Source organism: Carassius auratus, unplaced genomic scaffold (genome assembly GCF_003368295.1).
Source record: "Carassius auratus strain Wakin unplaced genomic scaffold, ASM336829v1 scaf_tig00037076, whole genome shotgun sequence".
NCBI classification, from domain to species: domain Eukaryota; kingdom Metazoa; phylum Chordata; class Actinopteri; order Cypriniformes; family Cyprinidae; genus Carassius; species Carassius auratus.
This window is the reverse complement of record NW_020526355.1, coordinates 11,314-155,492: the sequence shown is the minus strand read 5'-3', so window position 1 is coordinate 155,492 and position 144,179 is coordinate 11,314. Positions and strand designations below refer to the sequence as shown.

Genomic DNA, 144,179 nt, shown 5'->3' with positions numbered 1-144,179 from the left:
TTTTTTGGTCTATAACTTAAAATACTGGCATTAACTGTCAATTAATAAAATGACAAAAACGTTTAGTTTATGTCTCACTTGTCAGAGAATACAAGTCATAATTGTTGCATTTTAATAATATATATAAATATATATATATACTGTATATTGATGAAAAAAGCTGTTATTTTGAAATGTATTTTAGTAAAAAAAAAAAAAAAATTTAATTGTATGTGTATTTTGAAAAATACATATTGAAGTATATTTTAAAATGCATTTGAGAATTCTATATATTCATCATTCAGAAATGGACCATTCAAACTCGAGATGATTTTTTCCTCTTTATTCTTTAGTAACATGTTGCACGCATAACAAAAAATAAACGCTCTCAAAGGAAACCGAAGAGTTAATTTTTTTAACCGGTTGTGTTGTTTTCTGTACCGTGATGCAGTAAAAGAGTCGGGCAGCGTTTCATTGGTCAGTAGATCTTTACAGGCACGAGGAGAGAAAACCCTTCAGTGTAAACGTCAAGAGAACAACATCACTGCTCATAAAGCCATTCCTGAAACCACACGAGGTACTAAACCAGTAAAACAGCAAAGCTCAGTCAAGCCAAGCAGGAGTTCAGTAGAAACACGATGCAGCGCTCCAGAGATCTTCATGATCAGACATCACCATGCTCCATGATGTGATTATGGCACACGATGAGTTAAAGTTTGGCACCAGAAGATAGAAATCAAATCAAACTAGCACAGAATTAACCATCTCAATCCCAGTACAATCATAACCAAACCAGCTCATATTTCACCCCAAACTCACAAGACAAATATAAGACTTGATATGCACTAAGAATATTAAACTTATTTTAAGTTACATTTTTTTGGATTGTAATTTCACAAATGTGATGAACATTTTTGAAAAAACATAAATTGTGATTTATACATCCATAGTATTTATGCAGCCTTTTTTGCAGATTTAAACATTATCGTGTTTATGATATTTTGTGAGAATGAAAAATAAATTGACTTTTTTTTTATTTTTTGAAATTTGGAATAGAGATAATGTGAATGTATTTTTTTTTTATCTATGGTGAAATATGAGATATCCATGACATTCACAAAAAAGGTGATTTGTACAAGAACACGTCCAGGTCATATTTCACCCCAAAAAGACCAAAAATAATCATATATTGTTCATTAATAAATGTTTGCAATGCAACAATTTCAATATTTAATAAAAAAAAAAAAAAACTTTTTAATTGATTTTTTTTTCATAAAATTGTAATTACTACAACTAAAACACACACACAGAAATGAGAAAAAAATATTTAAAAACTATTCCAGAAAAACTAAAAAAAAAAAAAAATCATGAATATGATGTCACAATGTGAAACATCCTACCGATTTTGAATTTAGGGTGAAATATGATGTTGACGTAATCTGCATTACTTAGCCTGTTTATGAGATGTTTCCCAGATGTTCAGAATCCACTCACAAACACAGAAACACACCGCACATCTCCAGCTAATCATTTGCACTTGTTTGCATGAATCTGAACACAAGCTAAGAGGACTGAGACGTGAATATGCAACATCCATGCTTCCAGTTTCTCCAGAGCTCTGTATGGAGCGTTTGATTTGGGGATCGATCGTGTTTGGACATCAGTCGCGTGTGACCGCATGCAGCGACACGCATGAACACGCAAGAACACGCAAACATTCACAAGCTCACGTCAGTCATGCACAGGCTTCGGTTCAAGCCAACACTCTGACAGCAGTCTTTCCTGTTTATTTGATCAAAAATACTGCAAAAATTCTGAAATATTATAAGAATATAACACCGCTGTTTTCTATTTGAATTTAGCGTAAAGTGTAATTTATTTCTGTGATGCACACCTGTTTTTTCAGCAGTGTCACATGATCTTCAGAAATCAGAATAATATGCTGATTTACTGCTCAAGAAACATTTCTGATTATTATCAATGTTGAAAACACTTATCAGAAATAGTTTTGTGGAAACTGTGATAAATTTTATTTTTCGAAAGAAAAGCATTTATTTGTAGAAAGTAGAAATATTTTGTAACACTATAAATGTCTTTACTATCACTTTTAAGCAACTTAATGCATCCATTTTTTTACTGTGTGTGTGTGTGTGTATATACATATATATATATATATATATATATATATATATATATATATATATATATATATATATATTCATATTATATATATATATAAAATTACACCTAATGCATTTGCAACATTTAAATGACTAATATATGTATACAATAAATAAGTAAATAAGATATACACATATTCTTGAAATAAGCTCAAATTTGACATAATAATTACTACTAATATTACTCTGCACTTCAAAATAAAGGTGAAAAAAATCATATCAAAGTTTCCACAGAAATTTTGGGCGCCTTAACTGTGTTCAACATTGCTAATAATCAGAAATGTTTCTTGAGTAAATCATCATATTTTCATGATTTCTGAAGATCATGTGACACTGAAGACTGGAGGAATGATGCTGGAAATACAGCTGTGCATCACAGAAATATATTACACTTAAACAGAGATTCACATAGAAAACAATAATAATTTTTCAAATTTGTACTGTTTTGACTATATTTTTAACCAAATAAAAGCTGCTGTGGAGAGCAGAAGATACTTTTTTTTTCAGAAACACTAAAAACTCTTAATTATTCTAAATTCTGTCTGGTAGTGTATGAACGTCGTTCAGCTCTCTCTGAGTTTTTATGTACATTCATTTAGATAATGAGTGTCCAACTCCAGATTATGGCCACATCAGGTTTTTATCTCTATATGAATATTTCAGATGCATTTCCTGACAGTAATAATCTGGGCTAAATGTGGACGGGTTATTGAAGATGACGAGGCAGTCCCACAGCTCTCACAGACTCAGTCCACACACATCTGTAATACAGTAGGCCAGGAGGATCCGGATGGGTGCCGTCGCTGCTTTAACACGCACACTTCTTCCCGTCGGCCGCTGCGGTGTCCAGTTTGCTGCTGCCGTCGGTGTTTTGTGCGTCCGCCGAAGGTTTGTCCACACACTGCTCCATCCTCTTCATCACCAGATCCAGCAGCGTCAGGACGGCCTTGTCCACCTCCGCTCCGGTCGCCGCACTCGTCTCGAAGTAGGGGATTCTGGGAAAGAGGAGACAAAGACAAACATCAGAAGAAGAACCTGGATTTTCTCACACACATACAAACAATACATGTTCTGTTATATAATGACAGACATCCACATACATAGATATGTGAAATTGAAAATAAAGGCAACGCTTAACAATAAAATGTAACAAACAAGTATTTTTTGAGCAGTTTATATATACATGTATACTGTTATGTGTGTGTGTGTATATAAAGTTTTTTTTTTTTTTTTTGTGAATACATTTTTGCCACCTTTTATGTCTTCAAATTAATCCAGGCATAAAATTTTTATCACGTTCCGAAATGTAACTAAGTACCACCAAGAAAGTAAATAAGATGCAGACAAAATTACAATTTTAGGCAATCATTACTATATTTAATAATTACAAATATTTTTATTTATTTTACTACTAATATTTGTTTCTCTTTAAAAAATGGCAGATGACCAGGAAACTTTGCATTCAAGTTATTAATTTCACCAGTTGATGCATTGCTTGGGAATCGAACCCATAGCCTCGGTGGCATGATTTACTGCTTAAACCAGAAGAATGGTATGATAGCTAATAAACAATTATGATGTGTTTGTATCCGGCCAAGCAGAAGAACGGACGTTTTTATGACAGAGCAGCATCAGCAGATGAAGCTCAGACTGATTCAATAACACCACAGAGACAGTCATTAGTTTTCACATTAGTCTTTACACACAACAGGAAGTGCATGACTGTGTTTTCATCACCTCGCACACACAAACACAAACACACACTCACCCGTATTTGTCTGCTAGTTCCTTCGCTTGTTTCTCCTGGACTTCTCTCTGGTCATTCAGATCAGCTTTATTACCCACAAGAACAATATCTGGGTTCTCACAATACGCGTTTGCCTGGAGCTGACCTACACACACACACACACGTGCGCGTACGCGTGCGCGCGCACACAAAAACAAGAAGTAGAGGATAAAGATTAGGAAGATGAAGAAGGAAGAGGAAAATTGAATTTGGAAAAGAAGAGGATGAAGTAGATGAAGAAGAGGAAAAGTTAAAGGTAAAGAAGAAGAAAAAAACAAGCACTGTAAGTGAGAATCCCGTCTACAGTGAGTCTGTTAATCTGGTTAGTGCTATTTAGTGCTGGTGAGTGGTGGTGAGTGCTGGTGAGTGCTTGTGAGTGCTGGTGAGTGGTGGTGAGTGCTTGTGAGTGCTGGTGAGTGGTGGTGAGTGGTGGTGAGTGCTGGTGAGTGCTTGTGAGTGCTGGTGAGTGGTGGTGAGTGCTTGTGAGTGCTGGTGAGTGGTGGTGAGTGCTGGTGAGTGGTGGTGAGTGCTTGTGAGTGCTGGTGAGTGGTGGTGAGTGCTTGTGAGTGCTGGTGAGTGGTGGTGAGTGCTTGTGAGTTCTTTTGAGGGCTGGTGAGTGGTGGTGAGTGCTGGTGAGTGGTGGTGAGTGCTTGTGAGTGCTGGTGAGTGGTGGTGAGTGCTTGTGAGTTCTTTTGAGGGCTGGTGAGTGGTGGTGAGTGCTGGTGAGTGGTGGTGAGTGCTGGTGAGTGGTGGTGAGTGCCGGTGAGTTATGGTGATTGGTGGTGAGTGCTGGTGAGTTATGGTGAGTGGTTGTGAGTGGTGGTGAGTGGTGTGAGTGCTGGTGAGTGCTTGTGAGTTATGGTGAGTGGTGTGAATGCTTGTGAGTGCTGGTGAGTGGTGGTGAGTGCTTGTGAGTTATGGTGAGTGGTGTGAGTGCTTGTGAGTTATGGTGATTGGTGGTGAGTGCTGGTGAGTGCTGGTGAGTTATGGTGAGTGCTTGTGAGTTATGGTGAGTGGTGTGAGTGCTTGTGAGTGCTGGTGAGTGGTGGTGAGTGCTTGTGAGTTATGGTGAGTGGTGTGAGTGCTTGTGAGTGCTGGTGAGTGGTGGTGAGTGCTTGTGAGTTATGGTGAGTGGTGTGAGTGCTTGTGAGTTATGGTGATTGGTGGTGAGTGCTGGTGAGTGCTGGTGAGTTATGGTGAGTGCTTGTGAGTTATGGTGAGTGCTTGTGAGTTATGGTGAGTGGTGTGAGTGCTTGTGAGTGCTTGTGAGTGCTGGTGAGTGCTGGTGAGTTATGGTGAGTGGTTGTGAGTGGTGGTGAGTGCTTGTGAGTTATGGTAAGTGGTGGTGAGTGCTTGTAAGTGTTGATGAGTGCTGGTGAGTGGTGTGAGTGCTTGTGAGTGCTGGTGAGTTATGGTGAGTGGTGGTGAGTGGTGGTGAGTGCTTGTGAATTATGGTGAGTGGTGGTGAGTGCTTGTAAGTGTTGATGAGTGGTGGTGAGTGCTTGTGAATTATGGTGAGTGGTGGTGAGTGCTTGTAAGTGTTGATGAGTGCTGGTGAGTGCTTGTGAGTGCTGGTGAGTGGTGTGAGTGCTGGTGAGTGGTGTGATTGGTGGTGAGTGCTGGTGAGTGCTGGTGAGTGGTGGTGTGTGCTGGAGAGTGGTGTGAGTGCTGGTGAGTGGTGTGATTGGTGGTGAGTGCTGGTGAGTGCTGGTGAGTGGTGGTGTGTGCTGGAGAGTGGTGGTGAGTGCTTGTGGGTGGTGGTGAGTGGTGTTGAGTGGTGGTGAGTAGTGTGAGTGGTGTGAGTGCTGGTGAGTGGTGTGAGTGCTGGTGAGTGGTGGTGAGTGGTGTGAGTGCTGGTGAGTGGTGGTTAGTGCTGGTGAGTGGTGTGAGTGGTGGTGAGTGGTGGTGAGTGCTGGTGAGTGGTGTGTGTGGTGGTGAGTGCTGGTGAGTGGTGTGTGTGGTGGTGAGTGCTGGTGAGTGGTGTGTGTGATGGTGAGTGCTGGTGAGTGGTGGTGAGTGGTGTGTGTGGTGGTGAGTGCTGGTGAGTGGTGTGTGTGGGTGGTGAGTGGTGGTGAGTGGTGTGTGTGGTGGTGAGTGCTGGTGAGTGGTGTGTGTGGTGGTGAGTGCTGGTGAGTGCTGGTGATGGTGGTGAGTGCTGGTGAGTGCTGGTGAGTGGTGTGTGTGGTGGTGAGTGCTGGTGAGTGGTGGTGAGTGGTGTGAGTGCTGGTGAGTGGTGTGATTGGTGGTGAGTGCTGGTGAGTGCTGGTGAGTGGTGTGTGTGGTGGTGAGTGCTGGTGAGTGGTGGTGAGTGGTGTGTGTGGTGGTGAGTGCTGGTGAGTGCTGGTGAGTGGTGGTGAGTGGTGTGTGTGGTGTGAGTGCTGGTGAGTGCTGGTGAGTGGTGTGTGTGGTGGTGAGTGCTGGTGAGTGGTGGTGAGTGGTGTGTGTGGTGGTGAGTGCTGGTGAGTGGTGTGAGTGCTGGTGAGTGCTGGTGAGTGGTGTGAGTGGTGGTGAGTGCTGGTGAGTGCTGGTGAGTGGTGTGTGTGGTGGTGAGTGCTGGTGAGTGGTGGTGAGTGGTGTGAGTGCTGGTGAGTGGTGGTGAGTGCTGGTGAGTGTTGTGAGTGCTGGTGAGTGCTGGTGAGTGGTGTGAGTGGTGGTGAGTGCTGGTGAGTGGTGTGTGTGGTGGTGAGTGCTGGTGAGTGGTGTGTGTGGTGGTGAGTGCTGGTGAGTGGTGTGTGTGGTGGTGAGTGCTGGTGAGTGGTGGTGAGTGGTGGTGAGTGCTGGTGAGTGGTGGTGAGTGCTGGTGAGTGGTGATGAGTGCTGGTGAGTGGTGGTGAGTGCTGGTGAGTGGTGGTGAGTGCTTGTGAGCACTGGTGAGTGGTGGTGAGTGCTGGTGAGTGCTTGTGAGTGCTGGTGAGTGGTGGTGAGTGCTTGTGAGTGCTGGTGAGTGGTGGTGAGTGCTGGTGAGTGGTGGTGAGTGCTTGTGAGTGCTGGTGAGTGGTGGTGAGTGCTTGTGAGTGCTGGTGAGTGGTGGTGAGTGCTTGTGAGTTCTTTTGAGGGCTGGTGAGTGGTGGTGAGTGCTGGTGAGTGGTGGTGAGTGCTTGTGAGTGCTGGTGAGTGGTGGTGAGTGCTTGTGAGTTCTTTTGAGGGCTGGTGAGTGGTGGTGAGTGCTGGTGAGTGGTGGTGAGTGCTGGTGAGTGGTGGTGAGTGCCGGTGAGTTATGGTGATTGGTGGTGAGTGCTGGTGAGTTATGGTGAGTGGTTGTGAGTGGTGGTGAGTGGTGTGAGTGCTGGTGAGTGCTTGTGAGTTATGGTGAGTGGTGTGAATGCTTGTGAGTGCTGGTGAGTGGTGGTGAGTGCTTGTGAGTTATGGTGAGTGGTGTGAGTGCTTGTGAGTTATGGTGATTGGTGGTGAGTGCTGGTGAGTGCTGGTGAGTTATGGTGAGTGCTTGTGAGTTATGGTGAGTGGTGTGAGTGCTTGTGAGTGCTGGTGAGTGGTGGTGAGTGCTTGTGAGTTATGGTGAGTGGTGTGAGTGCTTGTGAGTGCTGGTGAGTGGTGGTGAGTGCTTGTGAGTTATGGTGAGTGGTGTGAGTGCTTGTGAGTTATGGTGATTGGTGGTGAGTGCTGGTGAGTGCTGGTGAGTTATGGTGAGTGCTTGTGAGTTATGGTGAGTGCTTGTGAGTTATGGTGAGTGGTGTGAGTGCTTGTGAGTGCTGGTGAGTGCTTGTGAGTGCTGGTGAGTGCTGGTGAGTTATGGTGAGTGGTTGTGAGTGGTGGTGAGTGCTTGTGAGTTATGGTAAGTGGTGGTGAGTGCTTGTAAGTGTTGATGAGTGCTGGTGAGTGGTGTGAGTGCTTGTGAGTGCTGGTGAGTTATGGTGAGTGGTGGTGAGTGGTGGTGAGTGCTTGTGAGTGGTGGTGAGTGCTTGTGAATTATGGTGAGTGGTGGTGAGTGCTTGTAAGTGTTGATGAGTGGTGGTGAGTGCTTGTGAATTATGGTGAGTGGTGGTGAGTGCTTGTAAGTGTTGATGAGTGCTGGTGAGTGCTTGTGAGTGCTGGTGAGTGGTGTGAGTGCTGGTGAGTGGTGTGATTGGTGGTGAGTGCTGGTGAGTGCTGGTGAGTGGTGGTGTGTGCTGGAGAGTGGTGTGAGTGCTGGTGAGTGGTGTGATTGGTGGTGAGTGCTGGTGAGTGCTGGTGAGTGGTGGTGTGTGCTGGAGAGTGGTGGTGAGTGCTGGTGAGTGGTGGTTAGTGCTGGTGAGTGGTGTGAGTGGTGGTGAGTGGTGGTGAGTGGTGGTGAGTGCTGGTGAGTGGTGTGTGTGGTGGTGAGTGCTGGTGAGTGGTGTGTGTGATGGTGAGTGCTGGTGAGTGGTGGTGAGTGGTGTGTGTGGTGGTGAGTGCTGGTGAGTGGTGTGTGTGGTGGTGAGTGGTGTGTGTGGTGGTGAGTGCTGGTGAGTGGTGTGTGTGGTGGTGAGTGCTGGTGAGTGCTGGTGAGTGGTGGTGAGTGCTGGTGTGTGCTGGAGAGTGGTGTTGAGTGGTGGTGAGTAGTGTGAGTGGTGTGAGTGCTGGTGAGTGGTGTGAGTGCTGGTGAGTGCTGGTGAGTGGTGTGAGTGCTGGTGAGTGGTGGTTAGTGCTGGTGAGTGGTGTGGAGTGGTGGTGAGTGGTGGTGAGTGGTGGTGAGTGCTGGTGAGTGGTGTGTGTGGTGGTGAGTGCTGGTGAGTGGTGTGTGTGATGGTGAGTGCTGGTGAGTGGTGGTGAGTGGTGTGTGTGGTGGTGAGTGCTGGTGAGTGGTGTGTGTGGTGGTGAGTGGTGTGTGTGGTGGTGAGTGCTGGTGAGTGGTGTGTGTGGTGGTGAGTGCTGGTGAGTGCTGGTGAGTGGTGGTGAGTGCTGGTGAGTGCTGGTGAGTGGTGTGTGTGGTGGTGAGTGCTGGTGAGTGGTGGTGAGTGCTGGTGAGTGGTGGTGAGTGGTGTGAGTGCTGGTGAGTGGTGTGATTGGTGGTGAGTGCTGGTGAGTGCTGGTGAGTGGTGTGTGTGGTGGTGAGTGCTGGTGAGTGGTGGTGAGTGGTGTGTGTGGTGGTGAGTGCTGGTGAGTGCCTGGTGAGTGGTGGTGAGTGGTGTGTGTGGTGGTGAGTGCTGGTGAGTGGTGGTGAGTGGTGTGTGTGGTGGTGAGTGCTGGTGAGTGGTGGTGAGTGGTGTGTGTGGTGGTGAGTGCTGGTGAGTGGTGTGAGTGCTGGTGAGTGCTGGTGAGTGGTGTGAGTGGTGGTGAGTGCTGGTGAGTGCTGGTGAGTGGTGTGTGTGGTGGTGAGTGCTGGTGAGTGGTGGTGAGTGGTGTGAGTGCTGGTGAGTGGTGGTGAGTGCTGGTGAGTGTTGTGAGTGCTGGTGAGTGCTGGTGAGTGGTGTGAGTGGTGGTGAGTGCTGGTGAGTGGTGTGTGTGGTGGTGAGTGCTGGTGAGTGGTGTGTGTGGTGGTGAGTGCTGGTGAGTGGTGTGTGTGGTGGTGAGTGCTGGTGAGTGGTGGTGAGTGGTGGTGAGTGCTGGTGAGTGCTGGTGAGTGGTGGTGAGTGCTGGTGAGTGGTGATGAGTGCTGGTGAGTGGTGGTGAGTGGTGTGAGTGGTGGTGTGTGCTGGTGAGTGCTTGTGGGTGGTGTGTGTGGTGGTGAGTGCTGGTGAGTGGTGGTGAGTGGTGTGAGTGCTGGTGAGTGCTGGTGAGTGGTGGTGAGTGCTGGTGAGTGTTGTGAGTGCTGGTGAGTGCTGGTGAGTGGTGTGAGTGGTGGTGAGTGCTGGTGAGTGGTGTGTGTGGTGGTGAGTGCTGGTGAGTGGTGTGAGTGGTGGTGAGTGCTGGTGAGTGGTGTGTGTGGTGGTGAGTGCTGGTGAGTGGTGTGAGTGCTGGTGAGTGGTGATGAGTGCTGGTGAGTGGTGGTGAGTGCTGGTGAGTGCTGGTGAGTGGTGGTGAGTGCTGGTGAGTGGTGTGAGTGCTGGTGAGTGGTGATGAGTGCTGGTGAGTGCTGGTGAGTGCTGGTGAGTGGTGTGTGTGATGGTGAGTGCTGGTGAGTGGTGGTGAGTGGTGTGAGTGCTGGTGAGTGGTGGTGAGTGGTGTGTGTGGTGGTGAGTGCTGGTGAGTGGTGTGTGTGGTGGTGAGTGCTGGTGAGTGCTGGTGAGTGCTGGTGAGTGGTGGTGAGTGGTGGTGAGTGGTGTGTGTGGTGGTGAGTGCTGGTGAGTGCTGGTGAGTGGTGGTGAGTGGTGTGTGTGGTGGTGAGTGCTGGTGAGTGGTGGTGAGTGGTGTGTGTGGTGGTGAGTGCTGGTGAGTGGTGGTGAGTGGTGTGTGTGGTGGTGAGTGCTGGTGAGTGGTGTGAGTGCTGGTGAGTGGTGGTGAGTGCTGGTGAGTGGTGTGAGTGGTGGTGAGTGCTGGTGAGTGCTGGTGAGTGGTGTGTGTGGTGGTGAGTGCTGGTGAGTGGTGGTGAGTGGTGTGAGTGCTGGTGAGTGGTGTGATTGGTGGTGAGTGCTGGTGAGTGCTGGTGAGTGCTGGTGAGTGGTGGTGAGTGCTGGTGAGTGGTGATGAGTGCTGGTGAGTGGTGGTGAGTGGTGTGAGTGGTGGTGTGTGCTGGAGAGTGGTGGTTAGTGCTTGTGGGTGGTGGTGAGTGGTGTGAGTGGTGGTGAGTAGTGTGAGTGGTGTGAGTGCTGGTGAGTGGTGTGAGTGCTGGTGAGTGGTGGTGAGTGGTGATGAGTGCTGGTGAGTGGTGGTTAGTGCTGGTGAGTGGTGTGAGTGGTGGTGAGTGGTGGTGAGTGGTGGTGAGTGGTGGTGAGTGGTGTTGAGTGGTGATGAGTGGTGTGAGTGCTGGTGAGTAGTGTGAGTGGTGTGAGTGCTGGTGAGTGGTTGTGAGTGGTGGTGAGTGGTGGTGAGTGCTGGTGAGTGTTGTGAGTGCTGGTGAGTGCTGGTGAGTGCTGGTGATGCTTGTGAGTGCTGGTGAGTGGTGATGAGTGCTGGTGAGTGGTGTGAGTGGTGGTGTGTGCTGGTGAGTGGTGGTGAGTGGTGGTGAGTGGTGTGAGTGGTGGTGTGTGCTGGTGAGTGGTGGTGAGTGGTGGTGTGTGCTGGTGAGTGGTGATGAGTAGTGTGAGTGGTGGTGAGTGCTGGTGAGTGCTGGTGAGTGGTGGTGAGTGCTGGTGAGTGGTGTGAGTGGTGATGAGTGCTGGTGAGTGGTGATGAGTGCTGGTGAGTGGTGGTGAGTGGTGTGAGTGGTGGTGAGTGGTTATGAGTGCTGGTGAGTGGTGGTGAGTGGTGTGAGTGGTGGTGAGTGGTGTGAGTGGTGGTGAGTGGTGTGAGTGGTGGTGTGTGCTGGTGAGTGCTGGTGAGTAGTGTGAGTGGTGTGAGTGCTGGTGAGTGCTGGTGAGTGGTGGTGAGTGCTAGTGAGTGGTGGTGAGTGCTGGTGAGTGGTGTGAGTGCTGGTGAGTGCTGGTGAGTGGTGTGAGTGGTGGTGTGTGCTGGTGAGTGGTGGTGAGTGGTGGTGTGTGCTGGTGAGTGGTGATGAGTAGTGTGAGTGGTGGTGAGTGCTGGTGAGTGCTGGTGAGTGGTGTGAGTGCTGGTGAGTGCTGGTGAGTGGTGGTGAGTGGTGGTGAGTGGTGTGAGTGCTGGTGAGTGGTGATGAGTGCTGGTGAGTGGTGGTGAGTGGTGTGAGTGGTGGTGAGTGGTTATGAGTGCTGGTGAGTGGTGGTGAGTGGTGTGAGTGGTGGTGAGTGGTGTGAGTGGTGGTGAGTGGTGTGAGTGGTGGTGTGTGCTGGTGAGTGCTGGTGAGTAGTGTGAGTGGTGTGAGTGCTGGTGAGTGCTGGTGAGTGGTGGTGAGTGCTAGTGAGTGGTGGTGAGTGCTGGTGAGTGGTGTGAGTGCTGGTGAGTGCTGGTGAGTGCTGGTGAGTGGTGATGAGTGGTGGTGAGTGGTGGTGAGTGCTTGTGAGTGGTGTGAGTGCTGGTGAGTGGTGGTGAGTGCTGGTGAGTGCTGGTGAGTGGTGTGTGTGGTGGTGAGTGCTGGTGAGTGGTGGTGAGTGGTGTTGTGTGCTGGTGAGTGGTGGTGAGTGCTGGTGAGTGGTGGTGAGTGCTTGTGAGCACTGGTGAGTGGTGGTGAGTGCTTGTGAGTGGTGGTGAGTGCTGGTGAGTGGTGGTGAGTGCTGGTGAGTGGTGATGTGTCTGCGGTCACTCACTCATCCAGTTCCTGACATTGAGGAAGCTCTGCTGGCTGGTCAGATCGAACATGAGCAGGAAACCCATCGCATCCCTGAAGAACGCTGTGGTCAAACTCCTGAACCTGAGCCGGAGAACAGACCACAATCTGTGATCAGTGTCCAGTCTGTGTGAGCCTCTCAACGAAAACCAATGAGTAAATCAGGAGAATAAAGTGCAATGTAAAAATAAATAATACATATAAAAACAAAAAACAAAAGTTATTTTTTAAATAAATTAAAATTAAAATAAAAAAATAAATTAAACAAAGTAAATTAAACAAAAAGATAGTAAACAAATAGTTGTAATACATAATAAAAAATAAATATAAAAATAATATAATTATATAATTATATAAGTATATAAATAAAAAAGATAATAATAATTAGATTGCATTAATAAATAATAAAATAAATAATAATATATATAAATAATCTAAAAATTAATGTATAATATGAATATTTAAAACTATTATTTTAAAATACAAAAATACTTAGATTATATTTGAAGAGTTTATTTGCAAAAACCGATAACTTTTTTTATTATGTTATGTTTTTATTGTGTTAGTTAGCTGTATTTCCTTTTTTTACCTAATCAAAATAACCCAACTGCATCTGTTTTTGCAAACGAACTCTTCATGTTAAGATAAGGGGCCACTGCATGTGGTTGATCACATTCGGGGTCCAAGGCATCTATAAGATTGAAAAGCCCTGGTCCAGAGGACACAGATGGAGCTGATCCTGGGAAAGCAGGAGACTATGGGACTGTGATCATGACTATGAAGGGAAGAGCACACCTCTCCTGTCCCGCCGTGTCCCAGAGCTGCAAGTGAACCTTAAACGTCTTCCCTGTGGTTCCATTGGGGCTGTTTGTGGTATAAACCTGGAGAACAACACAGACCAGCAGAGATCAGCACCAAACCTTCACTTCATCAGATATTCAGAGTCTCTGAAGGTGTTCTGGCTCGAGGTCAGACTGAAAACATGAAACATTAACTCTAAACAACATGATTCAGACGCCGGGGAACTGCTATACTTATGCTCGCTTCAGCTCAGATTGATGATGTTATTGATCTGCCTGAGCCGCATTGCATGCTGGGATAGATGCTTTCATCTCGCTGTCTTCCTGCCCACTTCATCCGTGACATTAAAAGAGTCTCCGAAGGAAAAAGAGAATAACACAACACACCAAAAAAAGGACTTTCTCCATCGTACATGGAGAAACATATTATAATGAAAAAACAAGACACAAAAAGTAGATTAAGATAAATAGATAGATATATAAAAAAAGAACATTCCTAAATTAGAAAAAGATAAATTTAACAAATAATAGAAACAAAATATTTTTAATAAATAAACATCTGAAATAAATCAAAATTTTGTATTTGCCACTAAATAATCATATGCTTAAATGGGTTAACATAGTACAATAAAACAATAAAAAATAAATGTAAATAAATAAATAGAACAGTCCTAAAGTAAAAAAAAAAAAAGTTAATGTAACAATTACATAGAAACTAAATATTGTAAGTAAAAAAATATATATATATTTTTTTTTAACAAAAATAAATAAAGATCTGTAATATGTGTCCATCACTAAATAATTGTGTGCTTACAGAAGAAATAAAAATTACAAGAAAACTATTTAAAAAACAGTAGTGAGTAGAAAAAAAGAAATAAATCAGGATTTGGGTCCGGCACTAAATAATCATGTGGAAATGTGAAAACTACTGTCTGTAAGGAGCCCATGTTTATGGGTCATAAATGTATGAGATTGTGTTTCTAATGCTGGAGAATAATGGAGGATTGTTCCTGACGTGATGTGAACACGTGTCTCTGATTCTCGTGTGTGTTTCTGAGCTCAGATGATTCATACTGAGAGTGTGTTTGAGAAGTTCAGGCCTCGTTCTCATTATCGATCTTTTCCAGATCAGCGCAGGCTCATTCAGTGGGTGGAAACATGCTTTGCACATCCTCACACACACACACACACACACACACACACACACACACACACACACACACACACACACACACACACACACACACACACACCACACACACACACACACACACAATGAGGAGCCGGTGATCCGTGAGTCATAAACATTCATTTAATCCAAGGCACTGAAACTCTCCAAACTGTCAAAGTGAATTCACATGTGTTTTAAAATGTGAATTCAAACATGTTCTAAAAAAACATTTTTTGTTAATTAAAATGAAGTGGAAATAAAAAATAAATATTAGAAATAAAATAAGTTGAAGTATTAAATTACAAAAAAGTAAAACAAAATATATGATTTAAAAAATAATAATAATAATAAATTATTAAATATATACTTTTTATATATGATTAAAATAAATACCAAAAGAACATAAAATCACTAAAACTACTATAAAACTGCAATTCATAATGCAATGAAAAAAGAAAATCAGAAATGTTGCCTTGGAATATAACTGAAATGAAATAAGTCTAAATTAAAATACCAGAATTCCAAAAAACAACTAAAAAAATTAAAGCTAGAGAAAAAAATTAATTAAATGAATAAAAAATTAAATTACAAAATCACCTAACAAAATATTCCAAATTAAAATGATTTAAAATATGAATAAATACTACAATAGTATCTAAATAATTACAAATAATACATTAATATAAACCATCTTCTGGAGCAACAACTGAGGACTTGAGTAAGTTAGTTGATTAAATTAAAGTTTAAGTGTTAGAATGTAACATGCATTCAATTTCATATATTAAACTATTTATTGTTCTATTGATGCATATAGAAATTAAAATTAGAGACTGTATTTTATTATCATCATTTATTGCACTGAATTAAATAATTATACATATATGACACATTAAATTACATATAAATATAAATTAATTTGTCATATCCTCTGTAATGCCAGATTAACCATATTAAATGGTAAAGTTGGATTTTTTTTTATATATATATATTCTATTCTATTACTCTATATATAATGCATCTGTGATATGGTTTGTTATAAATAACAACATGTAAAACAGACAGTTTGGCTAATGTATGTTTCTGCTGATGGACTCTACATTGCAACAACAGCGATTAACAAAAAAACATGAACAAACCATTGACTCTTTGTTCAATGCTAATGTCATATATTTGATTGTGAGCAGTCATCGATGCGTCATCACCCGGGTGTTGATAGCACGAGACCTGAACAGCACACATTGCTATCTGTCTTTAAACTAAACTCATTTAAGCCTGCGACAAGAGACATTTAAGAGCCAGAAGATGCAAATGAGAACTCGGGTTCACTGTGAGAAGATATGTGCGTGCAAACACATGTCTAAGAACGCACGCAAATATTCTCTTTCAAGCATTGTGTCTGAATCAAATTCATACTAAAATTATGTCAAAATGTAAGGATTTTTTGTAAGGATCCTAGCAGACATAGCCGGCTGAACATACTGCATTAATGCGCTGGATCAGTGCAGTCTCTTAAAGTGACAGTACTTTTTTAAAGTTAATCAAACAGCAGAAACTAGGGATGCACTGAAATGAAAACTCTTGGCTGAAGTCGAACAAAATGAAACACTGAGTCGTTTTTTTCACATTTTCCTTCTATGTAGGCCTATTTTGCAAAAAAAAAAAAAAAAAAATTCACCATAGCATTTATTAAATTTTCACTTTTTGTCCTTCTTTTCAAAAAAAAAAAAAAAAAAAATCAATTACAAAACAACAATTGAAAATAAATTACATAACACCATTAAATAAATAAAAAAACATTCTAACATACATTATACCTACAAAGCACACTTAAAATAATAATTTTAATAAAATAATATTTTTTGGCTGTTTTTAAGACTTTGTATTTTTTACTGTAAAAAAAACAAAAAGGCAGCCTTGCTGAGCAGAAGAGACTTTTTTAAAAACATTAGTAAATTACAAATGAGATCCCAATTTGAACACTATGCGTGAATGTTATGATCAATGTATTAATAGAGCTGTTGTAGGGTAATTATTATTATCATCATTATTATTGCCTTTTTTATTTTATTTTACAAGTACAATTACAATACTATTATTTATGAATGTCGATGGAGTTTTTTAGGGGGTGTTACAGCCCTGCCTATTTTTCTCTTATTTTGGTTAAGGTTGCAGGTTCCTCCTGGATGGGCGGGATTCCAGTGTTAATTATTGGCACCTGTGGCACCCTATTTAAGAGGCTCATGGAGCTGTGATCACTCTCTCTCATTTTTGGTTTGTTTGTTTGAAGAGTGGGTTGATATTTTGTGTTCACATTTGTTTTCCACAACTCCACAAACCCAATTTCTAACAGCTATTTGATTTGATTCATTTGTTATTCTTTAATACTTTGACCCTAGACATTATTTGATTAATTTGAAATAAATTTATAATTGTATTGAAACCTATTTTTGTCTAAGTGCCCTCTTTATGTTGTGACTTTGAGCCGGGTCGTAACAGGGGGGCTTTTATTTTGGCAGAAACCCACAGGAAGATCTCAGTGCTACTTTTTGTTGACAACAGCATGCATTAATAAATGATTCTTATTACAAATTTTGGAAGATGTCTGTTGCACGTATCACATTGTCACATGCATTAAAAATAATTCTCAAAGACATTGCGGAGCAGCTGACGAGTATCAAGTTCAGTACAGTGTTTCCTCGCGCTTTGGTCTTTGAATCCTGGTGCTGCAACCTCATGCAGCGCGGTCAGAATACATGCAATTCCTGCATGCATTAGAAAATATAACATTCTGCAGTTTATTTACTAATCGTTTGAGTTGATTTCCTGATTTCAATCATCATATATACAGTAACCTCTAAAAAAAACACTACCGACATGTTTGCTGCATTAGTGCATGCCTCTATTTAATCGCGTTAGTCATTGTTCAATATATATTATTCTGCCTTTTTACATATTATTTTGCTAAATACTTTTTTTTTTTGCTATTTCCGGCCGAATATTTGGTGCATCCCTTGCAAAAACAAGGAAATCACTTACTGCTCTTAACTGAATAGCTTTCGTAAGTTTAATAAAGATTAATATTTATTTATAATACTGACTCTGGCACTCGTGAGCTCATCATCGTCTCAGAGATTTGCTCTTTTAACGCTGCTGGAGTGTGTGAAGTCCACTGTGTATGACTCTTCACACTTTATGATCCACATCAGTAAGCTTTATCACCCTCACACACACACACACACACACACACACACACACACACACACACACACACTGACTTATGAGCCAATTATGTGAGGATGGAGGGCCGAACTCACAGGAAACATCAGAGCTTATAACTCAAGACACAAACCGCAGAGCATGCACTAACCACTCTCTTTTCCCTGAAATCGATGCCCACGGTGGTGATGAATTTGGGGTTGAACTTGTTGTCGGTGTAGCGGTAGAGGAAGGTGGTCTTGCCCACTCCGGAGTCTCCGAGAGCCAGGAGTTTGATCAGATAGTCGTAATCTCCATCGGTCATAGTGCTGCTGGAGCTGAACCTGCACAACACACAGCATGAGGAGATTACAATCAATCAATACACACACAGCGAGCATATTAAATCCACCTTAATAAATCAATACAACACACTCCATAAATATGAAACCAAACTAAATCAATGATATCACAAGGGTATATATTTTCATTACATGAAAGACAATTATTTCACGTAGCTGCCAAGGCAAAATGTCTTATTTTAATTTATTTTAACAATGTACTAAAAAAGGAAATAAAAATGAACTATACAGACCTATAAAAAAACGAAAACTACTCAAAATTACAAAAACACTGAATAAATAAAAAAAAATGATAAAAATAAAGAACTGATTGAAAATGAGTAAAAACTATAATTGGATCTTAATGATATTAAAATAAAACTGGAAATCACACAATTAAATAAAAATAGAAGACAGAAAAACAGGTGCCGTAAATAAGAGACAATCACCGAAAATCGAATTAATTTAAAATTACATATTTAATTTTTGCGCAAAAAGTTGAGCACAAATTATGCACGTGAATATACACTGATATTATATACTATCAATAAAAATAAACAAATATTTCTTTTTCTAATATGTGTGTGTGTGTGTGTGTGTGTACTGTAAAATCTACTGGAAATGCAAAAGAAAGCATTTTTTGTGTATGCACGTGTGTATACATATGCACACACACACACACACACACATTCATATTTTGCAATTATACAACTCTGCTCGCTATTAAAAAGCCGTATTACTCAACCAATACCACACATCAAGGCCAGAGAAACCAGAAAGAGACGGACTGAACAATATCTGAGTGTGACAGAGCTGCGTCTCTCTCTCTCTCTCTGGATTTACATGCATCTCTAGCCTAACCACAATATACGGTAAGCTACAATAAAACAACTAAATTACACACTGCCCATCGTGCAACACAACCATAATCACCGTGCAATCGCTGTAATCATATGTACAGTAGTTACACACACCAGAAGGGAAAACAAATGAATTCTAATTGTTAAACTCTAGCTAACTTACCATTTAAAGCTTTATAATGGACAGAGGGACAAAAGTCTATAAAACGGGTGTGCATTTTGATGCATGCAACTAAGAATGTTGCTTGTAATTATTAAATGACTTATGATGCATTCCATTACAAATGCATTTTGTTGCACGCAATTCCGAAATCTGTTATGATGCATTTTATTGAGAAATGCATTTTGGTGTGTGCAAAAACAAAATGCATTTTTTTTTTTTTTCATGCAATTGCTAAATAAATGTTCTTGCACGCACTTGTGGAATGCAGCATGAATTTTGTTAGAACCTATACAGCATTAATGTGAAAATAAACAGAAGACCAGTGGTGTGTTCTCCTTCAATGCACATCTTCTTAGTTTACTTAATTTCACATCACTTTTCTGTTGTTATTACAGAAACACACAGTCATATAAACCACCCATCTGCGTGACATCTGTATCTGTGCTGGCAGTGAAGCTGTGGAAAGGTTATCTGTGCTGTGAAAGGCCCTCAGGGGTCGATGTTACACAGGAACCAAACCGGGCCAGAGACCCCTGGAACAACCTCCCATGAGCCCTGAAACCACACACTACATTTCTACATTCATCTATATAAGACGATGTGTTCACCTGAGCAAAAGACAAGATCATGAAGCTGGGCTGCAGTGGCTGGTTGCATGGTGTGCTAAGCGTGTTCTGAATGACTTAGCATGCTAATATCACTGCTATTTTAGGAGCAGAAATATACTAGCATTTATTAACCCTAGTATTTTCCATTTTCAAGAAGTTAAATCTAGTTATTACGGTTTCTGGTGAGGTGTGTTTGAATGAGAAATGCGCATCTTCACAGAGTCAGGTAAATAATAAGGATAATATTTTTTTTAGCGATTAAAAACTTAAATTCTGTTCTGCACCTTAACACAAAACTAATGTATTCATCATTGTATTACTTCAACCTAAAGTAAACAAAAATTAAAAAACTAACTTTGTTTTGTGCTCTGGCTGCATATACTATTATAGCATTTTTTTTGTAATTTTCCATTTTCATTCTATTTTTTGTTATAGTTTTAGTATAGTTTTGATTTGCATTTTTGTATATATATATATATATATATATATTTAAAATTTTTGTTTAGGTTGAAGTACTAAAACTACTTAAAGCTAAAAAATAATAAACACTTAATTGGCATAATTAAAAAAAATAATTAGAAATGTATATAATGTGGGAAAATGGTTAAAGCTTTAGTAATTTTGTTCTGGCTTTTGCTATTTTTTTAATCTTTTTTTTCTATTTAAATGACTGATAAGTGCGCCTTCACAGACTGGATCAGGACAATAATAAGGATAATATTAATTTTTTTGTGATGAAAAAATGTAATTCTGTTCTGCACCTCACACAAAACTACTGTATTCGTCATTGTATTACTTCAACTTTTACAATTTTTATTACTTCAAACTTTGTTTTGTGTTTTTAATTTAGAAATGTTGCAAGGTTGAAATACTATTATAGCATTTATTAGTATTTTCCATTTTAATTCTATTTTTTTTTTTTTAAGATTTATTATAGTTTTGCTTTGCATTTTTGTATCTTTTATTAGTTTCTGTTTTTAATTGTATTATTATTATTTTATTTTTTAAATATGTCAATTAAGTGTTTATTATTTTTTAGCTTTACTTTTACTAATTTTAGTACTCAAACCTAAAGAAAAATTAGAAATGTTGCTTTGGGAAAATAGTTAAAGCTTTAAGTAATTTTGTTCTGGCTTTTGTTATTTAAAAAAAAAAAAAATTAAATGTCTGTTTAGTTTTATATACGTTATATATGTTTTTAGTTTCTGTTTTAGTCATTTTAGGTCTTTAACTAACTATATTTAGATATGCTGCCTTGGCAACTAACTGAATATACTATTATAGTATTTATTAATATTAATTTTTGCAAAGTTTATCCAATACTCTTGAGCTGTTTCCAGAAGAATCTCTCTATGAAAGTGAAAGCTAGTGATTCATTTTTAATGTTTCTCAATGGCTCTGATCACAAAACAAAAATAAGAGAAAGTACGTTAGCATTCAAAGCAGATCAGTGGTTTTATGTCAGAGGAAAATAAGCTTCATCTGAATGAAGGGTCAAAGCAGATGACCTTAAAACAAACTCAATAACAGAGACCTCTGACATCTCGACAGATCCTAAACCGATGACCTTCGCACACATCAGCTCCAGTCAATCGTAATGTGACCAGATCGTTTCGGCCGTCTTTCATTAGTATTGTTCTGGATACAATGTCTCGCTCATTAACTAATTACATGAAGTTAATCAAGCCAATCTGCTGGTCAGACGGACGTGCAAGAACATTCAGAGTAAAGCAGGTCTAATGCATGACATTTGATCAGACAGACGCTCACATTTAGACAATTAGACCGAGCGATTCATTAACCTAGATCTCTAAATGTGCTCTTCATCCATGCAGAAGCCGCTTCCATCCTTCTAGCATGTTCTGAATGGAGTTATACAGATGCTGTGAGGTTGAAAAAGAGTATCAGTGTTAATGGACAGAGACGGACAGCACATACTGCGTCCTGATTGGTTCTCTGTGATGATGTCATAATCGAGGCCTTATCGTTTCCCATCCTACATGATTTCCTTCGGTTTCACGCTGAAATAAATCACATTACGCACATTAATAATGTCGAACGTTACGGTAAACGCTCTCGCCGAGCAGAGGAGAAGATCTTGTGTCATACAAACACTTTAAATCAAACTAACAGCCAGAGACTGAGTGAGAGCAAAGGCCTGTGGGAAAACACTACTAATAATTACAGCATTTACAAGGGAATGAGGTTCAGTTAGCTTTTATTCATATTCTAAATTATTTTTTTATTTGTATATTTTCTTTTTCATTCAGTTTAGAGTCTTTTTTGTCAGTTTTTATCGTCTATATACTAATTTTTTTCATCAATTCGTTTTTTAAATCAAATTAAAATGATCTAAATGAGAAATATTAGCTATTATAACCCTGATTTATGTATACTCTAAATGTAACAAATTTCAAATGATGAACAAATTATGAATATAACATACTATATATTATACATTTCCCAGGCTGCTCTTTTCATTCAATGGAAGGGAATGTGAGCTAATTTCTTTTATGTTTTTAATGTTTTGTGTGTGTGTGTGTGTGTGTGTGTGTGTGTGTGTGTGTGTGTGTGTGTGTATAGATATATATTATCATCAAATTATCATGACAGTACAAAACTAAATACATCAAAGATTATTGGAGTATGTTTTACAAAATATTCTCAAAGTAAATCCCACACCATTTTTTAGTGTAATATACATAACTTGTGCAAAATATTGCCTCAACTCTTCTGAAGTCAAACGGTCCACTTTCCATCATCTAAGTGTTTTTGGTTCCCCAAACACTCCAGTGATCAGTTATTTTAAAAAAAGAACATTTCAATAATCTCAAGAACATTTAAGTTCACAGAACATTCTTCATGGAACCACTGATGATTTAAGAGTGCACAGGTTTGAAACGACGGGGTTTGTAATTGAATGCATAATAATGACAATAAGTAAATGATGACAGGAAAAAAGAATTATATATATATGTTTTTTTGGTTTTTTTTGGTTGTACTGTTCCTTTAAATCACTGACACACACACAAACACTGAAACCCAGAAGGGATCTGGACGACAGTAGCCTGCGAGCATCAGCAGCGATCACATGCTCAGACGTTCAGAAGAGAAACACTCCTCTTAAAAACACACTATTGCAACATCCCAACACACAAAAATCTCATCTGTGATTCTGTACGCCTCAACATCTGCAACAAAATCTGATTTCCCCCCGTGCACTTCAACTCATTTAATCTGTGAGGCATTCAGACATTTGTGCCGCTGCTAAAATGAGCATCTAGAGGTTAAAACCTTACACTTTCTTACACTGAGAAACACAAAACAAGAAAGCAGAACATTCACACACACATATACACACACGCACACACAGTATACTACTTTATAAATATATATTTCAAGTCTCACAGAATCACTGAATATAAATCACATGAATATAAAGTTTCGCATGCACTTAAAAAACAACAATATTTAGCATCAACCATCTCCAACATCTTCATGCATCAAATTAAAACCCCAGGACTTCTGAGTTTAAGGTGCAATGGAGAAGATTATACGTTTAATAAGATTTAACATTAAACTTTGGGTCTATTAGTCACATGAAGCATCATGTGATGGTTATATATGTGCCATTCATCTGCACTTTCTGTTGTTGCATGAGGAAAAAGAGAAGAAAATGCTCTGACTTTTTTTTTAATATAAGGGTTAAAATGTTGTGCAAATAGTAAAGTAGCAGTTAAACCTGCCAAAACTACTGTGAAGTTTAACTGCACGAAGCAGATCCATTTTCTACACTTTTACTGTGAAATAATTTTAACTTAGAAATTGCTAGTTATAGCTATTTCACGAATTATTACAAACGTATGGCACTAGTGACTTTTTTAAGTAGAAAGCATGAAACTGCATTTTCTTGAAAAACACACGCAGAAAAAAAAAAATGTATACAGTGTGCACCAGAAACAATCCTGATCTTTAAAAGTGGAAGAAACAAAACTACATCCCTGTAAGTGGTTAGCTGCATTATTTGCAGCTCTACACTTCACACAGCGTCCGTCCGTCAGAGATCTGAGCTTCTTACCCTGCTGTTCCTCCTGGTGTCCCTGATGCTGATCGCTCTCACAGTCAACCACCACAGACCTGATCCACACACACACACACACACACACACACACACACACACACACACACGAGTGACAGTCATGTGACACAGCACGATTACACCAGCACAGCAGATCTGTGTTCATGCATTCAGCATTAATAACCAGAGCCATCTGCAGTGCATTAAATCCCTCTGGTCATCCTGACCCGGAGAGGACGGTCTTTGTCCAGAAAGTGCTGGCTAATGTGACCGGGTATAACTACTCCCCCCAAACAAATCAATTAATTAATACAATGATTAAATTACAGATTACTTTTGTACTTTCTTGGAAATTTTTCCCTCCAACTTTTTAGACTCAGGGTGTTCCCGGCCTACACAAAATTGATTATTAATTTCTTATTATGCTATATTATTATCAAATCTTGGATTCAATCAAATTATTGTTTTTTTTTTTTTTTTTTCGGAGCTGATTGATCATACGGCTCACATATCGGAACAGATGCACCTCAGTTTATTTTGCTTTTATTTTTTATTAGGTTTAATTTCAGATCAATAAGGCCTATAATCAATCAGTTCCAAGAAGAAAAAAAAACCTGCGCTAATTTAAAGAAAACAAGTTTATAAAAAGATTAAATTTAAGATTTGGGGATAGTTAGGGCTGGTCGATATGGCCAAAAAAAAAAAAAAAAAATCTTAGTATTTTTTTTAAAGACTGTTTCACCAGATTTTGAGTGTGTGTTTGTGTGTGTGTGTGTGTGTGTGTGTGTGTCTGTGTTTCTGTGTGTGTGTGTGTGTTTCTGTGTGTGTGTGTGTGTGTGTGTGTTTCTGTGTGTGTGTGTGTGTGTGTGTGTCTGTGTGTGTGTGTGTGTGTGTGTCTAAAAAACATTAATCATAGGGATGCACGCTAATATCGGCACAACATCGGTATCGGCCGATAAAAGCTTAAAATGACCATCATCGGTATCGGCCGATATGAATATTTCTGCCGATGAGCCAAACCGATATTCTCCAAGTGAAATAATTGACCTGTTTTTCAGATGTGAATGTCTGTCTACATTTGTAAAATAATACATTTATGGTAGAATCAGTACAGAAGAGATACATGGATTTCTCTTCAGTAAAATTAAAGTTTAAATATATCAGGCGAAAAATTTGTATATAAATCGATATCGGTATCGGCCAAAATTATTTTGAAAATATCGGCATATCGAATATCGGCCAAAATCCAATATCGTGCATCCCTAATTAATCACAATATGATTCAAATAACTCTCTCTTTATGAACCATCTGTCCAACAAGAGGTTCGCTCCAAATACAGCACACATGAAGATCACATGGTGTTAAATATCTTTGCAGAAAAAATACAAATTCAAAAACTGGACAAACGTGTCTTAAACATGCTCATCCATTGAATTTTATTACACGATTAAAAAAAACATATTTTTGTGTTTCAGTCGTATAGGTCAGTGAGTGAACGATGACAGAATGATGATTTCTGGTGAATTATTCATTTAAAGATGTGATTTGGTGGTAGATGTGAGGTTAATGTGGTACAGGGATGCAGTGTTAATACACTGCTCCACATACACATCTCTACAGCTGATGCATTCTGGGTAATGAGATCCAGGAGCCTCGGAGGGCATCTTCAGTCCTGTGAACTTAATAACTGTGAGCGCTTGTGCCGATACGCCAGTCATGCATGAACGCTTCTGAAGTCTCTCCAACGGGTTTATGATCGTATTAGTAAAAAGAAAGCTTGACTAGAGATCGGGATGGAATCACAGGATCATTACAGTCGAATTAAACATGCAACGTCACAGAATCTGGCAAATATGGGATGCAAAATCAATAGCAAGGCTGTCAGTAATATATGACCATTGCACATTAGAATATACTCCTCAAAGCAACAATAATAGAGTTTATATGATTTTTATTAAAAAAGGGATTGCACAGAATATTTCATCCATGTTTTAATTTAAACAGTAAATCTGTTTTGAAGCACTTTGTTTGGCAGAAAGAAAGGAATTGCACAAATTGAATTTAATAACAATTTAAGATTAAACTGTTAAAGTTGTATGCATTCTTTGCTTACCAATGTTTTCCATAATAATTTTATCTTTATTCCCAGGCATCTCTTCCTGAGTTTAACCTATGTAAAGGAATATTTGATTATTAATAAAAGAAAGATATTTAGTGAATATAACATATATGTTGTGTTAAATAAAACAACAGAGGATCCATAAAAAAAGACAACACAGAATATCTGAAGAAAGTAAATTAATGAATAAATAATTAAATACTCATAGGGGCCCATTATAGCTTACATTTTAATCAATAATTAAATAGTTATTAATTTAATGTGTTAGATGTTTTGATTATTAAAAAGTAATTAAATCATTAAAGCGAAAATGATTTGGGGGAAAAATTAAACATTGTATAGGGCACTATTATTGATGAACTTTTAATAAACAGTGTCATTCTTAAAATATTATGAGACTTTTTTAAAGACTTTTTAATTAATAAACTGGTTTTGGGAAATATCAAATTGAATTTCTCTATTAAATGTGTATTAAATTTCTCTAATAAAATCACCAACGTTTTACGCATTAATTTCTATTTTTGATCATAAGTGTTAAATGTCCAATGAATTATAATATTTTTTAAAGTTGTCTGAGGTCATATTCCGCTTTTCATCAGGAACGGACTCAAAATTAGGTTGCTTCGGTGCTTTTTGTCTTCTTTGGTGGTGCTTTTTCTGGTGCTTTTTGTTTTCTTCAGTGCTGTTTGTCTTCTTCTTCGGTGCTTTTTAGGCGTTTCTCAATGTCAAGGATGCTTCCTTGGTAGGACTGATCCTTGCAAGTCACTTCCTTCAGAGGCTAGGTGAGACTCCTCGTTAGCATACAGAGAACACGTGAATGGAACAGGCTAGCAAGTGCACGTCATTGCGTCATTACGTCAGTGAAAAGGTCCGTTTGAATAACGCTGTGAATGGTATCATTAAATTACTTTGGACAACTTAACTAGTTATTTATAAAAGAAATGCAGATGACGCAACCAATTGTTAAATGACAGGTCCGGTTCAGTTAACCATTTGTATTTGTATAATTTACAATATCAATACGGTAGTAATTTGTACTGGCATTTAAACGTCAAACTTTACTTATATTTACTACAGTTATAACAAATGTTTGGTAACGTAAATAAAAACCGTTAACGCTCCGACTACACTAATGTTCGACATTTTTTAACTAACGTTAGATAGCAAAGCTGCGCGCATAGGATTGTGGGTGATTTGAGAGCGCGAAGAGCACGAAGGATACACATATGCATCCTTTCCTGTGTATGGGATATTCTTCGAACGAAGGACTCAGTCCTTGGTTGAAATTCCGAGGATCCTCGACATTGGAACAGTCCTTCTACGGATGTCGATGAAGTAGCATCCTCGAAATACTGGCTTCCGAGGATCCTTCCTTGACATTGAGAAACACCTTTTGTCTTCTTCTTCGGTGCTTTTTGTCTTCTTCTTCGGTGCTTTTTGTCTTCTTCTTCGGTGCTGTTTGTCTTCTTCTTCGGTGCTGTTTGTCTTCTTCTTCGGTGCTGTTTGTCTTCTTCTTCGGTGCTGTTTGTCTTCTTCTTCGGTGCTTTTTGTCTTCTTCTTCGGTGCTTTTTGTCTTCGTCGGTGCTGTTTGTCTTCTTCTGTGCTTTTTGTCTTCTTCTTCGGTGCTTTTTGTCTTCTTCTTCGGTGCTGTTTGTCTTCTTCTTCGGTGCTGTTTGTCTTCTTCTTCGGTGCTGTTTGTCTTCTTCTTCGGTGCTTTTTGTCTTCTTCTTCGGTGCTTTTTGTCTTCTTCTTCGGTGCTTTTTGTCTTCGTCGGTGCTGTTTGTCTTCTTCTGTGCTTTTTGTCTTCTTCTTCGGTGCTGTTTGTCTTCTTCTTCGGTGCTGTTGTCTTCTTCTCGGTGCTTTTTGTCTTCTTCTTCGGTGCTGTTTGTCTTCTTCTGTGCTTTTTGTCTTCTTCTTCGGTGCTTTTTGTCTTCTTTGGGGGTGCTTTTTCTGGTGCTTTTTTTCTTCTTCTTCGGTGCTGTTTGTCTTCTTCTTCTGTGCTTTTTGTCTTCTTTGGGGGTGCTTTTTCTGGTGCTGTTTGTCTTCTTCTTCGGTGCTTTTTCTGGTGCTTTTTGTCTTCTTCTTCGGTGCTTTTTCTGGTGCTTTTTGTCTTCTTCTTCGGTGCTTTTTCTGGTGCTTTTTGTCTTCTTCTTCGGTGTTGTTGTGTTTCTTCGGTGCTTTTTGTCTTCTTCGAGGGTGCTTTTTCTGGTGCTTTTTGTCTTCTTCGGTGTGGTTTGTTTTCTTCGGTGCGGTTTGTCTTCTTCGGGGGTGCTTTTTCTGGTGCTTTTGGTCTTCTTCTGTGTTGTTGTGTTTCTTCGGTGCTTTTTGTCTTCGATGCTGTTTCTCTTCTTCGGTGCTTGGAGCTTTCTTTATTTTATTTCATTAGCGGAGGCTCAGACATTCTGTTCCACAAATGAAAGCCGTGCGGGTTTAGAGCACATGAGGGGAAGTTCATGATATTTTCTGAGGTGAATGACTCCTAAAAACCAAACGTGCTCCTGCATGTGTTCAGATCGGTGAGAAACTCAACCGGAGAGTCACGCCGTCCATATTACAGAGCAGGTATCTGAGGAATGTTATTTTCCATGAGATCCGTGTGGATTTAAACACTCTTCTGTGTTTACAGCCGTTAACTCAATACAGAGAGCGTATGAATCCTCTTAAAACAGAAAGACTGATGATCATGTGCTCAGTCTACAATTCACAAGTACACACAAAACTATCAGTCTGACAGAACATGCTGAGAAAGAAAACGCTTCCTGAAACAGAAATCCAATTTGTTTGGAAATATTGGAATCATTTTTATGTTTTAAAGTCTCTTCTGGCCTCCAAGGCTGCTTTATTTGATCAAAAACACAGTAAAATTATTAAATAATATTACAGTTTCAAACAGCCTTTTTCTATATGAATAAATGTTAAAATGTAATTTATTTATGTGACCAAAGCTGAATTGTGTGTGTGTGTAAACAGTTATACTCCAAATTTGTGCATTTTTTAAAAATAAAAAATATAATTTCATCAAAAGTGAAAGTAAAAGACAATTGTAATGTTTAAAAAAATATATTTTAAATAATTGTTGTTGTTTTGAGCATTGTATTCATCAAAAAATCGTGAAAAACAAATATTAGCAGTTTCCAAACTATTTTTCAAATTTGATAATAAAAATAATAATAACGAATAAAAATTATTGCAGCAGCATATCAGAATGATTTAATTCAAATAGAAGTTATTTTACGTTATAGTAATATTTCTCAATATTATTATATTACAGTACTTTTGAGCAGAAGAAACTTTGTTAAAAAATAAGTCAATTATTTCAAGCTTTGTTTTGATCTGTAGTGTAGTTTAGAAGATACATATTGTGTTTTATTGTTAGTGCATATAAAGAAATAAAAATATTTAGTGATTAAATTAAGTGGAAGTGAATGAAATGAAGTGGATACATTTTTACTATATGCTTTAAATATATAGCATATATAAATAACATATTTTTATAAATAATAAAAACAGCTGTTTAAACAGTGTGATAGACTGCATAATGAATACAGCCAAAGGCTAGAAAACATCAAGACATCTTCATATTTTGTCATATTTTCTACTGTACATGGCAAGAGAGCAGACAGAAACTTCTCTGATCTAAAACTAAAATTAGGGCACAGCTGCCTGAAAAATTTATGCGCATGAAATATTGCAGCTCATAAATCAAAAGGACTTTCTAAAATAAAATAAAATGCATGAGCTTCTACTTTGGGAAACTGCGGGTGCTCACGTCAGACCGATCGGATTGGTTCACTGTAAAATACAGACTGGGCGAAGATGATGATGAAGATGATGAAGAAGATGATGATGTAGAAGAAGATGATGATGTAGAAGATGAAGATGATGAGGATGATGAAGATGAAGAAGAAGAAGAAGATGAAGATGATGAAGAAGATGATGATGTAGAAGATGAAGATGATGAGGATGATGAAGATGAAGAAGAAGAAGAAGATGATGATGATGTAGAAGAAGGTGATGATGAAGAAGAAGATGATGATGAAGAAGATGATGATGATGAGGATGATGAAGAAGATGATGATGATAAAGATGATGATGAAAAACAAGATGAAAAAGATGATGAAGATGATGAAGAAGAATATGTTGATGAAGATAAAGAAGAAGAAGGTGATGATGAAGAAGAAGATGATGATGATGATGAAGATGATGATGATGAAGATGGGGATGATAAAGATGGGGATGAAAAACAAGATGAAGAAGAAGAAGAAGAAGAAGAAGAAGAAGGTGATGATGAAGAAGATGATGATGATGATGATGAGGATGATGATGATGATGATGATGAAGATGATGATGATGAAGATGATGATGAAAAACAAGATGAAGAAGAAGAAGAAGATGATGATGATGTAGAAGAAGATGATAATGAAGATGATGATGATGAAGATGATGAAGATGTTGTCACAGGAATCCTCTCAATCCCTAAAACCAGTTTTTATAACGAATGTAACAGCGCTATTATAGTTAGATTTAAATTCTTAAATAACATTCGCATCATTGATCATGTGTCTGAATGCCTCCATCTCATTATAAATACAATGATGTCATCACAACGATCGCCATGGCAACACATCCTCATACACTGAGCGAGTAGATACAGACGGCACACAGTCTCTTCATTCGTTGCATCATTAGTTCAACATATCTGAGACTTAATAACAGACACCGGAGCGTCACAGGAGTTATGTGGACTGCTGTAAGATGATAAGCTGCTTTTAAAGTTGATTCTGAACTTGTTGAATGTAAAAGAGCTGAGTAAAGATGCCATTTGATGTCAGTAATGCGACCACATTAGCCATAAAACTCACCAAAGCAGCACAGTCCCGTCCTGAGAGGAAATGCTGATTAACAGTAAAGTGGCTTATCTTCGAGAGAGACTTCCTGACAGAGAGAAACTCACGCTGCACACTAATGCACACTACACACAGATCACACCCATAGAGTATATGAGAGAATATATAATGTATAATCTCCAGAGGCACTTCCCCAACACTTCACTTGTTAACGAACATCAGAAACACAAAGAAACCCCAAGCCCAAAAATAAAAGTTCTATTCAACTTAAAGAAATTATGCCTTATGCATCACTTACTTGAACTAAAAATACAGAAATAATCATATTATTAATAAAAAATGCATTGATCTGTTGTAAAGGAAAATGTCATATTTGTCGTTTGATTGATTCATTTAAAAAGATTTATTGAAACTGTTAAAGTTGTATTAATTTAATAGATTAGACTTGCTTTTTTGATAAATGGGCTAATTAATAAAATTTTATTTAATGGGGTTATTAAATTTTTTTAAATATATATATATATAATTACTGTAGAAACTATTTTTTCCACAAATCCTGTTATTGCGTTTAAATTTTTCTGGTTTAATAAAATTTTAATGAACAAAAAAAGTTAACTATTTAATAAATTATTACAATTTTTGTATAGTAATAGGGTCCTATATGATTATTTTTTTTCAACACAGAAATATTTTAATAGTTTTTATTAGGGATGCAACAATATTATCAATATGGTGGTATAATGTTAATAAAGTGTTTAGTATTTTTACATCCCTATTATTTAAGAATTAATCCATATTTATTATAAAAAATGGTCTCAATCTAAAATTAACATTGCAAATAATCTTTTAAAATGCAACCAACTGAAACGTTTACCGTGCCACTCATATTTTAATAGCAGTCTTTTTGTACTTTAGCATGCATGGACATTATGTACAGCCCATCTTTTTATTTCTTCATCCAAAATTCCATGATCCTCAATTTAATTCCATTTTTATGACATAATTCCATCTTTCCGTCCATTCTCTCCATCATGCATATCAAAGAACCCTATTATAAGCACAATAAACTTTAACAGTATGAAGATGCATTATAAAAGAGTTCAATAAAAATTGCCTATTGTGCATCCGTGGATGCAAATATTACCCACAATCCCTTGCCATGGAAGAAACTGTGCTCTTTTAAGACTGTGAATCTGTTTCTTTCAAAGCTACACAGACAAGAGGATGAAAAGCAGAGCTATTAAGAGACCACAGGTCCACACCGCGACTCCTTCAAAGCTCTCTGCCATTTCTTAACGTCTTCAGCCGCATTAATTATTTGTGGCGCCTAATTAGCCCTCGTGTGTCCACAGGCCCTTAAAGAGGAGACAAACCAGACACTGACGCCATAACAAACGCTGAACCCCTGCTCGATTGGCTAATATGATTACACCAACATGCACTCGCTCTAATAACTTAAATGATAAAAGAGACAGGGTGGACTTTAATAAGTGCAACATCATGAATTATTGATCAGAATCTTAATGCATAAGAGATGGCGTGTGTTTATGAGCGTTGGGACGTGAAAGACAACATCTCCCCGAGGCCTTCCTTCTTTTACAGTCGCTGGAGTGCATCTATTAGCGCGTTCAGGTTCTTGGCAGCATGCTAAAGCAATTACAGCAAGTGCGTAAAGCCAATTACCGTTGTATTTTGCCAGCTAACATAAAACCAATCAGCGCCGTCACAGTTATTTCATGGCTCGCTATTAGAAATGTCCTCAATGCATTTGGAGGAACTCGGTTTGGATGAGATGGAACATGTTTCCTTCATGTTACCTGCTTTTCTGGGCATTTTAGGAATGTTAAAAAAATATATAATCTGTACACATCTGATCTAAATCTAAAATACACTCAGCACAGAAAAACAAACACATTTTAGGTGGTCTGTTTTCCAAGTCTGCATGATGATTTTCAGGCTTATCGCTTATAACAGATCCTTTACATTTTAGCAAGTGCTTCTAAAGTGGCTTTTAGGTGTTTTTACACAGACTGTTTGATGCAACTTAAAGTTGGCATTTACACAACAATTATAACTGTATACACTCATACCAGGGACTGAGGAGAGTCAAAGCATTGCATCATTACACAGCTAAGTTAAGGCTGTTCTGTCCCTGCTTAAAATGTAAATGCAGCGCTGCAAACATGCAGAACATTGCATGCAATAAACTATAATACATTTGTCAAATTTAAACTGCAAAGATGGCACAGAAGCGCTTTTAAAGTGGCAATAAGGTGTCTTTAAACAGATGTTTAATGCTGCTCAGAAGCAGAATATATACATCTATACAAGATTTACACAGCTGTATACTACGAAGGCTAATGTGGGTTGGAGCAGGATTAATATAGTCAGATTTTTATGTTGCATTGCGTCTTTACACTACATTTACATATTAACTCAAAGATGCTACAGAATAATGCATGCACTGCAGTTTAATACTTACGAGAAATTTACACCTCAAAGGTGGCACAGAAGTGCCTCTGAAGCACCATTTACATGTCTTTACACAAACTGCTTAATGCTGCTTTAATACAAGCGACGACGGTGAGACAAAGCCAGCATAATTTACAGTAGTCTGGCTTCCATGCAGCATTTAGTCTTTACACTGAATTTTGAGCAGGCACAGAGCAGCTTTAACTCAAACATTGCAGGGCGATGCATGCACTGATTTTTAATACTAAGTGTTCGAGTTTTCATCACTAACAACAACAGCAAACCTGACAATTTCAGTAGATTAAAGTAAATCTGACTGGAGTTTCTCTCTATACCCACATCTTAGGGGTTTAAATGGAGATCAGCGTGTCTATTTAGAGCGCAGGAGGTGTTTGGGGGTTCCTGGCGGGCAGGTAATGCCCCCGGCGGGGCGTCTCTTCCCTGGGCATCTGAGCCTGTGGTGTGTGGCGCACAGCTCTTCCTCAGCAGCTGGTGAGCCCTGTGACCTCTGACCCCTGCGGTGGGGCGCAGCAGGCGGACCTGAGGTAATTACCCAGCGAGCAGAGAGACACGCTGAGCTGCAGAGGAAGGAGAAGATGCACAAGGTCTTATCCAGTATCTTTCTTCTGTCCGTCTCGCGCTGATAACTGTGCAAGCTTCAAAAACACTTCAGCTTTGAAAACAAATCTTTCCAAATTAATACAACATTTATTGAGCCCTCAGGATTTACTGTGGCGTTTCTAATTAAACCGTCTCTCTGACGGCTGATTCACATTCAGTGCTGGATGATTTTTGTCACTGAACATACAAAACATCTAAAAACGAATAAATAAAGAAATAACTTTGAAACACCTCCTTATATTTCAAAGAAACGCTGAACCTGAGCTGAACTAAAAATAAACTTCAAACAAGTCTAATACGGGCGACAGCTAAACTCAACATGAAACGACATTCACTTCAGTGTTGAGATGACTGATGTTAACAGAGAGAAAAAGTTAGCATTTGAATTAAGCCACTGAACTGACTGGACTCTTTTCACTTAAGATATTAAAGATCCACCTGGCAACCACACTGAACTCCCTAGCAACCGCATAACATCAAACAAAAAACAACCACTAAAGAATCCAGCATGTAACGGCATGTTAAAGGGTCCTATTACAAACGCTTCTCAATAAATTATAATGTCGTGGAATCGTTCATTTATTTCAGTAATTCAACTCAAACTATGAAACTCATGTATTAAATAAATTCAAAATGGTTTTCAAAATGGTCTCTCAGTTTGGTTAACTGGCTCACACAATCATGAGGAAGACTGCTGATCTGACAGTTGTCCAGAAGACAATCACTGACACCTTTCACAAGGAGTAAGCCACAAACATTCATTCATTGTCAAAGAAACTGGCTGTTCACAGAGTGCTGTATCGAAGCATGCTAACAGAAAGTTGACTGGAAAGAAAAAGATGCACAACCAACTGAGAGATCCGCATTTATGTCTTTTTTGTCATTTACGTTTACCAAGAAAATTTGAGCACTTAATGCTTCCTTCTTCTGACCAGCTTTTTGAAGATGCTGATTTCATTTTCCAGCAGGATTTTGCACCTGCCCACACTGCCAAGAGTACCAAAAGTTGGTTAAATGACCATGGTGTTGGTGTGCTTGACTGTCCAGCAAACTCTCCAGACCTGAACCCCAGAGAGAATCTATGGGCTATTGTCAAGAGGAAGATGAGAAACAGGAGACCAAACAATGCAGATGAGCTGAAGGCCACTGTCACTGCTCATTTGATACAGAAACTATTCGAGCCGTTCATGCCAGACTGAAGAGAGAGGTGTTGTAGTAATGTAAAATATGCCAAAAATGTGTTTTTGAACAATCTAGTATAAGAGAATGTTCTAGTAAACCCCCCAAAAAATCAGCATAATATGACCCATTTAAAAAGTGATGGTAACCAAAGCAATACCCCAGCAACCAATAACAGCACACTAGAAACAGCCGGTAAGCATATAGCAATACATCAGGAACTGCCCCAGGATGAGAGTGTTTTTTCTTCAGCATATAGCTATGTATTTGTGTAATGAGATTATAAGAACACTAATAGATGAGTGATAGATGACTCTCCTAATGAGCCTCCTCAGCTTCCTCCACATTCATTTCATTTGAGTGATTGGCAGTTTTATCATCTTATCAATGATAAGCGCAGCACGCCGACGAATATCTGTTTTACAGAGGTTTTCAACTGCAGCGCTCTATTTCCACAGCTCTGAAGTGACTGAAATCAATAAGCGTTTGACACTCATGTTGTGTCTATTATACACCCTTCAGAAGATCAATACCAACAGTGCAGCAAGCAGCAAGATCCCTTCTGTTCAGGTGGTGCGGATCACGCATGGGAACTTCTCGGTTAAAAATAAATAAATAATGTTTTTCTGGTTTGGAACATTTTCACACGCCGCTTGACTCACTGCGTGTGGGGGACGACACGGAGCAAACAAGCCTGAAAAACCTCCAAGTATCCTGAAATACACTGTCCAACGATCAATTAAAGGGATGGTTCACCCAAAAATTTACATTTGCTGTTAATTTACTCACTTTCAGGCCATCAAAGACGTTCTTGGTGATTTGTAAAATGCAAGTCAATGGGTGCCTGCACTTTGAGAGTCAAAAAATCATATTAGGCAACACAAAATTAATACCCAAGGCTCCTGACAATATATTGAGATCTTATGAAGCAAAACAATCGGTCTATGCATTATTTACAACATTATTACCTGTAATCCAGAGCCTCAGGCAAATGGTCCAGAGCGATGTTTGGTTCACAAGTGAATCATTCTTTTGAACTGGTTCTTTTTAGTGAACCGAATGAACCAGTTCATCAAATTGGACTGAAGCGACTGAAACAGTTTGTGGCTTACATTTTGTCATTGCGTGATTATGTATACGAACTAGTGAAGTGAACCAGTTCAATGCATCAAACTGATGAAGAATCAGTTCGTTGATAATAATAATAATAATAATAATAATAATGTTTCTTGCACAAACTGATCATTTCGCTTCATAAGACCTCAATATATCATCAGATCCCCGGGGTATTAATTTTGTGTTGTCTGTTTTAGATTGATCCGCCGACCGATTAATCGGGACCGATTTTTGACATTTTATTTTTTAAATCGGCCGATTGTGCTGCAAAATAAACCATTTCGAAAGCTTTATTATGTTTTACTATAGTAGAAGTGATGCCGACCGTGCTCATCATATTCATAAGTGCAACAAGACATTTGCATGTGAAAGTAGAAAGAGACGTTTCGAAATTAAAATGCAGCGCTGAATGCAAAACTTAATATAGAGTAAAGAAAATCAGCCAAGTAAATAGTAAATTTCTATATATCGGCATCGGCTGGGAAAAACCCATATCGATCAACCTCTAGCTTGTATATGCTTTTTTTGACTCTCAAAATGCAAAAAAAAATAATAATAATTTGCCATTGATTCGCTTCTTAAGAATCAACAAATCGTCTTTACTGTTCTGCTGAAGAAACAAATTGAGTAAATACACACCAATTGTTTTTGATTTTGGGAGAACTATCAGTTCAGATATCAATCTGGTTAAAAAAAATCCCAGAGAAGTTGCAATAAAGCCAAAATAATGACCGATTTTTCATCAGCACAAAAAAATGTAGGTGGGGCTTTGGTTCTACACATCAGATGATCACTGGATGATGAGATGTGGGCGTGGCACTCAAAAATATATTCAGATGAGTGTGAGCTTGCAGGGGCGGGGCTTAAGCACATGTCAACACCCTAGCAACCCCCACTACATCCTAACATTTTGGCAACATCTTCATCTCCAGCAAACACTCTCTAATATACTAATGTTGTAACATGACAAGGCTGTGAGCTACTAAAAGGGATAAATCCCCCAAAAACAATAATTCTTGACACTTGAAAATAATCAAGCAGTAACAGACACTACTACTACAGTATGTCCAAAAACACATAGTAATAACATGGTACATGTGCACAAATAAAATAAATAAGTATAGTGTTGTGTTGTGATCAAGTTGTGATGCTGCGCATTGTGTGTGTCTGGTGACTCACACACACACACACACACACCGAGCTCACGGATCCACAGAAGCAGATATGAGGATGTTCATAAGCACAACAGAGTTTTCACCGGTGATTTACTCACATCTCAGAGACTGATGCTGAAACGTGATCACAGGTCTCTCGCGCTCTTCATCATCATCATCCTCATCAAAGACCGACGCCGCTTATTCCGCTCGAATCGCTCCTCATCCGAACGGGAACCTGCTCAATGCAACGCTCAAACACTAAAACACACCTCCTCGAGTGTGTACTAATGAGAGTGTGTGTGTGTCAGGCTCCTGCGCGCTCTCGAGTAGATATGTAGGCAGTCCAGCGGCGGCGCGCTCTGATCCGGGTCCTAGCGCCGAGTGAACGCCAACAACAGGTTGCAGCGCGATCATTGGACATTCGCTCATGAATATTAATCAGATGATGACGTTCTTTACTGGAGTGCCCAATCAACCTGAGCAATCAGATCCATAGACTATAAAAATGAACTCAAATGTAAAAAGGTACCATTGCACTGTTTTTTTTTTCTTTGTATTTTTTTCTTTGTATTTTTTCTTTGTATTTTTACTATTTTACTTTATATGTTATTTATTTAACTTTATAATATTTTAAAACAATATTTTTTGTATAATATCATAATCACTTATTAAAAAAAACGTATTTTAGTCAAATATAGGAAAAAAGATGACTAAAAGGTGCATATTTTCTCTTCAGATAAAAATAAATGTATCTGCATTGTGGATTTGTTTTAAATTTGTTCTGTTATAATTATTTGTACAGTGTGAATTCAATATATAAAACATAAAAAATATAATGAATAAAATATAAATACATTTTGACAAGCAAAAACTCTAATTTTAGTCATATTATACATACACTTAAAGAAAAAAGAAAAAACATGATAATATTTCATAAATTATGATGTTTTGACGACTGTTTACTTTTCTTCGTATTTTTACTTAGAGTTGAAATTGTATATTATTTCTATAATTGTATAATATTTTAAAACATATTGGCTTCAAAATAAAGTTATCACTTGTGAATAAAAAAGGAAAAGATAAATACAAATTTTTCCTCTTATAATTATTTTACAGTGTAAATTCAATAGATAAAATGTCTAAAATAATATATAAAACAAATTGAGAAGCAAAAAAATCCTAGTTTTAGTCATACATACATATATTCTCATATATATATATATATATATATATATATATATATATATATATATATATATATATATATAAACATTTCTTATAATTATTTATTTTTTATAATTACAATGTAAATGTATTTTTTAATTTAAATAATATTATATTTTTGCATTATTTTTATTATAATTAATTGAATTCATTATTATACTTATAAAATAATTATATAACAAAATATTATTCAATAGCTATAAATTTAACATATAATATTTTTTTATGTGTAATAAATATATAATTTATAATGCATAATATTAACCATAACCTTTCAGTCATCTATTTTTTTTGCAGATAAATAAATAAATAAATTGAGAACCATTTCTGTTGCCAATCAGGTACATTTAATACTACAGCTAATATTTAAAAGCAAACATATTTTTAATTTTTCTCTCATTTAATAGACTGCATTAAAGAGTTTAAAGATGCATTAAGAAAGCATCTGCAGGTCTTCCTGTGCTTACATGCTCTTTGTGCGACAACAATGAACTCTCTGTGTTGAACTAATTTACAAATCTAATTTGACAAGCATGCCGACCTAAATGAAAGCATCACTTAAGAAAGATAAATCCATCTATCCAGTGATTGCATAACTCCAAAACTTCACAAACACCCAAACAAACTCACCTTAAACCCACAACAAACCTTCACTAAACTGTAACTGAATGACACACTACTGCCAGTATCTAGCACGCACTATCTAGCACACGATCTCTAGCACACACTCTCTAACTATCTAGCACACACTCTCTAGTACACACTCTCTAGCACACACTCTCTAGCACACACTCTCTAGCACACACTCTCTAGTACACACTCTCTAGCACACACTCTCTAGCAAACACTCTCTAGCACACACTCTCTAGCACACACTCTCTAGCAAACACTCTCTAGCACACACTCTCTAGCACACACTCTCTAGCACACACTCTCTAGCACACACTCTCTAGCACACACTCTCTAGCAAACACTCTCTAGCAAACACTCTCTAGCAAACACTCTCTAGCAAACACTCTCTAGCACACACTCTCTAGCACACACTCTCTAGCACACACTCTCTAGCACACACTCTCTAGCACACACTCTCTAGCAAACACTCTCTAGCACCACACTCTCTAGCAAACACTCTCTAGCACACACTCTCTAGCACACACTCTCTAGCAAACACTCTCTAGCACACACTCTCTAGCACACACTCTCTTGCACACACTCTCTAGCCCACACTCTCTAGCAAACACTCTCTAGCACACACTCTCTAAGCACACACTCTCTAGCACACACTCTCTAGCACACACACTCTCTAGCAGTAGCACACACTATCTAGCACACACTCTCTAGCACACACTCTCTAGCACAAACTCTCTAGCACACACTCTCTAGCACACACACTCTCTAGCACACACTATCTAGCACACACTCTCTAGCACACCACTGTCTAGCACACACTCTCTAGCACACACTCTCTACCACACACTCTCTAGCACACACACTCTCTAGCACACACACTCTCTAGCACACAATCTCTAGCACACACTCTCTAGCACACACTCTCTAGCACACACACTCTCTAGCACACACACTCTCTAGCACACACTCTCTAGCACACACTCTCTAGCACACACTAGTTCTGTTCACTAATCATGAGATCTGTGAAGATCTGTGTTCACATGGCATCAGCGCTCTGTCTCCATGGGAACTGCTAATGTGGAGAGGCAATAGCTTTTAATTGTTTATCAATGCCAATTAGACTCAATGAGGAAGTAATAAAAGTAGAAAGGAAGGGTTTTGCTGGGTTTGTGTCGAAATTGGCTGGAATATTTTTGACCAAAAGAGTAAGATAATAAAATTTACGACATTCAGTGGGTTACAAAATCTGTTTTGCAACAAAAACAGCAACTCACTTTAATGCCTGACTTACAATAATGTGCATAAGCTTTTTGTGAAATTTGGAGTAACTCTTTAATTGGTTGTTTGGACTCTTCATATTTATAGTTTTCAAAGTCGGACATTGCTGTGTTTTTTGAGTGTTTTCATCAGAATAATCTTGTTTCAAGACAGCAGATTCACCAAATTGAATTCAGGACAAGTTAATATAGCCTTCAGCCTGTCTCTGACCCTCCTCTTTCCATCACTAACACTAGCCTTGTGTTTGATTATTCAACCGTGACAGTAAAATGAGCAGCATGAAAATCAGCCGTATAACATCAGCTTTCTATGCGGCTCAAACACCTCAGGTGCTTCTGCTGAATACGTTATTGTTCAGCTTTGCTCTTTCATCATGGAGCCCATTGCTGTCTAGGAGAAACCATTAAGATCATAACAGAGGCCCTATAGGATTTTATGTCTTATGCATGCATGCATTAGTTATTAAGAGTTTTATATAAGTGTCTAAGTAAGGTTATTTTAATAAAGTATTTCAGTACTCTGAGAATAATCTATGAAGACAGAGATTTATTGTATTTCATGAGTTTATTAGCGTTATTAAATTACTTTATTGAGGGTTTTTGCTGTATAGCACGCACGGCGCGCGCCCTCTGGCGGGTGTGAACGGCGGCGCGCCCGGACGGCGGCGCGCCCGTCAGCTGACGTCATCCGCACAAGTCGGTCACATGTCGCTTGCAATCACATGACGACTAGAAGCTGAAAACAGGAAGAGTCGCACCAAACATTTATTAATCAGGTAAAAGCTTCGTTTGTTTTAATCACTGTGTTTATATCCAAAATATTTTCATTGCATTTATTTATTTATACGCGACTATATGGTTTGTAACGATGTAGTAAACACATCGTGTCATACCCGAGCTCATCTTTGCTGATAACACTATCACTTTGCATATCAACTCATTTATTGCTATTACTCGGCAAAATAATCATGCATGTAAAATGCGGTTTTTATATTGCATGTATTATGCGCATTGTGTATGTTCTGTGTTGCCAGATGTGCATTGTTTAGGTGTGCGCGCATCAGGAGACGTGTGAAGATGGCCTCTGCGGTGGAGAGGACGGATGATCTGGTCCGAGATTATCTGCTCTATCGCGGGTTCACCAGCACACTGAAGCACCTGGACTCAGAGATCAAATCAGACAAAGAGAAAGGCTTCAGAGTGAGTTCATGTGTGCAGATGCATGCATTCATCTGATCTGATCTGCAGAAGCTTTGTGTGCAGGACTGAAGAGCAACAGGACATAATAAACACACATATATACGGTTTAGTAGATAAGTGCATTGAAGTATGAGTATGCATGATCATGCAAACGTCAAATGCACGTTACTGCTCTCTTAAAGGAATAAGTCACCCCAAATTTTTAAATGCACTCACCTTCAAGACATCTAAGATTAAGGATGAGTTTGTTTCTTTGCCAGATTTGGAGAAATGTAGCATTGCGTCGCTTGGTTGCTCTGCAGTGAATGGGTGCCGTCAGAATGAGACATGATAAAAACATGACAATAATCCACAGCACTCCAGTTCATCAGTAAACATCCGGAGAAGACAAAAGCAGAAACAAATATAGCATTAAGACGTTTTTAACTCAAACACCTAGAGTCTATAATCCAGAATAACGCTTCCTCCAGTGAAAAAGTGTTCTGGTCTGAATCAGGAGAGAAATCTGCACAGATCAAGCAGCGTTTAAACAGATCTAAACTAATATGAGAGGCAACAAGAGATGCACTTTTTCACTGAATGAAGCATTATTATGGATTATGGAGTCATATTTTGGTCAAAAGCAACGGTTTGAAAGTAAAAACATCTTAATGCTGGATTTGTTTTAGCGTTTGTCTTCTCCAGATGTTAACTGATGGACTGGAGTGCTGTAGATTATTGTGATGTTTTATCAGCTGTTTGGACTCTCATTCTGACGGCACCCATTCACATCCATTGCTGGATTGTTGACTGGTGTTTTATGTCAGGTTGATAAGATCATCGATCAGCTCCAGCAGCTGATCCAGAGTTATGATCTGACCGGTCTGAAGGAGTACTGGGCGTATCTGGACCGCAGGCTCTTCTCCAGACTGGAGGACGTCTACAGACCCACCGTCAACAAACTGAGGACCAGTCTGTACCGCTTCTACGTCATTCACACCATTCAGGTGCTCCAGCTCATATTTCACACACAGATCAACAGAGAAAAACAAGAAAACCTATTTTGCATTTTAAATAATTAAGCCTATTTTTGGTCAAATAGTATTGTTGTGCCATTTTCATGACATTACACAGATTTCGCTTCTCGTTTTGTTAATGTTATGCAATAAAGCACTACATTATTTCCGTGTAGTTCTATATTTAATCTATGAAATAATGATCTATAATACAAAATATAATTGAATATAATTTACTAAATTTAACTAATATCTAAAAATAAATTATAATTAAAAAAACACAATAATAAATAATAAAATTATTTTATTTCAGTGTAGTTGAAAATATAATCTATGCTGATAATTAAGTTAATAATTAGCTAAAATATTTCAAGGTGATACTAAATTTAATTAATGACAATAATGAATTTATACCGAGCTATAATTACATATATATATATATATATATATATATATATATATATATATATATATATATATATATATATATAAATCATTGAAAATATCATTAATATATTATTCACTAATACATAATAAATAATATATTAAGTATAAGTATTATTCATCCAATTATAAATCATAATAAAAGTAACATTAAATATTAATAATAAAATGTTTTTCATTTATATAAAGATATTTAATATAAAAAAATTGATGAATAACAGCTTAATAAAAAACTATATTATTTCCAAGTACTAATTTTATTCTAATGCGAAAATGCATCATTAATAATATTAATAAACATAATATTTGAAAAGATATGTTTAACATAAAATAATAATAAATATTTATACAAAATTCTAAATAATAGTCGTCAATATGTGCTTATATTTTCTCATATAAACAATAAATTAAAAAAGAAAAACGAATGATAAAAAAAATAATTATGCAATAAAAAAAGCTGTATTATTTCCAGGTAGTACTAAATTGTTGCTAATAACAAATTTATACTGGTCAATAAATACAAATATTATTTATGACTATAATAGGTAACATAAATAGCATTAAATAACATATGTATTAACTATGAAATAATAATAGTAGTAGTTTTAAATGATAATGTCGAATAACAACAATAATAATAAATGAAAGTGTCCTGTGTCAGTCTCTTCTGCTCAGTATAGTTTCTCAGTGGAAGACTGATGTCTTATATATCTCTATATCTCGTGTGTCTCAGACGAAGACTCCGGAGAAGACGCAGGAGTTTTTCCAGAAGCAGGCTCTGGAGCTGCAGACTCAGCCGGAGTGGCGTGATTGGTTCGCTCTGCCCTTCATCCCAGCGCCGGAGCAGAATCCCTCCTTCTCTCCGTATTTCTCCCGGCAGTGGGCCGACACGTTCCTGGTGTCTCTGCACAACTTCCTGAGCGTCCTCTTCCAGTGCATGCATATCCAAACACCTCAGCTCTTTCAATAGCATTAGTGTGACCCCGATGCCTAGAAATGACACTCATGAACAGATTGTAGATGTGCATTCCTTAACATCTTCACCCCAGCCTGTGCTCTTGAGCTTCGACAATGAAGTACAGAGAATCAAAACTGTGCAGGAGGAGAACGAGGAGCTCAGGCAGATGGTGAGGTCTTCACTGTTCAGTAGTTTAGAGAGATAGAAGTCCAGATGACTAGAGTGAAAGGCAAATATATAACGAGTGCAATCTGGCACTTAAACGATGCTGAGAATGAATTTATACTGTTCAATAATTCGAAATATTATTAATAATTAATATAATATTCAGTAATATATAAAATAACTCTAATAAATCAATCCAAATAATATAGTTTTAATACTAAATGCTAAATAATTAAATGGTTATATAATTATTATTAATAATAAAAGTGCTGTTAATAAATAGATAAATGATAATAAAAATTATACTGACGATTTGTACTGAATTTATACAAATGTACAGTTAAAAATACCATTAATATATTAATAAATATAGTATTTAGTAAATGTATACATCATATAATGCAATAATAACAATGAAATAAGCAATAATAAATTAAATAATAATAATACAAATAATAACACTGTAAAAAATATATTAATTTAAGGCAGTCCTACATAATTTATGCTAATGATATAATTCATATATGTGTTATTTTCTTAATAATTAAATGCATTTTATTTGTATTGTGCCTTTTTTACACTCAAGACACTAGAAGTATTACATAATTTTTGCTGATAATGAATTCAAAGTGATTAATAATTGAAATTGTTAAAATATGCATTAATTAATTAATTTGTTATATATAAATCTATATTAAAAATAGTCATTTGTAAATATTTTTTTAATAATTTTATAAATATATAAATTTTGGTTATTAATTTAAAAAACTAATCATATATATATATATATATATATATATATATAAGCATATATTATTATATAAAATAAAATAATAATACTATATTATTTCAAGGTCATACTAAATAAATAAAAAATATTTCAGTAAAACATAATGTAAAATATGATTGTTCAGCTCACTGCTTGGTTAGATGATGCACTCCCAATGGAAACAGGGTAGTATTTGGTAGAGATGCATTTGTGCGTAATAAATATCTCCATTGCTTCCAGTTATTTGCTCTTCAAGTAGAATGGCGACAGAAGAAAGACGAGGACATGGTCCATCACAAGCTACCACCTTACGTCCAGCACATGGACCGACTGGGCGACACTGAGCTGTGAGGAGACTTTAGGACCTCAATCATCCGCTTTTAACCACTTCACACAATACAGCTATATTAACTTATTATAATGAGACTGACCGAGTTTGATTAGTGAATAAACGTTCACTTGAAATGTCACTTGATTTGACGTGTTTGTGATCTTTTCTCTGCATTCACTGCGATTCAGATCATCTCGGGATCAGTGCATTTGATTTGAGGAAATCATGTGACAGTATGAGTCAAATATGAAATCAAAGCTTCATTGTATAGATTTGAAACAATGTATTTGCACAATAAACATCTAAATGAGATGTAAAGGTAATTTCTGCAAGCTCTTTGTGAAAATTAAATCACATTTTATACAATCAGACTGCAGCGATTCTTGACAAAAAGCCTCTTTGTGTGATTTACTGGAGAATCAAGGCAATGAAACCAGGAACAGGGTAAACAGAGGAGGGGAAGTGAGCGGGAGATCAGCTAGTGTGTGTGTGTGTGTGTGTGTGCGTGTGTGTTTTCAGAAACGTGAGCGATGTTTCGTCTGTTTTCTCTTAGAGATCTCGTGTTCAGTCAGAGGAACGTCAACATGACCACGCCAACCAGAAACTTCTTCTCCACCTTCCTCCCTCAGACCCGACGGGCCCCTGGGAAAACGGCCCCGGGGCCACAATCCTCGCCCACACAGGCCTCGCTGGGCCGGAAGGACCCCACTGCCACGCAGGTAAAGCACAATCTGTATTTTAGAAGCATTGTTGGTTTGGTATTTTCTGTTTTCATTTTAACATATATATATATTTTTTTAAAGAAATGTTGACTTGGGCAATTATAAAGGGTTATTAAAAGCATTATAATTATTCATAATGTGTGTTGCAATACATCATATTGTGCCGTAAATAATTATAACCAAATTTAAAATGCGTATTGTAGCAATGAATTGATAAGTGTTATATTATTAATTGTGGTTACAATTATTCATCCATGTTTAGATGAAGGACACCACTCCTAAAATGTAAAAAGCATATATAAAGATGTAAATAGAACTAATTTATACTGTGAAAAAATATATGTTATACAAATATTATTTAGGAAATATTTAGTTTCACTTAATTAAACTTCATTAATGTATTGTAGTGTTAGATGTACTGTAATTTTTATTTACTATAATCTAATTTTAAAGTTTATTTATTTTAATTTTATTTTATGTATTTTATTTTCATTATTATGAAAATCATTTAAATATTGTTAATTTTTACTGTTAATGATAACTGTATTATTTCTTTTTTTAAACTAATTATTTTTTTGTTAAGTTACATTATTAAGCTCTGTGCAGTTTTTTTTATTATGTATTTTAATAAAATTTTAATACTTTTTTTTTATTGTAATTTTTTTATGTTAATTATTTAGCTTTGCATTACTTTTTTTGTCTGTTTGTTTTAGTTTTTTCTTGTAACTATTCCAGAGAGCCCAGCACTTCGTTGCAGTATGTTTTTCTGCTAATCTGATGGTTTTTCTGTCTGTGTTTTTTTTTCACAAGCCTGTGAAAGCAAAAGATCTGCCTTCTGCTAAAGACTTGAAGATGCCCTCTGTTTCCACTGCGACGGTGGATTTGGCCACAGGTCATTCCCTAAAGAGACGACAGCATGACCACGAGAAAGAGAGAAAAGAGCTGCTCTCCAAACTCCCACAACAGGTCTGAGAAAACATCCACCAGAGCCAAACAAAGGCCCTTCTGTCTTTCTGTCTTCAGTGTCTGACACTGGCACAACAGTAGCCACACACTATTTCAGTGCTTTTGGTTTGAGAAGAACATTTCTTGTTCATTTTCTCCATAAGGATGTTAAATGTTCTGATCCATAACTCAAACTAACCAGCCTTCGGATGAATCATGATTGTAACTTTGATCTAAAACAATAAAATCTATTTGAATCTCAATAAAATAACAAAGAACAAAGATACAAGATGATATTTTATGAGGAAATGCACTACTAATCTCACAAAGAAATCAAATTTTTAGATTTTTGGATATTTTGCTTTGATAAAAAATTGTTTAAAGACAAGTGAAAAGAAAACATCCGAAATGCACATTTAAGTGTTTAATTTAAAATTGCACTTTATCTATTTGAGCATGTCAATTTAAATTCTAATCCATACTTTTAAAAGTTTTTTCTCCACTTCGGCAGAACCTACATGCATCAAACTTTGCAGTTTTATTCCTCTATATTCTGAAGGTTTTTACTGTGGGGTGTGTTCATATATCATTCACACTGATGAATATCACACTTTATTCCTAAAAAAGTGGCGAAAAAGCATATTTTTAATGGTTGTGAGTTTGTGTCTCTACTTTAGCAGAACTTACATACACCAAAACTTAGAGTTTTATTCCTGTCTATATTCTGAAGGTTTTTACTGTGGGGTTTGTTCATATATCATTCACACTGATGAATATCACACTTTATTCCTAAAAAAGTGGCAAAAAAGCATATTTGTAATGGTTGTGAGTTTGTGTCTCTACTTTAGCAGAACTTACATACACCAAAACTTAGAGTTTTATTCCTGTCTATATTCTGAAGGTTTTTACTGTGGGGTGTGTTCATATATCATTCACACTGATGAATATCACACTTTATTCCTAAAAAAGTGGCGAAAAAGCATATTTTTAATGGTTGTGAGTTTGTGTCTCTACTTTAGCAGAACTTACATACACCAAAACTTAGAGTTTTATTCCTGTCTATATTCTGAAGGTTTTTACTGTGGGGTTTGTTCATATATCATTCACACTGATGAATATCACACTTTATTCCTAAAAAAGTGGCAAAAAAGCATATTTGTAATGGTTGTGAGTTTGTGTCTCTACTTTAGCAGAACTTACATACACCAAAACTTAGAGTTTTATTCCTGTCTATATTCTGAAGGTTTTTACTGTGTGGTTTGTTAATATATCATTCACACTGATGAATATCACACTTTATTCCTAAAAATGTGGCGAAAAAGCATATTTTTAATCATTGTGAGTTTGTTTCTCTACTTCAGCAGAACTTACATACACCAAAAGTTAGAGTTTTATTCCTCTCTATATTCTGAAGGTTTTTACTGAGGGTTTTTTTTGATATATCAATCAAACTGATTAATATGACATTTTAATTCATAAAAACATGGCGAAAAAAACATATTTTTAATGGTTGTGAGTTTGTTTCTCTACTTCAGCTAAACTTACATACACCAAAAGTTAGAGTTTTATTCCTCTCTATATTCTGAAGGTTTTTACTGAGGGGTTTGTTCATATATTATTCATTTGATAATTTTTTTTTTTTTTTTTTTACATTTTATCCCTAAAAACATGGCAAAATGTGTTTTTTTTTAATGTCTGTTGACAAAACTTTCTGATTTATGGAGTGATAAAAATAGATATCCAAAAACCCCTATGTAAAAATCTTTAACTCTTGTCAACAAAATTAAACAAGAATATTAAGCCTAGGTTTGTCCGATGTTCAGATTAATTTCCTGGAAAATAACATGCTATACATTGGGTTGAAATATACTTTTATCTTTAATCATTTTTTTAAAGATATAAAAAAAACCTAATTAAGTCCTTTAAATAATATTAACAGATAGAACATTTGATCTTAATAATGCATCAGTAGATGTTGAATTTAACATTAAGTTTAAGAAATGCTTTAGAGGTATTTTTATTTGTTAGTAATCTAATGGCAACAAACGGACTTTAACTTATTGTAAAGTATTTCCAAAAATATATATTTATAGATTATAACACAATATTAAGATATATACAAATATAAAAGAGGTTTGAGAATGAAGGTTGAACTTTGTTTCTTTTGTAGTGCATCATGGGAGTGCGAGGTCACTGCTGTTATCTCAGGTTGGATATTAAACATGCCAAAAACATCATGCCGGGTCTGTCTAGAACGTTATCGTGTTTCTGATCTCCACAGAGCATGGAGAAGAAAACTGATTCTGATCCAGATTCTCAAACCGAAGCTCTTCCTGATCAAACAGAATCCACCAATCAGACGCGAGTCTGTGAAGTGGGCGGAGCTGCAGTGGAGCAGCCCTTCATTAAACTCAGTCAGGATGAGTACGGAGAGCATCACTCATCCATCATGCACTGCAGGTGAGTGTAGATAACCAACATCGAATATAGCTGTTCATGCAGCAGAAACAATTTTTGAACTATGTCAGTCCTTTTTGGTTTTTTAGTCTCATGTTTGTGTTTTCAGGGTGGACTGCTCGGGCAGGAGAGTGGCCAGTCTGGATGTGGATGGTGTGGTGAAGGTTTGGGCTTTCAATCCCATCATGCAAACCAAAGCCACTATCATGTCCAAGTCCCCTCTGCTCTCTCTAGAATGGGCAGCCAAACCCGACAGACTGGTAATTACGTTTTTTTGGTGAACAAACACTGGTAAATAGATTTAGCTATTTTAGATTTTAGCTTTTAAGGAGTGCAAATAAGCATATTAAATATATTTAAGCTGTAAATGTTTCTATTAAAAACAATTACACTCTACCAAAATGTTTGGGTTTGATGAGATTTTTGAAAAGTTTCTTCTGCAATAATGTTGTGAAATATTAGTACATTTTAAAATAATGGATGTTTTATTTGTTTTATCTGTTTATTTTATTATAATTGATGTAATATTAGAGTTTTTGTTAACAATATGAATTAGATTTTATTTTTTTTTACATTTTGTTTAAATTTTTGTTGGTGTTTAGTCATTTATTATTTTTTATTATTATTTTGTTTATCTACCTTTATGTTTTTTAGTTCTTCAGGTTAAAATAAAACAAAAACCAAGTGATGAAAATGTGTGTTTCTTTTTTTAGTTGTACTGTAATAACCCTGATTTGAATATATTTTTAAATGTAATTTATTTCTGTGATGCTCCGCTGTATTTTCAGCATATTCCTCCAGTCTTCAGTGTCACATGATCTTCAGAAATCAGAATAATATGCTTCTCAAGAAACATTTCTGATTATTATCAATGTTGAAAACTGTTTTTGTGGAAAGCATGATGCATTTTATTTTTCAGGATTCTTTGATGAATAGAAAGTTCAAAAGGACAGCATTTATATGAAATATTATTTTTTATTTGTAACATTATAGATATCTTTACTGGCACTTGTGCAATTTAATGCATCCTTGCTGAATTAAATTATTAAAGCATTGTTATTATTTTGAACAGTTCTGGTAAAAACTACTAGTATTTGCTTGGTTTTATTGGTTTATGTGGTGTTTTCCTCCTATAGCTGTTGCTCGGCAGTGGCGTCGGTACAGTAAAACTTTACGACACAGAGGCCAAGAAGAACCTGTACGAGATGACAATAGACGACGTCCATCCACGGTGAGCCCTCACAGATTACCCATAATGCACCAGGATTTTTGTTTTTAAAAGTAGATGACAGTATACAGTAAACATGCAGTAGATTCCTCTTCCACTGAGCTTCCTGTGTGTTTAGGATCCTGTCGCTGGCCTGCAGTCCGAGCGGAACGTCGTTCGTTTGCTCCGCCGCGGCTCAAGCTGCTCATTCTGGTGTTGTGATGGAGGGCGATGCACGAGTTTCGGCTCCCGTATCCGGACAGCTGCTGCTGTGGGACACCAAAACCGTCAAACAGCAGGTACTGGAGCCAAATGACACTAACAAAGAAATGCAATGACTGAAAACTCAATGTATGCAGGTGCGAGTATACAACTTACATGCAACTTGTATGTAATTGTAAATTAGCAATATAGCGATGGCATAGAAGAACCATTCAGTCAAAGAACTTTCACCAACATTGGGCTCTTTTAAAATAAATTTGATATTGTATTGATTAGAATTAGCTTTTGGCTCAACAGATTGGTCTAGCAAAGTGGTCCTCGTTTTCTCCTGTGATGTTTGTTTTATTTGCTTATTTATTTATCAGTCTTTTTCCTCTCAGAGATGTTGGTCTCATTTTTTATTAGCTGTTGGTATTGTACAGCACATTGGTAAACCTTATGTTGTTTTAATGATGATTTTCTTGATGTGTTCAGCTGCAGTTTGCGCTGGAGCCGGGGGCCGGTCGCTATAAACTGTACGGCGTTTAACCACAACGGAAACCTGCTGGTGACCGGAGCCGCAGACGGGATGATACGACTGTTCGGTGAGACGCTTTCTAATTTCAGCTGTTCAGCTCTACAGAAGACAGTAGTGTCATTATTTTTATTTCAGCTCAATTCAGTTAATTGTTAGTGTTCCAAAGTTCCAAATTCTGTTCAGTTCAATAACAGTGTGTCGATGTTCCAAAGTTTTATAAATTGTAAATCAAATTCAAAAACATTCATTTTTAAACTCAGTGTTAATTCAAATCAGTGTAGTGACAATGTTACAAAATTGATAAATTATGAAATTGATCAATTTCAGTTTTTAAAGCAGCTCTACAGTAAACAATATTCACTCTTCTGATCAGTTCAGTTCAATTTTGGTTCATTTCTGTTTATTGTTAATTCGGTTGAGTTCAATAACTGTATCAGTCTTGTAAAATTAATCAATTGTGTTGCAATTTTAAAGCTCAATTTTAGCAGTACAGCAGCTTAACGGATGACAATAATTTAATTATTTAGCTTAATTTAGTTCAGTATTGATTCAGTTCAGTTTAATAACAGAGTTGATATCTAAAGTGCATTAATTATAAAACAAATTCAAAAATAGTCATTATTCAACTTAATTTATTTTAATGTTCAATGCTGATTCAGTTCAGTAATAAATTCATTGCAAAATTAATTATTATGAAATCAATTCCATTTCAGCAATAAAGCAGCTCTTCAGAAGACAATAGAGTGATTTTCCACCTCGGGTTAGTTCAGTTGCAAAATTAATCAACTATGAAACATATTCTATTTCAGCTATTAAGGAGCTCTGTAGAAGACAATAGAGTAATTTTTCAGCACAGTTTAGTTGAACTTTGTTTCAGTTCATTTCCATGTTGATTCAATTCAGTTCAATTACAGTATCCGTGTTTCAAAGTCCATCAGTTATGAAACAAATTAAATTGACAGAAATGTTCGTCAGTTTATTATATAGATATTCGGCTCAGTTCAGTTTAAAATCAGTTATATTTTGTTCTCATCCGATGGTGTCAATGCAGTTCAGTTGATAATATCACTGGATATGAATCCTTTTTTAACTTCATATGTCTCACATTTATTGTGCAATATTGAAGTGTTTGTTTCTGCTGTGTTTCTCTGTAGACATGCAGCGCTATGAGAGTGCATTGAGCTGGAAGGCTCATGATGGTGAAGTGTACAGCGTGGAGTTCAGCTACGACGAGAACACCGTCTTCAGCATCGGAGAGGATGGGAAGGTGATGGGAAATTTGGGATTTTTGTAGGAATATCTAGAGTTAAGTGTAGATTCATCGCTAAACGTCATGTTTTGTTGTCAGTTTGTTCAGTGGAATATCCATCGCTGTGGCGTGAAACAGTCGGAGTACTCGCTGTCCCAGGATGCCGTGGGGCCGTTTGTCCTGTCGGGTTACAGTGGTTATAAACAGGTTCAGGTTCCACGAGGTCGACTCTTCGCTTTCGACTCTGAGGGGCAACATGTGCTCACCTGCTCCAGCAGCGGAGGAGTTATCTACCGGGTAAAAATACATTTACCAACCTCTCACACCTGTCAGACCAGCTTAAACCAGTAGCAAAACAAACTGTTTGCTTCAGCTAAAAATAGAGACCGGAACCCAGACCCATAGAATTAAAAAATTGGCAGCTCCCACTTTAACGGGAAGAAAACGGTGGACAAACCAGGGTTGTTTTAGTATCATTGATATAGTTTGATAGAATAATGAGGTAATTTTTTTGTGTTTTCATATTCAATTTTTAGTCATTTTGTTGGATTATTATCTTTTTTTTTTTTTTTTTGCTTTTTTATTTAGTCTATTTAGCGTTATTTTTGTTTATGTTTTAGTTATCTTAGTACTTTAACTTAAACTAAACAAATTGAAAAATGCTGCCTTTACTTAACTTTTATATTTGATTCAATTGATTCAATAACATTTATTTTTTCTTCTTTAGTTTTATTAATTTTATTAATTTCTTTTTTTAATATGTCTAATTAGTTTTATCAAGTTTATTTCAGTTTTGGTTTCAGTTATTTTAGTACTTCGACAAAAATGAGAAATGCTACTTTAGCAGCTAACTGAAATAAGTTTATTTTTAATTTTATTTCAGCTAACATTTTTTTTATTCCATAGTTTTTTATTCCATAGTCCATTTTTATTATTATTATTATTATTATTATTATTATTATTATTATTATTATTATTATTATTATTATTATTATTATTATTTTAAATATCTAAATTGTTTTTATTAAATTTGGTATCTGTTTTAGTTATTTTAGTATTTCAGCTAAAATAAGAAATGCTGCCTTGGCAACTATAGCTGTAATAAAATATGTTTTCTCTTAATATATATATATATATATATATATATATATATATATATATATATATATATATATATATATATATATATATATATATATTATTATTATTATTATTATTATTTTATTTTATTTTATTTTTTTTTCAGTTAATTTTTATCTTAGTTCATGTATCAGAATGTTTACTCATGGTTTTAGGTTTAATGTTTCTGATTTAACCTCATATCTGCTCTGTTCTTGTCTAGTTGAATAAGGCGGACACTGGTCTGGAAAGCGTCTTGTCTCTCGGGGGTCATAAAGCGCCTGTCGTCACAGTTGATTGGTGCACGGCGATGGACTGCGGCACCTGTCTCACCGCGTCTATGGACGGCAAGATCAAACTCAGCACGCTACTCGCACAGAAACCCTAAGTTCACCAATCAAGTACAGCAGATCTGAAATGAGCCAGTTCTATAGTTTAAATCACATGATGTCTTATGAGCCCTGACTGGTGACCATTAGAATATCAAAACAATGTTAACGATTCAAAGAAAACAAAGTCTGAATTTCCACTGAATGATAAAACGGACCATAAAGTCCCAAAGAGTGATGACGTATTATATTTTTCATAAATCATTTATGTTTCTGTGTGAGTTAGTAATGTCTGAGCACGTGGAGAAATGTTACTTGAGAAAGAACAAATGAACAAATGTTCAGTCAGGTCAGTGAGGAAGGGCATTACCTACACATTAATGTTTCTTTTCTTCTAAGATGATGTTTATTTCTTACTTCTGGAACCATAAAATAGAGCTTAGCCAAGTAATAAACTATTTGAATGATGTTCATAAACTTTTTTTTTTTTTTTTTTTGGCATCCTGTTGAACAATAAAAACAAATATAATCAACTAAAGTTCTTTGTGTCATTTAAAGTGTCGTGTCGAGGTCCTAAGTTAATTTATAAAAAAGGGGAAAAACTATTTTTGTATAAATTAATTCCAAATATGTTCACAGTAATAGTACAATTACAAAGGTAAGTCACTTTAAGTCAAATGTCTTAATTTATAAAAGCAAAAATAGCCACTTAATTTAATTATTCTGAGCTGTTATGAGTGACCTTCATATAAGCACAGAATAGTTACCCCAGACCCTTTACTGGCATCTTTGTTTAGAAGTTAAACCTGGTATACTTTTTAGTTCATCATGATTGTATCATGTTAATTTGTTAACATTGTCCATTAGTGCATTGATGGTTCAGTTTTACAATATGAGCGATACGTTTGATTATTTGTGGTTATTGAAAGGGATAGTAGGCTACGCACACAAGTCAGTACCCTTGATGTTCTGTAGTATTGATTTTTGGCCTTTTCAGCGCTTTAAATAATAGTTGGTAAAACAGACTGAAATGTTAAAATACTACTAGCGGAAATCTCGACCGTTGCACTAGTGTGCGTGTTCATAACCGCGGAGTTTGGCGCGACTAGAATAATTCGCGCCCATTTTTAAAAATCAGTCCTCGCGTCAAATAAGAACCGACAAAAGTAACGGACATAACTTACTTCAGAGGACCAAAGCCTATTGTATGTCTAGCACGAGTAGCAACGGAGTGTATGAGGTGTTTCTTTATTTATTTTCTAGATCTTTTAAAATTAGATTATGTTGTTGCCTTCTTTTAAATATGAATGATTTAAAAAAAAAATCCATTTTAGATCTGCCCAGTTCATTCTGGCCAAAACCATTTAAGAACTATTTCACCTCAACAATATCAAGGTGAGTAAAATTACAGATTTTTTTTTTTGAGGGAACTAGTTTTTTAAGTTAACACAGGTAAGAACTGACCCATGAGGAGACCTTCAATAAATACATCATCTTTCACCTTTTTAATGATATCCTTTAAAAAAAATCACAAGTAGTAACTTTATATAAATTGACTACTAGGCACAAAACATATCTCATGACAAACCTGAGGAATACATAAGTAAATTCTTCAGTATGTTCAAGATCTATGCAGTTGCTGTTGTCCTTTAAATGTGAATGGGAAGAAGTCTCACTCTTAGATCTGCCCAAAACTAGCTGAGCACTACTTTAAGGTAATATAATTAAACCAAATGATTTGTTTCTGAAACAACCAATCATTCAATCACAGCAGTACATGCGCAGATCATTTAGGGCCGTGTCGTCTCCGACTCCCTGCGGCTGCTCAACCATCGTCTCGATGCCACAGATTCCCTTTCCTCCACACTTCTCGCTCCAGTCGCCCCATTCGCCCCACGACATCCCGGATCCCTGCAGCATTTCGGCATTTCCACTGCAGTTAAACCTGGAAATACAATGACCACACAATAATCACAACCAGTGCTAGCCTATGAGTCCAACTGTGCATCTCTAAGCATTTCAATAGCTCTAAACGCTTGACCGGGTGACTTCATATCCATGTCAGATGAGTCTCATGCAGTGGTGTGTTTATACAGCTTGTTATGGGATGCTGCGAGAACCACATTCTTGCTCCAGAATCCTGTGGCTTTAGAAAATCTGGTTGCCATAAATTAAATAAGTTCATCACCTGATATTGTTTGCGGCCGTGTCGTCCCAGGTCCCTTGGTAGGGTTCCACTCTCAGCTGAAAAGATGTCAGAAATCCACTTGAGCACCATTTGATATCTGACCATTTACCCCAGCTAAGGAAAGAACGTGATAAGGAACGTTAGTGGTATAACTAGTTATTTGTTAGCTTAATAAATATGGAGTGTCCATTTACACTAAGCTCAAATAGCCCACCTTGTTGACAGAGGCTATTTACACTAATCCGCCCACTAACGTGATTGGTTTAGTCAAAAGTCAAAACACGGTTAGCTAACAACAGTCCCTGTGATGTACATGACTAAGTGTACTGCAAATTTCAAATATTTTCAATATCACATGGGAATGGCCATTATTTTCAATAAAAATTAAGGAAATAATCGCTGAAAATAAAGTATTGGGTAGAGTTAAAGTAGGTGTGGCGAGGGCTTTATTGTCCCAATAAAGTGGCGTCCATTTAATAATTTGAATTAAAATAATAGTTTACATTCTAAACGTTATTATTGCAAATGGTTTTATAATGTACTACAATAATGAGGCACAGATACTATTTGCAATAAATAGCAGTAAATCCTGCTATTTTACCATAGTGTAAATAGAATCTGTCTATTTGCACTTGTGTAAATGCTCTTTAGACTTAGTGCAAAAAGACGCTGCCTTATAAAAAATCCAGCTTAAAAGAGATAGCATAACACTTTGATGTTGCCAGCTCTGTTCGAAAAACGAATATGCTGTCTTGCACACGGCTGCATCTAATTGAAATGATCCTCATTAGTGGCTGATTTGATGCGCTCTACATAGGCAGCAACTCTGTCAAAAGATGCTCTCTGTATAGAAAGCTCACTAGGTTTTGGCACAGAGCTTCTGTATTACATCCAGTTCAAACTCTTCACCTTCCTACGTCGGACTGAACTGTGGCGTAGTCCTCGTATGGGCCCGATGAGCCTTTGGACGGGTTGATGCAGTGAAGACGAATCCCATTGAGCGCTGTGTTATCACCAACCAGCAGAGATTCCCACTTACCTGCCACCTTTAGAAAAACAACAGCACTAATAACTTCATGGTTTATAGTCACACTGAGCAGTTGATGTTATTATGGTTAACTAAAACAAAAACTAAGAACTTACATTAACTCAAATGAAATCAGTCAAACAGTTACACTTTAAGAAAATATTTCTCATTTCTATTAAGTTTCAGTACTAAAATGACACAATTAGAAATAACTATAACCTAACATAAAATCTAAATGAAAACTGAAAATCAAAAAAATTAAACGAAATACATGAAAACCATAAAACTATATATATTATCCTAAAATGTTTGTAGCTGTGTGAAAGGATATTTTACATATGGTGTTTTACTAAAATAAATTAGTTGAGTTTTGTTTTTTTGTTTTTTATTTAGGTTGCGAAGTTGGATATAAATGTAATAGTTGTCAATTGAAGTTAAGATACTGAAGATTATGAAACCTATATGTTTTTTTTTTTTAATTTATGTTGTTTTGGTGTTTATAAAGCTACCATGGCTGTTTTCATGGCAAGAAAAAAGGGTCAAATGTAGCCAAATTTAAAAATAAGAAAACAATTAATTACAATATTTTTTTTTTTTTTTTACAATTTATTGATTGAAAGATCTAACATTTATGGTCTGCAAATATCTGACTTAATATTTTGTTCCCATGAAAAATGAATAACTTTTAGATGTGTATCAGTGCCATGATAAAAATATCGCACACATACCATATTATAATAATATCATATAGTGTGCTACTGTAGAATTCACTATTGGTTATATATTAACTTTAACATGACCTATAGTCTGGTATTAGGTGAAAACTTCACAATAATCAATTAGATCAGAAACATTAAGGAAGTAAATAGTCAGTTTTGGTTAACAACCACTAAACTGTATACCGGTAATAGTTACTCACCTTAAGACTAAAACCTGTGGCGTACATTCCAGTTGGACACATTTCTTTCTGACCCCATGTGCCCCATCGCATCCCATTATGGACCTTCAGCACCGACCCAAAAGGTCTGCTGATGGTTCGCCCGAAGCGTCCTCCTGCGATCACATACTGCCCGAAAACAGCCAGCAGTGAAATCAGCGTCAGAGAAAGAAACCTGTACATGGTTTGAGAGCCGTCTTTATGTCTCCTGCTGGAGATCCGAACAGATGTGTGTGTGTGTGTGTGTGTGTCGGTTCGTCACAGAGCTCAATGTAGGACACTGACCCTCCACCAACAGCTGGATCCAAGTCCAACCAGCACAACAAACAGAACCTCTCTCCAAAAGTAAATAGAGGCAGAATATACAGTAAACTGACCATTCGCTCAAGACATAAGACTTGATCAATATTATGATTCTCTGGTTCAAGACAATAATGCAAAACTTTGGCACAGAAATACAGATATACTTAGATATTAAAGTGAATGACCTGCATGTAAACTCACAATAACACAAACACAAAATAGGTCAAATGTCACTCAGACAAAGTTTAGCTCATTTAAAACTGCGTTGCTTGGCATTTGTATTCAATGTATTATTATTTTTTCGATATCATAGTAGTTCACAGAAATACTTTAAATATATATTGTAAAGACTCTTCTTATGCTTTGGACTTCTACAGAAATTAAAGTTATTGTAGATGTACCTGTTTTATTCATTGTTTGATTAGTCATTCAAATCCAAATGCATTTAGAGAAAGCAGTGTGATGCAAAGATACATTTAAATGTGAGTCAGTTTAGTGGGAAGGGCATCATATAAGGGCGAAATAAAATATAAGACGGTATTTCTGTCCTTCAAAGATTATGTTAATTCTTAGACATGGATGTCCTGCTAAACCAAGAATGCCTCAAATATTAAAATGTTGTTTGTATAAATTTTTGTATCTCTTTCCATTAACATTTTTGTAAGACATTATTGTCAATAGAGTGCATTGTGCCATTTCAGGCTAACTGAATACATTTTAATACACGGCTACGTGATGCATGTATGATATTATGATAACTTTGAATGCAATGTAAGCTTGTATAGAAACATCTGCCATATATACTAATGTAATAAAAAATGTTGTACAGTAAGATGTTACAGTAAAGGATGTGAAACTGCAAGGTGCTTCTTAGAAAGAAACTTTAATGCTGATATTTGTTGCCAGATCAGGAGTCTTCAAGCTAAAGAATTACATGAAGGAATTAAAACTCAAATCATTATTTCATTATAAATATTTTTATAAATAGCTGTGTGATAAGTGAGAGGCTATCTAGTAAACTTTATAATCAGCGGACTGCACATTAAACTATACTGTATGATGCAGTTAATACTATAGTTCATTATAGTATGATGATCAATTATGATCCGTCTCGCGTTTCTGGTCGTCCTCTTACACCTGAAAGAAAACAGATCTCAGCTCAGCCAGCACTTCTGTTGTGTAATCAATCAAACGGACAAACAGTGATTTAAGTGCCATCCGAGTGTGATTTTGTCTGGATTGAGGAGCTGTTAATGTCAGAGCGCTTCTGTCATGCATCCAGTTGTTCCAAATCTGCATTTATTTCTTCTTCTTCTAAAAAAAAGTCTTCTAAGAAAGATATTTTGAAGAAAGTTGACGAGAAAACAGTTGATGGTAGCCACAATGTAGTCAATGGCCACAATCATTCTTGAAGGTGAGTAGATGATATCAGAATTTTCATTTTGGGTTGAATTGGCCCTTCAACACTTTCTCGTTAGCCCCAAAACAGCTTTCAGTAAAACCAAAATGATTCATTTTCTACTTTATCCTCTTTATAATGTAATAGAGATTGGCAAAGGATTGCTTGCATGAACAGATAAATACATACTTCATCATTGCTAGGCAAAAAAGCAATCCATGACCCCTTTAATTTATTGTTTATTGAACTGTTGTATAAAAACAATATCACACAATCATGCTGTTATTCTGAACATCAGTTATGTGATCATCTACAGCCTTGTGCACAGTCACAGCCACGCTCAGATTAACATACGTGTTTAAAAAAAAAAATATATATATATATATATATTATACTAGCACTTACTTGATGTTTGTGATCATGCCGTCTTCAAATCTTAGCTGAAAAGCAGTTAATAAGGATACACAGGAACAAGATCCATCCAGTCCATTTAATATCCACTGATCGGAGCTGTGGACAAACACCATTTTAATGATCAAACCAGTAATTATTTTCAAGAAAATACTTTTTTTTTTGCTAGCTTATGAAGATGCTTTTTCCTAAGTATTAATGTAAGAATTCTTAATATAACCTGCTATAGTTAGTTTTATTACTTGTAATGTGAGCGCTTTACGAACTACTTCTGACTGAACTGACTGTCTGTAGTCCACATATGAGCCCGTAAAGAGATTCGATAGGCTGGTACAGTAAAGACGAGTCCCGGTGAGTACTCTGTTATCATCCCCAATAACAGAGGGCGGTCTATACACCTTAAAAACAAAACACGACAATCCTCCATTGGAAAGATGGAGCCACAAGCAATATTTTAGGGTTAACTTGAACACAACCCACAGTGACTTGAGCTTCATGTTCTTTAGTATTAAGCAGGTACTTAAGGAAATCTTAAGCAGACGCTGTTCATTACTAACAGTGACTGAACCGTCAATTACCAATTACATGTTTAATCACTTTTCTTTCATCCCAAGTCCCCCACCAGACCCCATTCGGCACAGTCAGCACTGATGTGGACTGAACGCTCAAATGTAGCCCAATAATGACTAACAGTAAAGAGAGAAAGCAATGCATTGCTGAAGATTGATGAAATCAGCCAAAAATACTGATGGAATTATTTCTAAAACTTCAGAGTGCATTTATATGGTTCTTCGGTGTTGTGATATCCTGGTTCTAACCAATCAGTGAGCAGGAGAACAATAAAGTTTAGTACTCTATTCTTCGTCCAGTTCAAAAGCCCATTACTTTCATGTATTTCGGGAGAAACTGAGGAATTCAAGTGCTGTACGTTTAATCCGGCTGACAGGACTCTGAACTGCAGCGCTCATCTCGTTATAGATCAAGATAATTTATAAAAGTTTTTAAACGAAGAATCAGAATATCAGATAGTTGTGGGTACCTGTGGGTGGCACAGGGACACCCTGGCACACCCGTGGCTACGCCACTGTAACAATGGATGAAAAGTTTAGAGCCCTACTGATGATTAAGTCTAGAGTGTGTCCACCTTTGTGTGTGGGTCCATGTATGCTGAATCGACAGGTAAAAAAAAAGCTTCAAGTTCCGATCTGAATCAACCGAGTCGCGAACAGGCTCCGAAATGCCGATCTGAATCAACCGAGTCGCGAACAGGCTCCGAAGTTCTGAATCAACCGAGTCGCGAAGATGCTGCGAAGTGCCGATCTGAATCAACCGAGTCGCGAACATGCTCCGAAGTGCCGATCTGAATCAACCGAGTCGCGAACATGCTCCGAAGTGCCGATCTGAATCAACCGAGTCGCGAACAGGCTCCGAAGTGCTGAATCAACCGAGTCGCGAACAGGCTCCGAAGTGCCGATCTGAATCAACCGAGTCGCGAACAGGCTCCGAAGTGCTGAATCAACCGAGTCGCGAACATGCTCCGAAGTGCCGATCTGAATCAACCGAGTCGCGAACAGGCTCCGAAGTGCTGAATCAACAGAGTCACGAACAGGCTCCGAACAGGCTCCGAAGTGCCGATCTGAATCAACCGAGTCGCGAACATGCTCCGAAGTGCCGATCTGAATCAACCGAGTCGCGAACAGGCTCCGAAGTGCCGATCTGAATCAACAGAGTCGCGAACAGGCTCCGAAGTGCCGATCTGAATCTACCAAGTCGCGAACATGCTCCGAAGTGCCGATCTGAATCAACCGAGTCGCGAACATGCTCCGAAGTGCCGATCTGAATCAACCGAGTCGCGAACAAAAAATATATATATATTCTAAGTAAACAACAATAGCCCAAGTTTAGTAAACATTTTTTATTGAGACTATAAAAAATAATTCTGCATCTATTTTTAGGTGTGCCAGCTGCCACTGTGGGTCCTAACGTAAAAACAGTGCTTGCAAGTAAGAAATAGTTTTACTAACAATGTAAATTCAGTCATCATTTACTTTCCCTCTTTTCGTTTCAAACTTATGAGTATCTTTCTTCTTACAATGATAATTTAAATATTATGATGGATTTGTTTGACTGCTGAATAAGTCTTCTTATATTAAAGTCAGTGATCTGCATGTTAACACAATCACCTCTGATCATTGCCAGTAAAAGCATGTGCCCTTTGATTGATGAGTTAAATTAATAAATATCTTTCTGAAAATTAATAATAAATAATAAACAGCAGAAATCAACACTGAACACCAGCTTGAGTTCATGAAATGAGAGCAGTGTGGTGACATGACTCTCCTCTTCCCAGGTCATGCTCTTCCGTTTCCAGCTGATGAAACTTCAAAACAATAACATCAAAAATATAGCCCCAAGCACCAATCATCTGGGTCCAGTCACAAATATCTCATGTGGATGATTAGATGATATTAGGGCTGGACAATATGACCAAAATTTATATCACAACATATTACTACAACTAGAGCTACATCTTAAAAAATGTGAATATCATGGAAATGTTTCTTACAATTCTAGATTCATTGGACACAAACTGAAATATTTCAAGAGTTTTTTGTTTAATTTCGGATGATTACGACTTAGGAAAATAAAAAATTCAGTATCTCAAGAAATTAGAATATTCCAATTTGAGCTTTATTAGTTTGATTAATTTTGAGTATAAATACTTGGTATCTCCTGGGCTAGTTCAGAACATGCAACAAAACTTATGGGAAAGACTACTGACTTGACAGTTGTCCAGAAGACAATCATCAACACCTTCCACAAGGAGAGTAAGCCACAGAAGGTCATTGCTGAAAGGGCTGCTGTTCACAGAGTGCTGTATCGAAATATAATCATAGAAAGTTGACTGGAAGGAAAAAGTGTTGTAGGAAAAGGTGCACAAGCAACAGGGATCACCACAGCCTTGGGGAAGATTGTCAGGAAAAGCTGATTCTAGAACTTGGGAGAGCTTCACAAGGAGTGGAGTCAGCGCATCAAGAGTCTACACACTCATATATCTTCAGGAAAAGAGCTACAGCCGTCACTATAACCAAGCAACTCCTGAACCAGAAAAAACGTCAGAAGTATCTCACCTGGGGTATAGAGGTGCTCAGTGATCCACAGTCCTCTTTTCAGATGAAAGTAACAACAATTCATACAAACAAGACATGTGAAATCATTGTCAAATAAATAGAAGACTCTCAACTTGAATAATATTAATATCCTTAACTTTAAACTATAAATGACTATTCTTATAGATTTAAACTAAAAGCTTCAGCCAGAATAAAGTATATGAAAAGTACTAAGAGTTGTAGCAAAAAAAAAACAACAAAAAAAAACAAAGAGTGAGCAACCACAAACAAAAAGACCAGCTTATTAAAAATGCCAATTTATTCTCTGCCAGTAGGAGGCGCTTTTGAAACAGCAGAAACAGAGGTTTCCCTGATAATAGGGTGTAAATAAAGCAGGGCACCGCTCATGAACTTTACTTTATTAGATGAAAATTGCATCAAAACTTTCTGAAGACAGTCTGTTCAGTGGCAGAGCCAGGGTGGCAATGAACATCTGATCCATGTTTATTGATACACTATGTCTCCTGTCATGTTTCAAGTGTGGAAAGACAGCAGCTTGAAAACACTGTCACATAGCAGAATCCATTCACTGTCCATAAACTAGAAAAGTGTACACTAGAGAGGATAATTTTATATATTTATCATGGGCGTAGGTTTGGTCTCAGCTTTGGTGGGGACACCCCGGGAAACACTACCCCCACCCCCCCAGAATATCACAATACAGAAGTGAATCTACTTCATCTCATTATATTGTATCCTGACCCCGATATACCATCCTGTATACTGTCCCTAAAGAGCTAGTATAACTGTATAATCTAAAAAATGCACTCTCAAAAATAAAAACCTGAGACTGTGTAATGCTGAACAACCAAACGTTTTATTAACATAAATTATTATATACATTAGTATTTACACTAACACAAAATACTCTGCCACAAGGAAACACATCTAAATAAATAAATATAATAACCCTTTTCTATTATAAACACTATTTACTCTCCAGTACACTCACGTTTATGTTGAATGCATGATTCCAAGTTAAGGTAGGCTACAGGCTTATTGACATTCAGTTAGGCTACTTGCTAACGTAGCATTCTATCATCCTGGGTAACACATAATATCACCAGTTAATACTATTTTCAACAGTAGAATAAAACCGAATTATTATTATTATTTTTTTTACTGGCCTTTGTATGTGGGACAGAGACAGCCCTGGTAAGTCACCGTCGGCAGTCGTCAACATGTGCGCGCACGCTCACACACACCACCCGCTCGCTGCGTGTGCCAGCACAAAAATAGTCCCGTCCCGCGCAACAGAGAACATTGCTTAAAAAAGGTTTGCTTATATCTCATTTTCCTGAAGAAAGATATGTTAATCCTTTTTTTATTTTTTGTTCCAGCCAGTATTCAGACAGATTATACAAAGTTAAAATGTCGATCTGCATGTTAACAGAATCAGCTCAAATGCTGCTCATTGCCAGTAAAGGCGTGTGCTCTTTAAATGGAACAGCTTTTATTGATGAGTTCTCAATATTAATATTTAATAGAAACTGTAAACATAAATCAACACTGAACTTGAGTTCATGATAGGAGAGCAGTGAGGTCACATGAATCAGTTTCCCGTTTCCAGCTGATGAAACTGTCATACAAAAAAAAAAAAAAAAAAAAAAAAGTAATTGGCCTGAGTAAATTGTACCATTGTAGAATTATTAATGCACAGGTGTAGTAATTTAAGAGGTGAAAATACAGTGAAATTAAATACAAATGGCATGAAATCTGTTGGCTAGCCTACTTCTGGTGCATGGATTTGTATTTCATTAATGCGGTCCAAGAATACGCTAGTATTTAATTTTTCTGTATTTAACAGCATGAACTTACAATAGTGAAAGATGTCTTCCCTCAGGAATATTGAATGTTTTCCTGGATGTTGTGTTCATGATCAATAAGTTGTTTGCATTCACCCAAACTGACTTGGCAAAATCAAAACGCAGGCAGTAAAAATATTTATGGTAAATGTTTCGTTACATTGCACTGAAATAAGCAATTACATGAGACATTTGAGTTGTACTGGGCTATCTTATAAAATAGCCTACGTTTTGATATTCATTCATGTTCTTATCAAACTATAAAAAGAAAGATGAGAGTTCATGAGTGTTCCTGTAGAGTTCACTGTTCATTTCCAAGAAAAGCATTAATGGATAAGACTTTGAATGCAGTGTAAGTCACTTTAGGTCGAACCGTATGCCACATGCACTAATGCAATCAAACATCTGATGTAAAATGTTTTGATAAAGGATATGAGACTACAAGATTTTATTTAGTTTTGTGATAATGACCAGCTGAATATGCATTTTCACAGTGTCATACCACAGCTTTGTTAGCTGCATTCGATCAGTTATTACAATCCATCTGATCTTTTAGCTGTTCTTTGCTGTCGTCCTCTTACACCTGAAAGAAAAACCAAACTCAGTTGCTCTGCATTATGTGCCCTTACGAAAGGAAAATATATTTACCAATATATTTCTTAAAATATATTGTGATATATTGTAATATATTATTTTCCCTATTTATTTTCTAATATTTTATATATTTGAATACATTTAATAATATATTGATGATACATATATTATATAATATATTGCAAAATATACAAATGATTGCCACTTTCAATATATTGCAATATATTGGAAAAAATAAATATATATAAGAATATGTGCCTAATATATTACATTATATTTTCCAATATACTGCTAAATATTTTTGTTTCATGAGGGTGACAATCCGAGTGTTTGATTGCGATCGCATCACCTTAATCGCAGCATAACATCCACGCGTCATTGAGAGCGGTGTCGTCTCCCATTCCCTGTGGCTCTTCCACCTGTGTCTGGATGCCACAAATCGCTTTTCCTTTACATGTTGTGCTCATATATCCCCACTCGCCCCAGGCTGTGCCATCACCCTCCAGCAAAGACCCTCGACTGCATCTGAATCTGAAAATAGAAGAAAAATATTATTCGAAAACACCGACAGAATCTGGGAACCCAGTTATTAAACCCGATTGTATTGTATAACATGGACTTGCCCGTTCTGGATGAAGAAATCAAGTAGGGCTTAACATTTGATCAAATTAAAATGATGAATCTAGTGTTCATTAAACCGCAAAAATTTCCTTTTAAAAATGTACTTCTGCATACTCACCTGATGTTGTTGACGGCCGTGTCGTCTTCAATTCCTTGGGAAGATTCGACTCTCAGCTGAAAAGCTGTCAGTAATCCAGAAGGACACCATTGGATTTCTGTCCACTTACCCCAGCTGAAGAAAAAACAGGTTTACTACTGAAATTTCAAGAAAAATTGATTTGTTTACTGTTGCTTATGATAAAGCTGCTCCTAAACCTTAACCTAAAAACTCATAATAACCCCAAACCTGCTATAACTAGTATTACTCTTTAGTCTGAGCCCATTACCTTCCTACTTCTGACTCAACTGTGGCGTAGTTCTCATATGAGCTTGATAAGCCTTTGGACGGATCGATGCAGTGAAGGCGAATCCCATTCAGTGCAGTGTTGTCATCCCAAAAGCCTTGGGAAAGCTGTTCCACCTTAAAAAAAGAGCTATGATCAATCATTGAAAAGTATACTGTAACTTCCTATAGTAACATTCATCTTAGTGTCCTTAGTATTAAGCATGTGCAGTTCCCTGGAGATACCTGGGATTAAATAACTAACTAGTAATGATCAGTCACCAGCTCACATGTTGAACCACTAAGCCTCCCCATATGACTGTAATGTATTTAAAGCCAGACTTACCTTTAGACTGAACCCTGCAGCATACGTTCCATTTGGACAGATGTCTTTAACCCCCCACGATCCCCAGTTCGTTGTATAGTACACTTTCAGCCACCATCTGTTTTTTCTGTTGATGTCTGGATCAGAATGCATTACATATGACTGAATGCTCACATGGAGCCCAATAACGACTAACAGTAAAGACATAAAGTGATGCATTGCTGGAGCTGTGGCCTGATCGATAAAAAATACTGATGAAATTAATTCTGTTTGATTTCTACACTATGAACTGAACTAAGGTCAGTAAAACTGCTCAAAGGAACAATAGTTTCTTCAAATACAGAACAGAAACCTGTTCGACTGCAGTCTGTCCGCAGAATATGCCTGATTTTTCAGAATGCATTTTCATGGTTTATAAATATCATGATATCCTGGTTCTAGCCAATCAGCAGCCAGGAGCGCAGAGTGCACATCAACAACCTTTACGCGACTGAAAACACAAAAATACAAACACTGATCCAGCAATATATCTGTATGCTTAACCCTAAATGTCCCTGAAAACTGATTTCTTGGGAAAATGCCTAGAAAATGTTGAGCTGCTTGTTTGATTTTGTGTTTTTGATGAGTAAAATATTAAGCATGCACTGCAACAGAAAATATAAGATCTATTTCCTCAAGAATGATTGCGAAGAAGTGATCTGCTAAAATGATCATTCTGTCATCATTTAATCAAGCTAATGTGATTCCAAACCTGCGACCGTCTTTCTTCTAAGAGGCAGAAGGAGAATTTAAGTATCATAAAAGTATGTTCATATACACTGTAAAATCGAATTAGTTAACATTACTTTAAAAAGCATGCAAACCGATTGCCTTAAAAAAAAAACTAAGTCAAGTAAAAACATTTTAGTGTGACCTGCTGATCCCAATTTTGCAGATTCAGAACTTTTTTCTCTAAGAACAAAAATTGACAGCACATACAAACAAAAATCTAATTATTCAATGCAAAAAAATAATTTACATAATTAAATAAATTATTCAACAGTATGTTTCCCCGTCACAGTCATGGACTTCTATTCTCCTGTTGAGTTTTCCTTATTTGGTCATGTTCCTTTCCTTGTTTAGTTAATTGATTACTCCCCACCTGTTTCTGTTCTTGTGATTACTTTCCATGCATTTATATACCCTGTCTTTTTAGTTCTGTTCTGTCAGTCCTTAAAGTAATGTAGCGTAAAGTAATAGTTTTTTTCTTCACCATTGTTTTCATTAACATCTCACTTCTTTTGGACTTCATTTGAAGACACGAGCTGTTACATCCCTCATTGAGGACTAAGTAACACTTGAACGTCTCTCAAAATAAAGTGCTCTGTTACTGGTGGAAATTAGTAGCTTTAACAAGACCGATTCTCGCTATGTTTATACATTTTCCATCACTTTATTATGTTTCATCTTTCACATCAAATTCTTACATTGTTTCGGTTAATTCAGTTAGAATGATTTAATAACTTTAGAGTTGTTGTTCAAAGAAATCAGCAACAAACTCCATCTTTCCATTGCAAGAAACACAGAAGCTGAAGCAGAAAAAATTAAACTGTATTGTGTCAAATGATATTCACTTAATTTTAACTTGTTTTTGGAACCACTAGCTGATGCATAAAATCGTTGTCACGTTGCAATTGTGTTAATATTCACAGAAACATTTTGGTTGTGTGATGTTACTTACAATAATCCCCTGCAGTGTGCATCTAATACTTTCTGTGAGTGCTTTTGCTCTCATTCATCTTGATTTCTGCACAAGTCTCTCTCTCTGCGTGAGCCTTATCTGGCGTGACATCATTAAATTATCAGTCGCGATTAGACTGAATGCAATAATATCTGGATCATTCTCATACAAGAAATTTGATGCATGTAGAAAGATATATTTGAGAATCAGTGTTTATTTGTGTTATTGCTTGATATTGCTAGCTAGACAAGTATGCAAATCTAAATGAACTCTGATATTAAAGTCAATGACCTGCATGTAAACACCCTTAATACAAACACTGACTGATTGGCACAAATGCTGCTCATTGCCGGTAAAAGCATGTGCCCTTTGAAACAGCTTCACTTATTTACTTTTTTTTGGTAACACTTTATAATAACTTACATTTCTAAATCATTAACAAACATTTTTGTCATAACAAATCATTTGTTAATATATATTAACATGAAAATATGAGATAATATGCTTGTCGATTATTACTTCTGTACTTATTAAACATTACCATTAAACTTTCAATTCATTGTATACACATTTAATGATTTTAACATGATTTTAATGTTGTAACACTGGTCATTTTATTTTCGTATTTAAAAGTATTAATCTGTTTTCTCTCATTTTGAATTTCTATATTCCAGTTTTTACATTTAAAACATTAATCTCTTAACATTATTTATGCTTTCTTGTGCTAGAAATATAAAGAAAAAATAGTAGAAAGTAGAAAGTGTCACCGCTACGGTGAATGAAACACACAAACAATGCAAATAATCTTTAATAATTTATAAAAGGCAGAACACAGGTCGGACGTGCAGAGTCACATGTAATAGACTGGACCACAAACAGTGAACAGAACACAACTGATATAGTGGAGCAAATAATAATAATTAACTAGACATACCTGAACATAACTAAATTAATCAGACACAGATGGTAAACTAGATCACAGAGTGCATGGGAGAAGAAAACACAACACACAGTCCTTGGGTCTGACAATAAGTGTATAGAACCCTGTTTAATAAGGCCTTTACTTGGCTTAAAAAACTAACTTTTTAAGTTTATGTAAATAAGTTTATCCTTTGTATTTTGACACATATATGGATGTCTCTGGACTAAGCTCTGGTTATCTGCTAGCCCACATCTGCCACGGACTAAAAGTATTTTCATACAACTTGAAACCTCTAAAGTCATAGTAAGTTGCACAAATAAATTAATACACATAGCTACAGAATCAGTGTTTGTCTATATTATTGTTCAAAACAATAGTGTAAAAATGAATGATGGTACAAGTCAATAAACACACTGTAGACCAACACTGACTATTCAGGTCAAATGCTGCTCAGTACCAGTAAAAACATGCTTGATAGTTTATACTTTTTATTTAAAGACAAATTCATATTGTAAAGCAGATTCATTTTAACCCCTTGTGTGGGGTTTTAATTCAACACAATTACACAATTTGTTAAAACACTCCACAGATGTTTACTTTATCCCAGTTACAAGCAATATGAACAGCATATATGGTTGATATTTGCCTTTTATCTTTTTTAGTATCACATTTATGAGTTTAAAGGTGTCATGGGATGTTTTTTCCACAAGTTGATATGATTCTTTAGGGTCTAAAAGGAAAAAGTCTGTAGCATAGTTTGATTAAAATTTCTCAATGGTAGTGTAAAAAAAAAACATCTTTTTAACCTTGTCAATGAGTGTAAGTTGAAAAAATAATTAATAGTATAATTTTTCTTTTGACAAAAAGTCTATACAAGGGTTAAAGGAACAGTTTGTCCAAAAATGGACATCTGCTGTAAATGTGCTCATCCTCAGGCCATCAGAGATGCTGATGAGTTTGTTTCTTCACCAGATTTTGAGAAATGTAATTATCCATCACTTTCTCATCAATGGATGCTCTGCAGTGAATGGGTGCCATCAGAACGAGAGTCTAAACAGCTGATAAAACATCACAATAATCCACAGCACTCCAGTCCATCAGTGAACATCTGGAGAAGACAAAAGATGAAACAAATCCAGCATTAAGATGTTATTAACTTCAAACTGTTGCTTCTGGCTAAAATATGACTCCATAATCCATAATAATGCTTCCTCCAGTGAAAAAAAATGCATCTCTTGTTGTCTAATCATAGGTCAAAATATACCCATTTTGGATATTAACAATACTTAAGATGTGTGTATGAACATGAGTGTGTGTGTGTGTTCTGGGTGTGTCAAACATGAAGCTTAAGAAAAAAAAAAAAAAAAAAAAAAATATATATATATATATATATATATATATATATATATATATATATATATATAAAACCCTGTTAGCTATATGCACATGATTACGCAGTACCTTAGGGTTGTAATCTAAAGCTTTACTAAAAATAGATACTGTACAACAGAAATCAGACCTTCAAGCAAAAAGAAACCAAAATTGTGTAAAGAACATTTGAATATTAATAACCTTTCTGAACTATAAAGTAACTTTTATGCAATGGAAATATGTCATGGATGTTAACGGTTCTTTAAGGTAATTGATAAAATATTTAAAAACAAAAAGAAAATATTTTCATTTTATTTGAATTCCTTACGTTCATCTTACCATTTGATTTCTGTCCACTCACCCCAGCTGAAGAAAAAAACAGGTTTATTACTGAAAATGTTTAGAAAATTAATTTGTCTACTGCTGCTTATGAAGAAGCTGCTCCTAAACCTTAATGTAAAAATTCTTGATAAGCCCAAACCTGCTCAAACTACTATATCTACTCTACAGACCTTACCTTCCTACTTCTGACTGAACTGAGCCTTTGGACGGATCGATGCAGTGAAGGCGAATCCCATTGAGTGCAGTGTTATCATCCCAAATCACACAGAGTGTCTCTTCTACCTTGAAACAACAACACAACATTCCTACATTTGAAAAACCTACAAGCAATCCTTTAAAGTTAACTCTAACCATCCCATAGTAACATTCATCTTCATGTCCTGTAGGGTTAAGCTTGTGCATTTCCCTGGTGATGAGTAATGATCAGTCACCAGCTCACATGTTTAACCACTAAGCCACCACCACATATAAATCTAATAGATTCAACTTACCATGAGACTAAACCCTGCTATGTTTGAGTTTCACTGGACACATTTAGCTTCGATCCTTAATATATGTTGATGTTCCCGTGGACTCAGTGCTCACATGTAACCCATTAATGACTAATAGTAAAGAAATTAAGTAATGCATTGCTGCAGAAAAAGCCTGATGGATTAAAATACTGATTAAATTTAATTCTGCTCACATTAGGAACTGTTTAAAGGAACTGCTGCCTTATTCTCTCAGAGCTGCTTCAGAATACATTTATACGGTTTATCAATGTGGTGATATCCTGGTTCTAGCCAATCAGCAGCTAGCAGCACTGAGTCAACGTCAATGACCTGTATGTGAACACACACATATATAAACATCCGTATGCTTAACCTCTAAATGACCCTGGAAACTGTTTTGCTGAAGTGAAGACTGAAGACAAACCCCAATGATATTATTGTTATCCCATAAAGCATAGGAAAGTGTCCATTGGGAACAAAGTTAACCAACCAATAATAATCATCATGGCACGTGCATTGGAGATTAAACATTAAACAAGTGAATACACATATTTCATTCTTACTGCACTGCAAAACAATATTATTTTGTCCTTGTTTTCCACTACAAATATCTAAACATTCTTTGAACAAAATACATTTACTAGCATTTACTTACATTCATGAGAGAGTTGCATTCAAGCAGATGATGTAGGATGTAAACATAGCGTAACCTCTATGCTAGTCTCACGAGAACCAAGTTTTCTTTGCAGCAAAGAGAAACCAGTGTCCTCTTGACTAATATCGAAATGAGTTGTACCAGTCCAAGTTTTGCACTTCTACTTCGTGACTGGTGTTTTGTTTTGCTCCCATTCAATGCCATTATAAAGCTTGAAAGAGCCAGGAATTATCCCTTTAACCCAGGATTAAGCCATAGTTCAATTATGACAGCTTTTATAAATGTACTATAAAAAAAAAAAAACCTTACTGATGTGCATCTTTAGAAAAGTAAATGACACTTACATTTTTAGGAGATGTCAGGGCAAATTCAAATTTCTTTTAGGTAAATCAACTCAAACATGATTTTTAGTCTAGGACTTAAAATACAAGGTAAGATGTAATAAGATTTATAGGGAAGATTAAAGCCACCTTGAGACTGAACTCGGACACAATTCCCTGTGACCCCACGACCCAAACTGCATCCCATTGTGTTCCATCAACAATGTTATGAAAGATCTGTCAATGCTCCTCTCAGGACATCTTCCTGTGGACTGAACGCTCCCCTGCAGCCCAATAAAGGCTAGCAGTGAAACATGATGGAAATAAAGTGATGCATTGCTACAGCACTGGTCTGATCGATTAAAATACTGATGAAATTAAATCTGTTTGGTTTCTACACCAAAAACTGACTCTGCTGTGGTCGCTCAGCAGAACCTGCCTGTTTCTTTATTGAGCCAATCAGAAAAATACATTAATGTAGTTTATCAATATTTCAGCCAATCGGCAGCCAGGAGCACTGAGCTCACTTCAGTGATCTGTCAACAAACAATCATACCTAAGTGTCCTTGGAAAGTTTTACCCCACGACCCAAACTGCATCCCATTGTGTTCCATCAACAATGTTATGAAAGATCTGTCAATGCTCCTCTCAGGACATCTTCCTGTGGACTGAACGCTCCCCTGCAGCCCAATAAAGGCTAGCAGTGAAAACATGATGGAAATAAAGTGATGCATTGCTACAGCACTGGTCTGATCGATTAAAATACTGATGAAATTAAATCTGTTTGGTTTCTACACCAAAAACTGACTCTGCTGTGGTCGCTCAGCAGAACCTGCCTGTTTCTTTATTGAGCCAATCAGAAAAATACATTAATGTAGTTTATCAATATTTCAGCCAATCGGCAGCCAGGAGCACTGAGCTCACTTCAGTGATCTGTCAACAAACAATCATACCTAAGTGTCCTTGGAAAGTTTTATTTGGTAAAACTCCCATAAAGTGTTCAGTTGCAGCTTTGATTTGGTAATCTTGGAGAGTACAGAGAGAAATGTTAAGCATGTTGAATTTAATTGATTTTTTTTTTTTTTTTTTGCACAAGTTTTATATAAGTTTATAAAAGAAATTCCATACACTTTAGAAAAACTGTCAAGGTTAAAAACACAATAAAGCCCATGGCTTATTTCCATTGCAGTCCTCAATGTTGATATAAAAGTTATGTCTACATGCAGAACAAAGCAACAGTATCTCATAATCATATTATCATAGTGGACATAATTCAACAATTAAACAAATACAAATCACAATTGACAATAAAAGCACAGCTAATTGACATACTAAAGACAATACTTTATTGAACCTTTTCAGTAAGTGCGCGCTGTAAAAACAAGCATTTTGTCCAGTTTCCTCTCTGCTTTGCTGCCTCCAGTTAGCGCAGTGACGTCCGCTGACGCTAGTTCCCTGTGGTTGGCCTTATACAACAATCCATAACACCACTACAGCCTATCTTTGTTGAGTTAGATACCAATATACATCTATAAGGGAATTAAACATTTTCATACCACTTGACTACTGAAATTATAGTCATTTGCATGAAGAAATAAATACACACAGCTGCAAAATCAGTGTTTGTCCATATTATCATTCAAGATGATTATGCAAAACTAGATGATTGTGCAAGCCAATAAACACACTTTAGACAAACACTGAGTAATCAGGTCAAGTGCTGCTTAGTACCGGTAACATGTGCCCATTGCTTAATAGTTTACATTTTTATTATCTTTCATGAAGTTTTAAATACAAACTGATCTTGTAATGTGGATTCTTTTAAATGAATAAAAATTAAACACTAAAAATGTCTTCATCCTCAGGCCGTCTGAGATTAGGATGAGTTTGTTTCTTCATCAGATTTGGAGAAATGTGTCCTTCCATCTCGATGTTCTGCAGTGAATGGGTGCCGTCAGAATTAGAGTCTAAACAGCTGATAAAACATCACAATAATCCACATCTCTCCAGTCCATCACTTAACATCTGGAGAAGACAAAAGATGGAACAAATCCATCTTTAACATTTGCGTCTTGGCAATTATTCTTATTTAATCAAATGCCTGTTTTATTCTCTGTGGTGCAGTTCATGCTTACCATATTATTCACTAAAAATACAAAATCAAACTCAGGTAATGCAACATTTTGGTATTTTACCAAGCAAATCCATTTCCAAGGACATTGGTTAATCATACAGATATTTTGATTGATCATTGTTTGTATTTTTCTGTGTTCAGTCACGTACAGGTTTTTTGACGTGGGCTTTGTGCTCCTGGCTGCTGATTGGCTAGAACCAGGAAACCACAATATTGATAAACCATATAAATGCATTCTGAAGCAGCTATAAAATAATCAAGCAGATTCTGTTGACAGACCACAGTCGGTTCAGAAAGATTTCCTGTCCTGGATTTGAAGAAACTGTTCTTTTGAGCAGAAATTAATTTCATCAGTCTCTTGATCCATCAGGCCAGGTCTGCAGCAATGCATCGCTTCATTTCCATCATGTTTTCACTGCTAGTCATTACTGGGCTGCAGGTGAGCGTTGAGTCCGCAGGAACACGTTCTGAGCGAAGCGTCAGAGATTACAGATCGCTGCTGACCGTGACGAATGGAGGGGGCTGGGGGTCTTGGGGTCAGAGGGAAATGTGTCCAGCTGGAACGTACGCCGCAGGATTCAGTCTAAAGGTAAGCTAAGAATTCAATTAATTAAAGTAGTGTAGAGCTGACACAACTGGCCCAGTGGAAGTATGCAATGGTGGTATTTTCAGTGCACAAAGTGATATAATTTAAGTTAAACTCTAATCAGACTCCATTTCATTATGACTTTGAATTTAGGTTCCCTTACTAAAAAGAAGTATACTTCAAGTTTATTTTATTAAGTATACTTAAGTAAAGTATATTTCTAAGTATACTTTATGCATCAAGTATACAAATATCAGTGTTCTAGTAGTATACTTGTAAGTGTACTGTTTCAGTACTCCTTGGGACTAAACTGGCCCACTTTCTAGTATATAAAAGTATACTTTTAAGTATACTATAAGTATAACAGTAGCAAACTTTGAGTACACAAGTAGTTTACCTCTATGTTTGTAATTGGTACTGCAATTAATCTGCTGAGTCAGATTTCAACGACACACCGGAGTGAGAATTAGTGTTATTTCGGGTGAAACGTGATTACAGATAATGGTTGAATACACTTAAGTCAAAAACTGCATTAGCTGACTTTAATAAAACAACCGAGCATGGTGGATAAAACATTAAACCCAACCAGCTGGGTCAAAATAACCCAGCATGTGTTCTATCCAATATATATCGTACCTAGTGCCTGGTTGCCAAATAAAGTAAGTTGTGTTGTTTTTAACCCAGCATTTTAAAGTGTATGTATTGGATTAGTCCAGGGATTCCCAGCTCTGTTCCTGAAGGCACATCAACAGGAAAAGTCTCTGAACACACTTGATTCAACTCATCAGGTCTTTAGTAGATATCAGAAATGTGTGATGTCGATGTACCTCCAGGAACTCTGGAAACTAAAGTTCAAATTGCTTCTTTTCTGTTTCTAATTTGTCTAAAGTCTTGTTGTTTTTTGTTTTGTTTTTAAGGTGGAAGATCCTATTAATGGGGATGATACTGCACTCAACGGGATTCGCCTTCACTGCATTAACACTATTCAAAGCTCATCACACTTGCATCACAGCTACTCCTCAGTTTCGTCAGATGTAGGCAGGTAATGGGTTCAGTCTAAAGAGTAATAAAGGAGCAGGTTTGCAGTTAGTAAGATTTGTTACATTAAGAGTCAGAGACAAGCTAGCCAAATGTATTTTCTTAAAAATAACGTTTAGTTTGATCAATAAAACCGTTTTTTTCTTCAGCTGGGGTCGGTGGACAGATATCAAATGGTGTCCTTCTGGATTCTTGGCTTCTTTTCAGCTGAGAGTCGAATCTTTTCAAGCAGATGGTGACGATACGGCCGCAAACAACATCCTGTGAGTTTGTGCTGTGCTAAAAATACTTTAACCCAATTTGGTGCTCTTATTCAAAAATGACCTTCAGCAAATTGCTTGTAAATCACTCATTATTATCCTTTATTATTATCACCAAATCATTTTGGAACTGACTGTAGAGCTCCAGACTGTTTTACAATCACATCATTTGTTATGTTGACGTAATAAACTGAGATAATGCGCATCAAAGTTTTGGTGAAAAAACACCAGCGCCGATGGCCACCTGCTTAAAACAGCTTCGGTTGTGGAAGCATGAGGGAGACCGACAATGAAGGAGATGTACAAAGAAAAAAGTGCAGAAAATCAGTAATTAGTTAACATAAACTACTAATGGAAATTGTTTTTTATACAAACTTAAAAGACTTTAGTTGTAACCAAATCAACCAAATCAATAAATCTGTTTGGCTTTACACTAGCGTGTTTTCGTATTATGACAACATCTATTTGCAAAAACAATTCAATAATCGTGATAATACTGTTTACCGTGATAAAAGCTTTAGCATTTTATCACTTGCAAGTTCAAAGAGATTGGTTTGTCATGTATTGTTACTATTGATTGAAACAACATATTTTATCGTAATATTGTCAAATCCAAACCTCTTCTAGGTTCAGATGCAGTCGAGGGTCTTTCCTGAAGGGTGGCGGCACAAACTGGGGCGATTGGGGCACCTGGAGTGACTCATGTGAAGGAAAAGGGATTTGTGGTCTCAAGACACGGATAGAAGCGCCTCAAGGACGAGGAGATGACACCGCTCTCAATGACGTGATCATGTACTGCTGTGATTAAGGTGATGTGAACACAATCAAACTGTTTGGATGATCTCTGTGATGTTAGTGCTCTCTTATCTGAGTTTGGCTTTTCTTTCAGGTGTTACATGGGACGACAACAAGAACAGAAAGATCAGATGGATCATAATTGATCAGCATACTGTTATGAGCTCAAATTAACCATGTGATACAACAGCTAATCAAAAAATGAAGCCTGAGATGTGATCAGGATCTTAACACAAAGCATCACAGTATCTCACTTTTTGTGTCTTATCAGTTCATGCATTACACCATCCACAAACTTCATACTCTACATTAACAGTTAAGCTGTCAGTTCGCTTTTTTCTGAGTGTATAATTATATCCTAACATCTATTAAAAGATCTATTTAACTTGAAATGACTCTAGTTTGTGTCTGTTTAATGTGCTTCTTCTTTGGCCTGATTGAAATCATTAACAATTGAATATTTCTTTGCATCTCATTCATTCATTTTTTTAGTTTTCATGATTGACTAATCAAAAACTGAGAAATGCCTTGTGAAGAACTGGCACATCTCCAACAACTTTCATTCAAGCATCAAAGCATGAGAAGAGTCTTCACAATAAATAATTAAATGATTTCTGTGAACCCACAAATATAAAAATAAAAATCGCATTCAATAAAAACTTTCCAAAAAGGTCCAAGCAATTTTATTTGAAATGAGTTTTTTATGGTGTCCAAAACAGCTGATAAAAACATCCCAATAATCCACAGCACTCCAGTCCATCACATAACGTCTTGAGAAGACGAGATAAATAAATCCATCAAGATGTTTTAAACTAAAATATACATAATCCATAATAACACTCCGGTTGTCGGATTTTGATGTGAGAGACAACAGGAGATGCACTTTTTCACTGGAGGTAATTTTATTATGAATTATGGACTAGGATTTTAGTTAAAAATGTCCCTCGCATACACCTTTCTAACACAAATCATGTCTTACAAAAGTTAAATCAATACATTGTTTTCTGTGGAAGAGTGCACAGGATGATTTTCACATCATTTTGTAGCAAAAACTTTATCTATAAGTCTATCACATCAAGTTCTCAAATGTCTTGTGAACAAATGTTCTGTATGTGTTTTATGGCTTTATTTCAGTGACTTTAACATTAGTTTAACATTAGTTTTTCACTAACCATGTATAAACACTGTTTTCTCAAAACCCAAACAGATATATTCATGCTGATCACATATTATTGTATCCCAGTTTGTGCAGATTACAGTGTTGTCAGACTTTAGTCATAAATATGTTTTAAAAAAAGATATGTTTACACACACAAGGAATTTGACTTGACTAGACAGCCAGCTGCTCAGCCTCCTGTATGTAAGCAGGCTTGTCTCCATCCTCAATGAGGCCGATGGCTGTAGTGTCATCTGCAAACTTTAGGAACTTGACAGAGGGGTCCTTTAAAGTGCAGTCATTCGTGTAGAGAGACAAAAGCAATGGGGAGAGAACACATCCCTGGGGGGTGCCAGTACTGATGGTGATAGTCCTGGATGTGAGTTTGCCCAGCCTTACTAGCTGCGGCATGTCTGTCAGAAAGCTGATGAATCCACTGACAGATGGAGGTGGGCACGGAGAGCTGTGTGAGTTTGTCTGAGAGAAGGTGAGGCATGATGGTATTAAAGGCGAAACTCTGTGAGCTCATCTAGATCGGTGGCTGCAACTTCAAAAACACTTCAATCATTGAGGTCAAAACAAGCTTGTAAATCACTCTCTACTTCATTAGTCCATCTTTTAACAGTCCTTCACTCAGATTTAGCTGATTTCAGTTTCTGCCTGTAGGTCGGTATAAGATGAACCACACAGTGATCAGACAGCCCCAAAGCTGCCCTTGGGACAGAGTGATATAGATCTTTTCTAGTCGTGTAACAGCGATCCAATATTTTACTGTCTCTGGCGGGACACGTAATGTGCTGATTGTATTTTGGCAGTTCACGGGACAGATTTGATTTGTTTAAATCTCCAAGAATGATTCAAATAGAGTCTGAGTACCTTTGCTCCATTTTAGTTATTTGTTCGGCCAGCTGTTGCATCGCAGTAGAGGTCTTCACAGTGCACCCGAGACGGGTGTACGGGTTCGGGTCTATATTTTAAATCATCAGCCGGGTCGGGTCCAAATCTATTACCTCGGGTCGCGGGTCTGTTTAACATTGTGTGTAATACCCGTGCGAATGCCGATCGGAGTCATCGGACTCGGAGAACATCCGGCCGTTATCAAAGACTGCTTGTGTTTTTTGTAACTTGCAACTTGTAAAATTAGGAAAAGAAAAGAGTGAGCCAAAAACAGTGATATCTCTCTCTCTCTCGCTCGCAGACTCAAGAGTTGATACAAGTGCACACACGGTAATGCTTGCAGACTTGACACACTCATGTTTAATATATTTCAAATCAGCAACACAATCTGAGGTGAACTGTCACATGAATGTTTTCTATTACGCTCAAATTGCGTTAAGGCATTTTAGGTTGATAAAGCTAGCACGCATGTGCAGTCATGTTTCTATGGCAAGCAGTGAGGGACACTTCGACCGCCAAACCGCGTTTTACATTTTCTCCCATTTTTATAATATTATAAATGAACCGTTTAATCTTAAAGTTTTAGTGGTTCAGATTCATACTCGATGCTGAGCAGAGAGCACAGACAGAGATCAGATGATAGTAAATAAATAATGTCAGCGGCAATGGCATTGCACGAGCGATCGTTATTATAGTTCAAAAGGCAAACAGTGTAAGTTATTATGCGCATTAACTCGAGTCAGAATGTACATGTGCACAGTAGCATATGTCATCCGTCACCGTGACATCAAGTGGACTTTTGAAGCTGAAATAATGAGTGGATTCAGCTTGGACTTGGAATAACGAGAGGAATAACATGAATAACTTTCTTGACGCAGGATTGTAATGCATCACAGGCAGTCAGGTACAAGGAAGAGAGACCACGGCTCTTTAAATTAAGTAAGACAAAAAGCTGTGTTCTTCGCAACAGGTTTATTGACTTGTAATAGCAATTTAACGTGGAATATGTGAACGTCGGGTCCAGTCGGGTCTGTGTCTTCCGGGTCCAGATTTCAAGTAATATACGGGTCCGTATATTACTTGAAATCTGTAGGCATTTCTCGGATCTACACGGGTCCGGGTCCAGCTTTTGAAATAATAGACGGGTCCGGGTCGGTTCGGTGTAGTACATTACGGGTCTCTGTCGGGTTCGGGCAAGAATTTTTGGACCCGTGAAGACCACTACATCGCAGCACTCATGCACATATCCGAAGGCACGTACACATTCACGAGAATGAAAGAGGAAAAGTTTACAGTTTATGATGAGTGACTTCAAGTTAGGACAGCATACATTTTTCAGCATTGTTGCATCTGAACAACAACATTCGTTGATGTAGAAACACAATCCACCACCTCTCGTTTTCCCAGTTAACTCCACGATGTGATACGCTCTGAACGGCTGGTAGCCCGGCAGATAGAGCGCGTTGTCCAGAATGGCTTTTCTCAGCCAGGTTTCAGTGAAGCACAGTGGAGCAGAGTTTGAAAAGTCCTTATTGGTGCAGGTGAGGAGAAGTTGTTCATCCGTTTTGTTAGGAAGGGAATGGACATTTGCAATATGAATGCTTGGAAGTGCAGTCCGAAAGCCGCACGTGCAGAGCTTCAGCAGGGCACCGGCGCGTTTCCCTCTTCTGCAGCTGTACACAACAAAGCTGTACCTCGGACTAGAATGTTCAACAAAATGTCTGAATAATCAAAAACACTGAAAAAAATGTGTCTGGAATTTGTTGCTTAATGTTAAGGAGTTTGTCTCTGGTAAAACGTATAGAAGAATGACAAAACACAGAACAAACAAAAAACATCGGAAGGATTGTGGAGCTCAGCGTCGTTTCTGCCATTTTGCGGCACCACATTGTTGTTTATTATTATCATCATCAGGGCTGTAGCTGGGGTTTGCGGGGCCCCGGTGCACAATTAGAAATTGTGTATTTTGTATCTTCGTTCTATTTATTTATTTGTGCTATTTACACAATGTTTACGTTTTTCAAGTTTGTTTGTGTCCAGGTACAGAAAACAAATAGTTAAATGTGAAATAACACTGCATTGTGTTTTTTTCTCAACCATTCAAAAAGTGAAACTTGTATATTTTATTCATTCATTACACAGAAGGATATATTTCAAATGTTCATTTCTTTTAATTTTGATGATTATAACTGACAACTATGGAAAATCTCAAATTAAGAAGGGTCAACAGGGACCCGACTCGACTCTGGAGGGTCCACTGTGGCTGATATCTTGTGCAGTGGCACTGTGTTGGCGGCCGCCTTGTGCGGTGGCGCTGGGTTGGCGTCCATCGTGTCTGGAGAGACGGGTGTTGTCAGTGTATCCCATTGAGGACGATGGTGTAGGTAACTGCTGAACCCCCAAAAGCCCAGGATCTCCAGCCCCTTCATCTCCCACTCAGGCACAGGGTCATCCAGGCAGGCGTTCAATAAGTCTTTAAGTGCATCATCATTATACCCCAGCCCTACTGCCGTTGTCCAAAAAATCTGAGCCAAACCACCCACCTCACTTCCCTTTTGACGGAGGATTGTTAGGTTCAAGAGCCCCCCCTCCTCTCCTCCATGCTGACTGGGGAACGGATACGAAATCCCACACCGCTGGATCTGGCCATGATGGAGTCCTTCTGTAATGAACGTACACACAACAGAGAGATCAAGAACACGAAACACGAAAAACACTAGGGAACACGAGAAAGCAGGGTGACATAAAACAAGGACTCCATGAAACTCATAGAAACAAACAGGTTATATATGGACAGGAGAAAACAATGAAAGTGGGAACAGCTGCGTGCAATTAGCAGGTGTGCAATTAACAGTGATGAATGGGAGAAAAGCTTGTAGGAAATGTAGTGCCTGCAGTGGGGTGACTCTATGGGGAAGTGAGACCACTAGTGGACACCCAGAGATACACAGACCAGACACTGTGGCAACAATAAATCAGTTCCAAAAATAAATACAGTCTGAAAGAGAATAAAGAAACCCAGATTTGGTGATAATAAAGCAAAATTTACGAGTTATTTTTAAAAGACAATGATTTTTAGCACATCAAAAGCACATGCTAACTTTGTCATCGCCAGCTCCAAAGAGGGGTTTGGGCTCTCAGCTAAAAAGCAGGCAAGAATCCAGAAGGATACCATTTGATAAAAACGGTTTTATTGATCAAATCAATCATTATTTTCAAGAAAATTAATTTGTCTAGTTTATGAAGAAACTGTCTCTGTATCTTAATGTAACAATTCCTAATTAGATTAGATTAGATTCAACTTTATTGTCACTGCACATGTAGGTACAAGGCAACGAAATGCAGTTAGCATCTGACCATAAGTGCAGTAAGCAGTAAGTACAGAATATACAAGGTCTATAATATGTACAATAACTATACAGATAAGTATTATGGACTTATCTGTATAGTTATTATGGACATAATTTACAGATATTAAATACTATTAGCATGATATACAGATAGGTGTACTATGAACATACTATACAGATGGATTATGTAAAAGTGTATGTACACTATAGGCAGAACTATGAACATAATTTACAGTATTGCAATGGACAGTAAAGTGCATCTAAAATATTTCAGTGTGCAAATGGATTATACAGTGTTCCTGGATGAACAGACAGTAGTGCAAGTAATAACAAGTTACTGTTTTTTGCTTGTTGTGAATAAATAAATAAATAAATAAATAAATCAGAGTGTTGAAGAGGGGGAGGAGTCTATGTGTGTGGTGTGGGGGGTGTTGAGGGGTGTCAGAGGGCAGAGTTCAGCAAGGAGACAGCTTTAGGGAAAAAGCTGTTCCTGAATCTTGTGTTCCTTGTCCGGAGGCTCCTGAAACGCCTACCGGAAGGCAGGAGGTTAAACAGTCTATGGTCAGGGTGAGAGGAGTCCTTGAGAATGCTGCGAGCTCGACATAGACAGCGTTTCATCTGGATTTCCTCAAAAGCAGGAAGTGGTGTCCCTGTGATGCGCTGGGCAGTTTTCACCACCCTCTGCAGTGCTTTGCGGTCAACCACTGAACAGTTCCCATACCAGACTGTGATGCAACTGGTCAGGATGCTCTCAATCGCACACCGGTAAAAGTTCACCAGGATGGATGAAGACAGCTGGTTCTTCTTCAGTGTCCTGAGGAAGAAAAGGCGCTGGTGAGCCTTCTTGACCAGGCTGGAGGTGTTTGTGGCCCAGGACAGTTCCTCTGAGATGGTGGTTCCCAGGAACTTGAAGCTGGAGACACGTTCAACAACCATCCCGTTAACCCTCAATTGGTCCTTGGGGTCTATATGACCCCAATCGACTTTTAATTAGTTAAAAAAAAGGGTTCCCTTCATCTCAGAGGATAAATTTGTGACTTTCCAGGTTATTGTCAGCGCACCATGTGGCCAGGTGCTGTACCTCTTCCCTGTAGGCAGTCTCATCGTTGTCACTGATGAGGCCAATCACCGTGGTGTCATCTGCAAACTTAATGATGGAGTTGGATCCATGCACAGGCTTGCAGTCGTGGGTGTAAAGGGAGTAAGGAAAGGGCTCAGCACACAGCCCTGTGGTACGCCAGTGTTAAGTGTGATGGTGGTGGAGTGGGTGTGGCCTGACCGCACAATCTGAGGCCTGTTGGTCAGAAAGTCCATAATCCAGTTGCAGAGGGAGGTGTTAATGTCCAGGTCTCCAAGTTTTGTGGTCAGCTTGGAGGGAATGACGGTGTTAAATGCTGAACTGAAGTCAACAAACAACATCCTAACATACGTGTAGTTATTGTCCAGGTGTGTGAGTGCAGAGTACAGCACTGTGCATACTGCATCCTCTGTGCTCCTATTTCTGCGGTAGGCAAATTGGTGTGGGTCCAGTGTGGGTGGGAGGCACACACAAAGACACTTACACACACACACACACACACACACAGAAAGGACACTTACACACACACACACCACACACACACAGAAAGAGAGAGAGAGAGAGAGAGGCATACATGCTCCCTCTCCCTTCTAACTCACACTCACTCACAAAATGTGTTATGGACATGATTATTTTATTTGTTTTACACCATTGTATTTCACATATTTTTTGGTTAGTTTGGTATTGCTTTTATGTTCAGTGTTCAGAATGTGATTTGTAAAAAAAAAAAAAAATTGTTGTAGGGCCTATACTTTTTCTCCTGTTTATTTCTGGGATATTGCTGTTGTTTATTTACACTTTTTTTTATTTTGTTTACATTCTAAAGTTATTTTATTTTTATTTTTTTATGCATTTGAATCATTCAAATGTTCAATAATATGCAACTACAGTCTGACTCAGGGGTTTGTCCTTTAGGTGTGACCTAGGTGCCATTTATGAACAGTTGGTCACATCCAGTAAAATGAATGGCTTTCATATGGGCCCTTCTGCTGGTCAAAGCAAGTTATTGCTTAAATACTAATCTCCTTAGTTTTTTCACTAACCTCCAGATGGTAGCATTCTACACATAACACCTAGATCTATATCCAGAAACAGTTTAAATTAAATTTAGATAATAATTTAAGTGATTTTTTCATTAAAAAATGATATTTCACATGCAAGCTAATGGTGTAGTTGTGGATTTGTGTGGTAAATGGGTACAAAAGTACTTTAAATCTCCCAAAACACATCATTAATGCATAGTTGAGGAGTTAACAAAAAAAATGATATATTATTTGTATTATTGAAAATGTATATTTTTTCTACAATTATGCTTTCAATTTTGGGGTCATATTGACCCCAAAGACCAGATTGGTAAACAGGAAATGAGGACCTTATGAGGGTTAATGTGGATGGGGTCATGCGTGCTTCCTTTCTTCTTCCTGAAGTCCACAATGAGCTCCTTTCTCTTATTGGTGTTAAGGAGAAGGTTATTGTCAGCGCACCATGTGGCCAGGTGCTGTACCTCTTCCCTGCAGGCAGACTCATCGTTGTCACTGATGAGGCCAATCACCGTGGTGTCATCTGCAAACTTAATGATGGAGTTGGATCCATGCACAGGCTTGCAGTCGTGGGTGTAAAGGGAGTAAAGGAAAGGGCTCAGTACACAGCCCTGTGGTACGCCAGTGTTAAGTGTGATGGTGGTGGAGTGGGTGTGGCCTGACCGCACAATCTGAGGCCTGTTGGTCAGAAAGTCCATAATCCAGTTGCAGAGGGAGGTGTTAATGTCCAGGTTTCCAAGTTTTGTGGTCAGCTTGGAGGGAATGACGGTGTTAAATGCTGAACTGAAGTCAACAAACAACATCCTAACATACGTGTAGTTATTGTCCAGGTGTGTGAGTGCAGAGTACAGCACTGTGCATACTGCATCCTCTGTGCTCCTATTTCTGCGGTAGGCAAATTGGTGTGGGTCCAGTGTGGGTGGGAGGCAGTCTTTGAGATGTGCTAGGACCAGTCGCTCGAAGCACTTCATAATGATGGGTGTGAGTGCTACGGGGCGATAGTCATTCAGGCACGTTGGGGAGTAGTGTTTCGGTACTGGCACAATGGATGTGGACTTAAAACATGTTGGCACAGTTGCTTGGGTGAGGGACAGGTTGAAAATGTCTGTGAAGACCCCTGCAAGCTGCTCTGCACATGCCCTAAGCACACGTCCAGGAATGCCATCAGGGCCAGCAGCCTTGCGTGCTAATAACTGCAAACCTGCTACTTAATTACTCTTTAGACTCTTTAGCTCATTACCTGCCTACATCTGAGTGAACTAAGGCATTGTTTGACAAGCCTTTACTATTCTTTTTAACGCAGTGAAGGCAAATCCCCAAAAAACATAGCTTTGGTCCACCTTAAAAACAAAACAATACAACACTAAGTCAAATTTGAAAGAGAACAGGAGTAAACTCCAACCTCCACTGTTCCTGGAGGTACACCAACATCACAAATTGTTGATGGCTTATTTCTTGAGTTCATCTTTTCCTAAGGGTTTTAACCTTCAACCTTCATTCACCAGTCTATAGTTTAAATCATCAAACCACCCCCGTACTACTGTAATTAAGTAAATTCTCAGTTTACCTTAAGACTAAACCCTGCGGCATACGTTCCAGTTGGACACTTTACCCCATGACCCCCAGCTCTCTCCATTAGGCACGGTCAGCTCAAATTTATAATGTTTGTTGAAGCTTCATTCATTCACACTCACCAACATTTTTGGTCAGATCAAGCATCTGTCTGACATTTTACAGTCCTCACAAATGTATATGGGAATAGTTGTTACTCTTGTTAGTTCACTTGTTGACACATTGAATGGATACAGAGAGAGAGCTCTGTCTTCAATTAAATTTGGGACAACACAATGACTCTCGCTGAGCAATGCAGTGTCAATGTTGTATATATCAGGTCACACCAAGGATTGAAGGGTATTACATTTCTACACCAATAGCTGAGAGACAGATCAGCACAGATAAAGAATCATTTAGGACAGGCTCCTTTTTTTCAATTGTTGATGTACTTTTCTCTGAGATTAACAGAACGTTTTTTACAGAGTTGTGTCATAATGGAAGGGATAAAAGTATTGAATCCTGGAAGTCCCACGTTTTATGAGAAAGATGTATTGTTTCTGTTTGCCTCACAATGCAACTGTAGCATGGAGAATCTAGAATACAAAATTCCACAACAAAACAAGTTCTTGAAAGGAAGAAAACCAGCGGTGCGGAAATGCCATCCAATTTAGTTGACCACACACTCTTTCTTAAGCAGAATAGGGAGGATTTCCATGAGAAGTCCTCACAGACTTATTTAACTGGTCTTTGAGGGAATGCACTGTCCCTCAAAGTTTTAAGTCCGCTGTCATAATTCCTGTGCCCCAAAAACCCATCATAAGTTGTCTGAATGACTACCGACCTGTAGCACTAACATCTGTTATAATGAAAATCTTTGAGAGAATAGTATGTAAACATCTGTCCAGTGTGGTCAGGCTCGATCCCTTCCAATTTGCATACAGGGCAAACAGGTCTGTTGTGGACGCTGTATCCTTATGTCTCCATTCCATTCTACAGAATCTGGAGGCCCCAAGCAACTATGCAAAGATCCTTTTTATAGATCATAGCTCGGCTTTTAATACAATCCTACCCAGCAAACCTTTTCTGAAACTTCAACAAATGGGGGTCCATAATTCCTTATGTCACTGGGTCTTGGATTTTCTGGTGCAGAGAACCCAAGTGGTCAAAATAGATAATAACATCTCCAATGTTAAGTACATTAACACTGGAGCCCCACAGGGGTTTCTCTTGTCACCTCTTTTATATTTGTTATACACAAATCACACATTCTGTTAAAATGTTTAAATTTGCAAATTATACAACAGTAATGGGGCTCATTTCTGGGGATTATGATGTTGCCTATAGAAAAGAGGTCTTCTCACTGATTGAATGGTGTTCCAACCACAACTTAGAGCTAAATGTCTCCAAAACTAAGGAGCTAGTGGTTGACTTCCACAGAAGGGGGAAGTTGTCCCTGCCCTTGCACATCAATGGGGGGTGGTGGAGCGGCTGCAAAGTTTTAGGTGTTTAGGTACAACGATATCATCTTTTAAAATGGGATGGTAATATAACCAACATTACCAAAAAAGCCCATCAGAGGATATTTTTCCCTTCGTCAGCTGAAGATATTTGGGGTAGCCTGTAAAGGTATGTTGCAGTTCTACCGGTTTGCCATTGAGCGTGTCCTTACTTTTTCTGTTACTGTCTTGTATGGCAACTCTACTGTCCAGCAGAGGTTGCAGCTAGAAAAATCATTGGCTGCAAACTCTCCTCCATCTGTGAGATCTACGAGGCCCGTATTCATCAGAAAGGCCTAAAGATCCTACAAGATGATGCTCACCCTGCCAACTCCCTTCTCTCCATACTTCCATCAGGGAGAAGGATGAGAGCTATTAAGACAAAAACCTCTCACTTCCTCAATAGCACACACTGCAGAGCCATCAAATTTCTAAACAGCTCTCAAATCCTGAATCAGTCCTTTATGAAAAAAGGTTCTCTTAATGAATCTGCATAATTTGCATTTTTATATGTTTTTTTATATAAAATTACATACCTTATTTGTATGGCAATAAAGTATTGATTCCTGAATCCTGAATCCTAACCATTAAAAATGTCTTATAGAAGCAGGCACAAAATAATTGTTAAACCGAGTGAATCAACATTTGGGAATGCTATACCTTCTACCTGAAGGCAGAAGCACGTACTCAGGGATTGGCAATCCGGACAATCTGAGAAAGTCCGATTTTTTTTATTGTATAGAGAGATTGCCATACCAAGCTTGGATCCCATGCCTGATTAGACTCTAGAACAGCATGGTAAAACACAGTCATGATTTTATAATTGACACCATAAAGGCGGAGTCTCCTCAAAAAGTTTAATCTTTGTTGAAGTTTGGCACATAACTTGTCAACATGAATCTGTTGTCAATATGGATGGCTAGGTACTTGTAGGAACACACTTGTTTATGTTTGCAAAAAGTCACAGCAATAGAAGAATAAAGCTGTATTGATAAGTTTGTGGCCTAATAAAGCAAGAATATGTGTAAGCTCTGTTAAAATGATAATTTTCTTTGTATTAATGTATTTTGTTTTAGACATGGCCTGTCCTGTGATCTTGTACATATAAAAGTATGAAAAAATAATTGTACTGTAAAGTGTTTTTTGACTAAATATTGTCCCTTTTTTGGTTTTGTACATATATTTGCTCATGTATAATTATTTAAAAGACCTAAAGAGTAAGTAATTAATTGCTTATTTAAATCATATTATTACATTAGCCAGAAACAAAAGAAAATATGTATAACATACATTAAGTGGAATTTTAATTATTTTATTTTTTACTTGTTTATTTTGGTGTGCCACCCCAAGATTTACTGTGGCCTCATCTAGCAAGACCTATTAAAATCTTCTGGGGGCGCCACTGATTATGCCCTCAGGAAAAAAGCAGGTTTACAGCTTTACAGTTAATGTAGAGTATGGAGTTTGTGGATGGTGTAATGCATGAACTGATAAGACACAATAAGTGAGAAACTGTCAGCCTCTGCTTTGTGCGTAGGTCCTGATCACATCTCAGGTTTTATTTTTGATTAGCTGTTGCATTACATGGTTAAATTGAGCTCATAACAGTATGCTGATCAATTATGATCCATCTGATCTTCTTGCTGATCTTCTTGTCTTCTAACACCTGAAAGAAAAGCCAAACTCAGATAAACTAGATCTTCCAAACAGTGTTGCTCTGATCCGAGTGTTTGATTGTGTTCACATCACCTTAATCACAGCAGAACATGGTCATGTCATTGAGAGCGGTGTCATCTCCTCGTCCTTGAGGCGGTTCAATCCGTGTCTTGAGACCACAAATCCCTTTTCCTCCACATTGTTGACTCCAGGAGCCCCAGTCGCCCCAGTTTGTGCCGCCACCCTGTAAATACCCTTCACTGCATCTGAATCTGTAAAAACAATGGATGTAACAACATTATGATAAAATATGTTGTTTCATCAATACTAACAAAACAAGGCAAACCAATCTCTTGAAACTTGCAATTTGACCAGAGGCATACAATCAATCAGTTCCAAAAAAAAAAAAAAACACAATCAAGTTAAAGTATTTTTAGCACATCACAAAAGCACAAACTCACATGATGTTGTTTGCGGCCGTATCGTCACCATCTCCTTGAGAGCGTTCGACTCTCAGCTGAAACGCAGTCAAGAATCCAGAAGGACACCATTTGATATCTGTCCATTGACCCCAGCTGAAGAAAAAAAAAACAGTTTTATTGATCAAACCAAATGTTATTTTCAAGAACATTAATTTTTCTAGCTTATGAAGAAACTAACTCTTATCATCACAGCTCTTAATAACTGCAAACCTGCTACTTTACTCTTTAGAACCATTACTCCTAATGAATCATTACCTGCCTACGTCTGACTGAACTGTGGAGTAGCTGCGAAACGAGTTTGATGAGGCTTTAGACGCAATGCAGTGAAGACGGATCCCATTGAGTGCAGTGTCATCACCATCAATAGGTGCTTCCACCTTAAAAATAAAACACAACAACAACGCTAGGACATATTTGAAAGAGAAAAGGAGTAATCTGAACTCCAATCTCCAGAGTTAATTTATATAAGGGTTTGAACCTTCAGTCACCAGCACCAACAGAGTCAAAAATTAAACAAACACCAAACTACTGTAAGTCAATTCTTAGCTTACCTTTAGACTGAATCCTGCGGCGTACGTTCCGGCTGGACACATTTCCCTCTGACCCCAAGACCCCCAGCCCCCTCCATTCGGCACAGTCAGCTCCAATTTATAATTTCTGTCGATGCTTCGCTCAACACGTTTTTCTCCAGTCTGAATGCTCACCTGCAGCCCAGTAATGAGTAGCAGTGAAAACATCATAAAAATGAAGTGATGCATTGCTGCAGACCTGGCCTGATGGATCAAGATACTGATGAAATTAATTAATGGATCAAGCAGACACAGAGAATGCACTACCATAAAATTCTCAACTTTATAAAGGAAGACGGCTCATATTTATACAACACAGATTCATACAACAACATACAGGATGCCCTTGGCATCCAATCAAACTAATCAGAGTAAAAAAATACCCTATATGGCTATTAAGAAATGTAACAACAAAAATGTGTGTATGAACATATGAGTGTGTGTGTGTGTGTTCTGGGTTTGTGTTCTTGGTTGCTCTTATCATACAGGTGCAAATGGTGTCTGAGGTCTATTTCTCATTTTGTCTAGTTGTGACCATGATGTGCACATAATGAAAGACAGTTACACAAGAGCAGTCAAACGTGAAGCTTAAGAAATAAGAAAAACTATATAAGAAATGTCAGCGTTTATTCAAATTATTGTTCCAGTCAATGATCAAGACAATAATGCAAAACCAATTTAACTAAATTCAACTTTGACTAAATTTAACTTGAATATTAAAATCAATCACCTGCATGTAAACACTGTCACGGATCCAGCCAACCAAGCATCATCAGACCCTACAGCTCAACCTTCCCGTTCCTGCTCACCTGAGTATTAAGTCAATGCACCTGCTTTTGACCAATCAAGACATGCATATAAACCCGCACTTACAGACACTTAACTGTCTGGTCTCGTCTATCGCGTGTGTGTGTAAGACTTACCCGACTCCCGATCTCCAGTCCGCAGATCACCTTCATCATCATCGTCTTCTTCGTCGTCATCAGCTGTTGGTCAGTGGCCTATGATTCTCTTCCTCCCTGAAGGACGCCAGGACTTGTGTTTTGGAAGTTAAGTCTCTCGGATGCTGGGCATTCATGTCATTTCACCTCTGCTGTGTTTTCCCTGAGTGTTATCTCTTCATTAAAATTCAGTGAACTCTGATCTTGTCTCCTGTGCTTCAGTGGTGTGTGACAGAAGACCAGACCTATTTACGATGGATATGGCCCCCGGTTTTTTGACCACATCACAAATCGATCCATTTGCCGAGCTCGTAAAACAGCTCCATGGCCTTACCAGCGTCATTAAGTGGCGTGGCGGATAATTGCAGCAGCTTTTTACTTCAATGCACCCTATTGTTTGAGATGCAACCTCAGAGCTTCTCAACAGATAGGGCCAAGATCGCATGATGATATGATGATAGCTTTGGGTTGGAGAATCTGATCCAGCGATCTATCCGTTTAGCCCAGAGGCTAGCAGCCTGTGATCTGGAATCACCTGCGCCTCCTACTTCATCAGCCCTATCTTCCCCAGTGCCATATCCTCCAGCATCAGCCATCGAACCGATGCAGGTTGACTCCTTCCATCTCTCATCTGCTGAACGTCAAAGACATATGTCTCTACTGTGGAGCAGAGGGTCATCTTATGTCTGAATGCCCCATTCGTCCACCTCCTCCAGCGGTGAGTAGCCTGATCTCTAGGGCTGAAGTTGCATCATTAGTCTACTTTCCTGTATCAGTGATCTCTGCCACAAATTCCATTTCAGCGAAGGCCCTCAATGACAACTTCATTTCCAGAAACCTCGTCAACCAGTTCCACATCCCACAAATCCCTTGCCAGAAGATGAATGTACACTCCATCCTGGGGAAACCTCTCAGAAAAGGTATTATTTCTCACTGAACACCATCCCTTACCCTACGCATTGGAATAACCCATTGTGAAAGGATCTCCTTGCTGGTGCTGGATGGATCAACTGCTGATATCATCCTGGGACGCCCTTGGCTTAAGCAGCATAACCCTCACCTTTCCTGGACTACTGGTGACATCCTCTCTTGGAGTGGCTCCTGTTTTAAAAGTTGTCTACAACTCCCTACTAGACCCTCTCTCATGACTAAATCAACCCAGTTACACCTCCAGGCCACAACCATTGAGATTCCCGGAGGTCAGCATGATATAGCAGTCCCAGAAGAGTATAGGACATTCCAAGATGTATTTAGTAAAAAACTAGCCACCCGTTTTCCACCAAATAGACCATGGGACTGCGCCATTGAACTGCTGCCTGGAGCAACCCTACCTAAAGGAAGAGTGTATCCCCTAACTATCCCAGAACAGAAGAGTATGTAGAAGAGGCTCTTCGTCAGGGTTACATCCGCCCTTCTACATACCCTGCCTCTTTCAGTTTCTTCTTTGTAGCCAAGAAAGATGGAGACTTAAGACCATGCATTAACTATCAGGCCCTCAACAAGCAGACCATACTGTTCAAATATCCCCTTCTACTGGTACCAGTGACACTAGAGATGTTGAGAGGGGCTTCCATCTTCATCAAGTTAGACCTGCGCGGTGCATACAACCTCATCCTGATACGGAGGGGGGATGAACGGAAGACTGCCTTCATCACACCATCAGGGCACTATGAATACTGGGTCATGCCATATGGGCTAGCCAACTCACCCTCCGTATTCCAGGCTTTCATGAATAAGGTGTTCCGGGACTACCTCTGTCGGTGTGTGAACATCACGGGCAGCCAACGAACCCTCTCGCTCATCCGCAACCGATATTGGTGGCCTGGCATGTCTGGAAAAATCAAACGCTTTGTTCAAGGATGTTCCACCTGTGCCATCTCCAGCATACCGCACCATCTTCCCGAGGGGAAGTTACTTCCACTGCTTATTCCTCGCCGACCCTGGTCACACCTAGGAGTGGATTTCATTTCAGATCTGCCCAACTCTAACTCCTACACTTGTGTTCCTGTTGTGGTAGATTGTTTCTCGAAGGCCTGTCGCCTTATTCCACTGAAAAGACTGAAAATCAGCCATGGAGACTGCTGAAGCCCTATTCAACCAGGTATTCCGGAACTATGGCTACCCAAAGACATAATCTCGGACCGAGGACCTCAGTTTATTCCCAGAGTTTGGAAGGCCTTCTTCTGTCTCCTAGGTGTATCAGTAAACCTAACATCTGGCTACCATCCACAATCAAATGGTCAGAGTGAAAGAAAGATACGGGAGATCAGACGTTTCCTGAGATCGTACTGCCATGGCCACCAATAACTTGGAGCCAGCATCTTCTCTGGGCCGAGTATGCTCAAAACTCTCTCTGCCAGTCCACCACAGGACTAACACCATTCCAATGCATGCTTGGCTTCCAGCCACCTCTGTTCCTCTGGACAGGAGAGCCCTCTGAGGTCCCAGCAGTCAACTATCAGTTTCAGGAAAGCGAGAGGGTCTGGGACTCTGCACATGTCCATCTGCAAGGGGCAGTTAGGAGGCACAAGAACCAGGCAGGCGTTCACAGAGCAGTAACACCTACTTACCTCCCTGTTCAGAAGGTCTGGCTCTCTACTAGGCACATACGCCTCCGGCTGCCCTGCTGCAAGCTGAGTCCCAAGTACATAGGACCATTCACAATTTTAAAGCAGATCAATCCTGTCACTTATCATCTAAAATTACCCCCAAATTGCAGGATTTCTCCTACCTTCCATGTATCTCTGGTAAAACCTCAATGACCTTCTCTTCTCCCTTCTCCCACAGGGTCTGACGTGGCTGAGGTACCTCCTCCTCCTCCAATCGAACTGGAGGAAGACCCCATCTACGCTGTATGTGCCATCCTGGATTCACGGCGACGAGGAGGCCAACTGGAATATCTCATTAACTGGGAGAGTTTCAGTCCTGAAGAAAGGTCCTGGATTCCGCATGAGGATGTTCTAGACCCCGCCTTACTCCAGGAGTTGCATATCAATCATCCCGATCGTCCAACACCCAGAGGGAGAGGCCATCCTCGTCGCCACCATCAGCGGGCTTCAGGGGCTGCCCGTGGAGGAGGGGGTACTGTCACGGATCAAGCGAACCAAGCAGCATCAGACCCTACAGCTCAACCTTCCCGTTCCTGCTCACCTGAGTATTAAGTCATTGCACCTGCCACTGACCAATCAAGACATGCATATAAACCCGCACTCACAGACACCTAACTGTCTGGTCTCATCTATCGCTTTGTCGTCATCAGCCGTTGGTCAGTGTCCTACAAATCTCTTCCTCCCTGGAGTACACTAGGACTTGTGTTTTGGAAGTTAAGTCTCTCGGATGCTGGGCATTCATGTCTTTTGACTTCTGCTGTGTTTTCCCTGAGTGTTATCTCTTCATCAAAATTCAGTGAACTCTCATCTTGTCTCCAGTGCTTCAGTGGTGTGTGACAAACACACTTTAGATATACAAACACTGAGTGAGTGTAGAAAATCAGATCAATCAGATTTGATATTGTATTTAAATTTTTTTATGTTTCGTGAGGTTTTGAAAAAAAATGGATACTGTAAAACCCTTAAGCAAAACGAAAACAACATTTTAATACTCAAAAGAAATATCTGCACTATAAAGGAACTTTTATGTAATGGGAATATTTTTATAGATGTTAGTGGTTCATTATGGAATCATTAATGCCAACAAAGAACCTTTAATATGAAGCTTGTAGTAAACAATTGTCTTGGGAAGTGGGAACTAAATGTCTTTTTTCAACTTGAGCACTATACCGTCTCAAATAATTGTTTATTACACAGAGACTGTGCCAATATCACATCACTTGGCCATTGAGTGTAGTTTGGGCTCCTCCTGAGTGCATCTTATTAATTAATGTTGTCAGTATATTAAGTCTTCAATAATGCATGGTCAGAACGTTTTTCTCCAGTCTGAATGCTCACCTGCAGCCCAGTAATGACTACCAGTGAAAACATCATGAAAATGAAGTGATGCATTGCTGCAGACCTGGCCTGATGGATCAAGATACTGATGAAATTAATTAATGGATCAAGCAGACACAGACAGTGCACTACCATAAAATTCTCAACTTTCAACTTTCTCAAAATGTTCTTGGCATCTAGTCAAACTAATCAGAGGTAAAAACATTACCTATGTGGATATTAAGAAATATGACAACAAAGATGTGTGTATGAAAAAATGAGTGTGTGTGTGTGTTCTGGGTGCGTGTTCTTGGTCGCTCTTATCATACAGGTGTATCTGGTGTCTGAGGTATATTTCTCATTTTGTCTAGTTGTGACCATGATGTGCACATAATGAAAGACAGTTGCGCAAGGGCAGTCGAACATGAAGCTTAAGAAATAAGAAAAACTATATAAGAAATGAAATAAGAAATAAGAATAAGAAATAAGAAAATTGACAGTGTTCATGTGATACTTTGCAGGAAAAAAAAATTATATTTGCAAAGCAAACTCAGATCAGTTACCTGAAGAATCAGTGTTTATTCATATAATTGTTCCAGTCAATGATCAAGACAACAATGCAAATCTAAATGACTAAATGAACTTGAATATTCAAATCAGTCGCCTGAATGTAAACACACTTTAGACAAACACCGAGTGAGTGTAGACAATCAGATCAAATGCTGCTCGATGAAACAGCTTTGCTTGATATTGTATTTACATTTTTTAAACGTTTTGTGATGTTTTAAAGAAAAATAGATACTGTAAAATATAAATAAGACATTTAAGCAAAAAGAAAACAATATTTTAATACTGAAAAGACATTTCTGCACTATAAATGAACTTTTATGTAATGGAACTATTTCATGGATGTTAACAGTTCATTATGGAATCATTAATGCCAAAAAATAACTGGACTGACTGGAGCAATATTATGAATAAACACTGATTCTTCAGGTAACTGATCTGAGTTTGCTAATATATATTTCTTCCTGCAAAGTATCATATGAACAATGTACATTTTCTTATTTCTTATTCTAGTTATACATTTCTTATATAGTTTTTCTTATTTCTTAAGCCTCACGTTTGACTGCCCTTACGCAACTGTCTTTCATTATGTGCACATCATGGTCACAACAAAATGAGAAATAAACCTCAGACACCAGATGCACTTGTATGATAAGAGCAACCAAGAACACACACCCAGAACACACACACTCATATGTTCATACACACATCTTTGTTATATTTCTTAATATCCACATAGGGTATTGATTTTAACCTGTGTTTACTTTTATTGGATGCCAAAGTATTAATCTGTGTTGTATAAATGAGAGACTTGTGTACCATCAACAATGTTATGAAAGATCTGTCAATGCTCCTCTCAGGACATCTTCCTGTGGACTGAACGCTCACCTGCAGCCCAATAAAGGCTAGCAGTGAAAACATGATGGAAATAAAGTGATGCATTGCTACAGCACTGGTCTGATCGATTAAAATACTGATGAAATTAAATCGGTTTGGTTTCTACACCAAAAACTGACCCTGGCTTGCTGAGCTGTCTGTGGTCGCTCAGCAGAACCTGCCTGTTTCTTTATTGAGACAAACAGAAAAATACATTCATGTAGTTTATCAAAATTTCAGCCAATCAGCAGCCAGGAGCACTGAGCACACTTCAGTGATCGGTCAATAAACAATCATACCTAGGTGTCCTTGGAAAGTTTTATTTGGTAAAACTCCCATAAAGTGTTCAGTTGCAGCTTTCATTTGGTAATCTTGGGGAGTACATAGAGAAATGCTAAGCATGTTGAATTGAATTAAAAAAGAAAACCTGTACAAAATACAAGTATTCTATACACTTTAGAAAAACTGTCAAGGATAAAAATATAGAAAGGAGCTGTAAAAATATGAGATGGCTTTTGGTTATTATACCACAAATATATATTAAGGACATTAAAACAAGTGTACAATATGGGACCTTTAAAATACACCCAAGCTATATCAACAGCTTTACAATCCAGTACAAATGACCAATTAACTTTTCCCAGTGCATCACAAAATAACCCAGGACAATAATATTTCGTCGGCCTCACTGATATAGTATTATGACCATTGGATTTTGTCTTCTGCACTTTTCTATATAAATCTATTCAACAATGATCATTTACACAATCCATAACACCACTAGAGCCGATCTTTGTTGAGTTAGATACCAATATTACATTAAAAAGGGAATTAAATATTTTCATACAACTTGACTACTGAAGTAGTAATGTAGTAATTTGCATGGAAAAAAAAATAAAAAAATTACACACAGCTTCAGTGTTTGTCCATATTATCATTCAAGATGATTATGCAAAACTAGGTGATTGTGCAAGGTAATAAAACACACTTTAGGGCAAAGGCAAGCTCAGTTTATTGTTGCTGTCTGTGAGACCTAGTTCTCCGAATGAAAAAAAAAAAAAAGAAAAAAAAAAAAAAAAAAAAAGGCTTTTCCATTAATTTAGAGTTTGTGGATGTTGTAATACATGAACTGTTAAAACAATAAGCAGGATCACATCTCAGGTTTTTATTTTTGATTAGCTGTTGTAGGTCATCGTTCATGTGAGCTCATAACAGAGGAGCAGTTATTTCGATCAATCTGATCTTCTTTCGGTTCTCCTTGTAGTCAAACACCTGAAAGAAAAGCCAAACTTAGATAAACTATCTTTCAAACGGTATTGCTCGGATCAGAGTGTTTAACCATCCACGTCACCTTAATCACAGCAGTACATGATCACGTCATTGAGAGCGGGGTCATCTCGTCCTTGAGGTACTTCTACCCGTGTCTTGAGACCACAGATGCCTTTTCCGCCACACGTTGGACTCCAGGAGCCCCAGTCGCCCCAGCTTGTGCCGTCACCTTGTAAACCAGAGGCCCAGAGAGCCGTAGCACAAAACTGGTTTTATTACCAGATTATCCACAAATAGGTTTACTCTAAAACTGAAGTGCGTAAGGACAGATCAATGAGGCCTACAGTCAACTCCATTTATAAAAATAAAAAAAAAACCCTTCTGGATCAGGATCTTCAGCACAAACTCACATGATGTTGTTTGCGGCCGTATCGTCATCAATTCCTTGAGAGCGTTCAACTCTCAACTGAAACGCAATTAAGAATCCAGAAGGACACCATTTGAGATCGGTCCACCGACCCCAGCTTAAAATTAAAAATATATATAATTTGAGCATTTTTCAAACATTTTTCTAGCTTAAGTCTTTACGTAAGAGTTCTTGTCAACTGCAAACCTGAAACATTACCATTTAGACTGAACCATTACCTGCCTACACCGGACTGAACTGTGGAGTAGCGGTGATACGAGTTTGATGAGGCTTCAGATGCAATGCAGTGAAGACGAATCCCATTGAGTGCAGTGTCATCCTCTCGACCAACAGGAGCTTCCACCTTAAAAACACCACAACGCTAGACAAACTTGAAAGAGAAGGAATAATCTGAACTCCAATCTCTAGTGTTCCTAAAGGTGCACCAACATTGCGTTTTCGATGCCTCCCTTATCTGACTAATCCATTTTAGATCTTGGGTCTCTATTAAACAGCTGAGGAGTTGAATCAAGGGTGTTCAAAATGTTTGTTGGTGTACCTTGGGATGCTGGGAATTCTTGAGTAACCCAGTGCATAGTAACATTCAACTTCATATTTCTTTAGTAATAAGAAAGGCTGTCTAAAACTAGAGCAGGTGCAGTTTCCTTCGAAATACCTGGAACCAAGTCACTATCAGCAACTCCAGAGTTTGTTTATATAAGGGTTTGAACCTTCAGTTACCAGCACAGTCAAGTATTAAACAAACCCCATACTATTGTAATTCAATTCTTAGCTTACCTTTAGGCTGAACCCTGCGGTATACGTTCCATCTGGACACATGTCTCTCTCATCCCAAGACCCCCAGCCCCCTCCATTCAGCACAGTCAACTCCGATTTCTAATGTCTGTCAATGTTTCGCTCAGAACATTTTTCTCCAGTCTGAACGCTCACCTGCAGCCCAGTAACAACTAACAGTGAAAACATCATTGAAGTGAACTGATGCATTGCTGCAAACCTAGACTGATGGATCAAGATACTGAGGAAATGTATTCTGTTTGCAAACCAAAACTCCTCAAAAAGAATGGTTTCTTCAAATCGAGAACAAGTAAACTTTCTGAACTATCTGTCAGTAAAATCTGATTCTTTTAGCACTGCTTCAGAATACGTTTATACAGATGATCAATATTGCGATATCTGATTCTAGCCAATCAGTAGCCAGATTCATTAACAAAGTTCAGCAGGAGCACGATCAGGTAATCAATAAATTATGCACAAGAGGAGCTCATTAGTTAATTACCTTAACCAGCACAATATGTAGCCTACATATATACAGCCAACTTACCTCTGTCCCACCACAGTTTTCCAGCATCTCTCCTCCACCCCAACTCCTCAGTCTTATTCTATTTCTCATCCCGTTTTAGGGATAGCTCGAAACGTTGAATCTCGTGAATCTGTCTGATTCTTCACAGCTCAGGCAATTTGATAATACCTAGAATATTTTCCTATTTGGTGCCTAAACCCTGGAATAACCTTCCTAACATTGTTCGGGAGGCAGACACACTCTTGCAGATTAAATCTAGATTAAAGACCCATCTCTTTAACCTGGCTTACACATAACATACTAATATGCTTTTAATATCCAAATCTGTTAAAGAATTTTTAGGCTGCATTAATTAGGTAAACCGGAACCGGGTACACTTCCCATAACACCCAATGTACTTGCTACATCATTAGAAGAATGGCATCTACGCTAATATTAGTCTGTTTCTCTCTTTTTCTGAGGTCACCGTAGCCACCAGATCCAGTCTGTATCCAGGGGTGTATTCCAGAAAGCAGGGTTAACTTACCGTGAACTGATCCCTGAACTCTCAGTTGATTAATCCCAAACCTTGCTTACTCTAGGTATGTGGTTCCAAAAATGTGTCCGGGAGTAAATTCATTCAACTCAGAGTATGTTCCTGGTTAAGACTCAAGACATTCTCAACAGAGTGATGAATCGACAAGTCACTATAGAAATGGATGCTAAGAAAAAGCACGCCAAACTGTTTCTTTCTTCTTTTGTTCATTAGTTGTTTACCTGCTTAGTGTATATCGCCATCTAACTGATGGCAATCATTTAAATTTTTTTTTTTATTTAATCTTAAATCCTTCATAGGCAAGGCAAGTTTATTTATATAGCACATTTCGTACACAATGGTAATTCAAAGTGCTTTACATAAAAGAAAGTAAAATAATCATGAAGAGAAATAATAACAAATCTAAAACAAGCTATTTTAAAACTTTTAAAATGATTAAAAACAGTTAGAAAATGATTTTACATAAAAAGTTAAATAAAACAGTGAAAATACAGTGCAATCAGTTCGGACATTGCACAGTGCTCATTCAATAAATGCACAGCTAAAAAGAGGAGTTTTGAGTCTAGATTTAAATGTAACTAGTGTTTTAGCACATCTGAACTCTTCTGGAAGCTGATTCCAACTGCGGGCAGCATAGTAACTAAAGGCGGACTCCCCTTGTTTTGTGTGAACCCTTGGTATTTCTAACTGACTCGATCCTAGTGATCTGAGTGCTCTGTTAGGTTTATATTCAGTGAGCATATCTGCAATATATTTCGGTCCTAGGTCATTTAGTGACTTATATACGAGTAAAAGTACTTTATCAATCTAAATCAATCCTAAATGTAACTGGAAGCCAGTGTAAGGACCTGAGGACTGATGTGATATGCTCAGATTTGCTGGTTCTAGTCAGAATCCTGGCAGCAGAGTTCTGGATGAGCTGCAGCTGTCGAATGGTCTTTTTGGGAAGGCCAGTGAGGAGCCCATTACAATAGTCCACCCTGCTGGTGATAATGGCATTATCAAGTTTCTCCAAGTCTTGACTGGAAACAAAACATCTAATTCTTGCAATGTTTTTCAAATGATAGTATGCTGATTTAGTTACTGCTTTGACATGACTACTGAAACTAAGGTCTGTCTCCAGAACCACACCAAGATTCCTGACTTGATTTTTAGTTGTTTGACCCCTAGAGTCAATGTATGCATTAACCTTGAACACTTCATCTTTATTTCCAAATGCAATGACTTTAGTTTTTTCCTTATTTAACTGAAGATAGTTCTGGCACATCCAAATATTAATTTCATCAATGCATTGGCAGAGGGAGTCAATGGGGCTGTAGTCATTTGGAGATAAGGCTAGGTAAATATGGTCCTGTGGCTCAGGGGTAGAGCATTGCGTTAGCAGTGCAAAAGGTTGTGGGTTCCATTCCCAGTGAACACAAGTTAGGTTAAAAATGTTAGTCTGAATGCTCTGTAAGTCGCTTTGGATAAAAGTGTCTGTTAAATGTAAATCGATAGCTTGAGTGTGTGTAATACCTGTAAGCTCCACCAGGAGGGTGTCTGTTTTGGGGTGGATTTGTTGCTGTGGATAAGACACACGCCTTTGGTGTGAGAGACCTGGGTTCGAATCCACTGTGAGACACCAATGTGTCCCTGAGCAAGACACTTAACCCCTAGTTGCTCCAGAGGCGTGTGACCTCTGACATATATAGCAATTGTAAGTGGCTTTCGATAAAAGCGTCAGCTAAATGAATAAATGTAAATCTGGGTATCATCAGCATAGCTGTGGTAGGCAATTTGGTTCTTTCTCATTATTTGACTTAGTGGAAGCATATACAGGCTAAACAAGAGCGGTGCAAGAATTGACCCTTGTGGGACTCCGCATGTCATGGACGTCCACTTAGACTTATGCTCTCCTATACTCACATAATAGCCTCTAAGTATGATCTGAACCATTTGAGTACCATCCCAGAAAGCCTGACCCAGTTAAAATCCAGATTGTTTGTGGTTATAAAGTCATTGATTAGGAATGATTTATTTTTTAGTGAGCGAATGTTTAAAAAAGTGCTAACTTGATGGCAGTGCTTTGTGTCTTTACATCAATCTTAGTTTGATGCATAATAGGCCGCAGATTAGATGAGTTTGCCCTTCGGCTTGAGAAGGCCTTAGACTTTCTATCACGTGATTAAACTGAAATAGAGAAACTACAAGCACACAGGGTCATAATGTGATTTAAATTGTTTTTATTTTATGGCAATTATTTTAAGTCATATCAGAAATGTATTTTGGTTTAGAAATTATAGAAAATGCCGCTCCATGTGTGAGATAATATAACATGTAATAAATAAAATAAATAAAAGTTAAACATTACCTTGTCATAGTGTTTTATAATTTGTACAGATAACTCATATATTCCAATAAAATAATCATATTAGAATAAAATTACCTTATTATATTAATGCTTCCTCATTAATGTAACAAATATATATAAATATCCATAATAGGCTAGATTACATATTGTAATATTGTATAATGTTGTGCGCTATCTGTCACGCCCACTGAAGGCTCACTGAAGTGAACTAACCCTGGAACAGAGTGTGAGTTGCTATGACTTCTAACATACCCTGAAAGTTGCTTTCTGGAATACCCCCCAGATCAAAGGGTCACTGCAGTCACCCGGATCCAGTACATATCCAGACCAGATGGTGGATCAGCACCTAGAAAGGACCTCTACATCCCTGAAAGCCAGTGGAGACCAGGACAACTACAGCCCCAGTTATAGATCCCCCTTTGCTGCAGTCTGGAATTGAACTACTGGTTTCTTCTGGTCAGAGGAGAACTGGCCCCCCAACTGAGCCTGGTTTCTCCCAAGGTTTTTTTCTCCATTCTGTCACCGATGGAGTTTCGGTTTCTTGCCGCTGTCGCCTCTGGCTTGCTTGGTTGGGGTCACTTCATCTACAGCGATATCGTTGACTTGATTGCAAATAAAAGCACAGACACTATTTAAACTGAACAGAGATGACATAACTGAATTCAATGATGAACTGCCTTTAACTATCATTTTGCATTATTGACACACTGTTTTCCTAATTGTGGCAGAGTGGGTAAGTTCCTTCCCCTGTAATTAGAACGACAGCCTCAGAACATGGTACTGTTGATATAGAGGCTGCAATTAGGGTACCTGGGATGCGTCATTTGCTAGCTCCGCCCTTGGTCTGTGTGGGTTCTGCTTAAAGGTATGTTGTTAGCCGTTTGGCTACTGTTGCAAGAGTTCTGGCATATCAATTAACCAAATTCATTTATTGTAGTAGGAATCTCATCTGCTTTGTGGTGGTGTGTAAGGCTGCCATTATTCCCGGGTAGCTTAAGTTTGACTTGACATGTGAAAGTGTGAATGAGTACTAGTCCGGTAAAATCACTATCAAACTAATTGGATTGTAAACACAGACTGATTGCTATGAAAGGAGGGAAGAAGCGCTTCCAATTTGTGCTCTTGTTAGCAATGGTTACCTCCAAAAAAACACATGCAGCCATCATCAATTTGCATCAAAATGGCCTCCCATTCAAGGAAATTGCTACAAACAGTATTGCACCTGTAAGAAGGCAAGAATGGATTGCCATCAGTCAGGATTTGGCCTAGAAGCTAATATCCTGCGTGCTAGAGCTAATTGCAGAGGTTACAAAGAACAAAGGTCAGCACTGTAAATATTGACTCCTATGTTTTTGCCAATAAAAGCCTTTAAATGTTATGATATGCTTATAATTGTTTTTCAGTTATGCCACAGACATTTGGAAAAATAATCATAAAATACTGAAGCAGCAACTAATTTCACATTTATGTCACTGCCTATGACTTTAATAATTCTAATAATTCCTTACATTTATATTGTGCTTTTTCTAAGCACTCAAAGCACTTTACACTCTCAGGGGGTATCTCCTTATCCACCACCAGTGTACAGCATCCACCTGGATGATCCGACGGCAGCCATATTGCGCCAGAACGCCCACCACACACCAGCTTATTGGTGGAGAGGAGACAGTGATGAAGCCAATCAGCAGATATGGTGGTTGTTAGGAAGCCATGATGGTCAGAGGCCAAAGGGGGAAAATGGCCAGGATGCTGAAGTCACACCTCTACTCTTTTTGAAAAATATCTTGAGATTTTAAATGACCGCAGACCATCAGGACCTTGGTTTAATGTCTCAATAAGACAAAAGCTGAAACAAATCCATCACGAAAATATTTTAGTCCACAATCCATACTAATGTTTCCTCCAGTGAAAAAGTCCATCTCTTGTTGTCTTCCACATCAAAATCCAACCACACATAGTTGTTTTGCAGTTGTGCAGACTTCTCTCCCATTTTTACTGGAGGAAGCAGTGGATTATGGACCCATATTTTTATTAACGCCTTGATTATGGATTTGTTTCAGCTTTTGTCTTATTGAGATGTTAATTCATGGACTGCAGTGGTGGGGTGTAGATTATTTCATCAGCTGATTGGACTACATAGAAAAAAATTAATTTCAAATGGCATTTTTACTACAAAATTAGGATTTCAGCACTAAACTTTACAATTAAAGTGCATGACCACAGATGGCACAACTTTAGTGGGTCTCATCAGCAACAGAGATAAACTACAGGCGTGAAGTAAGCCTCCTGGTAAGGTGGTGCAGTGACAACAATCTCTCTCTGAACGTGGAGAAGATGGAGATTGTAGTTGACTTAAGGAGAGCACACACTCAGCATGCTCCTCTGACCATCAATGGTGTGTTTGTGGAGAGAGAGAGCAGCAACAGGTTCCTGGGTTTGGACATCACAAAGGACGCCCCTGGACTGAAAACACAGCAGCGTCTCTACTTCCTCCTCAAACTGAGAAGAGCCATAGCCCCAACCCCATCGTGCGCACTTTCTACAGAGGCACCATCGAGAGCATCCAGACGAGCTGCATCACTGTGTGAGATGGCGCCTGCAACACATCCTGCTGGGAGACCCTTCAACGCATAGTGAGAGCAGCTGAGAAGATCACTGGTGTCTCTCTTGCCCCCCTCCAGGACATTTATGGAACCTGTCTCACACGTAAAGCCCTCTGCATCGCAGGTGATCAAGTGGTAAAAACCCAGGTGTGCAGGCACGCATTAAAGCAGAGGACACATTACCCTTCTATATACACTGTAATGCACACTGCTTAAACTTGGTATTGGTTGACAGTTTGAAATTCCTTCCTGAAGCCAGCTGTTTCTTTTCTCTGTTACAGAAGCTCTACGTTTTTATGTAAGGGTCCTATGTACACCAAATGTTGATAGAGGTGCAGAGAGACATGTGTCAGGGGGTTGCCAAGAAAACTGCAAAGGTTGATAGAGACACGGCGGACATGTACGCACAATTCATGCAAAACAGTTAAGGAAAGACTGCCAGCCATCATACAACTACTTAAACAAATCCCTGAAGACAGAAATGCTGACAGAGATGTTGAAGCAAGAAGTCTTTTAGCGCAAATAGATCTCAAGTTTATTTGCCTCCTTTATACACTTGTCAAAATCTTTGGTCAGATCAAGCATCTGTCGGACATTTTACAGTCCTCACAAATTAATTTGGGCATAGTTGTTACTCTTGTTGATTCACTTGTTGACACATTGAATGGATACAGAGAGAGCTCAACCTTCAGTTAAATTTGGGACAACACAAGGACTCTCACTGAGCAATGCAGTGTCAATGTTGTATCTTCTGGACATCAGGTCACACCAAGCTCTAGGATTGAAGGGTATTACATTTCTACACCAATAGCTCAGAGACAGATCAGCACAGATAAGGAATCATTTAGGACAGGCTCCTTTTTTTCAATTGTTGATGTACTTCTCCCTGAGATTAACAGAACGTTTTTTACAGAGTTGTGTCATAATGGAAAGAATAAAAGTATGGAATCCTGGAAGTCCCATGTTTTGTGAGAAAGATGTATTGTTTCTGTTTGCCTCACAATACAACTGTAGCATTTAGAATCTACAAAATTCCACAACAAAACAAGTTCTTGAAAGGAAGCAAACCAGCGGTGCGGAAATGCCATCCAATTTAGTAGACTTCACAGTCTTTCTTGAACAGTATAGGGAGGATTACAATGAGATGTTTAAACTTTAAAACTCTTGCATTAACTGTGAGCACTGCAGCATGTGAGCACAGTTTTTCTGTGCTAAAGATGATCAAGATGGTCTTGAGAAACACAATGCGCAATTTTTGGGGTGTTAAGTGTAGAGTCAAGAACGGCAAGGGCCATAAATCTTGTTGATTTTGTGGATACAATACGATATGATACAATATATTTTATACTCCCCTCAGGGGATTTTTTGTTTCTTGGGCTTAGTGTATGCTGCATATACACATGTATAATAATTTTTAAACCAACTGAATCAACATTTGCGCACTCTATAACTTCTACCTGAAGGCAGAAGCACATACTCAGGGTCTAAGATGTGAGAAGGATCATCCAGTATCTAGCCCCTCTGTGCACTGACAGCTCAAATAATGTTTGGAGAGATGGATAGTCTTTGAGGTCCACGATTTTCATGGCAATCCGGACAATCTGGGAAAGTCAGATTTTTTTTTATTGTATAGAGAGATTGCCATACCAAGCTTGAATCCCATGCCTGATTAGACTCTAGAACAGCATGGTAAAACACAGTCATGATTTTATAATTGACACCATAAAGGCGGAGTCTCCTCAAAAAGTTAAATCTTTGTTGAAGTTTGGCACATAACATGTCAACATGAATCTGCCATGTAAACATGTTGTCCATATGGATGGCTAGGTACTTGTAGGAACACAGTTGATTGTGTTTGTAAAAAGCCACAATAAACAGTATAAAGCTGTATTGATAAGTTTTTTGGTCTAATAAAGCAGGAATATGGATTGGTTGTGAGTAGCTCTGTTAAAATGTTCATTTTTAATGTATTTTGTTTAGTTGTTCTTTATTCGTTTTAGACATGGCCTGTACTAAGAATTTGTACAATAGAAGTATTAAGATGATAATTGGACTGTAAAGTGTTTTTTTAGACTAAATATTGTCCCTTTTATGGTTTTGTCCATATATTTGCTGATGTATTTATAATTGTTTAAAACACTTCCACTTTTTAAAAAGTAACTTATTGCTTATTTAAAGCATATAAATACATTAGCCAGAAACAAAAGTAAATATGTATGTAACACACATTAATTGGAACTTTTAATTATTTTGGTGTGCCACCCCAAGATTTACTGTGGCCTCATCTAGCAAGCTCCACTGATTATGCCCTCAGGAAAAAAAGCAGCTTTACAGCTTTACAGTTAATGTAGAGTATGGAGTTTGTGGATGGTGTAATGCATGAACTGATAAGACACAATAAGTGAGAAACTGTCAGCCTCTGCTTTGTGCTTAGGTCCTGATCACATCTCAGGTTTTATTTTTTGATTAGCTGTTGTATCACATGGTTAATTTGAGCTCATAACAGTTTGCTGATTAATTATGATCCATCTGATCTTCTTGCTGTTCTTTTTGTGGTCCTTTAGCACCTGAAAGAAAAGCCAAACTCAGATAAACTAGATCTTCCAAACAGTGTTGGTCTGATCTGAGTGTTTGATTGTGTTAACATCACCTTAATTACAGCAGAACATGATCACGTCATTGAGAGCGGTGTCATCTCCTCGTCCTTGAGGCGGTTCAATCCGTGTCTTGAGACCACAAATCCCTTTTCCTCCACATTGTTGACTCCAGGAGCCCCAGTCGCCCCAGTTTGTGCCGCCACCCAGTAAATACCCTTCACTGCATCTGAATCTGTAAAAACAATGGATGTAACAACATTATGATAAAATATGTTGTTTCATCAATACTAACAAAACAAGGTAAACCAATCTCTTGAAACTTGCAATTTGACCAGAGGCATACAATGAATCAGTTCCAAAAAAAACAAAAAACAATCAAGTTAAAGGATTTTCAGCACATCACAAAAGCACAAACTCACATGATGTTGTTTGCGGCCGTATCGTCACCATCTCCTTGAGAGCGTTCGACTCTCAGCTGAAACGCAGTCAAGAATCCAGAAGGACACCATTTGATATCTGTCCATTGACCCCAGCTGAAGAAAAATAAAAAACAGTTTTTTGATCAAACCAAATGTTATTTTCAAGAACATTAATTTTTCTAGCTTATGAAGAAACTAACTCTTATCATCACAACTCTTAATAACTGCAAACCTGCTACTTTAGAGCCATTACTCCTAATGAATCATTACCTGCCTACATCTGACTGAACTGTGGAGTAGCTGCGAAACGAGTTTGATGAGGCTTTAGACGCAATGCAGTGAAGACGGATCCCATTGAGTGCAGTGTCATCACCATCAATAGGTGCTTCCACCTTAAAAATAAAACACAACAACAACGCTAGGACATATTTGAAAGAGAAAAGGAGTAATCTGAACTCCAATCTCCAGAGTTAATTATATAAGGGTTTGAACCTTCAGCCTTCAGTCACCAGCACCAACACGGTCAAGCATTAAACAAACACCATACTACTGTAAGTCAATTCTTAACTTACCTTTAGACTGAATCCTGCGGCGTATGTTCCGGCTGGACACATTTCCCTCTGACCCCAAGACCCCCAGCCCCCTCCATTCGGCACAGTCAGCTCCGATATATAATATCTGTCCATGCTTCGCTCAACACGTTTTTCGACAGTCTGAATGCTCACCTGCAGCCCAGTAATGAGTAGCAGTGAAAACATCATGAAAATGAAGTGATGCATTGCTGCAGACCTGGCCTGATGGATCAAGATACTGATGAAATTAATTAATGGATCAAGCAGACACAGAGAATGCACTACCATAAAATTCTCAACTTTATAAAGGAAGACGGCTCATATTTATACAACACAGATTCATACAACAACATACAGGATGCCCTTGGCATCCAATCAAACTAATCAGAGTAAAAAAATACCCTATATGGCTATTAAGAAACATAACAACAAAAATGTGTGTATGAACATATGAGTGTGTGTGTGTGTGTGTTCTGGGTTTGTGTTCTTGGTTGCTCTTATCATACAGGTGCATCTGGTGTCTGAGGTCTATTTCTCGTTTTGTCAAGTTGTGACCATGATGTGCACATAATGAAAGACAGTTACACAAGAGCAGTCAAACGTGAAGCTTAAGAAATAAGAAAAACTATATAAGAAATGTCAGCATTTATTAAAATTATTGTTCCAGTCAATGATCAAGACAATAATGCAAAACCAATGAGAGAGAGAGAGAGAGAGAGAGAGAACTTTATTAATCCCGAAAGGGAAACTGGTTTGCCACCAACTTAAAACATACAGCCAACAAGCACACCACATAGCTAACACTCATAAATAAATAATTCAACATTTAAACCCTATGAAAAACGAATGATTAAGAGACCAATGAGACATGATTATAACAAAATACAGTTGCACAATTCAGAAATGCAGGGCAAAGAACAGACAGTTCAACAGTTTGACAGTCAACAGTGTTCATTAAAATATCTGACCGCTGCAGGAACAAAAGTCCTTCTCAATCGCTCTCTGGAGCACCGAGGCATAATTAAACGCTCGCTGAAAGAGCTTCTGAGTCCGTTAAAAACAATATATTGGATGGCCTTCAAAAAACACACAATTTTTTATTTTCGACCTCATCCTCTTCTCCACAATGACCTCAAGTGACTCTGGGGTAAGACCAATAACTGAACCAGCTCTTTATTAAAACATTAGTATTCTCTTTCCAATTAAATTTTTCATCCAAATGGACACCTAGAAATTTATACGACTGAACAATTTCAATCGGCTGTCCATTAATTGTGACTGGGAGGACCTTCTCCTTTTTCTTTCTAAAAATCAATCACAAGTTCTTTAGTCTTCCCTATATTTAGTTTTAGAAAGTTTGACTCACACCAGCTAGAAAAAGACTCCCTTCTATAAGCAAGGTCATCCCCCTGATTCAGTAGACCTACTAAGGCAGTGTCGTCAGATAATTTTTGTACCAGACAGGATGACTGACTATGCCTATAGTCCGCAGTGTAAAGTGTAAATAAAAAGGGAGATAGAACTGTGCCCTGAGGTGCTCCAGTATTAGTTAAAATAATGGCAGACTGTTTGTTACAAAACCTAACAAACTGTGGTCGTAATAACAGATAATCTAAAATCCAGGCAATAGTTGTATTATGCAATTTAAAATTAATTAATTTGTTAGCTAAAATATGTGGCTGTATAGTATTAAAAGCACTCGAAAAATCAAAAAACATGATTCTAACAGAACTAGCAGTAGTTTCGAGATGTCTGTAAATATTATGTAACATAAATAATAGTGCATCATCTACCCCCACATCCTTCCTCTATGCAAATTGCAAGAGATAATGAAAAACAGACACCTGCCTAGTGAGATGATCAAGTACAGCCCTCTCAAAACATTTCATAATGTGTGATGTCAGAGCTATAGGCCTCAGATTAGCAAGACTATTTCACACCTTGGCTTTTTAGGAATAGGAATAAGGCAAGATGTTTTCCACATAACCGGTATTTTAGCAGAGGACAGAGACAAAGAAAACAGTGAATGAACATTCTCATGCACAGAAGAGAAATCGCATTCATCAAACCTGGCAAAAAAAGTATTGGCATCGTTAGCCTGTATACCCAATTTACATAAAACTGGGATTACTAGTCCCATATCCAGTTATACACTTCATACCATTCCATAGACCTCGTGTGTTGCTAATGGACATTTTACCTTCAACACTTTCCTTATGTTTTTGTTTCCCCTGTCTGATGATGACTTTCAACTCTCTATGGGCTACTTTAATCCTTTCTTTATCACCACTATAAAAGGCTGCTTTCTTATTAATAGCAGCTTTAATTTCTCTAGTGACCCATGGTTTATTATTGGGAAAGATTTAGATTTGTTTACACGGAATTACAGCATCGACACAATAATTAATATAACAAGTCACTTTGTCAGAGATACTGTCCAAATGTAACTTTGACTAAATTAACTTGAATATTAAAAGCAGTCGCCTGCATGTAAACACACTTTAGACAAACCCTGAGTGAGTGTAGACAATCAGATCAAATGCTGCTCGATGAAACAGCTTTGCTTGATATTGTATAACATTTTTTACTGTAAAACAGAAATAAGACCTTTAAGCAAAAATAAAACAAAATTTTATTACTCAAGACAATTCCGTCCTATAGGAACTTTTATGTAATGGAAATTTTTATAGATGTTAGTGGTTCATTATGGAATCATTCATGTCAACAAAGAACCTTTAATTTGAAGCCTGTAGTGAACAATTCAATTTTGAAGATGTCTTGGGAAGTGGGAACTAAATGTATTTTTTCAACTTGAGCACTATACTGTCTCATATAATTGTTTATTACACAGAGACTGTGCCAATATCACATCACTTGGCCATTGAGTGTAGTTAGTTTGGGCTCCTCCTGAGTGCATCTTATTAATTAATGTTGTCAGTATATTAAGTCTTCAATAGTGCACGCTCAGAACGTTTTTCTCCAGTCTGAATGCTCACCTGCAGCCCAGTAATGACTACCAGTGAAAACATCATGAAAATGAAGTGATGCATTGCTGCAGACCTGGCCTGATGGATCAAGATACTGATTAAATGAATTAATGAATCAAGCAGACACAGAGAGTGCACTACCATAAAATTCTCAACTTTCTCAAAATGTTCTTGGCATTTAGTCAAACTAATCAGAGGTAAAAACATTACCTATGTGGATATTAAGAAACATGACAACAAAGATGTGTGTATGAACAAATGAGTGTGTGTGTGTGTGTGTGTTCTTGGTGCGTGTTCTTGGTCGCTCTTATCATACAGGTGCATCTGGTGTCTGAGGTATATTTCTCATTTTGTCTAGTTGTGACCATGATGTGTTTAGTTGTGACCATGATGTGCACATAATGAAAGACAGTTGCGCAAGGGCAGTCAAAAGTGAAGCTTAAGAAATAAAATAAAAAACTATATAAGAAATGTATAACTAGAATAAGAAATAAGAAAATTGACAGTGTTCATGTGATACTTTGCAGGAAAAAAAAAATTATATTTGCAAAGCAAACTCAGATCAGTTACCTGAAGAATCAGTGTTCATTCATATAATTGTTCCAGTCAATGATCAAGACAACAATGCAAATCTAAATGACTAAATGAACTTGAATATTCAAATCAGTCGCCTGAATGTAAACACACTTTAAACAAACACTGAATGAGTGTAGACAATCAGATCAAATGCTGCTCGATGAAACAGCTTTGCTTAATATTGTATTTACATTTTTAAAATGTTTTGTGATGTTTTAAAGAAAAATAGATACTGTAAAACAGAAATAAGACCTTTAAGCAAAAAGAAAATATTTGAATACTGAAAACACTTTTCTGCACTATAAATGAACTTTTATGTAATGGAAACATTTCATGGATGTTAACAGTTCATTATGGAATAATTTATGCCAAAACAATAACCCTTTTAAGCCTGTAATAAACAATTCAGGGCTCCAGACAAAAAAGAAAAGAAAAGAAAAATAAATCAACTAAGGAGCCATTTGGCTCCTATAAGGAACTAAATTAGGCACCAAATTATTATTTTAGATGCCAAAAAATCAATTTGTTTAATTCGACATTAATATTCAAGTTTTTCTTATTTCTTAAGCCTCACGTTTGACTGCTCTTGTGTAACTGTCTTTTATTATGTGCACATCATGGTCACAACTTGACAAAACGAGAAATAGACCTCAGACATCAGATTCACTTGTATGATAAGAGCAACCTGTAACAGTTTGATGACCAGTGAAAACACAGTGAGACGAGAGATCCAATCGCAGGTATGTTTATTGGGATAATCAATTCGTCGTCAGACAAGCCAGGGTCATAACCAGAAATGCAGTCCAAACAAACAAAATAACAAAACAAGGAAGGAAATGGAACGGGAACTCAGAATGTGAGAATAAAGGAATCTCAGGGAATGAGAAGACTGACACATCGAAGGGTCAGGACTCCATACAAACAACAGGGAAAGACAGGTATTTATAAGGAGACTTATGACAATAGATTGCCTGCACCTGGTGCAATTACTGTGAAGACAGGACCAGACTAGAGGAATTATAGTGCCCATGGTGAAGTGCCTAAGGGGAAGTGAGCTCACTAGTGGACACCCAGGGAAACAGAGACTGACAGCGTGACATTACCCCTCCTCCACAGAGCAGCTGCCAGATGCTCCACCCGAAACCAAGGGAAAACCAACAGACAAAGAAGCTAGGAGGGAGGTGGAGCAGCGGAGGACTAGGGGGTGGGACGGAGGGCCAGATAACATGGTACACAGAGACAAGAGGACCAGGTAAAATGGGGAGACAGAGACAAGAGAAGTGCAACACAAAACAAGGAGTCCAGGAGGGTAGTGGACCGGCAGAGGATCAGGGGGAAGGACGGAGGGCCAGGTCCAAAGGAGGAAACAGACAGAAAAAAAAACAAAAGAAAACAAAAACATAAGTCCATGAAGGACATCACGTGATGCCCACCAGGGCGGAGCAGAAGATCACCACAACCGTGTGGTCAGGGCGGAGCAGAAGACCACCACTTCCTCGTGGTCGAGGCCGGAGTCCCCCAGGGCGGAGCAGAAGACCACCACCACCATGTGGTCCAGGCAGAAGCCCCCCAGGGCAGAGCAGAAGAGCACCACAGCCATGTGGTCGGGATGGATGCCCCCCAGGGCAGAACAGAAGACCACCACCTCCTTGTGGTCGAGGCCGGAGTCCCCCAGGGCAGAGCAGAAGACCACCACATCCTTGTGGTCAAGGTGGAAGGCACCCAGGGCAGAGCAGAAGACCACCACAACCGTATGGTCAGGGCGGAAGCCCCCCAGGGCGGAGCAGAAGACCACCACACAGACTTGACTCATTCCTTGAAGATCACCGGTGACTTGACGCAGTCCTTGAAGATCACCGGTGACTTGACTCAGTCCTTGAAGATCACCAGTGACTTGACTTGACTCTGAAAGGTCAACGGTGACTAGCCTTGTCTCTGGAAAGTCCATGGTGACTAGTCCTGACTCTGGAAGGTCGATGGTGACTAACCCTGACTCTGGAGGCTCCATGAGTACCTGACTCGACTCTGGAGGGTCAACCTGAACCTGACTCAACTCTGGAAAGTCAACAGGAATCTGACTTGATTCTGGGGAATCAACTGGAACGTGACTCGACTCTGGAAGGTCAACAGGAACTAACCCTGACTCTGGAAGGTCAACAGTGACTAAACCTGACTCTGGGAGGTCAACAGTGACTAAACCTGACTCTGAAGGGTCCATGAGCACCTGACTCGACTCTGGAAGGTCAACAGGAACTAGCCCTGACTCTGGAAGGTCAATGCTGACTAACCCTGACTCTGGAAGGTCGACGGTGACTAACCCTGACTCTGGAGGGTCCATGAGCACCTGACTCGACTCTGTAGGGTCAACCATAATTTGACTCGACTCTGGAAGGTCGACAGGAACTAGCCCTGACTCTGGAAGGTCGACGGTGACTAACCCTGACTTTGGAGGGTCCATGAACACCTGACTCAACTCTGGAGGGTCAACCAGAACCGGACTCAACTCTGGAAAGTCAACAGACACCTGACTCGACTCTGGAAGGTCAACAGGAATATGACTCAACTCTGGAGGGTCAACGGGAATATGACTCAACTCAGGAAAACCCACTGTAACTGCCATCCTCTGCAGTGGCTCCGGGCTCATGGCCATGTTGTGCAGTGGCACTTGGTTGGTGGCCATCTTATACTGTAGTGCTGGCTCAGCAGACGTGGTGTGAACAGTTTTTGGAATCTCTAGGATCTTTGACAGCATGGAGAAATAATCCAAAAATGTCTCTGTGGCCATCTTGTGCGTTGGCACTAAGCTGGCGGCCATCTTGCACCGTGGTGCTGGACTGGTGCCCACTTTGTGCTCTGGTGCTGTGCTGGTGGCCATCTTGTTTCGTGGCGCTGAGCAGGCGGCCATCTTGTGCTGTGGGGCTGGCTTCCATCTTTCCTCGTGGTGCTGGGTTGGCGGCCATGTTGCCTCGTGACGCTGAGCTGGTGGCTATCTTGTGCTGTGGTGTGGGGCTGGCTTCCATCTTGCCTCGTGGTGCGTGGTTGGTGGCCATGCTGCGTAAAGGCACTGGGTTGGCGGCCATCTTACACAGCAGCACTGGCTCAGCTGATTTGTGCCTCCTCTCCTCTCTCTGTCCACAATGGGGAAGCGGCGGCTCCCATCCGAACCCCGGGTAAACGGGAGGGCACAGTGGAGATCGCTGCCAGACCTCCTCTTGACTACTCTCTCCTGAGCGACCTCCCCTGGTTCCATGGAACACTACCAGGCAGGTACCCTCAAACCCATTCCTCACCCGCAATCTGGGAAGGAACTATGGTTAGACATACCGCTGGATCCTCTTGGATGGAGTCCTTCTGTAACGGTTCGACGACCAGTGAAAACACAGGGAGATGAGAGATCCAATCGCAGGTATGTTTATTGGGATAATCCAAATTCGTCGTCAGACAAGCCAGGGTCAAAACTAGAAATGCAGTCCAAACAAACAAAATAACAAAACAAGGAAGGGAACAGGAAAGGGAAGGAAACGGAATGGGAACTCAGAATGTGGGAATGGAGGAATCTCGGGGAACGAGAAGACTGACACATCGAAGGGTCAGGACTCCATACAAACAACAGGGAAAGACAGGTATTTATAAGGAGACTAATGACAATAGATTGCTTGCACATGGTGCAATTAACTGGAGTGCAATTACTGTGAAGACAGGACCAGACTAGAGGAATTATAGTGCCTATGGTGTAGTGCCTAAGGGGAAGTGAGCTCACTAGTGGAAACCCAGGGAAACAGAGACTGACAGCGTGACACAACCACACACCCAGAACACACACACTCATATGCTCATACACACATCTTAGTTGTTATATTTCTTAATATCCATATAGGGTATTTCTTTTTAACCTGTGTTTACTTTTATTGGATGCCAAAGTATTAATCTGTGTTGTATAAATTAGGCTTTATAATTGGAGCTGACTGTGCCGAATGGAGGGGGCTTGGGGTCGTGGGGTCAGAGGGACATGTGTCCAGCTGGAACGTACACTGCAGGATTCAGTCTAATGGTAAGCTAAGAATCCACTTACAGTAGTATGGTGTTTGTTTAATGCTTGACCGTGTTGGTGCTGGTGACTGAAGGTTGAAGGTTCAAACCCTTAAATAAATAAACTCTGGAGTTGCTGATAGTGATTCAGTTCCAGGTATTTCTAAGGAAACTGCACCTGCTCTAGTTTTAGTATTCATCTTAGCGTTGTTGTTTTTGTTTTGTTTGTAAGGTGGAAGATCCTGTTGGTCATGATGATGATACTGCACTCAACGTGGTTCGCTTTCACTGTATTGCATCTAAAGCGTCATCAGACTCGTATCATGACTACTTCTCGCTTCTGACAGATGTAGGAAGGTAACGGGTTCAGTCTAAAGAGTAATAATGTAGCAGGTTTACAGTTATTTAGAATTGTTATATTAAGAGCTTGGTGGACAGAAATCAAACGGTGTCCTTCTGGATTCTTGACTGCGTTTCAGCTGAGAGTTGAAAGCTGTCAAGGAGATGGTGACAATATGGCCGCAAACAACATCATGTGACCTTATGCTTTTGTGCTGTGCTGAAAAACCTTTAACCTGATTTGGTGCTCTAAAATGACCAATCTTTTAAAAATTGCTTGTAAATACAAAACATTTGCCCCAAACTTTTATTTTAATCATCTAAAACAGTACTTAGTCACAAGTCATAATTAATATTTTAAGATTTGGTTCATTTAAGTGCACTTTAATGTGATACACACTTTTTGTATTGTTTTCTTGCAGTTCTGTAATAAAATAAAGTTGTAAGATTGTGATGTAATGGTGCTTGCGTGCTCCCCTTTAATTATGTTTGTTTTGTTGCCCCTGTGAAATAAAATAAAATAATAATGAAAAAAATAATTTCACGTCATACAAAAAAAGAAACTGGCCTGAGTAAATTGTAGAAATGTATAGAATTGTGACTGCAAAAGTAATTAAGGAGGTGAATATACTGTGAAATTACATAGATAAAAATGGCACGAAACTCGAAACAATGGAATGTCTATGAAAGGTTTCTTGTTTTTTAAACAACGGCACTTAACTCAAATTTTAGTTTTAGTTCATTTTCATATAGCCTATGAAACTGCAGCACCCGGAAGAGGATTTCTTAAAGCATTCCACAAACAACATTTAGAAAAAAAATATATATATTTTTGCAAAAATAATAATTAGTTATCAACTGAGAATTTGTTATTCTTATGGTCTGGTGGTCATATGGCTTAAATTCGAGAATTCTATATTATACAGCCCTATCGCACACTGGACTCTGCGAATTGTAATTGTTTAAAGTAATGTACAGATATGTTATTTACAAGTGTGCTAAAAGACTCAAGATAGGCATACAGAGATTTTGCTGGATCAGTGTTTATGTTTTTGTGTGTTCATTTACATACAGGTTTTTGTGTTCAACTGTGCTCCTGGCTGCTGATTGGCTAGAACCAGATATCACAGTATTGATTAACTGAATAAATGCATTCTGAAGCAGCTGTGAAGAATCAGGCAGATTCACGAGGACACGAAAGGTTCAGTAGACTTTTTGCTTTAAATGAATGGTTGTTGTCATGGTGTAAAGAACAGAAACTGCTATTTGTTAATAACTGGAATCTTTTCTGGGAGCGTCCTAGACTGTTTCGCGCTGATGGATTACACCCCAGTCGAGTCGGCGCGGAGCTTCTCTCTGACAACATCTCCAGGACACTTCGCTCCATGTGACTAGTAAGACAATTCTCAAATAACCATTATGATGAGTTTTGTTCCACCCGCTTAAATGATAAAAGTACTTGTGCTGTAAAACCTATTAAGACTGTGTCTGTTCCCCGAATAGTGAGGTCAAAATATAAATATAATGTAGGATCTAGAAAAAATCTTATCGTAATTAAACCAGAAAAATGTAAAGTAAATGAACAAAAACAATTTTTAAAGTTTGGGCTCATAAATATTAGATCACTCACACCAAAAGCAGTTATTGTAAATGAAATGATCACAGATAATAGTTTTGATTTACTCTGCTTGACTGAAACCTGGCTAAAACCAAATGATTATTTTGGTCTAAATGAGTCTACTCCACCAAACTACTGTTATAAACATGAGCCCCGTCAGACTGGTCGTGCAGACTGGGTGTTGCAACAATATATAGTGATATTCTCAATGTTACCCAGAAAACAGGATACAGGTTTAACTCTTTTGAAATACTAATGCTAAATGTTACTCTGTCAGACATGCAAAAGAAATCTAATGTATCTCTTGCTCTGGCTACTGTGTATAGACCACCAGGGCCGTATACAGAATTCCTAAAAGAATTTGCAGATTTCCTCTCAGACCTTCTAGTTACAGTTGATAAGGCGCTAATCATGGGAGATTTTAATATTCACGTTGATAATACAAATGATACATTAGGACTTGCGTTTACTGACCTAATAAACTCTTTTGGAGTCAAGCAAAATGTCACCGGGCCCACTCATCGTTTTAATCATACACTAGATTTAATTATATCGCATGGAATCGATCTTACTGCTATAGATATTGTACCTCAAAGTGATGATATTACAGACCATTTCCTTATATCGTGCATGCTGCGTATAACTGATATTAACTATATGTCGCAGCGATACCGTCTGGGCAGAACTATTGTTCCAGCCACCAAAGACAGATTCGCAAATAACCTGCCTGATCTATCTCAACTGCTATTTGTACCCAAAAATACACATGAATTAGACAAAATTACTGACAACATGGGCACTATTTTCTCTAATACATTAGAAGCTGTTGCCCCAATCAAATTGAAAAAAGTTAGAGAAAAACGTACTGTACCATGGTATAACAGTAATACTCACTCTCTCAAGAAATTAACTCGTAGTATTGAATGCAAATGGAGAAAAACTAACTTAGAAGTTTTTAGAATTGCATGGAAAAACAGTATGTCCAGCTATAGACAGGCTCTAAAAACTGCTAGGGCAGAGCATATACACAAACTCATTGAAAATAACCAAAACAATCCAAGGTTTTTATTTAGCACAGTGGCTAAGTTAACAAATTACCAGACGCCACCTGATTCAAATATTCCACCAACGTTAAATAGTAATGACTTTATGAATTTCTTCACTGATAAAATAGATAACATTAGAAATACAATAGCGAATGTAGATTCTACAGCATCTAACACTTCAGTTTCATCCATCGCACCCAAACATAAACTGCAGTGCTTTACAACCATAGGACAGGAGGAGCTAAATAAACTTATCACTGTATCTAAACCAACAACATGTTTATTAGATCCTGTACCCACTAAATTACTGAAAGAGCTGTTACCTGTAGCCGAAGAACTGCTTCTCAATATCATTAACTCGTCGTTATCTTTAGGACACGTCCCAAAACCATTCAAGCTGGCGGTTATCAAGCCTCTTATTAAGAAACCAAAACTAGATCCTAGTGTACTGGCAAATTATAGGCCTATTTCAAATCTTCCATTTATGTCTAAAATTTTAGAAAAAGTTGTGTCTGCTCAATTGAGCACCTTCCTGCATAAAAATGATCTGTATGAAGAACTTCAGTCAGGTTTTAGGCCCCACCATAGCACAGAAACTGCACTTGTTAAAATTACAAATGACCTGCTCCTTGCGTCAGACCAAGGCTGCATCTCATTTCTAGTCTTACTTGATCTTAGTGCTGCGTTCGACACCATAGATCATGACATACTCATAGATCGATTACAAAACTATACAGGTATTCAAGGGCAGGCTCTAAGATGGTTTAGATCCTACCTGTCCGATCGCTACCATTTTGTTTACTTAAATGGGGAGTCATCTCATTTATCATCAGTAAAATATGGAGTGCCACAAGGATCCGTCCTAGGTCCCCTTCTATTTTCAATATACATGTTGCCCCTTGGTAATATTATTAGAAAATACAGAATTAGCTTCCACTGTTATGCTGATGATACTCAGCTATATATATCAACGAGACCAGATGAAACTTCCCAATTATCTAAGCTAACAGAGTGTGTTAAAAATGTAAAAGATTGGATGACAAAGAATTTTCTCCAATTAAATTCGGATAAGACGGAGATATTAATTATTGGACCAAAAAACACTACACAGAATCTTGTAGATTACAATCTGCAACTAGACGGATGTACTGTTACTTCCTCTACAGTCAGAAATCTGGGTGTTATATTAGACAGCAATTTGTCTTTTGAAAATCATATTTCCAATGTTACAAAAACTGCATTCTTCCATCTTAGAAACATTGCCAAGCTACGAAACATGTTATCTGTTTCTGATGCAGAAAAGCTAGTTCATGCATTCATGACCTCTAGACTGGACTATTGTAATGCACTTCTAGGTGGTTGTCCTGCTTCTTCAATAAACAAGCTACAGGTCGTCCAAAATACAGCAGCTAGAGTCCTTACCAGGTCAAGAAAATATGATCATATTACCCCAATTTTACAGTCTCTGCACTGGCTACCTATTAAGTTCCGCATCAGTTACAAATTATCATTACTTACCTATAAGGCCCTAAATGGTTTAGCTCCAGCGTACCTAACTAGCCTTCTACCACGCTACAACCCATCACGCACCCTAAGGTCACAAAACGCTGGACTTTTGGTAGTTCCTAGGATAGCAAAGTCCACTAAAGGAGGTAGAGCCTTCTCACATTTGGCTCCCAAACTCTGGAATAGCCTTCCTGATAATGTTCGGGGTTCAGACACACTCTCTTTGTTTAAATCTAGATTAAAAACACATCTCTTTCGCCAAGCATTCGAATAATGTATCTTTTTAATTGTGAGTGTAGTTGCATATGGTCAAAGGTGCATTTTTATTCATTAGCTTGGGTTAAACTAATTTTACTTTGTTGGATCAGCAGCTATGCTAATGATGTCTGTATTTTGTTTCTATGTTTTGCCACGGGATTCACATCCCGTGGTAACTAGGATTTACACAAGCTCCAGTCTGGATCCAGAACACCTGAGAAGAGATGATGCTGACCCTCAGAGGACCTCAGATGATGCTAACCCTGAATGAACAAACAGAACTAACAATTATTCCTAAATGTGTGACTTAATCATATAATAACTTAATTAATAATATTGATAGTTCATCGTCTAGCTGACTACGTCTTGTATTATTATTATTTTTTAGTTTTTCTAAAATCCTGTCAAATGTGCACAAACTACTAGCTACTACTAAATATTGTAGAAACATAATTTTCTGTAAAGTTGCTTTGTAACGATTTGTTTTGTAAAAAGCGCTATACAAATAAACTTGAATTGAATTGAATTGAATTCACGAGATTCAACGTTTCGAGCTATCCCTAAAACGGGATGAGAAATAGAATAAGACTGAGGAGTTGGCGTGGAGGAGAGATGCTGGAAAACTGTGGTGGGACAGAGGTAAGTTGGCTGTATATATGTAGGCTACATATTGTGCTGGTTAAGGTAATTAACTAATGAGCTCCTCCTGTGCATAATTGATTGATTACCTGATCGTGCTCCTGCTGAACTTTGTTAATGAATCTGGCTACTGATTGGCTAGAACCAGATATCACAATATTGATCAACTGTATAAACGTATTCTGAAGCAGATTCTACTGACAGATAGTTCAGAAAGGTTTCCTGTTCTGGTTTTGAATAAACTGTTCTTTTGAGGAGTCTTGGTTTGCAAACAGAATACATCTCCTCAGTATCTTGATCCATCAGTCTAGGTCTGCAGCAATGCATCAGTTCACTTCAATAATGTTTTCACTGCTAGTCATTACTGGGCTGCAGGTGAGTGTTCAGACGGGAGAAAAACGTTCGGAGCCAAACCTCGACAGACCGTATAAATCAGAGCTAACTGTGACAAATGGAGGAGGCTGGGGATTTTGGGGAGAGGTGGACATGTGTCCAGATGGAACGTATGCCGCAGGGTTTAGCCTAAAGGTAAGCTAAGAATTTAATTACAATAGTATGGGGTTTGTTTAATGACTGATTGTTGGGTCTCCTATTCATAAAAAAAAAAAAAAAAAAAAAAAAAAAAAAAAAAAAAACGGGGGGGGGAGTTGTGGTTCGAGAATCTGACTCCTATTCCTAGGGATGTGGGTTTGAGTCTCGTGCTGGCAATACCACGACTTGGGTGCCCTTGAGCTAGACCCTGGTCCCCAAACTGCTTCCCGGGCACTGCAGCATAAATGGCTGCCCACTGCTCCTTGTGTGTGCACTTTGGATGGGTTAAATGCAGAGCATGAATTCTGGGTTGCCATACTTGGCTGAGTGTTACATCCCTTTCACTTTTGACTACAGGCTTAAGGTTCAAACCCTTCTGTGAATTAACTCTGGACTTGCTGATAGTGACTTCAGTTCCAGGTATTTCTAAGGAAACTGCACCTGCTCTAGTTTTTGACTGCTTTGCTTAATACTGAAGGAACATGAAGCTGAATGGTACTATGGATTGGGTTGGTCATGGATTCCCAGCCCTGTTCCTGAAGATCCACCAACAGTGACCGTGTTGGATTCAAATGACTTCACTTTTTTTTTTTTTTTTTTAAGTAGACGTCAATGTGGTGTTTACCTCCAGGAACACCTGGAGGATTGGAGAAAAGCTTATTCATTTAGTTTTTCTAATGGGTTGGGTTCTGTTCTTAAGGTGGAAGCTCCTGTTGGTCAAGCGGATGACACTGCACTCAACGGGATTCGTCTTTACTGCGTTGGATCTGGAAACTTAACAGACTCGTATCCCAGCTACTGCAAAGTTCAGTCTGATGTAGCCAGGTAATGGTTCTGTCTAAAGAGTCATGTAGCAGGTTTGCAGTTAAGAATTGCTACATCAAGAGTCCGAGGCAGTCTTTCATAAGCTAGACTAATCCTGTTGAGGTGATCTAAACCCTCTCTTCAGCTGGGGTCAGTGGACTGATATCACATGGTGTCCTTCTGCGTTGTTGACCGCTTTTCAGCTGAGCGTTGAACCACCTCAAGGAAATGCTGATGATACGGCTGCAAACAACATCATGTGAGTTTATGCTGTGCTAAAGATCCTTTTAATTTGGTGCTCTATATGACCATCTTAGAAATTGTTTGTAAAACACTCCTTATGCTAAACTAAATCCTACTGGAACTGATTGCAGGACCCCAAACTGCAACTAAAATGGTTATATTTGTGACTAAAGGTTGGTACTTTTTGTGAGGGTTGCCACTGGTGACTAGAAGTGGACTTAATTTTTTTTTTTTTTTTTTTAAATGTGCATGTAATGCCTTTTACGATTACACTTGTTGATGTAACCGCGAATCAGTTTTGGCAGGAAAAATGGCAGTATTGATGGCATCTGCTAAAAGCAGTTCCGGTTGTTGTTGTATTGGTGGTTTTCTGATTCCGTATACCATTATAGGAGCTTCTGCAATAATTGCAACAAGAAAACCTGGTGTCACATGCCTAGCTCCCACTCTAAGGGTACCTTGGTTCCCAGGAAATCTAAAGCACAAATTTGATTAAAATGCTGCTAAAGATGTGAGAAGACAAGACTAACATGGAGGATTAAAATGTTTGTTAAAGGACTAACTCAATTTGTTCTGTGGCACCTACCTTCCCTTATGAAAGGAAAATATATTTACCAATATTTCTTAATCTATTGTAATAATATTTTCCCTTTTTATTTTCTAATATTTTATGTATTTGAATACATTTAATAATATATTGACTATACATATATTATAGAATATACAAATGATTGCCGCTTTCAATATATTGGAAAAAATAAATGTATTACATGATATTTTCCAATATACTGCAATATATTTTTGTTTCATAAGGGTTAATGTTGTTGCTCCCAAACTTCTCTCAGGTTCCGCTGCAGTAATGGTGTTTCCCAGCTTGGTAATGGAACAGACTTGGGTGATTGGGGCGACTGGAGTGACACATGTGAAGGAACCGGGATTTGTGGTCTGAGGACACTGGTAGAACTGCCTCAAGGAAATGGAGATGACACCGCTCTCAATGATGTGATCATGTACTGCTGTGACTAAGGTGACGTGAACAACAAAACCCTCGGATCAGGGCAACACTGTCTGGACTATCTCCGTAATGTTCGTGGTGGCTTCTCTGAGTCTGGCTTTTCTTTCAGGTGTCCGAGGATGACGACAACCACAAGGTCAGATGGATCTCTACTGTTGAGCTCACATTAACGATGTCCTGCTCCTAGTCCAGATATAAAGCCTGAAATGCGCTCTGAACCTCATCACTGAGCAGAGGCTGATGGTACAACTCACTTGTGTCTTAATGCACTTCACAATCCATGAACTCCATATTCTACATAAACTGTAGGGCTTCATTATATCCTAACATTAAAATATTCAACTCTGACATCAGTGTTTTTGTTCTGCTTCATTGATTGAGAATTAACGATTTAATATTTTAGCGTTTTATTTCTCCGGCTCCTCACAATGAACCACTTTGAAGAACAGCCACATTTCCACACTTCTTTCAGGTGCAGTTGAGACACCGCACTTAAAAACGGATTTTCAAAGTTCATTCAACTGTTATCAAGTGACATTAAAGTGCATATTAGATTTAAGAAATGTGTTGTGTACAGTGAGAAGTCTTTACACTTCAGTAGTACTTACACACTCCTGTCTATTCTGAAGGTTATTACGGGGCATTTATTCATAAAATCAAGGATATATATATACAACACTTTATTCCCCCCAAAATTGTGAAAATATATTGTTTTCTGGCTGTTCAAAGTATTTTCTGAATTATGGAGTGACAAAAAAAGATAACCAGAATTCCCTCTGTAAAAACATGTGATATGAAACCGACTTCATCTAGTGTTCAGATTTTTGTACTAGACATTTATGCAAATTAGCACATATTTCATTAAATAATGCCTCATTTGCATATTTAAACAACATTTTTGAAAACTTGTAATACAAAAAATGTTCGCAGTAATCAATCAACTGGGTAAGTAAGGTGATAACTATTAGTTATATATTTTGCTCTATTCACCTGCGGTGTCTCGCCTTTAAAAAAAATCCATTAAGAATTTCCCGAAAGGTCAGAGAAATGCCATTTTGAAAGGGGTGTGTGGGTTTTTTCATGGTGCCCAATCAACTGAAAGCATCATTCACAAATCTACACCCCACCACTCCCACACATTAACACCTGGAGAACACAAAAGCTGACACTACTCCATCTTCAAGGCGTTAATTAAAATTTGGGTCCATAATGCTTTCTCCAGTGGGAAAAGTCATCTGAATCAGGAGAGAAATCTGCACCAAGCCAAAACAGCGCGGAAATATGTGGCTGGATTTTGATATGAGACAACCGGACATTCACTTTACACTGGAGGAAGTGTTCATATGGATACATTTCTTGATAGGGTTTGTTCCAGCTTCTGTCTTCTCCAGATGCAAACTGCAGCAAGTGATGCAATACTACATTCGGTTCATTTTTAAAGGAATGTGCTTTAGTGTATTTGTCATTAAAACCTTATGAAAGGTAATTAAATCGTAAACCATCAAGGAAAGCAGTTTCAAAAGGCCACATGCTTTTACTGACAATGAGCAGCATTTGACCTGATCAGTCAGTGTTTGTCTAAAGTGTTTATTGAATTTTGTGTTTGCAGACCGCTATAAAAAGAGGGGATGCCACACCGTGGTAAACGTGGCTTTGTCCCAACTACTTTTAACATGTGTTGATGCCATGAAATTTAAAATCAACTTATTTTTAAATTTGAAAATTCCACATGGCATTCTGTTCTTATTCACAATTTGTACAAGGTCCCTACTTTTTTTGGAATAGAGATTGTATAAAATATATAGAATACAAAGGAAGTAAAAATAGCAATAGCATAAAAAGAGAGTGATGAAAGCGAAAGAGCCCCAACGTTACCAAATGGTATTGTTTGCTTCTTGCAGGGCTTTTACAGATCTCTCTTAGGGAATGCATGGGATGCAGCCTCCAAAGGTTTTTTGACACGTTTGATAAAGTAAACTAATTTAATAGAACATAAAAGTACAATACACAAACGCATACATTAATTACTCCAGTATTATGTTTTCTGTTTTGAAAGAATGAAGACTGTACAATTATACCATAGCCTGTTTATTCTATTGTTAATAGGTCTACTTACTATAGGTTAGGTGTTTATTATTCGTGCAACAATCCATATTACCGTTAGTTTTTATTAATAATAATTGCTATATGATAAATTATTCTAATCTCCTTATAACTATTTATTATTGTATGTTCTTTTGGCATTTATTGTCTTGCTTATTGAGAGAACAACAGCAGCAGCAGCAGTATGTATGTGATACTTTCTACCTTATATCTTTACTCTTTCCTTTCATTCTTTTCATGGCTTTAGAAAACTTGCATCTGATGTTCCTCTGCGTCGCTTAGGTATTGCATAACTCCAAGCTTCATTGCAATTTCTTTCTATGAATTAGAGTCTTTCTCTGAATGTGTCTCTGCGAGCGATCGTACAGGAGTGGATATATTTACTCCAGCTCAGATATTCCACACAGTGTATTTATGTTGTTAGTGACTAGGAGATGTTTAAATACAAAAGATGTTTAAACACCAATTGCTCTGGAAAAATACATTGTATGAACGGATGTAGAGAACAGTGCACTATTGCAGACTTATATAATTACATTATTTTAATATAGTCAGTCGTGAACTAAAGTCTAAGGTCTAAGGCATGAAACTCCAGAGAGTCCCACTCCGGCCCTGTTTGTGTGTGTGTGTGTGTGTGTGTGTGTGTGTGTGTGTGTTACAAAGCTTTTTAATTTTTTTTCTTTCCTAACCATTAATGTCCCTGAAAACGGTTTTGCTTGGTTAAATACATATAAAAGTTTAGTTACTTGTTTGATTTTGTATTTGTTATTAGTTAAATGTTAAGCATGCACTGCAACACGGAGAATAAAACACCAACCTTCAAATAAACGTCAGGCGTTTGCTTAAACAGGAATGATTGCAAGGAAGCAAGCGTTAAAGGAAATTATTCAGAATGATAATTCTTTTATAATTGAATCTCTCTCATGTGGTTCCAAACTCATATTGTCAAGGTCAGTTTATTTATATAGCACATTTAAAAACAAGTGTATGAAAACGTGCTGTACATATACAAATAAAGTAAATATAGCGATTTAAGAGAATAAAAAGGAATGGCTCAAAACACAGTAAATACAAAAACACATTAACAAACACAAACATACAGTACATCCAAATGCCAAGGAGTACAGATAAGTCTTCAGGCGGGATTTAAAAACAGGAAGGGAAGCCGCAGATCTAATGTCTAGAGGTAAGCTGTTACAAAGTCTAGGACGGGCCACAGAAAAAGCCTGATCCCCCTTAAATTTCTGGTAACCAATGAGGAGATGCTAGAACATCTCTTAGTACCAGTCAGCAACCTCGCGGCTGCGTTTTGAGTTTTTACTTTTGAGGCGCACAAGATGAATTTAAATAAACCCCTAAACTGGAAAAAAAACTCTGACAAGTCTATTTGCTTGTCGAATTGTAACTCTGAATCAAAAATAACAGCTAGGTTCTTTACATGAGTATGGATATTCACTTGTAAGAGGACAGGCCTTTAACCAAATGGGGGGAGCCAAAGAGAATAACTTCAGACTTGTTGTCATTCAATCAAAGAAAATGATCGCTCGTCCAGCTTTACAGTCGTTTACACAAGCAAGCAAGTCGAATAAAGACTTTGACCCAGGTTTGATTGACGTACAGCTGGGTATCATCTGCAAAATGTGATATGGGACATTGATTAGACAGCATGATTATTGCACAGGTCTGCATTAGGCTGAACACAATAAAAGGACGCTCTAAAATGTGCATTTATCACACAGCACAATGCCACAGGTGTCACAAGTTTTGAGCGAGCGTGTAATTGGCATGATGACTGCAGGAATGTCCACCAGAGCTGTTGTGCTTGAATTGAATGTGCATTCCTCTACCATAAGACGTCTCCAGAGCTGTTTCCGAGAGCTGCCTCACAACCGCAGACCGCGTGTAACCACACCAGCCCAGGACCTCCACATCCAGCATCTTCACCTCCAAGATCATCTGAGACCAGACGCCTGGACAGATGCTGCAGCAATCGGTTTGCAGAACCAAAACATTTCTGCACAACTGTGAGAAACCATCTCAGTGAAGCACATCTGAATGCTTGTCATCCTCATCTGGGTCTCGACTTGACTGCAGTTGTTCTCTTCACAGATGTTTTCACTGTACAGGGCAGATGGGAGACGTCGTGTGTTTGGGGTCGTGTGGGTGAGCAGTTTTCTGATGTCAGTGTTGTGGATCCAGTGGCCCATGGTGGCGGTGGGGTTATGGTGTGGACAGGTGTATGTACAGACAACGAACACCGGTGCATTTTTATTGATAGCATTTTGAATGCACAGAGATACCGTGACGAGATCCTGAGGCCCATTGTTGTGCCATTCATCCACGACCATCACCTCATGTTACAGCATGATAATGCATGACCCCATGCTGCAAGGATCTGTACACAATTCCTGGAAGCATCCCAGTTCTTGCATGGCCAGCATACTCACTGGACGTGTCACCCATTGAGCGTGTTTGAGATGCTCTGGATCGGCGTATACGACAGTGTCCCAGACCCTGCCAATATCCAGAAACTTCACACAGCCATTTTAGAGGAGTGGACCAACATCCCACAGACCACAATCACCAACCTGATCAACACTGTGTGCAGGAGATGTGTTGCACTGTGTGAGGCAAATGGTGCTCACACATGATACTGACTGGTTTTCGGACCCCCTCTCCCCCTACCCCAGACCCCCCCAATACAGTAAAAATGCACATTTTAGAGTGGCCTTTTATTATTAATTTGTTATCACGATTATAGTGACCAAAATTATCATGGTTATCAATATTATCATGGTATTGTTATAATGTGCTGGAGATGTTAAAAAAGTAGGCCTACTTACACATTAATCACTTAACCAAGTTTTATATTAAAAAATGAACAAGAAACAAATAAAATGACTTTTTGTTTGCATAAGAACTAAAACAATAACATTTTAAATGACAACTTGTCTGACAACAATTGAATAGCATTCAAGGTTTCAAGATTGAGATATCTAATGTAAAAATAAATGTTCAAATAAAGCTTTGAAAAAGTTTAATAAAAGGTAAACATCACATTTCAGACTTTAAATAAAGAAAAGGTATATGTAAAAATTATAATTGCTTAATAAACCTCAGAGATTACAACAGCATCGCTATTAAGGCTGCTCCCGGATGTGCAATGGCGAATTATCTGCTGAATTTTAACCACTGAATTTGTGGTAGCGAATTTTTGAAATGAAAATCTGGAAGGAAAATCAATAAATTAGAATGTTGTGCAAAAGTAAATTATTTTCAGTAATTCAACTCAAATTGTGAAACGTGTATTAGATAAATTCAATGCACACAGACTGAAGTAGTTTAAGTCTTTGGTTCTTTTAATTGTGATGAATTTGGCTCACAAAAACCCACTAACTTACTATCTCAACAAATTAGAATACTTCTTAAGAACAATAAAAAAAAAACGTTTAGTGAATTGTTGGTCTTCTGTAAAAGTATGTTCATTTACTGTACATGTACTCAGTACTTGGTAGGGGCTCCTTTTGATTTAATTACTGCCTCAATTCAGCGTGGCGTCGAGGTGATCAGTTTGTGGCACTGCTGAGGTGGTGTGGAAGCCCATGTTTCTTTGACAGTGGCCTTCAGCTCATCTGCATTGTCTGGTCTCTTATTTCTCATCTTCCTCTTGACAATAGCCCATAGATTCTCTATGTGGTTCAGGTCTGGGGAGTTCGCTGGCCAGTCAAGCACACCAACACCATGGTCATTTAACCAACTTTTGGTGCTTTTGGCAGTGTGAGCAGGTGCCATATCCTGCTGGAAAATGAAATCAGCATCTTCAAAAAGCTGGGCAGCAGAAGGAAGCATGAAGTGCTCCAAGATTTCTTGGTAATCGGGTGCAGTGACTTTGGTTTTCAATAAACACAATGCACCAACACCATCAGATGACACTGCACCCCAAATCATCACAGACTGTGGAAACTTAACACTGGTCTTCAAGCAACTTGGGCTATGAACTTCTCCACAATTCCTCCAGACTCTAGGACCTTGGTTTCCAAATAAAATACCAAACTTGCTCTCATCTGAAAAGAGGACTTTGGACCACTGGGCAACAGTCCAGTTCTTCTCCTTAGCCCAGGTAAGACGCCTCTGATGTTGTCTATGGTTCAGAAAATCTCTTGACACGTCTGTGTGTGGTGCTCTTTATGCCTTGACCCCATCCTCAGTTCATTCCTTGTGAAGTTCACCTAAAATTCTTGAATTGATTTTGCTTGACAATCCTCATAAGGCTGCAGTTCTCTCGGTTGGTTGTGCATCTTTTTCTTCCGGTCAACTTCCTGTTAACATGCTTCGATAGAGCACTCTGTGAACAGCCAGCTTCTTTGATAATGAATGTTTGTGGCTTACCCTCCTTGTGAAGGGTGTCAATGATTGTCTTCTGGACAACTGTCAGATCAGTGAATTGCTGGGTTTTTTGTTAAATGTGAGCCAAAATCATCACAATTAAAGGAACCAAAGGCTTTTACTACTTCAGTCTGTGTTAGTGATGGGCATTTCGGCTCTTTTTCGTGAGCCGGCTCGTTTGACTCAGCTCACTGAAAAGAGTCGGCTCTTTTGGCTCACAAACGGCTCTTTAAAAACCAATAATGTTTTGACTATGATTGGTGCAAAAACTATTCTAATAAAATTATTAAATTAAGTCATACTCAGAATTTCTTTAAAAATGCATCGATTTGTTATGAAAAAAGAATACTATTAAACATTTGCATTTAAAATAAAACTTTTGAAAGTATAGAAACAACATTACAAAACAAATACAATCTGAATCTGAACAACATAATAGAACCCATATTAAAGAAAAATAAATAACTGACAGGATCAAACTGGTCCCTCTTTTTTTTGCATGTTATATAGTAAGCATGAACTATCTCACTAGTTATGTTTTGTATAACTAGCATGAACACACAAACACACTATGCTGATCATATTTTTATTTTATGAGAGATTTGCATTCAGAAATGCAAGCTGCCTTACTTTCGAGGGGCTGATGATCATTACAATGATTCCAAATGCGGCTGTGCTTCCAACTCATTTTCCTGCTTTTGTTTTGTTTTCAAAAGCTGTTGTGTTTTTCCTCTCCTCTCCTCTGAGTTTGACACTGTGTGTGTGTGTGTGAGATGGCTCGGCCTCTCCCTCATGCCGTATAATTTTTAATATAATTAATAACCTTGTGTAATATTGACAGGAACAGAATGTGAGGCTGATCAGACAGTCGAAATATTTTTTTTGTTCTTTGAATTAGTCAATTATTTTAATTATTTAAATAAAATAAAATGCATCCATTATTTCATTATTACGTAATGATTTAATTTCTATAGGCTATATATATATTTTTTAAATAGAGTCGGCTCTTCAGATATGCGAGCCAGCTCCCGTTGTTCACCTACAAGAGCCGGCTCTTAGAGTCGGCTCATTCGCGAACGACCCATCACTAGTCTGTGTGCATCGGACTTAATACACAAGTTTCACAATTTGAGATGAATTACTGAAATAAATTAACTTTTCCACTAAATTCTAATATATATATATATATATATATATATATATATATATATATATATATATATATATATATATATATTTAATTTAATTTAAATATAATACAATTCAAACCTAAAAATTCAAGCCTTTGAAATACAAGGCATCAGGGGTGGTTCTAGGGTGAGTGGAGATCTGGGGCTTAGCCCAGAAAAAATCCATATATGTGACTTTTTTATTTTAATAAATCAGAAAGATTTACCTTGTTTAAAATATACAAAAACAGAAAAAACAAACACAATTTTAAAACATTTTATTTAAAGTATTGAGGAAAATACATTTGCTTTATGCAAACAAAAATTAAGAATTGCAAAACAAATGAAACAGCGCGAAAGCAATGATTTTGCAATACATATTTTCCATGGTCATATCTATTAATTTATTTGCAACGCTGCTTTCATTATGTGTGTCCGTCAAGTTTGAGCTTGCGATACCATTTTTCCTTTGCGCTTGACTTTTCTGCAAGTCTCTCTTGTGGCACTGTTTTGACGCGGGGGCGGAGTCAATGGACGGGGGCGTGTACAACATGCCTCCATGGTAGTGACGTCATCGGCCCTAGACGCAGCTCACTAATCCAGGTCCTGTCAAAAAAAAAAAAAAAAATCCAGGTCCTGTCATGATGAGCAGAGACTTTCGAGTTGATCGTTTATTTTTATTCAGTAGCATTAAAACATTCATGTTTTCGTTTTATTTACTTTATTAACAAATGTATATGTATTAGCAGCATTTGCTCAAGTTAAAGAATTTGTTAACATGAACATCTGCTGTTTATTTCTCTGGATGTGCACACTTTTAAAGCATTATGTGTATTGGGATCTCAAATCATTTGAGTCAGATCGGGAGTTCGTAGCGGGTTCGCGAATCATTTGAGTCAGATCGGGAGTTCGAAGCGGGATCGCGAATCATTTGAGTCAGATCGGGAGTTCGAAGCGGGATCGCAAATCATTTGAGTCAGATCGGGAGTTCGTAGCGGGTTCGCGAATCATTTGAGTCAGATCGGGAGTTCATAGCGGGTTCGCGAATCATTTGAGTCAGTTCGGGAGTTCGGAGCAGGATCGCGAATCATTTGAGTCAAATTGGGGATCCCGAATCATTTGAATAAGTTCGGGAGTTCGTAGCGGGATCGCGAATCATTTGAGTCAATTTGGGGATCGCTAATCATTTGAGTGAGTTCAGGAGTTCGTAGCGGGATCGCGAATCATTTGAGTTCGGGAGTTCGTAGCGGGATCGCGAATCATTTGAGTTCGGGAGTTCGTAGCGGGATCGCGAATCATTTGATATGACTCCAATTTGGGAGTTGGAGCTGGATCGCGAACCATTTGAGTCAGTTCGGGGATCGCAAACCATTTGAATCAGTTCGGGAGTTCGGAGTAGTGTGTGTGTGTGTGTCCTAAAGACTGTGCTGCGCAACCGTTAACTGTTAGATCAGTGGTTCCCAACCTTTTTCAACTCGCGGCCCACACAACCAAACACATATGTTTGCGTGGCCCACTTCACAAAAAATTAACTGACCCCGCTATTGTTGGGTTAATAACTTAGTACTCAGAAGCTAGATTTTAAACTATATTTATTGAATAAACTAGGGCTGTGCTATATGGACAAAAAAAAAAAAAAAACTATTGCGATTTTTTTGATCAATTTTGCAATTGTGCTTTTACAGTCATAAATGCATTCAGGATTAATTTGAAACATATTTCCAAAAGAAAACCAATCAGAGCTTTATCAAAAAGTTGTAACATCTCTAGAACAGACATAAGTCAAAATTATCACTATAGTGAAGATGTAAAAAAAATGTATAGACTTGTGGCAAAATAAATAAATAAATAAATAAAAATCCTGTAGGCCTATACAGGGACTTTTTTTTCTTTTTTGCCATGCATTGTTCATAGAGCTCATTAATTGTAGCGGTGCCTCAGGTGTTTGCAGTGTGTATACAGTATGTGTATGCGGTCAGCAGTGAGAGCGCATAAATATAATGCGAAAGCACATTAAAATAATGCACGAGTGCGAATCTCTCTGTTCGCAGCAGATTTCCTTTGCTCTGTCACAAAACCGGTCGTGCTTGCTCAGATACACGCTGCTTTGCGAGGAGAGAGTGTGCACACTTAAAACGTGTCTCCTCTCACTTAAACTGCATCCTGTTCACTAACAAATTCACTCTGTGCTCATGTGTTAGACATGAATTATTTTCGCACGTTTTTATTTCTAGCCTTTTACCGCAGTGAGAACGCTCTGATCCGTCAACATTGGCTCAGAAAAAAGGCGCATCACAGACAGTGTGTGAACCTGGAGTTAGGCATATGCGCACACTCAAATCGTGATTTTAGGACGTTTTCTTTTAATCGCACAGCCCTAGAATGGACTGGAAATTAACAGAAAATAATTGGCGGCCCGCCTGCAATACCACCGCGGACCACAGGTTGAAAACCACTGTGTTAGATGTTCAAAGTGTAATGTTAAATCAGACACAATTTAAAACCGAAATATAGAAAAGAAATATAATACTAAGATTAAAAGTTACAGATACCTGAAGCTGTTGTATCTTGGCATTCAAGTGTTTTGGCTGGGTTGGCGTTTTACTTCCTTTTTTGAAGAAGAAGAAGATGAATTTTGCAATATACATTTAAATTTTCAAATAAATTAATCTAGTAAAATACTACAGGCCAACAAACAGCCTGCCTCAAAAAGATCTCATTTCATTGGCTGGATTGTACATACGCTCATCAATGGTTGGCCAGTTTACATGTCAGTCATAAGCACTAGAATCAGTGGGCGGTTTTCGTCGGGTGTGAATGACAACACGTAACTTACTTGGGTAAATTTACAGACACTGTGGACGTGAGAGTCGAGAGATATTTATTTATTTAAATTCTAATATAAATTACTTTATTGGGCATGAAAACTCATTGATGGCATGGTGGTCATAAAAACATTCGGGGCTTTACTGAAAACATTCGGGGCTCCAGCCCCCTTAGCCCACCCAAGCGGCAAGAAAGTCGACCGGAAGTCGAAGTCGGCTGCGAGCTGCCATCTTGTAGCAGAACTTCACTTGCGTTAGCATCCCATTAACTCCCATACATTTTGGCGTCACTTTGACAGCGAATAACTTTACATCTGAGGCATTTAAAGACTCTGTTTGTCCATTATTTATTTCTAAAGATACACGACAATGTATAAAGGGCTCCATTACGCCACTCGACTCTCTGTCGCATTACCGTACAGACAGGAGGAGAAGCTCGCAGGCAATTAACTTAATATGGCGTACTGGCGTTACATTTTAAAATACTATACAAAATAATTAATCAGAATACTTACTCCTGCTCACTCACGACAAAGAACTCCCCGCTCAAGCTCGCCGTCTCTGCAAGATTAACGATGGCAGTTTGCACGCACAGCTACTAGAAGATTTGCATCTGTCAGACAGGTTGCTGACGTCATCAAGCTTCGTTTGAGTCTGCGCGTCAGAAACAGAAGTGCTAAAAAACGCTAAAAATGGGCTTCACTTGTCTCAATTGAGTTCCAATGGTGTCGCTGTGTCCATTTCTTTTACTGTCTATGAGCCCACCCCTAACGCTGCCCCTGCAAGGCATTAGAATTCAAGCACTGTTAATTGCAATGCATCTCTTTTTGAGATATGAGGCATTCAGCCTGCTTTATGTTTTAGAAACTATTTGTATTATTATACTCCCATTTTAATCGTGATTAATCACATTCAAAATGAAAGTTTTTGTTTACAAGATGTAGACATGATACAGATATATGTATATACCTGAGAAAAATTTTATTAAATATTTATAAATTATATACATTTTATGAATGTACAAATATGCATGTAAATGCATATGCATTTCTAAATATACATGGATGAGTGTGTATTTATATATTCATAATAAATATGCACAATTTTCACACATTATGTAAACAAAAACTTTTATTTTGGATGTGATTACTGATGATTAATAATTTGAAAGGCACTACAAAGAAAAAATGTGTGAATGAGCAAAGGAACAAATTAATAAAAAACAAACAAACAAACAAACACTAATGTCATTTCAAGCAATTTTATTAGATTTTGGGATATAATTATTAAAAAAAAACAGTTAACAGCTTTACAGTTATTGTAGAGTATGGAGTTGTTTATGGATGGTGAAATGCATGAACTAATAAGACACAATATGTGAGATGATGTACAGTCGGTCTCTGCTCTGTGTTTAGTTCCTGATCACATCTCAGGTTTTATTTTGTGATAAAGACTGGCTGTTGTATGTCTTGGTTCATTTGAGCTCATAACAGTATGCTGATCAATTATGATCCATCTGATCTTCTTGTGAAGATCTTCTTGTTCTTCTTAGATCTGATCTAACACCTGAAAGAAAAGCCAAACTCAGATAAACTAGATCTTCCAAACAGTGTTGCTCTGATCCGAATGTTTGATTGTTCACATCACCTTAATCACAGCAGAACATGGTCACGTCATTGAGAGCGGTGTCATCTCCTCGTCCTTGAGGCAGTTCAATCCGTGTCTTGAGACCACAAATCCCTTTTCCTCCACACGTTGGACTCCAGGAGCCCCAGTCGCCCCAGTTTGTGCCGTCACCCTGTAAAGTCCCTTGAGTGCATTGAAACCTGGAAGAAATTTGGGTGTAACAACATTATAATAATATGATGTTTTAATCAATACTAACAAAACAAAGCAAAACAATCTCTTGGAACTTATCATTTGACTCGCACCTAAAAAAATGTTGAGGTGCCACAGAATAAATGTGTTTTATTTCAGTGACACTGTCGTGTATATATCTGTAGATGTTCTGGAAACTAAGGTTAATTTAAAGTGGAAACTAGGCATGTGAAGATATCACATTTTTATTTTGCAATAATTGTTAAACTTTGATGTGCATTGTCATCACCTTATAATATCAACATAACAATGATGTGATCAAAAAACAAGCGGGAAATAGGCATTGCATGCACATTCTTAAATCATAACATGTATGTTTATATAGTACATTAGCAAAAATATTACTTCCAAATTAATATTTTAATCGCAGTCTGGAGCCTAGCGATCAGTTCCAGTGATTTTAAGCATTTTGTAAAACACCAGTCAATTAGAGCACAGAATCAGGTTAAAGGACTTTTATCACAGCACAAACTCACATGATGTTGTTTGCGGCCGTATCGTCACCATCTCCTTGAGAGCGTTCGACTCTCAGCTGAAACGCAGTCAAGAATCCAGAAGGACACCATTTGATATCTGTCCATTGACCCCAGCTGAAGAAAAAAAAAACAGTTTTATTAATCAAACCAATCATTAGTTGTTAATGAAAAATAATTTGTCTGGCTTATGGAAAAACTACCTTTGACTCTTAATGTAACAATTGTTAATAACTGTAAACCTGCTTCTTTATTAGTCTTTGGGCTGAGCTCATTACCTGCCTACATCTGACTGAATTTTGGAGGAGCTGTGATACAAGCTTGGCGTATGAATGCAGTGAAGACGGATCCCATTGAGTGCAGTGTCATCCTCTCGACCAACAGGAGCTTCCACCTTAAAAACAAAACAAAACAACATAAATAAGACATATTAGAAGAGAAAAGGAGTAATCTGAACTCCAACCTCCAGTGTTCCTAACATCACACATTTTGGATGCCTACTAAAGATGTGATCAGATGAATGGTGTATCATCAGGAATAGAGCTGAGAATCCCTGACTAACACAATCCATTCAACTCTGTTTCTTTAGTATTTATATCAATTCTTAGCTTACCTTTAGACTGAATCCTGCGGCGTACGTTCCAGCTGGACACATGTCCCTCTGACCCCACGACCCCCAGCCTCCTCCATTCGGCACGGTCAGCTCTGATTTATAATGTCTGTCGATGCTTCGCTCGAAACGTATTCCTGCGCTCTCAACGCTCACCTGCAGCCCAGTAATGACTAGCAGTTAAAACATCAAGAAAATGAAGCGATGCATTGCTTCAGTTCTGGCCTGAAACATTGAAGTACTGATGAAATTAATTCTGTTTGGTTTGTAAATTAAAGCTGAACCAGAGCAAGTGAAACTGTCTGTGGTCTGTCAGCAGAATCTGATGCTTTCACTGCTGCTTCAGAAAGGATTTATACACCTGTAAGCTCCGCCCACTGGAAAACCCAAAGACGACAGCCAATGGTGTGGCAGGAGGATTCCTGCATGACACTGTCTTTACTTTTACACAACAATATTACATATATTTACTTAAATATACTACCTCTTTAATTCATCTGACTCTGAAACTCTGCAAATGGTTTTAAGAGATGTGTAACTATTTCATTTTGAGTCTAACATCAGTTTGATTTACCTCTTATCCACAAACTCGTCAGTCTTGGTCATTACACAGAGGTGATTGATGACCCGTGCCTTTATTTGCTCATTCCAGAATATTTTGATAAGTCCCCATAGATCTGTACACACTTAAAACAAGATTAGATCATGACGTTTACTATAGAAACAAGTTGACCAACTTAACTTAACCATTGTGTTAAAACATCTAAAACATTGTAATCCGTTCTAACCTGAGCACAGATTTGCTGTTATAGACTTACTATAATACACCAGAGTCAACAACACAAAGACTGGTTAGAATCAATCTAATACAGTACAAATTCAAATTCATACATTGTTTATTCTTCTCGAGAATGAAGGAGAACAAATATAACTTATACAGTCAATACAAAATATATTGAATATAACGTAAATATAAGTATCAATAGCATGAAAAAGAAAGTGATGAAAGAGAAAAAAGAGCCGTGGAGTTACCAAATGCTGTTGTTTGCTTATTGCGGGGGTTTTAGCATATCGTAACTTAGATTTCTGTGAGAAGATTTACACACAGGAGGTCATTAGTGTGAAAGACCTGGGAGAAGTCTGTCTTCAGTGTTTTCTAATCTTGGTGGCTGTCTCTTCTATTTTTATGAAAATAAGACCCTTTAATCAGAAACACACAGAGACCTTTCAAACAACATCAAAATGAATAGTTGCATTGTAATAAACTCTGATTAAGGAAAGAAGTGTTGATAGTCTTCAGACAAACTCATTTCAGGGAAGTGTTTGATCATTAGTGAGGTGAGACCGAGATGTAGATGTTTGTGAAAGATGTTTTCTGTTTTGAAAGAATGAAGACTGTACAATTATAGCATAGCCTGTTTATTGTATTGTTAATACTTACTATAGGTTAGAGGTTTAATATGTGTGCAACAAACCATTTAACTGTTATAGTTTTCATGAATAATAATTGCTATATAACTTTGTCTTATCCTCTTTTGAACGTTTTTTTATTCTGAACCCTACTTGGTCTACAGATCTGTGTAGTAGTGTTGAATGCTACTGTTTTGGCAGTGTGGATAACATCATACTAATATAGCTAATCACTATTTTGCGTTTCCGTTACCAAATGTGGTTTCTTGTCAGCAATAACATGTCCGTGGGCTCTATTATTAACTTTCTTACATGTCAAATTAAGTGGAAAAGACCAGTCCAGAAAATGCCTGTTGGATCTGTGTGCGTCCGTGCCATCACTCACTGTACTCTATCAAGACTCATTCACTCCGAAATCATCTTGATTATTTCCACTGCGTGGACGCTACACTTTCTTGCAAATTGTCTAAACTAAATTATACATGCAGACATTCATATGGTTACGCTGACTATATCACTACATGTGTTTCTTTCTTTCACTCAAGTGGCCTCTTTCCTCTTGATCGTTCTCCTAATTTGCGGGCATCAGGGAGCCACTATGAATATTTGGGAGCGTGTCTGGGTCTTTGTAATGTCCTGTGTTTAGATGGAGATGAGGGGAGACGGGGGGGAGTGATTAAAGGAAGTGGATGAGGAGAATCACACAGACGTGTGAAACTTTGTTCTCAATTTCCATTTCAATTTAGGTGTGCTTTATTGTCATGACAAAAACTGTACTTTTGTATCGCCAAAGCAGTTGCAGCTGGGCCGCTTACAAACAGTGCACATATGTATTAACAGAAAGAAAAGTATGATAGTAATAATAAAATTATATAAAAAGTATTAAGCATGTAGTGCCAAATAAATTAGTGTTTGTAAGTGTTCTGCATTCATTAGGAAGTGCAGTTCTGTTTCCATCTGATTCAGATCACAGTGTGAACACAGTCTCAGTTTTTCTGTGTCTGGCCGTCTCTATCATCAGCTTGTGTCCGCTGAGTCTGTATCTGGTCAGTGTGCTTCTCACTTTCTGATCTGACCCTGTGTACAGATACTCTGCCGTACTGTACTCTGTCTTTGGGGTCGAATAGCATCGCATGTTACTCTGTTGTTGTGTTTGGGTTTGTGCAGTAATCTGTCTGATTCTGATGTGATTCAGAGCATCAGTAGATGTTAGTGATGCATCAGGACTGAATCTGGATCAGCTTGCTTTCTTTGCTCATCTCGTGGTGTTGCAGGGCTTTATAATGATATGATTGGAGGTCACTGAGTTTCAGATGTGTTTTTGTATCTTTATGATTAGAGGATATTTGCCTAATTCTGCCCTGCATGCGTTATTTGTTGTGTGCCGGTGCATGTGTAATATATTTTTATAAAGTTCTGCATGCAGGGTCTCAATTGATTTGGATTGGTCAGTGGACCCCACACCTCACTGCCATAGAGTGCAATTTTCATTCAAAGTTCATTCACAGCTTGATTAAAGTTCCCAGTGGATGTGATGTTCAAACCCAGGTAGTTGTACCTGGGTTGTAGTGTGATGTGTGTGTTATCGGGTTAGTGCCTGATGTAAATGTGAGTTGTGTTTCCTGGGATCTGGGTCTTTTCTGGAATACAGCAGGCATCTGATCTGTGAGGTGTGAGGGTGATCGCTCCAGACTGCTCGCCCGTTCACTGATGGAAATGTTAAATAATGTTGGGTTTAAGCAGCAGCTTTGGTCTCTCTCAGTTGGGGAGGTTGTCTTGAGCGAAGATCTTGTGAGAGAGAGTTCAGGTGTCAGTTCTCATAAAGGCCCTGATATACTACAAACAAAGTTCGTTTTCGTTCTTCGTCTGGGGGCAAAAAGAAGTTTGAAAAGGCTGAGCGACGGAGACGGGTGTAGATTATTGTGAAAAATGATGAATAATGGAAATGTGTCTACAACGACGCACTGATGGTGTCTCTAGGAGAGAGCAATGGTCCGAATAATGAAATGGTCAGACAGAAGAATAATGATTAGCAGCAGTACAGAGTCAAGCATCATGTTTGCAATACAAAACAAGCTTTACATTTCCATCATAATCAGTCCTTCAAGTGTGAATGGATCATAGTCTGAAAACTTTAGTATGACGTGGAAAAATATATTGGAGTTATCTCAATAACACAAAACTGTTTTATTTTATTAGTGTTCATTTATTTTATTAAACTGGATAAATTATAACACATTTTATATATTACGTGGTGTCATGACTTGATGTAAACAAAGCTTTATTATTATTTGGCATTTAATTTATTGAAACGTATATTTGATACTTGCTAATTTATATTTTTAATCTGTACTTCTACATTCTTTTCATGGCTTTAGAAAACTTGCATCTGATGTTTCTCTGCGTCAGTTAGGTATTGCATAACTCCAAGCTTCATTGCAATTTCTTTCTATGAATTAAAGTCTTTCTCTGAATGTGTCTCTGCGAGCGATCGTACAGGAGTGGGTATATTTGCTCCAGCTCAGATATTCCACACAGTGTATTTATGTTGCTAGTGATGAGGAGATGTTTAAATACAAAAGATAAACACTAAATCTACATCAGTATTGTGATATCTAGCTCTAGCCAATCCTCTGCTGCTGCTGCTTCATAGGCTTTATGATTACATAAAATCTGAGATAAAAAAATGTAAGTGCCATTAAAAAAAAACAACAAAACTGACATTTCATAGAAATGAAATTGCAGTTGTTATGCTTTCAAAGTTCATGCCATTTGTATTTATGTAATTTCACACTAATTTTACTACACTACTTGTGCAGTCACAATTTTATGATTGTGATAATTTACTCAGTCCAATTATTATTATTATTATTTTTTAATAATACATAATACATACTAATACATAAATAGGTTAAGCAAAACAAATATTTCTATCTGAAGACTTTTTAACTGCAGGCAGATGTACATTATTGCACAAATTGTTCTGGAAAATACATTAAATGATCAGCTTTAGAACAGTGCACTGTTGCAGACTTATTTACTGTACTTACATTTATTTATTTACTGGACTGTAATTACATTATTTCAATATAGTCAGTCGTGAACTAAAGTGGGCCGGTTTAAGACATGAATCTCCAGAGCTGAGCTTTAGCCTTGTGTGTGTGTGTGTGTTTGTGACATACTTGGTAATAAAGCTTTTTCTCTTTTTTTTCTTTCTTAACTGTTAATGTCCCTAAATACCAATAAAAGTTTAGTTACTTGCTTGATTTTGTATTTGTGATTAGTTAAAGCTTTAAAGAAATGATTCACTAAAAATGATCATTCTGCTATAATTTAATCTCTCCCATGTGGTTCCAAACCCATATGAGTTTTAGTTTTTTTTTTTTTTTTTGAGCCACACAAGATGAATTTAAATGTCATAAAATTATTTTCATACAACTTCTAAATAATTTGCATTAAGTAAAGTAAGCATACACAGAACATCAGCCTCAGTTAGCTACAAATCAATGTTCTGATATATTATTGTTCCAGTCAGTGATCAACACAACGTTGCAAAACTAAACGATTAAATGTATTCGGATATCAGTCAGAGACCTGCATGTTAGCACACTTCAGACAAACAAACACTTCAGCCATTTTTGACTGGTTAGATCCAATCCTGCTCATTGCTGGTAAAAACATGTGCCCTCTGAAATGAAGTTTAAAAATATAATCTGCAAAACCGAATAAAAATCAAGAATAAGAATGTAACTCACTAAGACCAACATATCCAACAATTATAAATAGGCGAGTGAAAAGAGATACATTTTCAATGATGATTTAAAGAAGATGATAACTCTATAGATTGAGGCAACGAATTCCACAGTTCAGGAACTAACACAGAAAAGCCTCTACACCTTTAGATTTGAAACGAGACAATGGTATGGTTTATATATTATTAGAGGATAATCTAAGAGATCTAAGAGACTGGAGCCAGACCTTGCAAGGCTTTAAATGCTTTAAATGCTGCAGCATTTTGAAACAGTTGCAAACGTGAAAGGGAAAACTGGTTGACACAAGTATATAAAACATTACAATAATCAAGCCTTGTTGAAATGAAGGCATTAATAATTGTCTGTAGATCCCTAAAAGATAGAGATTTTAGTTTACATAAACCCCTAAGCTGGAAGAAAAAATAACACCTAGGTTCTTTACATGAGTATATTCACTTTTAAGGGTCCTAAACTAGAGGACTGGCCTTTAACCAAATGGGGGGAGCCAAAAATAATAACTTCAGACTTGTTGTCATTTTAGCGATGAAAATTATCGCCCGTCCAGCTTTACAGTCGTTTACACAAGCAAGCAAGTCGAATAAAGACTTTGACTCAGGTTTAATTGACGTACAGCTGGGTATCATCTGCAAAATGTGATATGGGACATTGATTAGACAGCATGATTATTGCACAGGTCTGCATTAGGCTGAACACAATAAAAGGACACTCTAAAATGTGCATTTATCACACAGCACAATGCCACAGATGTCGCAAGTTTTGAGCGAGCGTGTAATTGACATGATGACTGCAGGAATGTCCACCAGAGCTGTTGTGCTTGAATTGAATGTTCATTTCTCTACCATAAGCCATCCACAGAGCTGTTTCAGTGAGTTGTC

At 38.0% G+C, this 144,179-nt stretch overlaps 8 protein-coding genes, 1 long non-coding RNA gene and 2 pseudogenes across 10 annotated transcripts; 3 read left to right on the top strand and 8 right to left on the bottom strand.

Annotated features, from left to right (window-relative positions):
* Positions 1–2,579: 2,579 nt before the first annotated feature.
* Positions 2,580–37,226, bottom strand: LOC113082898 (ras-related protein Rab-27B). Of its 2 annotated transcripts, none has more exons than XM_026254313.1 (6): positions 23,359–23,404; positions 17,481–17,652; positions 12,938–13,023; positions 12,123–12,226; positions 3,928–4,051; positions 2,580–3,154 (listed from the first exon to the last, which is right to left on the bottom strand). In XM_026254313.1, exons 2-6 carry the CDS (start codon positions 17,631–17,633, stop codon positions 2,968–2,970), a joined length of 654 nt encoding a protein of 217 aa, XP_026110098.1. In that variant the 5' UTR covers positions 17,634–17,652; positions 23,359–23,404; the 3' UTR covers positions 2,580–2,967. The 2 variants fall into 2 exon arrangements, with proteins under 2 accessions (XP_026110098.1, XP_026110097.1); XM_026254312.1 differs by lacking the exon at positions 23,359–23,404 and adding an exon at positions 36,987–37,226 and having other exon boundaries at positions 2,581–3,154.
* A 3,458-nt stretch (positions 37,227–40,684) lies between these two features.
* On the top strand, positions 40,685–54,098 carry LOC113082886 (WD repeat-containing protein 91-like). Its single transcript, XM_026254294.1, is given in 17 exon segments — positions 40,685–40,777; positions 41,036–41,201; positions 42,008–42,187; positions 43,374–43,581; positions 43,685–43,767; positions 44,773–44,879; positions 45,417–45,582; positions 46,396–46,551; positions 48,812–48,990; positions 49,097–49,247; positions 50,124–50,218; positions 50,334–50,493; positions 50,891–50,911; positions 50,913–51,000; positions 52,088–52,200; positions 52,282–52,479; positions 53,525–54,098. Coding segments are annotated over 16 exon segments (2,193 nt in total). The 5' UTR covers positions 40,685–40,777; positions 41,036–41,078; the 3' UTR covers positions 53,690–54,098.
* Positions 54,099–55,111: 1,013 nt separating this feature from the next.
* LOC113082895 (vitelline membrane outer layer protein 1-like) lies at positions 55,112–58,075 on the bottom strand. Its single transcript, XM_026254306.1, has 4 exons — positions 57,765–58,075; positions 56,728–56,864; positions 55,819–55,932; positions 55,112–55,575 (listed from the first exon to the last, which is right to left on the bottom strand). Exons 1-4 carry the CDS (start codon positions 57,963–57,965, stop codon positions 55,392–55,394), a joined length of 636 nt encoding a protein of 211 aa, XP_026110091.1. The 5' UTR covers positions 57,966–58,075; the 3' UTR covers positions 55,112–55,391.
* A 7,084-nt stretch (positions 58,076–65,159) lies between these two features.
* LOC113082888 (vitelline membrane outer layer protein 1-like) lies at positions 65,160–67,195 on the bottom strand. Its single transcript, XM_026254301.1, has 5 exons — positions 66,814–67,195; positions 66,472–66,605; positions 66,204–66,317; positions 65,814–65,995; positions 65,160–65,453 (listed from the first exon to the last, which is right to left on the bottom strand). The coding sequence occupies exons 1-4, from the start codon at positions 67,009–67,011 to the stop codon at positions 65,815–65,817; spliced, it is 627 nt and encodes a 208-aa protein (XP_026110086.1). The 5' UTR covers positions 67,012–67,195; the 3' UTR covers positions 65,160–65,453; position 65,814.
* A 3,289-nt stretch (positions 67,196–70,484) lies between these two features.
* Positions 70,485–72,457, bottom strand: LOC113082889 (uncharacterized). The gene is made up of 4 exons (XR_003282973.1): positions 71,639–72,457; positions 71,323–71,429; positions 71,145–71,171; positions 70,485–70,542 (listed from the first exon to the last, which is right to left on the bottom strand). It is a non-coding gene; the product is annotated as an uncharacterized LOC113082889 (long non-coding RNA).
* Positions 72,458–74,995: 2,538 nt separating this feature from the next.
* Positions 74,996–77,888, top strand: LOC113082890 (vitelline membrane outer layer protein 1-like). Its single transcript, XM_026254302.1, has 5 exons — positions 74,996–75,336; positions 76,251–76,375; positions 76,521–76,634; positions 77,259–77,440; positions 77,521–77,888. Exons 1-4 carry the CDS (start codon positions 75,133–75,135, stop codon positions 77,437–77,439), a joined length of 624 nt encoding a protein of 207 aa, XP_026110087.1. The 5' UTR covers positions 74,996–75,132; the 3' UTR covers position 77,440; positions 77,521–77,888.
* An 11,691-nt stretch (positions 77,889–89,579) lies between these two features.
* On the bottom strand, positions 89,580–90,943 carry LOC113082893 (vitelline membrane outer layer protein 1-like). The gene is made up of 5 exons (XM_026254304.1): positions 90,687–90,943; positions 90,391–90,512; positions 90,115–90,228; positions 89,747–89,925; positions 89,580–89,663 (listed from the first exon to the last, which is right to left on the bottom strand). Exons 1-4 carry the CDS (start codon positions 90,891–90,893, stop codon positions 89,748–89,750), a joined length of 621 nt encoding a protein of 206 aa, XP_026110089.1. The 5' UTR covers positions 90,894–90,943; the 3' UTR covers positions 89,580–89,663; position 89,747.
* Positions 90,944–98,164: 7,221 nt separating this feature from the next.
* LOC113082894 (vitelline membrane outer layer protein 1-like) lies at positions 98,165–99,813 on the bottom strand (annotated as a pseudogene).
* Positions 99,814–107,963: 8,150 nt separating this feature from the next.
* LOC113082891 (vitelline membrane outer layer protein 1-like) lies at positions 107,964–109,377 on the bottom strand. The gene is made up of 5 exons (XM_026254303.1): positions 109,087–109,377; positions 108,785–108,906; positions 108,515–108,628; positions 108,149–108,327; positions 107,964–108,065 (listed from the first exon to the last, which is right to left on the bottom strand). The coding sequence occupies exons 1-4, from the start codon at positions 109,372–109,374 to the stop codon at positions 108,150–108,152; spliced, it is 702 nt and encodes a 233-aa protein (XP_026110088.1). The 5' UTR covers positions 109,375–109,377; the 3' UTR covers positions 107,964–108,065; position 108,149.
* Positions 109,378–122,268: 12,891 nt separating this feature from the next.
* LOC113082899 (vitelline membrane outer layer protein 1 homolog) lies at positions 122,269–125,025 on the top strand. The gene is made up of 6 exons (XM_026254315.1): positions 122,269–122,612; positions 123,094–123,110; positions 123,219–123,440; positions 123,565–123,678; positions 124,508–124,689; positions 124,787–125,025. The coding sequence occupies exons 1-5, from the start codon at positions 122,406–122,408 to the stop codon at positions 124,686–124,688; spliced, it is 741 nt and encodes a 246-aa protein (XP_026110100.1). The 5' UTR covers positions 122,269–122,405; the 3' UTR covers position 124,689; positions 124,787–125,025.
* Positions 125,026–136,407: 11,382 nt separating this feature from the next.
* Positions 136,408–138,466, bottom strand: LOC113082892 (vitelline membrane outer layer protein 1-like; annotated as a pseudogene).
* Between the last annotated feature and the right edge of the window lie 5,713 nt (positions 138,467–144,179).

Bases quoted from the DNA above. Each gene is read 5' to 3' on its own strand.
- LOC113082893 (XM_026254304.1), bottom strand. From the start codon at position 90,893: ATGCATCACTTCATTTTTATGATGTTTTCACTGCTACTCATTACTGGG. The intron at 90,513-90,686 runs GTAAGCTAAGAA...TTTATTTTTAAG, and splicing joins CCGCAGGATTCAGTCTAAAG to GTGGAAGCACCTATTGATGG. The intron at 90,229-90,390 runs GTAATGATTCAT...TTTTTTCTTCAG, and splicing joins GTTCAGTCAGACGTAGGCAG to CTGGGGTCAATGGACAGATA.
- LOC113082898 (XM_026254312.1), bottom strand. The intron at 13,024-17,480 runs GTTAGTGCATGC...GTTGTTCTCCAG, and splicing joins ATTTCAGGGAAAAGAGAGTG to GTTTATACCACAAACAGCCC. The intron at 3,155-3,927 runs GTGAGTGTGTGT...CCTCTTTCCCAG, and splicing joins GAACTAGCAGACAAATACGG to AATCCCCTACTTCGAGACGA.
- LOC113082899 (XM_026254315.1), top strand. From the start codon at position 122,406: ATGCATCAGTTCACTTCAATAATGTTTTCACTGCTAGTCATTACTGGG. The intron at 123,441-123,564 runs GTAATGGTTCTG...CCCTCTCTTCAG, and splicing joins GTTCAGTCTGATGTAGCCAG to CTGGGGTCAGTGGACTGATA. The intron at 123,679-124,507 runs GTGAGTTTATGC...AACTTCTCTCAG, and splicing joins ACGGCTGCAAACAACATCAT to GTTCCGCTGCAGTAATGGTG.
- LOC113082890 (XM_026254302.1), top strand. From the start codon at position 75,133: ATGCATCGCTTCATTTCCATCATGTTTTCACTGCTAGTCATTACTGGG. The intron at 76,376-76,520 runs GTAATGGGTTCA...TTTTTTCTTCAG, and splicing joins GTTTCGTCAGATGTAGGCAG to CTGGGGTCGGTGGACAGATA. The intron at 76,635-77,258 runs GTGAGTTTGTGC...AACCTCTTCTAG, and splicing joins ACGGCCGCAAACAACATCCT to GTTCAGATGCAGTCGAGGGT.
- LOC113082888 (XM_026254301.1), bottom strand. From the start codon at position 67,011: ATGCATCACTTTATGTCTTTACTGTTAGTCGTTATTGGGCTCCATGTG. The intron at 66,318-66,471 runs GTAATGGGCTCA...TTTTTTCTTCAG, and splicing joins GTTGAGTCAGAAGTAGGAAG to CTGGGGTAAGTGGACAGAAA. The intron at 65,996-66,203 runs GTGAGTATGCAG...TTCTATTTTCAG, and splicing joins ACGGCCGTCAACAACATCAG to ATTCAGATGCAGTCGAGGGT.
- LOC113082891 (XM_026254303.1), bottom strand. From the start codon at position 109,374: ATGGTAGTGCATTCTCTGTGTCTGCTTGATCCATTAATTAATTTCATC. The intron at 108,907-109,086 runs GTAAGTTAAGAA...TTTATTTTTAAG, and splicing joins CCGCAGGATTCAGTCTAAAG to GTGGAAGCACCTATTGATGG. The intron at 108,629-108,784 runs GTAATGATTCAT...ATTTTTCTTCAG, and splicing joins GTTCAGTCAGATGTAGGCAG to CTGGGGTCAATGGACAGATA.
- LOC113082895 (XM_026254306.1), bottom strand. From the start codon at position 57,965: ATGTACAGGTTTCTTTCTCTGACGCTGATTTCACTGCTGGCTGTTTTC. The intron at 56,865-57,764 runs GTGAGTAACTAT...GTTTTTCTAAAG, and splicing joins CCACAGGTTTTAGTCTTAAG to GTGGCAGGTAAGTGGGAATC. The intron at 55,576-55,818 runs GTGATGAACTTA...TTGTATTTCCAG, and splicing joins ACGGCCGCAAACAATATCAG to GTTTAACTGCAGTGGAAATG.